The sequence below is a fragment of the Lolium perenne genome, chromosome 7 (assembly GCF_019359855.2).
Source record: "Lolium perenne isolate Kyuss_39 chromosome 7, Kyuss_2.0, whole genome shotgun sequence".
Taxonomy (NCBI): Eukaryota; Viridiplantae; Streptophyta; class Magnoliopsida; order Poales; family Poaceae; genus Lolium; species Lolium perenne.
Genome location: NC_067250.2, coordinates 14,149,442 through 14,293,620, shown reverse-complemented (window position 1 = coordinate 14,293,620; position 144,179 = coordinate 14,149,442). Strand labels below are relative to the sequence as shown.

The 144,179-nt window shown below is 46.1% G+C and overlaps 4 protein-coding genes across 8 annotated transcripts; 1 reads left to right on the top strand and 3 right to left on the bottom strand.

Moving 5' to 3' along the window:
• Positions 1-16,094: 16,094 nt before the first annotated feature.
• On the bottom strand, positions 16,095-17,328 carry LOC127311370 (homeobox-leucine zipper protein HOX28-like). Its single transcript, XM_051341794.2, has 2 exons — positions 16,910-17,328; positions 16,095-16,818 (listed from the first exon to the last, which is right to left on the bottom strand). Exons 1-2 carry the CDS (start codon positions 17,249-17,251, stop codon positions 16,345-16,347), a joined length of 816 nt encoding a protein of 271 aa, XP_051197754.1. The 5' UTR covers positions 17,252-17,328; the 3' UTR covers positions 16,095-16,344.
• A 49,958-nt stretch (positions 17,329-67,286) lies between these two features.
• On the top strand, positions 67,287-73,078 carry LOC127311371 (leucine carboxyl methyltransferase 1 homolog). The gene is made up of 13 exons (XM_051341795.2): positions 67,287-67,521; positions 68,070-68,158; positions 68,262-68,398; positions 68,673-68,720; positions 68,867-68,948; positions 69,495-69,597; positions 70,654-70,774; positions 70,860-70,907; positions 71,659-71,742; positions 71,814-71,878; positions 72,366-72,417; positions 72,529-72,567; positions 72,728-73,078. Exons 1-13 carry the CDS (start codon positions 67,427-67,429, stop codon positions 72,758-72,760), a joined length of 996 nt encoding a protein of 331 aa, XP_051197755.1. The 5' UTR covers positions 67,287-67,426; the 3' UTR covers positions 72,761-73,078.
• Positions 73,079-76,090: 3,012 nt separating this feature from the next.
• On the bottom strand, positions 76,091-128,256 carry LOC127311372 (uncharacterized). 5 transcript variants are annotated; one of them, XR_011748941.1, is made up of 4 exons: positions 126,660-128,256; positions 125,877-126,562; positions 77,027-78,121; positions 76,091-76,625 (listed from the first exon to the last, which is right to left on the bottom strand). XR_011748941.1 is itself a non-coding variant. In XM_071823598.1 (4 exons), the coding sequence occupies exons 1-4, from the start codon at positions 126,988-126,990 to the stop codon at positions 76,553-76,555; spliced, it is 1,413 nt and encodes a 470-aa protein (XP_071679699.1). In that variant the 5' UTR covers positions 126,991-128,256; the 3' UTR covers positions 76,091-76,552. The 5 variants fall into 5 exon arrangements, 4 of the variants coding, with proteins under 4 accessions (XP_071679699.1, XP_071679698.1, XP_051197756.2 ...); XM_071823598.1 differs by having other exon boundaries at positions 77,027-77,105; positions 77,975-78,121; positions 125,877-128,256; XM_071823597.1 differs by having other exon boundaries at positions 77,975-78,121; positions 125,877-126,179; positions 126,303-128,256.
• Positions 128,257-130,292: 2,036 nt separating this feature from the next.
• On the bottom strand, positions 130,293-131,542 carry LOC127313747 (patatin-like protein 1). Its single transcript, XM_051344217.2, has 2 exons — positions 131,368-131,542; positions 130,293-131,272 (listed from the first exon to the last, which is right to left on the bottom strand). Exons 1-2 carry the CDS (start codon positions 131,466-131,468, stop codon positions 130,369-130,371), a joined length of 1,005 nt encoding a protein of 334 aa, XP_051200177.2. The 5' UTR covers positions 131,469-131,542; the 3' UTR covers positions 130,293-130,368.
• Between the last annotated feature and the right edge of the window lie 12,637 nt (positions 131,543-144,179).

Genomic DNA, 144,179 nt, shown 5'->3' with positions numbered 1-144,179 from the left:
CTTGGATCCAGTAGCGAGACCAATCAAACAACCTTTGCGGCGTTTTTCGGAACCAAACCGCAAAGCCATGCTATCAGAAATAAATCGACTTGAGGAGGCTGGCTTTATCAAAGAGATATCTACAGAAGCCACATGGGTAGCTAACCCAGTGATGGTGCCGAAGAAACACACGACAGTCCTTCGCATGTGCGTCGACTTTACGTGTCTCAATAAACATTGTCCTAAGGATCACTTTCCCCTCCCAAGGATCGATCAAATCATCGACTCCACGGCAGGCTGTGAACGTCTTTCCTTTTTGGATGCATACTCTGGTTATAACCAGATCAGATTAAAAGAAGATGATGAAGCCAAAACAGCGTTTATTACACCTTATGGCGTGTTCTGCTACAAGACAATGCCCTTTGGTCTAAAAAATGCGGGAGCAACATATCAGAGGATGATGCAGAAGTGTTTAGCGACACAGATCGGGAAAAACGTGCAAGTATACATCGATGATGTCGTCATAACGTCAAAAAAGGGGGCAACGCTGATCGAGGACCTCAAAGAAACTTTTGACAACCTCGACAAATTCTGCCTGAAGTTGAACCCAACGAAGTGTTCCTTTGGCGTCCCAGCAGGAGAACTTCTGGGATTTCTAGTTTCAGCAAGAGGGATTGAAGCAAATCCCGATAAAATACAAGCTATCATAACAATGAGGAAGCCAACAAAGTTGAAAGAAATACAGCAGCTAACTGGGCGAGTCGCAGCTTTGAGCAGATTCGTCGCCAGGTTGGGAGAAAAAGCGTTACCATTTTACGCTCTAATAAAGCAAGGAAATAAATTCCAGTGGAACGAAGAGGCCGATAGAGCCTTCGAGGATTTGAAGCGCACAATCTCGACACCACCAATTCTGGTGGCGCCGAAGGAAAAGGAACCTCTCCTGCTGTATATTGCAGCCACGCCCCAAGTGGTGAGCACGGTGCTAGTTGTCGAAAGAGAAGAAGAAGGAAAACTACACGGAGTACAGAGGCCAGTATACTTCGTCAGCGAAGTTTTATCGCCATCAAAACAAAGGTACCCTCAGTACCAAAAGCTAGCATATGGAGTGCTCACAACAGCAAGAAAATTGCGCCACTATTTTTCGGCACACCCGATAATAGTGGTCAATGAAGCTCCCTTGTCAAATATACTAAACAATCCAGAAGCTACGGGTCGTGTCTCCCTTTGGGGGATAGAGCTTTCCCCTCGGGACATCACGTACGAAAAAAGAAAAGCAATCAAGTCGCAAGTTCTGCCGGACTTCATCGCAGAATGGATGGAGTTGCAAAACACAGGACCTCCAGACTTGTCGAGAACCTGGACCATGAACTTTGATGGGTCCAAAAGACTAGAAGGGGCTGGCGCAGGAGTAGTACTCATATCACCTGAAGGCGACAAGTTGAAGTACATCCTTCGGATGACGTTCCCTAACGCATCTAACAATGAAGCAGAATATGAGGCTCTCATACACGGGATGAAGATGGCGAAAGCCTGCGGTGCAACTCGACTAAAAATCTTTGGCGACTCACAATTGGTGGCTCAGCAAGTTATGAACCAATGTGATGCAGTCAATGATAGCATGATGGCATACAAGGAGGTGTACAACGAGCTCGAGAAGTTGTTCGATGGATGCGAAGTAAATCATATTAGTAGATTGAGCAACGACGAAGCCGACGTTCTTGCAAACATCGGGTCGCAATGCCTTGCAGTCCCGCCAGGTGTATTCTGGGAAGAGATAACAGAGAGATCCACCAAATCGACAAAATCAAAAAGAAGGAGAAGAAACCCTCGGGGGTTACCAAGGAAAAGCAAGAGGAAGAAGAAGAAGATCAGGACCTGGTCATGGTGATACAGATACCATGGATGCGAGACGTACATATCGTACATCCTCGGGAAAGAAATACCCGATGATCCGATTGAGGCAAGGCGAGTAATTCGACGCTCCAAAGCTTTCACGGTAGTCAAAGGGGAATTGTACAAGCGGAGTATTTCAGGCGTCCTGCAAAGATGTGTCACACCCGAAGAAGGAAGAATAATTCTGAAGGATGTACACGAAGGAATATGTGGCCACCACGCAAGTAGTCGAGCTATTGCAGCCAAGGTTTTTCGGGCAGGATTCTACTGGTTGACAGCAATCGAGGACGCCAAGGACATAGTAAGAACTTGCGACGCGTGTCAAAGGTTTGCCGCAAAACCTCACTCTCCAGCAGCAGAGCTAGCACCAATACCATTGTCATGGCCCTTTGCCCAATGGGGACTTGATATGGTGGGCAAGTTACACAAATCATGGCCAGGAGGAAAGGAGTATATGCTAGTAGCTGTCGACAAATTTACAAAGTGGATAGAAGCGAAGCCGATAAATTCACCAGACGGAGCATCCACAGTAAAATTCATAAAAGGCCTCGTCTTCAGATTTGGAGTGCCCCACAGCATCGTCACAGACAACGGCAGTAACTTCACATCCCACGAATTCAAAGATTATTGCGAAGAGGTGGGTATCAAGTTGCACTTTGCGTCAGTTGCACATCCTCAAACCAATGGGCAAGTCGAGAAAGCCAATGGCATCATCTGCAATGGCATCAAGAAACGCTTGTTAGGACCACTGGAAAAAGCTCGACATACCTGGCCAGAAGAACTACCAAGTGTATTGTGGAGCATCCGAACAACACCAAACACAGCAACACAGGAAACTCCGTTTTTCTTGGTTCATGGAGCAGAAGATACTAATCGAGATAGAGCACAACTCTCCACGCGTCGTCGAATATGACGAAGAAGTGTCGAGAAAAGCGCTAGAAGATGATGTCGACGCACTTGATGAAGCTCGAGATGAAGTACTGTCTCGGGTAACCAAATACCAACAGGACTTGAAGAATTACCACAGTCGACGTCTGCGGCCAAGATCTTTTCAGGTGGGAGACCTAGTTCTTCGGCTCACGCAAAAAAGTCATGAAAAACTCGAGTCACCATGGCTTGGCCCTTACATTGTCACGGAAGTAATCGGAGGAGGAGCATACAGGATAAAGGACAAGAAGACAGGGGTGGAGGAGCCAAACCCCTGGAACGTGGCACAACTCAGGCGGTTCTACGCCTAGAGTTGAAATATAGTCCTTGTAAAACTTCAATGCCCGCGAGTTTTCAGACGCACTCTTTTCCTTTTTCGGTGCACCGAGTGGGGCCGGGAAAGGTTTTTAATGAGGCGGGCTCGCCGTGCTGCAATATAATAAAGATAGTGTCAATATAACCTTTTCTTTATCGACATGCTCAAAGTCTTTGACCCGACGAATTTCAATATAGTTCATCGACAAAGAAAAGCCTTGCCTTGGTACTAAAATACCTCGCGAGTCAACGAAAATACAAAATAGTACTCAATAAAGAAGCTCGGGGGCTGATATTCGCCATCAATACATATTAAATAAATGCCTTGGTTCAAAACCTCGCAATATACAAATACAGTAAATAGCCACCGAAACATTCGGGAGCTAGACAAATATAGAAATATAATGATTGCTTCACAATATAATCACAATCATGGGTTACAAAGAAGAGCTATCAACAAAGGAAGATAATTAGTCTTGATTCAGTATGTCATCAAGGGTAATTCTGTTTTCTTCAGGAGCAGCGCCAAGAAAATCGGCGTAATGACCATCGGCAAAAAAGTCGGCATCCATCCGAAGAAGGTCTTCAATCATTTCTTCGGCTACAGGCGAAACCTTCGTGTTAATTCGGTCGACACCAACTCTTCGGCGCTTTACTTTTTGATGAACTTTCGCAACAACTTGGGTCAGGTCAAGATTTGAGTGACAGATCTGAAGCATGATAAGAGCAAATCTGGCGCCAGCTACCAGTTGAGCTTTGACAAAATCATGGATCCTGTGGGCATCCTTGAATTTCTCCATTAACCCGGGAAGAGTCTTTGGTTGAACGTTCCGAGGAAACATGGAATTATAAACCATGGACAGGGTCTTGGTACAGAAGTCAAGAAAGTCGCGAGTTTGAGAAGCGCGATCCTGAAACTTGACGATTTGGCGGGTCCTCTCCGGAGTAGCCCAAAACAGAGAACCATGGTCAAGGGAAAGGTTAACAAGGAGGTTCGTCCTAGTATTTACCCTCTCTTCCTCGGCAGCAGCATCAATAAAGGAACCTATCAAAACAACGAAGTAGAAACCTTTAAGAGACATAGCATGAAGATGAAAGATATCGGAGGATGAAACAAGCATACCCGACATATCTGCACTGGCTTCATTCATTAACTCGAGCATGAAATTTTCTCGAGTAGTCGCCTTTTCAGCCTCGGAAGCAGCAATTTCCTTAGCAGCCACGGCCTCGCGAGCTTGCTGAAGTGCAATTTTTTCGGCTTCAGATGACTTATGAGACTTCTCCATCATCACAAGTGTTTGCTTCTTCGCATACTGAAGTTGTTGTCGAAGTTCATCCAGTTCTTGCGACAAGGTATCTTCGACAGGTGCAGTATCAGCAAAAGCTCTCCTCGAGCGAGAAGAAGAAGGCGAAATATTGGAAGGAGCGGAAGACGGAGTATAGTTATCAAATATCAACTGAAATTTAGACAAGACAACATCAAACAACAAGCAAAGATAGAGTTTTCATTAATCTCTCGGAATAATTACAAAGGCATTACAGTGGAGCTAAGTAAGTACGTGTCGCCAAATGACTACTTTGGTGACAAGAGCAAAAGAAACATAGAAAGAAAAATAAAGAGGCATGCAACTAGACCTCCGGCCTTGATGAGCTAGGAGTCGACGCGGGTTTGATCCCGAGATAGGCCAAGATCTTCTTCGTGTTGGGCTTGGCTGCCTTAATCAGCGACCTCCATTTTGATTGCTCTATCTGCTCGGTGTCGCCAACTTTCGTCCAATCAACAGCCTGTTGATCGGCAACCAAATCAACAGTGCTTTCGACGGCAATTTTCATATTTTCTTGGCGCATCTTCAGTCCAAGGTCTTCTGGTGAATTGAACATCTTGGCAAGGTTAAGGAAAGTCGAGGGCTCCTCTTTCTTCGGGAAGAAGTAGGGGAACAACGCCGACAATCCTGCATTAGCATTTGCCACGCCTTCACGAATTTCGGACCCATGCAGCTCCAGATAGGAAAGTGCGTCAAGGAGAGGGTCATCGACAGGATTCGCCAGATCAAAATCTTGGTTTGTTTGGTCTGTCAAGGAAACAAAGCGTTGGTCAAACAATAAGAAACAACGGCTCTCATAAAAATAGAAGAAATCAATAATATTACTGAAAGTGCGGCGACTTTGTGTTTTCAGGCGCTTGAGAATCCCTATTCACGAGAAGCTTGTGCAGCTTTGTGCTCGTTTAAGGCAGATGCAGTATCCTCAAGTTTTTTCTGCAGTTCCTCGACACTAGCAGCTTTTGCCTTGGCTTCATCAGCCTCGGCCTTGGCTTCGCTAGCAACAAGTTCGGCTTTCTTACGAGCCGCCTCACTTTGCTTAAGTTTTTGAGCAAGTGCGTCGGCACGTTTGTTGGCCTCTGCAAGTTTCTCTGTCGAGATATAAAAAAGAGAGAGAAGAAAGATCAAAAATCGCAACAAGCAACAGGAGCAAAAAGTCAAGGAAAAACGGCAAGTATAAAAGTTGTTACCTTCGGCTCTGCTAGCATACTCACGGTACCCAATAAATTGGGATCCGATGCGGAGAAGCTCTTTGATCATGGGCTGTCAAAGAAGAACACAGCAAGATAAACATAGGCATGAAAAAGAGAGTGAAGGCGCGAAGAAGCAAAATAGCGGAAATATAGATATCGACAAACTTACATCATCTAAGAGCAGAGTCGACGAGCTGCCCAATTGAAGGGCAGGTTCAAGATTTGTTTCAATCCTTGTCCTTTTTGGTGAAGGAGCAAGGGGGCTTGCTGGTGGAGTTGTGGTGACGACGTTTTGTTGAGGAGGCGAGGATTCTTCTCCTTCAACTAGCGTGTCTGAGGCAAGTACAGTATATGACGTGCTTGTCCGAGGAGCTACGTCAACAGTTGGTACTTCTTCCTCGTCATCACTGTTGATCAAAAAATCGGCAGCATAAAAAGCAAGACAAGATAAATATTTCGAGTACAAACATAGGAAGAAATAAAGACGACTTACGAGCTGACGAGGGATTCAATATAAGGATCATAAGCTGCCTTCGGATGAGAAGGAACAACTTTTTCAGCCTTAGAAGTGCCAGAATCCTCGGCATCATTCCTTTTCCTTTTGTTCCTTGGGGAAACAGCAGGAGGAAGGGATTGCGTCGACTCACTGGCTTCAGATTCAACTTCTTTTTCATGGGAAGCCGCAGATTTGTGAGAACCTGCGACTTCACTTTCAGGAATAAAAGAACCTTGGGTGTCTTCGGCAACGATAGCCTGTTCTTCGACTTCTCCATCCTCAGGAAGAGGAGGAAGGGAAGTCATAGTAGGATGATTCTGAAAGAAAATAGCGACAAACGAAAAATTAGAGCGATACCAATACAATGAGATGCAGGGAAAATTCGGAACAAGATAGAAACTCGAGAAGACAAAATACCTCGGGGAGAGGATTGGCGGAGCTGTATGGTTCCACGCGACAAGAGGAGGGAATAGGATCCTTCTTGGCCAGGCGGGAAACTCTTCGAATCAGTTTCTCCAAGTCCTTTGCAGAAAGATCACTGGAGATTCTATTGGCGTCGTTTTCACCGGAATACGTCCAAAGGGGATTTTTGCGAGCCTGAAGAGGCTGCACTCTAATCTAAGGAAGTAGGCAGTGATTTGAACACCGGATAGTTCTTTGCCTCGAGTATTTTGAAGCTGATGAATACGAGACATAAGAGCTTCTGTCGCCTTTCTTTCTTCTTCGGAAGCTTCAGCGTCCCAGGAACGGCGGCGCTGAATTCTGGCACTTCCGTCGAAAGGAATTATGTTGTGTTCCACAGAGTTGGCACTTTCTTCGTGAATATAGAGCCATCTTTTGCGCCATCCTTGAACAGAATCAGGAAACTTGACGTCGAAGTAATCGACATCAGTTCGGACACAGATAACAACGCCGCCTATGTTATAGGTGGCGTTGTGGGAGCCATTGCGGCGGAGGCAGAAAATGCGTTTCCACAGAGCCCAATTAGGAGGGATTCCGAGGAAGCATTCGCAAAGTGTGATAAAAATGGAAATGTGAAGGATGGAATTGGGGGTCAACTGGTGCAGTTGAATCCCGTAAACAAAAAGAAGGCCGCGGAGGAAATCGTGAATTGGGGCCGAAAGGCCGCGGATGAGGTGATCAACGAAACTAACCCGGTACTCCATTGGAGGGTTGGGGTAGCTTTCTTCGCTGGGAAAGCGGATGGCGTCTTCTTTCTTCATCAGGCCAACCCTCTTCAGCATGTTGACGTCCTGGTTGGAGATTTTAGATCTCTCCCACTCAAGATTTTCGGCGGCCATCTTGGACTCTGGAGTGCTATGGCGAGTGAGTCGCGTGCGCGGTGGCATCAACGGCAATGGGCAAAGCAATGTTCGTGAGTGCGGAAGATCAGAGAGAGTTGGGCGCAGGGGAAGCTTTTGCGAAGAGGAACAGATGTGCGGCGCAAGCGAGGGAGTGAACGGAGGTTGAAGAAAGGTTTATATAAGAATCGGGTGAAGCAATGCACCGTTGGATGAAGAAATCGTGTGGTGACAACAAATCTTCTAGATAAAAGGGTAAAAAGGTATTTTCTTGAGATAAGCGTTACCATACGTGCGCCAGGAAAAGCGGAGGACGTGTGTCCCCCACTTGCACGACGTGTCAACGTGGTAGAAGCAATGGACCCACAGGGCAGAAAAATCACGACTATTAAACAGAGATGAAGTAAATTTGATTAAGGGAAGCATGCCGACAAGAAAATAAAAGAAGACTGGCGACAGGAGGAGTTATTTGAATACTTCGGGAGCCTTTGATCAAATACAAGTTTTTGCCCAAATGCTCGGGGGCTACTTCGACAAAAAGTAAAATTTCGAGTATGGCAGTATAGAAATTGCGGGAGCCTACAACCAAGCACAAGTCCTTGGCTGTAGCCTCGGGGGCTACTCCCATCGGGAACGCTGTTCGCGTACCCGATGAAGTTCAAAAACAAAAGATAGAAAAGCAAGAGAGTATATTTCGAGTTATAATTAACTCTACATATACTCCCATCGGGAGAGCAATATAAGTCATATTTGACTCGATAAAATGTGCCATTCCAACAGCCGGAAAAGCACTCGACAATATATTCTCAGAACGCCAAAGTTGCGATCAATTTCTGAATGCCGCAAATTTGCGAAGGTAAGACCCCAGATCCGTTCTGCTGGGCGTGGCATCGCCAAAGACTGCGCTCTGCTACTTTTATCCGTATCAACAGATACGAAGAAAAATCCTAACGGACGCGTTAGGTACCCGATAAATTTGACTGGGACTCGACAGAATGGTAAGGCCTTAAGCGGCACCTGTCGAAGTTTACACCAGTATCCCGAGATCATGTCCAGGGACGTGATCTTGAAGTAGGTTTTTGCGGATTGCCACTAGAGCAGTTAACTAGTACCTGATCCGTCAGATGAACTAGCCCCAACTACCAGTATTCCTGTACAATATAGAATTTTATGTGAAGAAATATAAAGCTTTCGAGTAAAAATAAACAGTGGAGATTTTCCCTGACTCTACGATTCAAGCAAAATCTCGGGGGCTACTGACATAGGCATCCCAAATGGGCCTGCCGAAGATAGTACCCGGGGTTTACTGAAGGCCCACTACCCGAAGAATAAGAAGATTCGGGAGCCCAAGATATATTAAGGAAAGTTAAGAGTTGTAATAGGAAGTGTTATTTGTAATCTGGCGGGATGAGTTAGAAACCGTCCCGGACTCTGTAACTTGTATAGCACGAATCCCTCGGCTCCACCTCCTATATAAAGGGGGAGTCGAGGGACGAAGAGATAATCGAATCATTGTCTACAAACCTTAGTTTTCACAATCGTCGAGTACTTTTCGGCTGAAACCTTCGAGATCTACTTACCCTTTACTTCCAACTAAACCCTAGCCTACAATCCATAGGCATTGACAAGTTGATACCTTGTCAGGCACATATGTGCACACGTATCCATGTGGGATCTCCTTGGGCGGCTCATACAAGAACTGGTAGTCGCCAGGGTCACCTCCAATCTTGTAGACAACGTATGCCGGTGAACCTTGTTGCTGTGGAGCTGCCATTGCGAATGGTAGTGGTGGCCTGGTGTGGAATGGTATCTCTCCCTGATAAGTCCCTAAAGCAGGTCCTGACGGAGAATACTGATGCTTCATGATTTCTTGCACCACCTGAAGCGCAACTCGCTCAAGCGCATTCACCAGGCTCTCAGAATGCCGATGTAGAGAATGAGCCACAGCATAGTTGATTTCCTGGCGCAGGGCTCTGGCACGTTCCTCCGAAGGGAGAGACAGATCTAATCCCTCAAACGCGCCTTCTGGTGTGAATCCTTTGAACCTGATGCCGTGCGAGCGGGTCTTCTCAAAAGAGCCGATGAGATCGGCTTCGAAGATGGCCTTCAGCTCATCGTATTTCTTCTTATGTTCTGCAGGTAGATCCTCGTACTTGATCGGTTCGTCCGACATCTTGGCTGCCGATGTTGACGTGGTTGTTATAGAAAGTGTCCCACCGGGCGTGCCAGAATGTGTTGCCTGCCAAAACTCACCGGCGAGCAGTGGTTAAGCAACACGAAGAGCCGGGAGGCTCCCACGACCGCTTAGTGGGCCCTGGCGCCTCGCGACGTCCCGCAAAGTCCTAGCACACGTCCAGGCGGCTGCAAGGGCGTGCCACCTGACCTAGACCTGGTCAGGAAGGTATTGGATTGCTTCGACTAGTCTCCTGCATGGTAGACACGTAAACATTAAATACGAGCCCGATCGGCTCTCAGGTTGCCCTGTGGATCGGCTCAAAGAGCCGATCGCCCCATGGTTCACGTCGGATTTACGATGACATCGGGATCCTGCTTGATCAAAACAAAGCTAAACCAATCTACGACAGTTTAGGTTTTCACCGCATAACCGGAACATCCTACGCGTAGCTGGGCCTAACAGATACGAAAGATGATGGAAACTACTCCTAAAAGAGGCCTAAAAACCAACATTAAGTCAATTCCCGAAACATCCCTTGTAGGAACGGTAAAACAACACCTAACGCACTACCGGATCATCCAACCCCAGCATAAGGCCTAATCATGCAGATATTGAACTAATCCTTGAAGAACAAGGAGCAACTATAACAGATCGGATCTACTAAGTAACGAACAAGCAAGGTGCTGCCCTTACACCTGGATAGGTGCAAGGACAGCTAGATATCGAAGGACAGCATTGCTAAGCAAATATGTGTAAGAAAAGCATCAATGCAAGCCCCAAAACATCTACGATAAATAGTGCTACTCGCCATCAACAATGCTTCAGCACGAGTAACACAAGGTAATCGAATAAACGTGTACTGCCTAGATCGCAAGATGTGATCTAGGCAGCATGATGCTTACCCGGAAGAAACCCTCGAAATAAGGGGTGGCGATGCGCCTGGTTTGTGTTTGTTGTGAACGTGATTGTCCTCGATTTCAATAACCCTAAGTACATATTTATAGTCCAAGGGACTTTCTAATCCGGAAGCACACCTAACCGTGTACGAGCCAAACTCTATCTTTAATTCTAAAAACGATCTAATAATATACAGATACACGGGCAACTTAGCCCAAACTCTCGTGCGAGGCCGCTTCAGATATTCTCCACGTGCATCTTCTTCAAGCCCATCTCAATTACGGCCCATCTCCTTGATTGTGCTAAAATCTGGGGATAACAGAACTCCAAAGCAATTCCTATTCATTTCTTGGCACATCACCATAATGAAAGTATTTAGGGGGTGTCAATTGAGTCCTAAATGTATGAAAATGCATATATAGGTCGTAAAAGTTTATAAATAGTTCACCGCAGGTCCTATCTGAATCTGACAAGCGTATTCGGCATGTTGGCTCTTGCCACATAGGCAATATTTTGCAAAAAGGACCCTCTAAAATATTATCTTCCAATTTTATGGCATGGCTCATCCTCGTCAGTCGTCACCACACCAGCGAGACAAATAACATAGGGATGGGATCGATGCCGTCATAGCTATAGACGTGGGGATGTTGTCACCACCCTCGCCGATCTTCCACCATCTTCGCCGGCCACTCCATTGGCGCTACGTGCGGCTCTGATACAGATCGAGGGAGAGGGAGGGAGGAGGGGCTTTGGGACCATGATCTTATCATGATCACAATTAAGTGTCCAGCAAGGCCGAGGAGGCACTTGTGCGACAACATGGACGGTGGCAGCGGTTGCCGGATCATAGGATGATGGGAACAATAACTTGGAGACACACGGCTGCTAGGGGAAGCATCAGTTAATGGCTTTAGTGGGGCTCCAGGGAGCTAAAGAAGATGGGCACGATGACATGGACGGCCTAGAGTAGTAGATGCGTAAGCACTTCATTGAAGAAAAAGAAGATGGTCATGACGTCCGTGGTGGAGGGCCATTGGGGTCGATTCCTTCCTCTCGACAAGTCTATGGACGGCGATGCATATGATGGCAAGTTCTAAAGGATCTGCGGGTATTGTGTCTCAAAAACACGAAATGATGTTGTTGCCGCTGCGAATCGAGAACCACTCGTGCTCTCTACACTTAGAACAAGAGGGGGGGGGGGGGGGGGTAACCACGTCCCTGAAGTATGTCTCATGCTTATGATCATTTACGGCGAGTTGGACGACCTGAGGGCACACAAGTATATGAATAGGGAACAGAGACAAGGCACACACATATAGAGGCAGAGGGGGCAGGGACAATAAAATTAGAAGATATACTATTTTGGAAACTTTTGCAAGTTTCTGTCTACATGGCAAGAGTCAAAGCACCGACTAGGCAGGTCAGAGTTGAATATGACTTGAGGTGAACCACTTATAAACTTTTAGGACCTAGATATGCATTTTCATACATTTAGGACCCAATTGACACCTTCTAAATACTTTTAGTACCTTTGGAGTATTTTAGTCTAAAATAAAATATAAGGGCATGTGAGAGGAAGCGAGAGATTTGCTCCGAGCGCTAAACTCACGAATCCGATTTGGGTCGTGGAGTAAGTTTTTTATGATAAAGAGTGCTTTATTATTAAAAAAATTAAGCATTCCACCTAGTCTCTGCATAACTGAGATGCGCATAGCCGATTCAATCCACCAGATACAATAAAAGTAAAACTTAAGGCTTTGGACAACTAATTAATCATGGCTGAACAATGAAAGCGTCTATTGAGATGGAAGACCAATTTGTAGATTATGATGCCATCCATATAGTGTAAAAGTATCCTCGCAACATCCTCCGAACGTCTAGACACCTCCATAAAAAGATCGTAATGCTCCACACCTCGTAGATACGATCATAAATGGAGCGTTGTGCACCGGTAGATGACCTGCATATATAAGAAAAGCAATTCTTATCGTTAAAAACCTTGTCATTTCTACATAGAGAAAGCGACCAAATAACGACAATCGCTCTCGCCCTAATAAGTAGCTTAAACCTAGAAACCACACCATTGAGCTAGTTGTGAATATATTCGCAATGCTTCATGGTTGGTATAAGGTACAACCTATCTGGATGGGTCACCATATAGATCTAGAAGAATAAGTTCTGTATAATCTCATCCTGATGACAAAAGACACACCATTTTACTTCCCAACCAATTGTGTTTTTCAAAGTTATCTTTGATAAGAATTACCCACTGGCAAAGATACCACGCAAACACTTTTTTAAAGTGGGATCTTTATCTTCCAATTTTTTTTGTTATTATAAACTGGTACATGAGGTTGGATTAAAACCTTGTACATAGAATTCACCGGGAATTTTCCACTCTCATTGAGATTCCATTGAAATTCATTAGATCCCTGCGTTAAATGGACCAAATAATCCAAATGTTGTAACAAAGCATTCCAGCATGCTTGTCTACTATTGTTTAGGACCAATGAGACTTCTTATAAACTGTAAATTTGGTGGGAAAGTTTCCCACACCTTAGAAAGTGTATCACTTTTGTGGCGCACAATATTGTACAATGTGAATATTGTTCTTCAGAGCGTTGCATTGTCTAGACATTTATCCTCCAGGAACCTAATTTTTGATCCATCCCCTAATACAAAATCCCCATGGTCGAATCTGCATTCTGAGGGATTTTAATTTTTGGGCGTTCTATTTGGTGCGGCTAGCTCTGATATTTATCTTTGTTCATTTGAATTTGCGCGGAGATGCGCTGATACATGTAAAATGCATACATAAACTTTGCACTTTATTGCAACATATTACCACATAATTGCATCTTACATAATTGCATCTTATATAATGTTATTTCCATGTTTTATGATATTTTAGGAGATTTTCTAAACAATCCCCCCTCCTCCGGTTCTAATTCCGTTTGGTAGGAAACGCCATATTTTAGTGTTTTTAACTTTCCAAGAGCTACGAGACTCCAAACAGGGCAAGGTCAGGGGCCACACTTCGGAATTTTTGAGATAAACAAAATGAGCTAAACTAGGCCACTAGGAGGTCAACAGGCTGGGAAAGAGAGAGGGTGGCGCGACCTCTCCCTCTGGCCGCACCACCAGTCCTCTTTCGACCCTCGAGCGTCCGTTTCGCCTCATCTTTTCGTGAACCAACTTGTTTTGCCCTAAAAGCTACTATATATACGACCCAAGACGGTTTCGTCGAGAGGACGTCGGCGTAGATAAAAAAACACAGAAATATAGAGTCAGCAGGTCGGCGCCAGCGGAGATCGGAGAGGGGGAACGCTACTGAAATTGCCTATGGCGGACTCCACCCCCTCCGGTGAAGGCATGAACACCATCTTCATCATCTTCATCAACATCTACATCAACTCCTCCTCACCCCCCTCTGTAATCTCTTGGCAAACATGATGTATGATGCAATATATTATTTTCCCATAATCTATTGTATCTCTATGTTGATGTTTGAGTATTGAATTATTCATGGCAATTGTTATATAGTTTGTTGTTGGTTGCATACAAGTATTTGTTATCTTCTACGATAGTCTTATGTATTGATATATGAGTGCACACATATGTCAAGGGGATGCATAAAGTTATCACCGTTGCATTTTGACAGGATGATAGATAGTGGGAGCAACAGAAACCCGATCCCAATTCTTAGATGCATCTTAACAGGGGGACCAATTATGAGGACCTTTAAACTTACGGTCGTTAAACATTCTTTGATGCATGTCTTAATAATTCCTTTGTTTGCTCCTGAAAATAACCTTAGGATCAATTACTAAGGATGTACTTGCACATGTATATGGCTACACATATCTATGTCTCCTCCCTAAAAGAAGCACTAAATAGACTACATTATGCTCACTAATTATGACAACCACTCCTCGTGAGTTCGACTCAAAATACTTATCGAATTGTACTACGGTAGTCCCTTCACTAAGAAGTAAAACTAAATTAGTCATCATATGTTTTCTAGCTAGGCATCATCGAGCCACGCCGTCTGTAGCTTTCCTAGCACTTTCGTCGTCGGCGCCGCATCGGTGTGTCCCCGGCCGGCATCCGATTCGTCTTTCCTATGCATGTACGTGCACTTCGATCGACCTGCTGTAGAGGCGCCGTGTGTTTCTTAATTGGCGGAGTGTCACGGCCGCACGTGCGATGCGGCCGGCTGGATGCCTGGATCCACAATGATCGTGCACACGGGTGACGCTGCTTCTAGCTATAGGGATGAACACTAATTTAAGCTTCTCGTGGTTCGGTCATTGCTAGAACAATTATGTACGTGGATCTCCCCTGATTCTTGTTTGAGTCCGCCAAAAAAGGGTTTTGCTACTAACTGTTTTTAGAATGGGGATTAGCTTAGAGAAATGAATTCCTTAACCGCTGGATGTTGAGTTCGATATTCATGCTAACTCAGTTGCACAATGGTTATAACTGAATTTTTCCAATTGCATCATGGTTGCAAGTCACTATTTCTTGTTACCTTATGGTTGTATTGATGTTTTTTTTGTTGCAACATAACCTTTTTCATTTCAGACTGATTTTTCTTTCTATGCCACCATGCGTGCACTGAATATTTTTTAGTTGCACTATTGTTGCGTCTGACTTTTTTTGCTTCGAATCTAAGTGATGTCATTCGAACAAGAACAAAGTTAATTCTCATTCGCACGATCACTAGGCTGACCCACTGATCTCTAGAACCTGTGAAAATTACACGATGTCGAGATCTTTAGGAATGAAAAAGTTGTCTCCGTTGTCTTTTGGCTTTGACAGTGTGCCGATGATTTGGTCCTCTAGTGAGTGCACTGTTCTAGTGCTTCTCGCAAAACCCTTCTTTAGGACTGAGGAGCTATGTTTGCCCACCCCGTTGTCGATGCATAGTGAATGATTTTGTTCATGTATTTTTTTCTTCATAATTTTAGAATTTGTATATGTGATTTCGGCAAAGTTGCCCATATAATGATCATACTTTCTATTCTTTGGCTTTTTGTTCATATTTCTTAAAATATAAGTGGCTTGTTATATAAAGTCTATGTCGACGCTTTGAGCCATCCAGTGGAGCATTGAGATTCATGGATGGAGTTAGCAATCAAGAGAAGACGAGATTGCTAGCATCATGGTTTAGACATTGTAAACCTAAGTCGACTTAGATGTATACAAAATTTCCCAAATTCTGATTATGTGACCAAATTAGAAGGCTCCAATGGCATACAAAATGAAAAGCTGAATATATATAAATTAATAATCATGATAAGGAAAACAAAACTATGGACCTAACATATTAGTTGGACTTGAAAATTTGGCATGTAACTGCAAGGCAGGTAAACTGAAATGGTATAGTAACCTACCTAACTTGTGCATCTTTGCTAGATGACCAAACTAAATCAGAAGTGACCTTTAAGTCACAACTTGTCTGGCAGCTAAAACATGAGTAGATGATACATCAGAGAAACCAAGTCAAGTAGTCAAATAATAAGATAGCAGCTCTCGATCTCACTGATCAGTGTAACATCGACGCAAAACTGGGAAGGGAATTAGAAAATTAAGTTCGAATAAATTAGTGTCTCATGTTATTTCACCAACTTTTCACATGCATACATTGATCCAGCCAGGAGCTCATTGATCGAACGATCCTAGTTAAGTTGTCAAAACTACTTGCATTTTCCTCGGAGGCACAGAGAAAAAAGATTAAGCTTTCTAATAAACTTGCTTTGATTTGTGATATGTGACAATGCCGCCGTTGACCGAGGTTGCTTTGCTCATGGCCATGGCGGCAGAGCACAGAAGGCTCGTTCTTCTATCTGGCCGCCTTGACCGCCTTCCCATGCCCGGACGAGCCTCCGTACAAGGCTCCGGTTTCTCCGAACCCACAAAAGAGTTGCCGATGACCGGGCAGCGCCACCGGTGGTGCCATGCCGATCCCGGCATTGGTAGCGCCGATGGCGGTGTAAAGGTTTGTCGCGTTGGGCGCGGCATATGCCGATGAGGACGTCGACGCGACGCGCTTGCAGGAGAGGCACATTGTCAGAGTTGTCAGGGGCCCGGCCGCGCCTCCGTGCGCCGGCACCGGCGCCGCCTTGAGCGCCCTGAGCTCGGCCACCTCCTTCTCGAGGCGGCGATTCTGCTCAGCGAGCTGCTCGCACCACCGCTTCATGTACTCGCAGTCGACCTCCGTCTGCTTGAGCTTGGTCCGGGCGCGGCGGTTCTGGAACCACACCTCTACCTGTCGCGGCCGCAGCCCGAGGCTGTTGGCCAGTGCCAGTTTCTGCTTCTGCAAAAATCACCGGAAATCCATGTCATTTCCCACGTTCTTTGCATGAATAATCCATGTGATCGATCGATGGTATGCAGTGAGAACTTACCGGAGTGAGGGTATGGTGCGTCTTGAAGCACTCCTCGAGGACGGCGGCCTGGTCCTTGGACAGCCGGAGCTTCTTGCGCGCGTTTCCGCCGTCGTCATCCTGATCCTCGTCGCCGCTGCCGGCCGACCTCTCAGCGCCGCGCTTCATCCCGCTGCCACTGCCGCTTGATACCGGGCTGCCTGCCGAACATGTCCCGTACTCCTCTGTCGCCGCCGCGGGAGGAGGACCTACTTCTTGTACTTCCGGCGCCACATTGCCGCCGGAGTACCAGAAGCTCGGCTGGGGCTGGGGGACGAGTCCCAAGCCAAGGCTCAGGCCAAGATCCAAGCTGGGACGCGCCATGTTTTACTAGCTAAACTCTGTCCGTGCAGGCAGATATCGAGCTCGCCGCCGGTGGTGGTGATGACTGATGATGAGCAAATTATGCGCTGGTGCGCGGGCTTAAATAGTGGAATAGATCAAGTCACTGAGAATGGAAGGGAGCGCGCGGGCGACAATGATGAGCTGGTGCGCGTGGGGTGGATCTCCTTTGGAGATTCTATGGCGAGTTTCCATGGCGGCCCTTGACCCTTGAGAAGCCACTGGGGATGCATTACTGGGGTAATCAACTGGTTAATCGCTGGCTAATCCAGGTTCCCAGGCGAGGTTAGATTAAGATAGGAATATGGTGGTGGTTGCTCGCTAGCACTAGCAAGCAAGAGACGAACGGAACTCGTCCAAAAATATATTGTTGTTGCTAGTACTTCCATTGCAAGAGAAATCGTTCTATCCGTGTAAAATACGCAGATGATAGTACACCAGTGTAGGAGTACAAGCAAGTGTGACATATTATACGATTTTCAATGTGCAAGCTGTTGCATGATTTCAGCATTACCGTGCATAGTGTTTTCTTTGGAAGATCGCAGCTACCTGTGATTAGCCTTCTTCGAGAGGCAAAGATAAGAAAATTAGCAGGAAGATACGATCGATGGTAATTAATGATAACGATCATGATTAGTGCTTTTAAAAAGTAGGAGTGTTGAGAAGTGGGTTTTCCACTGTTCGGCCGTCCAGTTATTGGAACTAGTCGTGCATGATAGTAGAAACTAAAACTAGGGAGCTGTCTGTTTTCTTTTTTATCTCCCATCTAGTACCTCAAGTTCTAGGGAGTAAGCTCACCAATAAACCCACCCAACAGGTGGATAAATATAGCCACCCAGCAACTAAAACAAACAAAATTGTTTTCCAATGTGTTTTCTTACATACCTTCCTTCTCCAAAAGAAGGTGTATGATTTTCAAGATTTAACATTGACCAATGAAATATATGTCATGTGGTAAACACATTATGCCATTTGAATCTTTCGAATATGATTACAAACATGTATATTTAATGGGTCTGAACTCTGCCACCTCCCAATGGCCGCCACCACAGGGCCCCCTAGGCAAAGCCCGCATGGCATCTCCGGCAATGGGCCCAGTTCTTCTCCTCGCAGGGACATCGTGACGCAGGGCATCCATGATTTGGTAGCACTGGAAATCCGTCGTACGGCTGGCGAGCGTAGGAGTTTGGCAATAGGGCGGCGACCCAGGTTATTAGACGACGGCGGCCTCTGCTCTCAGGTGGACGATGCAGAGATTGGATCTCGAGATGGTTATGGCCTTCCATGTCATGTGGCGTATGCGATCGAACCCATCATCTCCCGATTGAATTCAAGTCACGCATATCGCCGGCAGGGGCTATGCACGGTGGCTCCTATGCATGCGTCAAGACATGTCTATTTTGTTCGACCGAAGGTGGTGTGATAGCGGCTGGCAGCGTGGCAGTTTGGGACGTCACGTCTTCCAGAATCTTCTCTAGTGATTTTCAGCTATTGAGGTGTTGTTAGCCGATCAAGTGATGATGGTAGATGCGGTTTTTAAGATGAGTATGTGCACTCGGTGGAAACACAAGATCTTCAATCACGCACTATGGACACGTGTCTCGTCATGCCCTTGTTAAAGGTGGTGTCTCAAAGCTCAACTTTGGGCTGTCCTAGCGGGTTGTAGCTTATGTCCGGCGCTCCCACGAGGATCTGTGTGGGTCGGTATCGGCATATGATCATTAGGTGATTTATTGGCCCACGCCGGACAGAAAAGGCGCCATCAGGGTCGCGACTGAGTGCGTTCATTTATCCGGCGCCCCCAATATCGCTATTGGGAGAGTTATGGGAGCGCAACTGGAAATACTCTAAGTTCCGACTAACAGTTGAAGATATGACCAATGGTAATTAATTATGTTATTTAGGTTTAGAGGGTTTTTTGGTAGAAGAGGTCGAAAAGTTCGGTTTCGAAATGTGTTGGAACTTGGAGCTAGCATGTGTGATTCCCAGAAAAAAAACTAGAGCGCTGATTATATTTTAACTCTCCACACTTCAAATTGTAGGGTTCAGTGAGTTAACCCATGAAAGAGGTAGATAAGTATAGCTAGCATTGTGTTGGATACATGGAACATCGTCATGTTGGGAGTTTCTTAACCCTTTGCTTGCCACATTTTAGTTTTTTGGTGGAGAGGGAATTGCATGATTCAAATGTTACTGTGCAGAGTGCTTATACTAACCATAGTGAAAGTAACATAAGCATGATAACAAGCAACCACATGCAGTGCAAACTAAGCAGTTATGATTATACTACTTATTGTCGTTGCCTACTCAACATTACCCCAGAGGGATCCTCACAGAGGGGAGAAGAAATAGGGGCCATAGGGCGGAGAGCACTGGGAACGGTGGTACGCGATTTACCGAGCTTCGTAATATCTGCTCGAGGACAGGGCCTACTGCTGCTTGTCTTGAATTATCTAGGTGCGTTCGCGTTGTTACAATGAGTTATGGTTATGCATCTAGAGCTCCCAGGATCCAACTTAGAAAGACGCCCGGATCTAGGGTTTCTACGATGAGTCCTAGCCGGAATACAAGATGCCTAACTAAGGAATATACATTGCCGTGCACGTCAAGAATTCACCTAGATCTTGAAGGAGATATGCCCTAGAGGCAATAATAAAGTGGTTATTATTTATATCTTTATGTTTATGATAAATGTTTATATATCATGCTATAATTGTATTAACCGAAACATTAGTACATGTGTGATATGTAGACAAACAAGAAGTCCCTAGTATGCCTCTTAAACTAGCTTGTTGATTAATGGATGATTAGTTTCATAATCATGAACATTGGATGTTATTAATAACAAGGTTATATCATTATATGAATGATGTAATGGACACACCCAATTAAGCGTAGCATAAGATCTCGTCATTAAGTTATTTGCTATAAGCTTTCGATACATAGTTACCTAGTCCTTATGACCATGAGATCATGTAAATCACTTATACCGGAAAGGTACTTTGATTACATCAAACGCCACTGCGTAAATGGGTGGTTATAAAGGTGGGATTAAGTATCCGGAAAGTATGCGTTGAAGCATATGGATCAACAGTGGGATTTGTCCATCCCGATGACGGATAGATATACTCTGGGCCCTCTCAGTGGAATGTCGTCTAATGTCTTGCAAGCATATGAATAAGTTCATAAAAGACCACATACCACGGTACGAGTAAAGAGTACTTGTCAGGAGACGAGGTTGAACAAGGTATAAAGTGATACCGAAGATCAAACCTCGGACAAGTAAAATATCGCGTGACAAAGGGAACTGGTATTATATGTGAATGGTTCATTCGATCACTAAAGTTATCGTTGAATATGTGGGAGCCATTATGGATCTCCAGATCCCGCTATTGGTTATTGGTCGGAGTGAGTACTCAACCATGTCCGCATAGTTCACGAACTGTAGGGTGACACACTTAAAGTTGGATGTTGAAATGGTAGAAATTGAATATGGAATGGAGTTCGAATATTTGTTCGGAGTCCCGGATGAGATCCCGGACATCACGAGGAGTTCCGGAATGGTCCGGAGAATAAGATTCATATATAGGATGTCATTTTATGTGAATTAAAATGTCGCGGAAGGTTCTATGGAAGGTTCTAGAAGGTTCTAGAAAAGTCCGGAAGAAACCACCAAGGAAGGTGGAGTCCACATGGGACTCCACCTCCATGGCCGGCCAACCCTCGTGGGGGAGGAGTCCCAAGTGGACTCCCCCTTAGGGGGCCGGCCACCCCCCCATATGGGAGGTGGAAATCCCACTTTTGGTGGGAGTCCTAGCTTGGCTAGGTTTCCCCCTCTTATGGGAAGTTTTTGGTTCGGGTCTTATTCGAAGACTTGGAGACCAACTCTTGGGAATCCACCTATATAATGAGGGGCCAAGGGAGGGGGCCGGCCACCCCAAGACCACAAGCTGGCCGCCCCCCTTGAGTGGCCAGCCACCCCCTCCCAAACCCTAGCCGCCCCCCTCTCCTCCATATCTCCCGCGTAGCTTAGCGAAGCTCCGCCGGACTTCTTCACCGCCACCGACACCACGCCGTCGTGCTGTCGAATTCAAGAGGAGCTACTACTTCCGCTGCCCGCTGGAACGGGGAGGTGGACGTCGTCTTCATCAACAACCGAACGTGTGACCGAGTACGGAGGTGCTGCCCGTTCGTGGCGCCGGAACCGATCGTGATCAAGATCTTCTACGCGCTTTTGCAAGCGGCAAGTGAACGTCTACCGCAGCAACAAGAGCCTCCTCTTGTAGGCTTTGGAATCTCTTCAAGGGTGAGACTCGATAATCCCCTCGTTGCTACCGTCTTCTAGATTGCATCTTGGCTTGGATTTCGTGTTCGCGGTAGGAAATTTTTTGTTTTCTATGCAACGTTATCCTACAGTGGTATCAGAGCCGTGTCTATGCATAGATGGTTGCACGAGTAGAACACAATGGTTTGTGGGCGTTGATGCTTTTGTTATCTTAAGTTGAGTACTTTGCATCTTTGTGGCATAGTGGGATGAAGCGGCTCGGGCTAACTTTACATGACCGCGTTCATGAGATTTGCTCCACGCTCGACATGCAACTTGTATTGCATAAGTGGCTTTGCGGGTGTCTGTCTCTCCTACTATAATGAAGATTCAATTTATTCTTCTATTGACAACACTAGTATCACCGTTGTGGTTCATGTTCGTAGGTAGATTGGATCTTACTCGAAAACCCTAAACCACGTAAAATATGCAAACCAAATTAGAGAACGTCTAACTTGTTTTTGCAGGGTTTGGTGATGTGATATGGCCATAATGTGATGATGACTATGTATGAGATGATCATTATTGTATTGTGGCAACCGGCAGGAGCCTTATGGTTGTCTTTAAATTTTATGTTGAGTAGTTTTTCAAAGTAGTTGTAATAGTTGCTACATGGAGGACAATCATGAAGACGGCGCCATTGACCTTGGTGCTTCGCCGACGATGATGGAGATCATGCCCGTTGATGATGGAGATCGTGTCCGTGCTTTGGAGATGAAGATCAAAGGCGCAAAGACAAAAGGGCCATATCATATCACATATGAACTGCATGTGATGTTAATCCTTTTATGCATCTTATTTTGCTTAGATCGCGACGGTAGAATTATAAGATGATCCCTCTCACTAAAATCTCAAGATAATAAAGTGTTCATCCTTAGTAGCACCGTTGCCAAGACTTGTCGTTTCGAAGCATCTCGTGATGATCGGGTGTGATAGAATCAACAAGTGCATACAACGGGTGCAAGTCAGTTTTGCACATGCGGATACTAAGGTGGCCTTGACGAGCCTAGCATGTACAGACATGGTCTCGGAACACGTGATACCGAAAGGTAGAGCATGAATCATATGATTGATATGATGAACACTTTGAATGTTCACCATTGAAATCACACCTTGTCTCGTGATTATCGGACTTAGGTGCGGTGGATTTGGTTTGTGTGATCACTAAGACAATGCGAGGGATATTGTTTTGAGTGGGAGTTCACCTAGTTTTTAATTAAGTTGAATTAAAATTTGAACTCAATTTGTCATAAACTTAGTCTAAACTATTGCAAATATATGTTGTAGATATGGCGTCCTCAATCAATTTTAACCAGTTCCTAGAGAAAGAAAAGCTTAAGAGCAACGGTAGCAACTTCACCGACTGGTTCCGTCATGTGAGGATTTTCCTCAATGGCGGAAATCTGCAATATGTGCTTGATGCACCGCTAGGTGACCCTCCTGCAGAAACTGAAACCGATGAAGTAAAAGTTGTTTACGCAACTCAGAAAACTCGGTACTTTCAAGTTCAGTGTGCCATCTTATGCAGTCTGGAAGCCGATCTTCAAAAATGTTTTGAGCACCACGATCCACATGAGTTGATCAATGAGTTGAAGACTATATTTGAGACTCATGCGGCCGTGGAATGCTATGAAGCATCGAAACACTTCTTCAGCTGCATGATGGAAGAAGGCAGCTCCGTTAGTGAGCACATGCTCGCCATGACCGGGCATGCGAAGAAACTCAGTGACTTGGGAATAGTGATTCCTAATAGACTAGGGATTAATCGTGTCCTTCAATCACTACCACCTAGTTACAAGAACTTTGTGATGAACTACAATATGCAGAACATGAACAAAGAGTTACCTGAACTCTTCTCCATGCTAAAATCTGCTGAGATTGAGATCAAGAAAGAGCACCAAGTGTTGATGGTCAACAAGACCACCAGCTTCAAGAAACAGGGCAAGTCTAAAGGCAAGAACAGGAAGAGTGGCAAGAAAGCTGCCACGCCTCCTGTGAAACCTAAGACTGGCCCTAAGCCTGATGCTGAGTGCTATTACTGCAAGGAGAAGGGACACTGGAAGCGTAATTGCTCCAAGTATTTGGCGGATCTGAAGAGCGGCCTTGTCAAGAAGAAGAAAGAAGGTATATCTGATATACATGTTATAGATGTTTATCTTACTGGTTCTCGTACTAGTACCTGGGTATTTGATACTGGTTCGGTTGCTCATATTTGTAACTCGAAACAGGAACTAAAGAATAAACGAAGACTACTAAAGGATGAAGTGACCATGCGCGTTGGAAATGGATCCAAAGTCGATGTGATCGTTGTCGGCACACTTCCTCTACATCTACCTTCGGGATTAGTTTTAAGCCTCAATAATTGTTATTTTGTACCCGCGTTGAGCATGAACATTATATCTGGATCTTGTTTAATGCAAGACGGTTATTCATTCAAGTCTGAGAATAATGGTTGTTCTATTTTTATGAATAATATCTTTTATGGTCGAGCACCTGAAAAGAATGGCTTATTTCTGTTAGATCTCGATAGTAGTGATACACATATACATAACATTGATGCTAAGCGAATTAAATTGAATGATAATTCTACTTATATGTGGCACTGTCGTCTTGGTCATATTGGAGTGAAACGCATGAAGAAACTCCATATCGATGGATTACTTGAATCACTTGACTTTGAGTCACTTGATAGATGCGAAGCATGTCTAATGGGAAAAATGACTAAAACTCCATTCTCTGGTATTATGGAGCGAGCTACTGACTTATTGGAAATCATACATACCGATGTGTGCGGACCAATGAGCGTAGCATCGCGCGGTGGTTATCGTTATGTTCTAACCTTCACAGATGATCTGAGTAGATATGGGTATATCTATTTCATGAAACATAAATCCGAGACTTTTGAGAAGTTCAAGGAATTCCAAAGTGAAGTAGAAAATCAACGTAACAAGAAGATTAAATTTCTACGATCTGATCGCGGAGGTGAATATCTGAGTTATGAGTTTGGCATGCATTTAAAGAAATGCGGAATACTTTCACAATTGACACCGCTGGAACACCACAACGTAACGGTGTGTCCGAACGTCGTAATCGAACTCTCTTAGATATGGTTCGTTCTATGATGTCTCTTACTGATTTGCCGTTATCATTTTGGAGTTATGCATTAGAGACAGCCGCATTCACTTTAAATAGAGCACCATCAAAATCCGTAGAAACGACACCGTATGAATTATGGTTTAATAAGAAACCTAAGTCATCGTTCTGAAAGTTTGGGGTTGCGAAGCCTATGTAAAGAAGTTACAACCGGACAAGCTAGAACCCAAAGCGGAGAAATGCGTCTTCATAGGATACCCTAAGGAAACTATAGGGTACACTTTCTATCACAGATCCGAAGGCAAAATCTTTGTTGCTAAGAACGGAACCTTTCTTGAGAAAGAATTTCTCACTAAAGAAGTGACTGGAAGAAAAGTAGAACTCGATGAGATTGATGAATCTATACTCGTTGATCGAGTAGCGCAAAGATCGGAAGTTGTACCAGCACCGCCTACACCGACAACAGAGGAAGCTAATGATAATGATCATGAAACTTCGAACGAGGGAACTATCGAACCTCGCAGATCGACAAGGGAACGTGCCACTCCCGATTGGTATGATCCTTGTCTAAATGTCATGATTGTGGATAACAATGATGAGGACCCCGTGACGTATGAAGAAGCGATGATGAGCCCGTATTCCAACAAATGGCAAGAAGCCATGAAATCCGAAATAGGATCCATGTATGATAACAAAGTTTGGACTTTGGTAGACTTACCTGATAGCGGAAAGTCTGTTGAGACTATTTGGAGCTTCATGAGAATATCAGATGCTGATGGTAATATTACTGTCTTTAAAGATCGTCTTGTCGCAAAGGGTTTCCGACAAATTCAAGGAGTTGACTACGATGAGACTTTCTCACCTCGTAGCGAAGCTAAAATCTGTGAGGATTTTGTTAGCAATAGCTGCATTTTTCGATTATGAGATTTGGCAATGGATGTCAAAACGGCGTTCCTTAATGGAGACATTGAGGAAGAGTTGTATATGGTACAACCCAAAGGTTTTGTCGATCCTAAAAATGTCGACAAAGTATGCAAACTTCAGCGTTCAATTTATGGACTGAAGCAAGCATCGAGAAGTTGGAACCGACGCTTTGATAAGGTGATCAAAGACTTCGGGTTTATACAGTGTCATGGAGAGGCCTGTATTTACAAGAAAGTGAGTGGGAGTTCTGTAGCATTCCCGATATTATATGTAGATGACATATTATTGATTGGGAATGATATAGAACTATTAAGCGATGTAAAGGGTTATTTGAATAATAGTTTTTCAATGAAAGACCTTGGTGAAGCATCATATATATTAGGCATCAAGATTTATAGAGATAGATCAAGACGTCTAATAGGGCTATCACGAGTACATACACGGACAAGATTCTAAAGAAGTTTAGAATGGACAAAAGTAAGAAAGGATTCTTACCTATGTTACCAGGCAAGGTCTTGAGTAAGACTCAAGGTCCGGCTACGGCAGAAGAAAGAGAAAGGATGAGTCAGATCCCCTATGCCTCGGCAGTAGGCTCTATCATGTATGCCATGCTATGTACAAGACCGGATATAGCACATGCTGTTAGTTTGACTAGCAGATATCAAAGTGATCCAGGAATGGAACACTGGACAGCGGTCAAGAATATCCTGAAGTACTTGAAAAGAACTAAGGATATGTTTCTTTGTTATGGAGGTGACCAAAAGCTCGTTGTAACAAGTTACACCGATGCAAGTTGGAACACTGATCCTGATGACTCTAAGTCACAATCTGGGTACGTGTTTATATTGAATGGTGCTGCAGTAAGCTGGGCAAGCTCGAAGCAGTACACGGTGGCGAAATCCTCAACAGAATCGGAGTACATAGCGGCTTCAGAGGCTTCATCAGAAGCGGTATGGATGAAGAGGTTCATTATAGAGCTCGGTGTGGTTCCTAGTGCATTGGACCCACTAGTCATATATTGTGACAACATGGGTGCCATCGCCAATGCATAAGAACCAAGGTCACACAAGAGGCTGAAGCATATCCAGCTGCGTTACCACTCGATTCGCGAGTACATCGAAGATGGAGAAGTAAAGATTTGCAAAGTACACACTGATCTGAATGTAGCAGATCCGTTGACTAAAGCTCTCCCTAGGGCAAAGCATGACCAACACCAGAATGCCATGGGTGTTAGGTATATTACAATGTAATCTAGATTATTGACTCTAGTGCAAGTGGGAGACTGAAGGAGATATGCCCTAGAGGCAATAATAAAGTGGTTATTATTTATATCTTTATGTTTATGATAAATGTTTATATATCATGCTATAATTGTATTAACCGAAACATTAGTACATGTGTGATATGTAGACAAACAAGAAGTCCCTAGTATGCCTCTTAAACTAGCTTGTTGATTAATGGATGATTAGTTTCATAATCATGAACATTGGATGTTATTAATAACAAGGTTATATCATTATATGAATGATGTAATGGACACACCCAATTAAGCGTAGCATAAGATCTCGTCATTAAGTTATTTGCTATAAGCTTTCGATACATAGTTACCTAGTCCTTATGACCATGAGATCATGTAAATCACTTATACCGGAAAGGTACTTTGATTACATCAAACGCCACTGCGTAAATGGGTGGTTATAAAGGTGGGATTAAGTATCCGGAAAGTATGAGTTGAAGCATATGGATCAACAGTGGGATTTGTCCATCCCGATGACGGATAGATATACTCTGGGCCCTCTCGGTGGAATGTCGTCTAATGTCTTGCAAGCATATGAATAAGTTCATAAAAGACCACATACCACGGTACGAGTAAAGAGTACTTGTCAGGAGACGAGGTTGAACAAGGTATAAAGTGATACCGAAGATCAAACCTCGGACAAGTAAAATATCGCGTGACAAAGGGAACTGGTATTATATGTGAATGGTTCATTCGATCACTAAAGTTATCGTTGAATATGTGGGAGCCATTATGGATCTCCAGATCCCGCTATTGGTTATTGGTCGGAGTGAGTACTCAACCATGTCCGCATAGTTCACGAACCGTAGGGTGACACACTTAAAGTTGGATGTTGAAATGGTAGAAATTGAATATGGAATGGAGTTCGAATATTTGTTCGGAGTCCCGGATGAGATCCCGGACATCACGAGGAGTTCCGGAATGGTGCGGAGAATAAGATTCATATATAGGATGTCATTTTATGTGAATTAAAATGTCGCGGAAGGTTCTATGGAAGGTTCTAGAAGGTTCTAGAAAAGTCCGGAAGAAACCACCAAGGAAGGTGGAGTCCACATGGGACTCCACCTCCATGGCCGGCCAACCCTAGTGGGGGAGGAGTCCCAAGTGGACTCCCCCTTAGGGGGCCGGCCACCCCCCCATGTGGGAGGTGGAAATCCCACTTTTGGTGGGAGTCCTAGCTTGGCTAGGTTTCCCCCTCTTATGGGAAGTTTTTGGTTCGGGTCTTATTCGAAGACTTGGAGACCAACTCTTGGGAATCCACCTATATAATGAGGGGCCAAGGGAGGGGGCCGGCCACCCCAAGACCACAAGCTGGCCGCCCCCCTTGAGTGGCCGGCCACCCCCTCCCAAACCCTAGCCGCCCCCCTCTCCTCCATATCTCCCGCGTAGCTTAGCGAAGCTCCGCCGGACTTCTTCACCGCCACCGACACCACGCCGTCGTGCTGTCGGATTCAAGAGGAGCTACTACTTCCGCTGCCCGCTGGAACGGGGAGGTGGACGTCGTCTTCATCAACAACCGAACGTGTGACCGAGTACGGAGGTGCTGCCCGTTCGTGGCGCCGGAACCGATCGTGATCAAGATCTTCTACGCGCTTTTGCAAGCGGCAAGTGAACGTCTACCGCAGCAACAAGAGCCTCCTCTTGTAGGCTTTGGAATCTCTTCAAGGGTGAGACTCGATAATCCCCTCGTTGCTACCGTCTTCTAGATTGCATCTTGGCTTGGATTTCGTGTTCGCGGTAGGAAAATTTTTGTTTTCTATGCAACGTTATCCTACAGATCTAGCTTGCCGTCATGGATCCGGATACTTCATGGGCCTCCATGGATCCGCCTACTTGCATAGATCGGTTGGGATCCGGCTCCTGTTTCGGGGCTGGACTTCATCCATCTTCTATCAACAGCAACTGGGCCATCTGGTGGGCCATAAGCCACCACCACCATCTGTGGGCCACCCGGCCTTGCCGGATCTAGACCATGTCGTTGGCATACCCATAAGGTATACCCACAACACTTATAGTTATAGTAACATAGGTAGTAACATCACGCATCCTAAGATGTTCTGGTGACATGGCATGATAATAAATAAATAAAAAGAATGAGGTGGTAACTAGTTATGTTATCATAACATCATACACCGCAAGACCAGATGAGTCTACAATATAATAAATGACACAATGCATAAAACCACATATAACTTACTACCCACTATGGAGATAACTAACTATGTTATTATAACATCACACACTGCAAGATAAGATGAGTCTACAATATAATAAATGACGCAATGCATGAAATCACATATAACTTACTACCCAGTATGGAGATAATAACTTAAACTAGTAGCACATGTTTGTTACTACAGTCTAAGTTATTCCCCACTATGACTAGCCTTGGGAGTATAGAGATATAATCGGTTATAATTAATGATATCGCCCATAGTTTATGTGTTTTTAAGTATGAGACGGAGTGTTGAGAAGTGTGATTATGTATGGTTTGACTCTCTTGCATGTTGGAACTTGGAACTAGTCGTATGTGATTCTCGAAACAAAATAAAACTACTTCCTTCGTTCTTGAATACAAGGCCACTTTATGTTTTAAGACAAAATTTGACTAATAATTAGTACAACCAAGTATGGTTTGCATGTTATTTGAAACTATATTATCGGATGCACATTTCAATGAAATTTTTGATGGTATATTTTTGCATCATATATAATTTATATTTGGTTAATTAAATTATTAGTTAAAGTTTCATGAAGGGATGGAGTACTAGAAGTCGGCTATATTTTTCATCCCCTCCTACACCTCGAATTGTAGGGCTCATGAATTAACCCATGGAAGAGGTGGATAAATTTAGCAGCCCCTTGTCGTGGATACAAATGACCTTGTCATAGCTTGACTGACTGAACATAGGGTGTCCTGTGATGCGTCACTAGTAGAAAAAGGGGCCTATAATCCCGGTTTATAAGGGCCTTTAGTCCCGGTTTTGGAACCGGGACCAACCATCCGGGACTAAAGGAACGGGACTAATGGTCCCGCCACGTGGGCTGCTGGCGCGCGTCGAGAAAATGACCTTTAGTCCCGGTTAACACCAACCGGGACTAAAGGTTATTTGTTAATTTTTTAATCCATTTTGTTATGCCCAATTATTTTTCGCTCCTCCTTTTTTTCTATTTTTTTCTTCAGAATTTCTAGTATTTACGCTTATAATCTCTAGTCAAATTACTTACCTGTGGTCCAACTTCCCGCTCGGTCACCCATCCTTCCACTACTCCAGCACTAGCACGCTTAACTTCTAAGTTCCTTTCACATCCCGCTTTCAAGTGCTTCGCGCGCATGTTGTGATAATAGTATCATATCAATCCTATTAACATGTTGGCTGATGTCACACTTATTTATTGTTCGAATTCCAAATAATTATTTTAATAAACAAAACTAATGACGTGATAATTATATTATAATTTTATTTTTTATAAAAATTATTTTTAAATTTGTATTATAATTGTTCTTTAATATTAATTTTTTAAATAATTTTTTTCCAAACTTTGAAAATCTAAAAAAAATGGCTAACTTTATGGTTAAGTAATAGTAATCTTTATGCATGATGAAATTATTAATTTATAAAATTTAAAAATATAATATCCTGAATTTCTGGCAAAAACTAAAATCTTCTTGCTTTCATATTTTCATTTGGAATTTTTAGAATCTAAAAATTGGATAACCGGGTAAGCCCCGGTGAATTCGGATGTAACTTTTTCCCACAATCATTTTGATATATTATGCGCTTTTTTCCGACATCGTATGCAAAAGTTAATGCGGTTTTACCATTTTTGAAATCTTTTTTGCAAAAAAAATGAAAATTCAAATTTTTTAATTTTCCCTAATAGTAGGTTGCATAACATACAAGAATCTGAAAACATTTTATTTTTTTGAATTTTCTATCATTTTCTTTTCTATTTTACAGTGTTAAAAAAGGTGATCCACGGGGGGGGGGGGGGGGTGGTAATACGAACCGGGACTAAAGGCTTTTGCCCCAAAGACCACCCCTTTAGTCCCGGTTGGTATTACGAACCGGGACAAAAGACCCCAAACAGACCGGGACCAAAGGGTTTCCACGATGAACCGAGACCAGTACCCCTCATTGTACCCGGTTTGGTTCAAAACTGGGACTGTTGCTCCCAGGGGCTTGGGACGAAAGGCCTGTTCTCCACTAGTGCGTGCAATCAATATTGATAAAATTTTACCCTTTGTATAGACGAAAAATGCACATGGTTGACCGGCTAAAACATTTAACAAAGAAGCAGCCAAAGTCTTACTCTCGGCGGAGGTTGTAAAAAGTCATGCTAAGGAAACATATGTATGGACACCATGATTTGCACGGCAAACCATATATTCACAATGCATTAGCTTGATTTTAGATAATTATTAATTAAGTAGGAAAACACAAAACATACATCTTGATCTATGATAAGCTAGCAAGGTCCATTAACCCTTTGATTGCTACTTTTAGCTTTGGTGGAAATCATAAGGTCATGTTCATTTAGTCATTTTACTACAAGTTGTTGGTACATTGCTAGGAAAGATTATAGGACGAGCAAGATCACCACAACAATTGTGCAATGTAAGATACCAAGCAATATTGCCAAAGTTTAGACTGTTCTTTTAAAGCACATTTTCTTACCTATTTCTACGAATAAAACCACATTTTGTACTTACCATACATTTGTTTGCAACATGGACACATCTAGTTTTTGGTTGACCTAGAACTAGCTTAGTTCTTCTTGGCCAGATGATGATCACACAATTTTATGTGTAATTTATGTGCAACTGGAAAAATGATGTGCAATTATCCACTCATATGTAATTGCATATCAAATGCAATTGCAGAATGATCATGTGCAATCCTCATGTGAAATCAAGATGCAAATCTAATGGTCCTAAAGTGGACCTAATGGCTTGACCTGTTTTAGTTCCTTTTAGTTTAGCTTTCTTCTCTCTCACCCTTCCATGTATATATTTCCTCTTGATTTTCTGTACATATATTTTTATAATCAGGAAAAATCTACACCGTGTTGCCCTTCCCTACAGCTTTCCTGGTAAAAAAAAGTGGACTTAAAACTAACTTAATTCTCCAGTTGATCTATAATAAGCAAAAAATAAGTATAGAATAAGTTTCCATATTTTAGCACCTCATCAGACGACATGGCTTCGGAGCTGGCTAAACAGCTAAAACCTAAACCAGCATAGATCGAGAGTATATGCATAGGCATAGCACACATAATTTTCCGACAAAGCCATGTGGTGGGGAAATCATGCATGCAACAAACGACTAAAGGCAGGGGTAGTACGTGTGTGCGTGATCATCCATCGGGAATGGATCGGATCTATCTAACCAGCTCAGAATTCGCGAGCGAGCGACCTCATCATCGATCGATCTGATGATCAGTGGACGAAGACTAACAACCGTCGAATCATTGCGTGCATGCGATCAACTTCACCCTCACACATCACATGGACATGGGGTTCCTTGGCCTCTGTCACACTGTCTAGCTAAATGCTGCTGATCAATGCCGTCGCTGCTGGCGATTCAAATGATTGCCATATAGCTCGATCGACCGTCGATCAGTTAACTGTGTCTGGCTAGTCGTTGCGAATGTACGTGCATGTGATATTCTAATACTTCCGATCGATACTAGTAACATGCATATAGTGTAATGAAGCATCAAATGATTCTCCCGAGAATCATTTTCCCTAGGAATGATCGCATTCAAATAATCAAACGTATACATGAATACTTAATCCAAGAATAATCTATGTGTTGACTTTTTGTTAGCACGTCTACTCTATAATTAACAAGAACTTTGACTACATCTTTCATCGTACTAATATGTGGTTGCAGGTGCGACCCTTCCGATCTACTTTCTCCTCGTTGGCGGTGGTTGTTGCTCTGTTGCGGCTCGTTCTTTGTGGCATTAGCACGTCGACTTTTTGATTGTCTTGTACAACAAGGTTTGCTTGGCGGCTCCAGTAAGTGAGGGGTGATGATTCGACACGCTCCAATATATGCTTGTCATGGTCACTAAGGACCTTGTTGTATTCTTTTTTGTTACTTCTACTGATTATGGTACTACTTTCGTTAGCATGTCTACTCGATAACGAGGACTTTGACAACATCTTCATCGTACTAATGTGTGGTTCCAGGTGCGACCCTTCAGATCAACATATGTTCTCATTGCATGTGGTTGTTGCTCTGGTATGCTTGTTCTTTGTGGCCTTAGCACGCCGACTTCCCGATTGTCCTGTACGACAAGGTTTGCTCGGCTCCAGTAAGCGAGGGGCGATGACTCGGCACACTCCAATGATTTTCATTGTCACTAGGCGGTTCAAGGACCTGTTATCACCGGATTTTAGCCAAATTAGGAGATGGGCCGTGATCGAGATGGGCTTGGAGGATATGCACATAAAGTGTTTCTGAATCGGCCTCGTGCGAGAGTTTGGGCTAGATTGCCCGTATATTTGTACATTATGGTAGATCGCGTTTTAGTTTAGAATTAAGAGATAGAGTTTGGTTCGTACACAGTTAGGTTTATTCCAAAGATAGAAAGTCTACGGACTATAAATATGTACCTAGGGTTATTGAGAAAGGAGGACGATCACGTTCACAACAAACACAATCTAGGCGCATCGCCACCCCTTGTTTCGAGGGTTTCTTCCGGGTAAGCGTCATGCTGCCTAGATCGCATATTGCGATCTAGGCAGTATCAGTTTATTTGTTGTTTTGTGTTGCTCGTACTGAAGCCTTGTTGATGGCGATTAATACCGTTATCATAGATGTTTTTGGGCTAGCATCGATACTTTTCTGATATGTTTGCTTAGTTATGCTGCCCCTAAATATCTAGCTGCCTTTGCACCTATCTTAGGTGTAAGGGCAGCATCTTGCTTGGACTTTATTTAGTAGATCTGATCTGTTATGGTTGTTCCTTGTTCTCCAAGGATTAGTTTGATATCCGCGTGGTTAGGCCTTGCAAACGGGTTGAACGATCCAGTAGTGCGTAAGGTATGGTTTGCCGATCCAAGAGGGGTTGTTCCGGGAATCGACTCTGTGTTGGTTTTTAGGCCTCTTCTAGGATTAGTTTTCTGTTATCTTTCGTATCTGCCAGGCTCAACTACGTGTAGGACGTTCCAATTATGCGGTGAAAGCCCTAGACTGTCGTAGATCGATTTAACTTGGTTTTGATCAAGCAGGATCCCCTTGTTTTCGTAGATCCAATACGAACCATGGGTGAATCGGCTCTTTGAGCTGATTCACAGGATAACCTGAGAGCCGATCGAGGCTCGGATTTAATGTTTACGTGTCTGCCATGCAGGAAACTAATTGAAGCAATCCATCACCTTCCTGACCAGGTATAGGTCAGGTGGCACGCCCTCGCAATAGCCAGGACGTGTGCCGGAGTTTTGCGGGCTGTCGCCCGAGGGACCAGGACCCACCAGCAGTTCTGGGAGCCTCCCGGCTCTTCGTGTTGCTCGTCGCTGCTCGCCGGTGGGTTTTGGCAGGCAACACATTCTGGCACGCCCGGTGGGACATTCTACAGCAACTGCGTCAACATCTGCAGCTGAGATGGCGGACGGACCAATCACGTACGAAAGATCTGCCTGAGGAGCACAAGAAGAAATATGATGATATTAAAGCTGTCTTCGAAGCCGATCTCATCGGCTCTTTCGAGAGGACCCGTAAATATGGCATTAGGTGGAAAGGGTTCTCACCCGAAGGCGTTCTCGATGAAGTAGATCTGTCTGTCCCTTCAGAGGATTGCACCAGAGCTCTGCGCCAATAAGTTAATTACATGGTGGCTCATTCTCTACACCGTCATTCTGAGAGCCTGGTGAACGCTTTTGAGCGCATTGCGGTTCGCGTCGTTCAGGAAATCATGAAGCATCAGTACTCTCCGTCAGGGCCTGCCCTAGGGACTCACCAGGGAGAAATACCGTTCCAGACCAGACCACAGCTTCCATTCACGCTTGCAGTTCCAGAGCCACAGGGTTCACCGGCATACGTCGTCTACAAGATGGGAGGCTATCCTGGCGATTACCAATTCCTGTATGAGCCGCCTAAAGAAATCCCACATGGATACGTGTGTACATACGTGCCGGACTGCAATAACTTGGCGCGCACGAACCAGATTGCAGCAGGAGGGATTTCTGGAGCGGACGCCGATAAACAGGCGTGGTTAGCTAAATATGTCACCGGAACGAGTCATGAAAGCTCAGCCCCTGCAGCTCATACCGTGGAACAAATCAGTACAATCTTGAGAGACCAGTTCGGCATCCTGCCAAAGAGGAGAACAGTCGGCTATTCCAAGCCGTACCCCAACGAATATGATTTGATTCCGCTGCCGCCCAAGTATCGGCTCCCTGAGTTCTCAAAGTTCAATGGATCAGAAGGGTCTAGCTCAATTGAGCATGTGAGCCGATATTTGGCACAGTTGGGCATGATTTCAGCATCAGACCCGTTACGTGTAAGGTTTTTTGCGCAATCTCTCACAGGACCAGCTTTTGGGTGGTACACCTCGTTGCCACCAGATTCAGTCCGGACGTGGAAGCAACTGGAAGAGCAGTTTCATGTTCAATATCACTCAGAAGCTACTGAGGCTGGCATTGCCGATCTGGCGCAGGTGCGGCAGAAGCGGGGAGAAACGGTGTCGGAATACATTCAGCGTTTCAGGACTGTCAAGAACCGATGTTATTCGGCTCGTTTAACTGAGAAAGAAGCAGTCGATCTGGCAGCGTTGGGCCTCGCAGCGCCGATCAAGGATCTGGCTTTCCAAGTGGAATACAATTCACTGGCGCACATGGTCCAGAAATTAACATTGTATGAGAAGCGCCACCCAGAATTGTACCAAGAAAAGTTCAAACGCCCGATAGGCCTGGTCGAGACAGAAGAAGTTGGGGACTCTGCAGAAGACCACGAAGTAGCCGTGGCTGAATGGGCTCGGGGGGCAGATCCCGTGTCCTGCAAATGGGTAAAACAACAAGGGCCTGCAAAAGGGTTTGACTTCGATGTAAGCAAAGCTGAGCAGATATTCGATTTATTGCTTAAGGAAAAAACAGCTGAAGTTACCCGAAGGCCATAAAATCCCTACGGCGCAAGAAATTAACGGGAGACCGTACTGCAAGTGGCATCACTCGTTCACCCATATCACCAATGACTGCAAAGAGTTGCGTCGGCAGATCCAAACAGCGATAGAACAAGGCCGTCTGATCCTTGGTCAGTTTGCCATGAAAGTGGACACGCAACCGTTTCCTGGCATCAACATGGTGGAACACAATCACTCCACGAGGCGTCAGCTGGATTTCTCATTCGATGTTAACATGGCAGGGCATGTATACCACCATGGCAGAGAGAAAGAAGAAATCGGTCACTCCCGTGGCAAGGAAAAGGAGGAGGCCGGCCCACGCGACCGGCCCCGATATGATGACAGACGGCACATCACCGAGGAACAAGTGAGAAACGTGCGGTATCAACGACCGCTCTCCGCGCATCTCCTTAACAAATATGAGCGTCAGTACGACCGACGCTGGCGGTACGACATGGATGACGAAAGATATCGTCGGTCTGATGTAGACAACGGAAAATATCGTCGGTATGATAGAGATGACGAAGAATATGAGCACCGCGCTAAGGGGAATTCAAGAAAGCAGGAAGACATGGGCAGACACTGGGATTGTCCTTTCTTTAAGCACTGCTGGGATTCAGGAATGAGCCGATTGCCTACAATCGACAACTGCCCGGAATGTAGACAGCAGAAGAAGGACACAGGTGAGGTTTCGGTGTTCAAGCGTCTAGGGCCTCTCCCATCTCAGAACAGACGAGCTGAGTCATCTCGAGTGGAAGATTTCGAGGAGTCAGAGGATGAAGAAGAAGATAGATACCACCGGCCAAGGTGGTGCCCTGATGGACTCAGTCACTCCCAAAAGCGTAGGGTTCAGCGGCTACGTAGATTGGAGGAAGCCGAGGCGCAATACCTGCACACGTTGAGGAAAGCGCGGCCCGATCTGGCCGTGAAAATTCAGCAAACTTTGGAGGCGGAGAATCGTCCACAGAAGAAAGAATGGCGCCCCAAACAAATAAAAGCCGATGCAAAGGCATCGGCTGGCGCAAATATGGTGTTCATACTTCCGTCGGAGTTTTGTGCTCCAAGAACCGAAGAAGTGCCGGTAGCACAGTTTGACTGCGGCCCACGGCCAGTTATCTTTGAAAAGCCACGAGAGAAGAGCTACAAACATTTGAAGGCCCTGTACCTAAAAGGTTATATCAACGGGCAGCCTGTCGGTAAGATGTTGGTTGACACGGGAGCGGCAGTCAACATAATGCCATACTCCATGCTACGGGAGTTTCGGACGCTCTAACGCAGATCTGATCAAAACCAACGTCACACTAAGCGACTTCAACGGCCAAGCATCAGAAACGCAAGGCGTTCTGAACGTGGATCTAACCGTGGACCGAAAAACCATCCCTACATCATTCTTCATTGTCGACAGCAAAAGCACCTACGCTGTCCTGCTAGGAAGGGATTGGATTCACGCCAACTGCTGCATTCCATCCACAATGCACCAATGCCTGATACAGTGGGATGGAGATGAAGTGGAGGTCGTTCATGCAGATGACTCGATCGAGATCTCAATAGCTGGCATGAATATTTGGGACGCAGACGACCAAGAGCCGATCTCTAGAGTCAGTTTGGACGGCTGTGAGCGCATCGAAGCTACAAAAAACGGGGTGAGGCTGGTCTTATCCACCGGCCTGACAGAGAAGCAAGAGCAAAGTCAATGGACGTACGTGGCAAGGCCGATCCCTGCGATCGGCCCCAAAAAATAAAAAGCAATGATCTCACCTCAAGCATGTCACGTAGTCGTAGTAGGGAAACTCCCTCCCGTAGCAGAGCACAAACAAGTTGTAAACCTTCATTGAGCAATGCAATCGAAAAGGGGGCCGATTCCAGCAATCGGCCCAAATTATCCTCACCATACGTTTTGCCTGTGTTCAGCATCGATCTATCAGGCGACGGAAAGCTAGGATATGGATTTACATCGGCTGATGAGCTAGAAGAGATTGACATTGGTCCTGGGGATAAGCCACGACCAACATTTATCAGCAAAAAGTTAGATCCGCATCTGAGGGGCCTGATGATAGCTTTGTTGAAAGAATACCCATATTGCTTTGCCTGGGATTACACAGAGATGCCCGGGTTAGACAGGAGCATCATTGAGCATCGGCTCCCTCTTAAGAAAGGATTTCGGCCGTTCCAGCAGCGAGCACGACAGATGAAGGCCGAAATTTTAGAAGAAGTCAAGAAAGAGATCGAGAAAATGTTGAATGTCGGGTTCATCAGGCCATGCAGGTATGCTGAGTGGATTTCTAGTATCGTACCTGTAGAGAAAAAGGACGGCCGATGGCGCGTCGCCATAGATTTTCGGGATCTCAATAGAGCCACTCCAAAGGATGAGTACCCAATGCCGGTAGCAGAGACATTGATCAATGCAGCTGCTGGTCATAAAGTTTTAAGTTTCATGGATGGCAATGCCGGTTACAACCAAATTTTTATGGCTCCAGAAGATATACACAAGACTGCATTCAGAGTACCAGGTTCGGTGGGTTTGTTTGAATATGTAGTCATGACATTTGGACTGAAAAATGCCGGCGCAACATACCAAAGAGCCATGAATTACATCTTTCATATTCTGATCGGCAAGTTGGTGGAGATTTACATTGATGACGTGGTAGTCAAGTCTGTTTCAGTAGAAGGACACTTGGAGGATTTGCGACGCGTCCTGGACCGAACTAGAAAATTCGGGCTAAGAATGAATCCAAAGAAGTGTGCTTTTGGTGTAACGGGCGGTCAATTCTTGGGTTTCTTGGTTCATGAACGCGGAATTGAGATCGGCCTGAAAAGTCAGGAGGCAGTGCGAACAATGAAGCCACCTACCACGAAGAAGGAACTCCAGTGTCTCATCGGCAAAATCAACTTCACCAGAAGGTTCATCTCCAATCTGTCAGGGCGAATCGAGCCGTTCATGGGATTGGTAAAAATTAAGTCTGATGAGGAGTTTCGCTGGGGGGCAGAGCAACAGCGAGCGTTTGACGAGATTAAAGAGTATCTAACGAAGCCACCTGTTATGGTTCCGCCCCAGCAAGACAGACCATTCTATATTTACTTGTCAGTAGCTAACACTTCCATCGCCTCAGTGGTGGTGCAAGTTTATGATGGTCTGGAGAGAGTCGTTTTCTACCTCAGCAGAAGGATGTTGGATGCAGAGACTAGGTACCCTGAGATCGAGAAGTTGTGCCTCTGCCTATTTTTTACCTGCACCAAGCTTCATCACATCTTGCTGTCAGCGGAAATTGTCGTCATATGCAAATCAGATGTCATCAAACATATGTTGTCGGCTCCTGTGTTGAAAGGCCGACTCGGTAAGTGGATGTTTGCATTATCGGAATTTGATATCCGGTATCAGCCTGCGAAAGCAGTCAAGGGACAGGCGTTGGCCGATCTTATTGCTGAACGAATCAACACTGACATAGCAGCACTGTCTGTGCGTGCATGGGCCATGTTTTTCGATGGATCGGCTTGTGATGATGGTTGCAGCATCGGCATTCTACTCGTGTCGCCCGGGGGGCAACATATTCCTTCTCCATCAGGCTACCTACCCCTTGCACCAACAATGTCGCTGAGTATGAAGCAATACGCAAGGGAATAGAGTTGCTATTGGAAGTCGGGGCAGAAGCAGTGGAACTTTTTGGGGACTCCAAATTGGTGATTTCCCAACTCACGGAGGAATACAAATGTGAAAGCGAGTCGCTCTTCCCATTATGGATGCAATGCCGTGAGCTGATGGCACAATTTAGGTACTAAAATTCAATTGGATCCCGAGGTCGCAAAATACCGAGGCGAACGATCTCGCACAGATGGCGTCAGGCTACAAGGACGTAGCAGGTGGAGCCAATGTTCAGGTACAGTTCCTGGAATCGGATGACTGGAGAGCCGATATCTTCAATTACTTGAAAGATTCGGCTCGGGGGGCACCTAAACGGATAAGGTACAAGGCCATGAAGTATGTCCCTATTGGGGATGACATGTTCTACAGGACTTTGGAAGGGTTACTTCTCAGATGTCTGGGACCAGCCGAGTCAAATCGGCTCTTACACGAGGTACACGAAGGCGCCTGTGGAACTCACCAATCGGCTCATAAGATGAAATGGTTGATCAGGCGATCGGGGTTTTATTGGCCCACCATGCTTGATGATTGTTTTAAGTACTATAAAGGGTGTCAAGCGTGTCAGAAGTTTGGGAAAATTCAGACGGTACCCGCATCAGCAATGAACCCCATCATCAAGCCTTGGCCATTTCGAGGTTGGGGCATGGATATGATCGGCAAAATCAATCCTCCATCGAGCAAAGGCCATATGTGGGTTTTGGCCATTACAGATTATTTCACTAAATGGGTGGAGGCCATCCCTATGAAGTCAGTGGCATCGAAAGATGTTATCAATTTCGTGAAAGAACATGTCATTCATAGATTCGGGATTCCCCAGACTATCACGACCGATGGAGGTTCGGTCTTCATTTCTCACGAGTTTAGAAAGTTCTGCGAGGACATGGGAATCAAGTTGATCCGATCGTCTCCATACTATGCTCAAGCAAATGGGCAAGCCGAAGCGTCCAACCAGAGCCTTATCAAGCTGATTAAGAGGAAAATCGACGAGCACCCTAGACGTTGGCACGAGGTATTGTCAGAGGCTTTGTGGGCTTATCGCATGTCATGTCATGGATCGATAAAAACCTCGCCATACCATCTGGTCTATGGACAAGAAGCCGTATTGCCCTGGGAAATCACGGCTGGGTCGAGACGTATTACGTTTCAGAATGATTTAACAACTGAAGAATACGCAGCCCTGATGAGTGATAGCATTGAGGATCTAACGGAGCTTAGACTGTGGTCGCTTGAGAAAATTAAAGAGAACAAAGCCAAGGTAGCTCGCGCATATAATAAGAAGGTGAGACCAAAGGAGTTCCACGTTGGTGATCTGGTATGGGAAGCTGTATTGCCATTGGGGACTAAGGATCCAACGTATGGTAAATGGTCTCCAAATTGGCACGGGCCGTACAGGGTCGACCAAGTCTTAAAGGGTAACGCATACATGCTCGAGGAGCTGAGCGGTGTGAAGTTCCCAGTGGCTGTCAATGGTCAGCATCTCAAGAAATATTTCCCAAGTATGTGGGGTGACGGACAGTGAGATATGGGGGCCGATGCATGAAATCGGCCAGAGAGAAAAAAAAATATACAAAGCAACAAGACGCAAAGCACAGCCGATGCACAGACATCGACTTTAGACTAAAAAGCCGATCCGCAGCCATCTACTCTAGAGGTACAAACTGTTACGAGCAGATATCAGGTTACATGGATAGGCTCTACTGAAGGAATGCCTCGAAGGCACGGAGGGCGTCAGCACGGACACGATCCACCTCGGCGATCTCGGCCTCGTCATATTCGTCCTCGCCCGTCACTAGCTGCTTGTTCAGGGCACGTATTTCTGCCAGGTCAGTTTTCAGTTGAGCTTTGAGGCCTTCTGCTTCCTCTTGGGAGCGGGCAATAAGAGCTTCCTTATCGTAAATAAGCTGTTTGGTTGCCCGGACCCTCTCTTCAAGGTCCTCCAATTCCTTTCGCAAGGTCTCAAGTTCGGCGGTGCTGACAGAGGTGTCAATTTTGGCATCTAAGGCCGCCTTTTTCTCATTGAGCCGCTGACATTTGTCTGCAATGTCGGCTTTCAACGGAAGTTGGGCGTGGCGTAGATCGATTCTCTGACGAGCTAACTTCACCCTTGACCCGTAGACAGACAGAGTCACAACTGGCCAAAGTTTCACCTGCAACGTTACTGGGAGATGATGCTTGACTTCTTCAAGAACGCTCTTCACTTCCTCGGGGTCTTCGACCAACATCTCGATCGGGGAGGAGAGCAGGGCTTTGAGACGCTGGAATTGACGCAGGACAGCGCTGGGTCGTGGTTCATCGCATGCCGGAGAAGGAGCTGGTTCGATGGATTCAGGGTCGAACGTTAGCAAGCCCGAGAGGTCACAACCCTGACAAACGGAAACAGCGTCAGTATGCAGCAAAAGGGAAGGGTAAGCCAAACGAAAGGAGTATACCTCTCCAGAGACTAGGGGGATAGCCGATGATGAGGTAATCGGCTCGTGTGTTTCTGCTGGGAGCTTGGCCAAATTGGCGACCTTGTCAACGGCACCTTCAAGGATTACTGGATCCAGGTTTGCGGAGGGCATCTGTACTTCCTCGACTTCCCCACTAGAAGTGTCATCAGTCTACAAAGGAGGTGGTTAGCCGATGGATTAGCATGAAAAGATGAGCTGGGGAGAGTATGGAGGGTAATTACATTTGAAGCCTCTTGGTTTGATGAAGGGGCTTGCGGTTCCTTTCGAGTCCTCTTGGTGCTCACGCCCTGCCCCGCTTTGATTGGAGCTTGGGGGCAACAGGTTCAGGAACTGGCCTTTTCCTGGAAGCCGATGGTGGCAATTCTGGCTGGCTCTGCGTGATGATTTTCCCAGAATTTCCCGAGCTCGAATCCCCTCGATTGGATTGTGTTTCCTCGCTGGAGTTGTCTTCGAGGGAGGCCTATATAAAAAAAAGAGTTAGTAAGCACAAGCATGTTTGCAGAAGCCCATAAGGATAGATGAAATCAGTCAAGGCATGGATCAACGTACGTGCAAGCTCTCTTGATCTGGAGAAGGGCTCCGGCGCTTCAAAGTTTTCCTGGCGGCTACTTTCCTCACCGTCGTTCTCGCCTTGGTTGGGGCTCGAGGGGCAGCTGGCCCGGAAGATACTTTGCTCTTGGAAGCCGATTTTGGTGAAATCGGCTGGCTCTGCATCATGACCTTTTTCAAGGGTGGCGAGTTTTTGCAGAAGAGGACCACAGGAGCCGGTGGGGCGAATTCAAAGGGGGAGCCGTCATCATGTGTAGGTTCTGGACCATCTTGTTGCTGCAAGGAGACAGAGCAAGGTTATAAGAATCATTGTAAGCCACTTCAAGAAAATTTTACGAGTGGTAGTACCTGTTCTGCGGGGATATTATATTCAGCATTGAGTTGTTTCAGCAACGGTCCCAGAGCTCTCCTGAAGGCATGAGTTTTCCACATTGACCACCAGGTCTCAAAACCATTGGTTGACGAGGTGAAAGAGAGATTGTTAGGGACTGGGATGGCTAGAGCATCAAAGAAAGAGTAACACCTCTGACCGGTGAGGAGATCGGGCAAGTCAGCTCTGCTCTCTGTTAAGTGGTGGAGGAAGAAGTGGGGAGACACCTGCCCAAGACCAAACTGCCGGGCTGCTACGACCGGCTGATAGGACTCATAACCAGGTTTGATTATTCTGTTTGATGTGCTCATGCCAACTGGAAGGAAGCAGGGACGGATCATGGTGGAATACAATTGCCGGGTGCTGGTGTCATCGGCAAAACTGTCTAGCCTGAAGGAGACTGGGTTTTCAAAATTTTCAGATTCCGTGTAAGGAAAGAAGAGAGGATTGTCCAGGCCTTGGAAGAAAATGCTAAACCACTTTGATGCTTCCTTGGGGATCAGTTTACTACCTGGAAGGCTATACAAGGCTTGGTCGTAGCTAGTGCATCGGATCTGCTTCCCGTTAGCATCTGGAAAGGTGCAAGTGGCCAAAAGGGGGAAGTTTGGGATATGGTTCTGGAAATACAGCTGAGCCCATAGCTGAATAAACCACCAGGGACCTCCTGTTTTGACTGTTTTTTGGGAAGATAAGTTGACGGACATTAGTTGGAGATATCGATAGACCTCTCCAAGGAACAGTTTGCCGATACCAAGCTGGGTGCCTTTGGCAAGTTCATAGGCCAAGGGAAGATAATTCTTGGTCGGAGCAAGTGAAGGGCCACAGAATATGAAGTGTTCCAACCAGAAATTTAGGAAGGCCGTGTGTTCTTTCTCTGTTACAGGGCCTTTATTTTTCATGTGGCGTCGAAGGTAAGCACCCCAGCTTGTGCACTCTGTTTTGGAAGAGAGTTTGAAAGGGACCCTTGGTAGCATAAAAGCAGAGAGGCTGGGGGATGTAATGTCTAGGCCAGTGATCATTACCACATCTAGCAGAGTTGGTGTCATGGGGCCGTGGCCAAACATGAAGCAGTTCAGAGCATCAGACCAGAAGTAGCCGATGGTTTTTAGAAGGTTTTCATGCTTCTCAAGGGGAGACAATGATAAGGACAGAGCATCGGCTATTCCTGTGGTTTCCCATTTGGATTGGTAAGTTTTGGATACTCGACTGTACCAGGAAACCCAATCTTCAGGAGGGTTAGGCCAGGCTCGTAAGCAGTCGGCCCAAGAAGTTAGATCTAAATTCTGGTTCACAAAGGGGATCCTATTGGCCTCGCAAGAAATCAGATGGGCAGGACTCTCGACAGTACGGGGGCCAAGACAAAGAGAGTTTGGAAGAGAAGGATGCGGCAACAGAATGTCTGATACCTAAAATTAATGGTGGAATAAGGCATTAATTCAGATGTTTGCTATTAGTTCTAACACTATGCTCGGATGGCGAGGGGCAGTTAAAGATTACCTTCTGTGCCGAAAGCATTGCGTTGGCGTTGGACGATTCCGCCATCTGATTCGCTGGCGGAGATGGATCTGCGCGGTTGGGGATCTGGGACTCGCGTTGCCGCGAGTTGAATCTGTCCGATGGGCAATTGGAGATCTGAGTTTGGTCTTTTAGACGAGGGTCACAGGTTGCCATTTGAATTTGGGGAATGTCCGCTTGGACCTGTCTAAATAGGTAACTGAGTCTGGCCTTACTGGCGTTTTATGGTAAAAGGCCGATGCGTTGCCATCGGCTCTTTATGTGTTGACCTACTTTGACAATAGGAAAAATCAGACATAGAAGCATTCTTCATTGATTAAAAGGGGGTTTTTACAATAAGAGTCGATTGCTCACAAAAGGAGGATCTGCTACCTAATGCACTACTACTAGCCCTATTCTAGTAGTCCCTAATCTAGGGGCCGGCGCTGTCGCTGCCGTCGCTGCCCTCGTCGTCGCCGTCCTCGCTGCCATCGGCGTTGCTACCGGCGATGTCTTCGTCGCTGCTGCTGAAGCCCTCGGCAGGGGCTTCTTCTTCTTTGTCATCGTCGTCGTCGTCCTCCGACCCGGCGCGGAGGCGCTTTGCCGGCGGATATTCGTCGGAGGAGGTGTCGTCCTCCGCTTCATCCTCTTCATCGGAGGAGATGTCCTCGCCCCAGGAGGGAGCGTCGTCATCGCTCTCTTCCTCCAACTCCTCGTCAACGAGGAACTGGAGGTTATCCTCCCCGTCGGTCAAGGATTCGTCATCCTCTGACCCGACGGCGAAATCCCAATCCGCCTCGTCCCACCACAGTGGGGCGAGGGCCTCGTACGCCGCTATCGGGTCGTACTCCGGCGTCGGCTCACGGGAGGAGGAGGATTGGGAGGAGAGACCCGAAGAGCAGGAGGTAGAGGAGGAGTCCATGGTTGCAGAGGAGGGGAGTTTCGATTGCTAATGCAGAACAAGAGGATGAGGAGGCGAACTGCTCGGATGAGGTTAAATAAAGGGGATACAGTGGAAGATGATTCAATGTTGTGGCAGTTTTGTTGGAGATATGCCCAAGAGGCAATAATAAAAGTGGTTATTATATATCTTTATGTTTATGATAAATGTTTATATACCATGCTATAATTGTATTAACCGAAACATTAGTACATGTGTGATATGTAGACAACAAGAAGTCCCTAGTATGCCTCTTAAACTAGCTTGTTGATTAATGGATGATTAGTTTCATAATCATGAACATTGAATGTTATTAATAACAAGGTTATATCATTATATGAATGATGTAATGGACACACCCAATTAAGCGTAGCATAAGATCTCGTCATTAACTTATTTGCTATAAGCTTTCGATACATAGTTACCTACTCCTTATGACCATGAGATCATGTAAATCACTTATACCGGAAAGGTACTTTGATTACACCAAACGCCACTGCGTAAATGGGTGGTTATAAAGGTGGGATTAAGTATCCGGAAAGTATGAGTTGAGGCATATGGATCAACAGTGGGATTTGTCCATCCCGATGACGGATAGATATACTCTGGGCCCTCTCGGTGAAATGTCGTCTAATGTCTTGCAAGCATATGAATAAGTTCATAAGAGACCACATACCACGGTACGAGTAAAGAGTACTTGTCAGGAGACGAGGTTGAACAAGGTATAGAGTGATACCGAAGATCAAACCTCGGACAAGTAAAATATCGCGTGACAAAGGGAATTGGTATTGTATGTGAATGGTTCATTCGATCACTAAAGTCATCGTTGAATATGTGGGAGCCATTATGGATCTCCAGATCCCGCTATTGGTTATTGGTCGGAGTGAGTACTCAACCATGTCCGCATAGTTCGCGAACCGTAGGGTGACACACTTAAAGTTGGATGTTGAAATGGTAGAACTTGAATATGGAATGGAGTTCGAATATTTGTTCGGAGTCCCGGATGAGATCCCGGACATCACGAGGAGTTCCGGAATGGTCCGGAGAATAAGATTCATATATAGGAAGTCATTTTATGTGATTTAAAATGATCCGGAAGGTTCTATGGAAGGTTCTAGAAGGTTCTAGAAAAGTCCAGAAGAAACCACTAAGGAAGGCGGAGTCCCGGAGGGACTCCACCTCCCATGGCCGGCCAACCCTAAGGGGGAGGAGTCCCAAGTGGACTCCCCTATGGGGGCCGGCCACCCCCCCCACATGGAAGGGGGAAATCCCACCTCAAGTGGGATTCCCACCTTGGGTAGGTTTCCCTATCACATGGAAGGTTTTGGGTTCGGGTCTTATTCGGAGACTTGTAGTCCAACACTTGGGGCTTCCACCTATATAATGAGGGGCCAAGGGGAGGGGGCCGGCCACCCAAAGACCACAAGGTGGCCGCACCCCATAGTGGCCGGCGCCCCCCTCTCCCAAACCCTAGCGGCCCTCTCTCCTCCACCACATCCCGCACGCTTAGCGAAGCTCCGCCGGATTTCTCCACCACCACCGACACCACGCCGTCGTGCTGTCGGATTCAAGAGGAGCTACTACTTCCGCTGCCCGCTGGAACGGGGAGGTGGACGTCGTCTTCATCAACAAACGAACGTGTGACCGAGTACGGAGGTGCTGCCCATTCGTGGCGCCGTGATCAAGATCTTCTACGCGCTTTTGCAAGCGGCAAGTGAACGTCTACCGCAGCAACAAGAGCCTCATCTTGTAGGTTTTGGAATCTCTTCAAGGGTGAGACTCGAAAATCCCCTCGTTGCTACCGTCTTCTAGATTGCATCTTGGCTTGGATTTCGTGTCCGCGGTAGGAAATTTTTTGTTTTCTATGCTACGTTATCCTACAGTGGTATCAGAGCCGTGTCTATGCATAGATGGTTGCACGAGTAGAACACAATGGTTTGTGGGCGTTGATGCTTTTGTTATCTTTAGTTGAGTACTTTGCATCTTTGTGGCATAGTGGGATGAAGCGGCTCGGGCTAACTTTACATGACCGCGTTCATGAGATTTGCTCCACGCTCGACATGCAACTTGTATTGCATAAGTGGCTTTGTGGGTGTCTGTCTCTCCTACTATAGTGAAGATTCAATTTACTCTTCTATTGACAACACTAGTATCACCGTTGTGGTTCATGTTCGTAGGTAGATTGGATCTTACTCGAAAACCCTAAACCACGTAAAATATGCAAAACAAAATTAGAGACCGTCTAACTTGTTTTTGCAGGGTTTGGTGATGTGATATGGCCATAATGTGATGATGACTATGTATGAGATGATCATTATTGTATTGTGGCAACCGGCAGGAGCCTTATGGTTGTCTTTAAATTTCATGTTGAGTAGTATTTCAAAGTAGTTGTAATAGTTGCTACATGGAGGACAATCATGAAGACGGCGCCATTGACCTTGGTGCTTCGCCGACGATGATGGAGATCATGCCCGTTGTTGATGGAGATCATGTCCGTGCTTTGGAGATGAAGATCAAAGGCGCAAAGACAAAAGGGCCATATCATATCACATATGAACTGCATGTGATGTTAATCCTTTTATGCATCTTATTTTGCTTAGATCGCGACGGTAGCATTATAAGATGATCCCTCTCACTAAAATATCAAGATAATAAAGTGTTCATCCTTAGTAGCACCGTTGCCAAGACTTGTCGTTTCGAAGCATCTCGTGATGATCGGGTGTGATAGAATCAACAAGTGCATACAACGGGTGCAAGCCGATTTGCACCTGCGGATACTAAGGTGGCCTTGACGCGCCTAGCATGTCCAGACGTGGTCTCGGAACACGTGATACCGAAAGGTAGAGCATGAATCATATGATTGATATGATGAACACTTTGAGTGTTCGCCATTGAAGTTACATCTTGTCTCGTGATGATCGGACTTGGTGTGGTGGATTTGGTTCGTGTGATCACTAAGACAATGCGAGGGATATTGTTTTGAGTGGGAGTTCACCTAGTTTTTAATTATATTGAATTAAAATTTGAACTCAATTTGTCATAAACATTAGTCTAAACTATTGCAAATATGTTGTAGATATGGCGTCCTCAATCAATTTTAACCAGTTCCTAGAGAAAGAAAAGCTTAAGAGCAACTGTAGCAACTTCACCGACTGGTTCCGTCATGTGAGGATTTTCCTCATTGGCGGAAATCTGCAATATGTGCTTGATGCACCGCTAGGTGACCCTCCTGCAGAAACTGAAACCGATGAAGTAAAAGCTGTTTACGCAACTCGAAAAACTCGGTACTCTCAAGTTCAGTGTGCCATCTTATGCAGTCTGGAAGCCGATCTTCAAAAATGTTTTGAGCACCACGATCCACATGAGTTAATCAATGAGTTGAAGACTCTATTTGAGACTCATGCGGCCGTGGAATGCTATGAAGCATCGAAACACTTCTTCAGCTGCATGATGGAAGAAGGCAGCTCCGTTAGTGAGCACATGCTCGCCATGACCGGGCATGCGAAGAAACTCAGTGACTTGGGAATAGTGATTCCTAATAGACTGGGGATTAATCGTGTCCTTCAATCACTGCCACCTAGTTACAAGAACTTTGTGATGAACTACAATATGCAGAACATGAATAAAGAGTTACCTGAACTTTTCTCCATGCTGAAATCTGCTGAGATTGAGATCAAGAAAGAGCACCAAGTGTTGATGGTCAACAAGACCACCAGTTTCAAGAAACAGGGCAAGTCTAAGGGAAAATTCAAGAAGGGTGGCAAGAAAGCTGCCACGCCTCCTGTGAAACCTAAGACTGGCCCTAAGCCTGATGCTGAGCGCTATTACTACAAGGAGAAGGGACACTGGAAGCGTAATTGCTCCAAGTATTTGGCGGATCTGAAGAGCGGCCTTGTCAAGAAGAAGAAAGAAGGTATATCTGATATACATGTTATAGATGTTTATCTTACTGGTTCTCGTACTAGTACCTGAGTATTTGATACTGGTTCGGTTGCTCATATTTGTAACTCGAAACAGGAACTAAAGAATAAACGAAGACTACTAAAGGATGAAATGACCATGCGCGTTGGAAATGGATCCAAAGTCGATGTGATCGCTGTCGGCAGACTTCCTCTACATCTACCTTCGGGATTAGTTTTAAGCCTCAATAATTGTTATTTTGTACCCGCGTTGAGCATGAACATTATATCTGGATCTTGTTTAATGCAAGACGGTTATTCATTCAAGTCTGAGAATAATGGTTGTTCTATTTTTATGAATAATATCTTTTATGGTCGAGCACCTGAAAAGAATGGCTTATTTCTGTTAGATCTCGATAGTAGTGATACACATATACATAACATTGATGCTAAGCGAATTAAATTGAATGATAATTCTACTTATATGTGGCACTGTCATCTTGGTCATATTGGAGTGAAACGCATGAAGAAACTCCATACCGATGGGTTACTTGAATCACTTGACTTTGAGTCACTTGATAGATGCGAAGCATGTCTAATGGGAAAAATGACTAAGACTCCATTCTCTGGTATTATGGAGCGAGCTACTGACTTATTGGAAATCATACATACCGATGTGTGCGGACCAATGAGTGTAGCATCGCGCGGTGGTTATCGTTATGTTCTAACCTTCACAGATGATCTGAGTAGATATGGGTATATCTATTTCATGAAACATAAATCCGAAACTTTTGAGAAGTTTAAGGAATTCCAAAGTGAAGTAGAAAATCAACGTAACAAGAAGATTAAATTTCTACGATCTGATCGCGGAGGTGAATATCTGAGTTATGAGTTTGGCATGCATTTAAAGAAATGCGGAATACTTTCACAATTGACACCGTCGGGAACACCTCAACGAAACGGTGTGTCCGAACGTCGTAATCGAACTCTCTTAGATATGGTTCGTTCTATGATGTCTCTTACTGATTTACCTTTATCATTTTGGAGTTATGCATTAGAGACAGCCGCATTCACTTTAAATAGAGCACCATCAAAATCCGTTAAAACGACACCGTATGAATTATGGTTTAATAAGAAACCTAAGCTGTCGTTCCTAAAAGTTTGGGGTTGCGAAGCCTATGTAAAAAAGTTACAACCGGACAAGCTAGAACCCAAAGCGGAGAAATGCGTCTTCATAGGATACCCTAAGGAAACTATAGGGTACACTTTCTATCACAGATCCGAAGGCAAGATCTTTGTTGCTAAGAACGGAACCTTTCTTGAGAAAGAATTTCTCACTAAAGAAGTGACTGGAAGAAAAGTAGAACTCGATGAGATTGAAGAATCTCTGCTTGTTGATCAGAGTAGCGCAGTACCGGAAGATGTTCCTGTGCCGCCTGCACCGGTAACAGAGGAAGCTAATGATAATGATCATGAAACTTCAAATGAGATAGCTACTGAACCTCGCAGATCGACAAGGGAACGTGCCACTCAGTTGGTATGATCCTTGTCTAAATGTCATGATTGTGGATAACAATGATGAAGACCCTGCGACGTATGAAGAAGCGATGATGAGCCCAGATTCCAACAAATGGCAAGAAGCCATGAAATCCGAAATGGGATCCATGTATGATAATAAAGTATGGACTTTGGTAGACTTACCTGATAGCCGCAAGGCTGTCGAGAATAAATGGATCTTCAAGAGAAAAACAGATGCTGATGGTAATATTACTGTCTATAAAGCTCGACTTGTCGCAAAGGGTTTCCGACAAATTCAAGGTGTTGACTACGATGAGACTTTCTCACCTGTAGCGAAGCTAAAATCTGTAAGGATTTTGTTAGCAATAGCTGCATTTTTCGATTATGAGATTTGGCAGATGGATGTCAAAACAGCGTTCCTTAATGGAGACATTGAGGAAGAGTTGTATATGGTACAACCCAAAGGTTTTGTCGATCCTAAAAATGCTGACAAAGTATGCAAACTTCAGTGTTCAATTTATGGACTGAAGCAAGCATCAAGAAGTTGGAACCGACGCTTTGATAAGGTGATCAAAGACTTCGGGTTTATACAGTGTCATGGAGAGGCCTGTATTTACAAGAAAGTGAGTGGGAGCTCTGTAGCATTCCTGATATTATATGTAGATGACATATTATTGATTGAGAATTATATAGAACTATTAAGCAGTGTAAAGGGTTATTTGAATAATAGTTTTTCAATGAAAGACCTTGGTGAAGCATCGTATATATTAGGCATCAAGATTTATAGAGATAGATCAAGACGTCTAATAGGGCTATCACAGAGTACATACCTGGACAAGATTCTAAAGAAATTTAGAATGGACGAAAGTAAGAAAGGATTCTTACCTATGTTACCAGCAAGGTCTTGAGTAAGACTCAAGGTCCGGCTACTACGAGAAGAAAGAGAAAGGATGAGTCGGATCCCTATGCCTCGGCGCAGGCTCTATCATGTATGCCATGCTATGTACAAGACCGGATATAGCACATGCTGTTAGTTTGACTAGCAGATATCAAAGTGATCCAGGAATGGAACACTGGACAGCGGTCAAGAATATCCTGAAGTACTTGAAAATAACTAAGGATATGTTTCTTTGTTATGGAGGTGTCCAAGAGCTCATTGTAACAAGTTACACCGATGCAAGTTGGAACACTGATCCTGATGACTCTAAGTCGCAGTCTGGGTACGTGTTTATATTGAATGGTGCTGCGATGGTGGGCAAGCTCGGCAGCACGGTGGCGAAATCCTCAACAGAATCGGAGTACATAGCGGCTTCAGAGGCTTCATCAGAAGCGGTATGGATGAAGAGGTTCATTGTAGAGCTCGGTGTGGTTCCTAGTGCATTGGACCCACTAGTCATCTATTGTGACAACATGGGTGCCATCGCCAATGCACAAGAACCAAGGTCACACAAGAGGCTAAAGCATATCAAGCTACGTTATCATTCGATTCGCGAGTACATCGAAGATGGAGAAGTAAACATTTGCAAAGTACACACTGATCTGAATGTAGCAGATCCGTTGACTAAAGCTCTCCCTAGGGCAAAGCATGACCAACACCAGAATGCCATGGGTGTTAGGTACCTTACAATGTAATCTAGATTATTGACTCTAGTGCAAGTGGGAGACTGTTGGAGATATGCCCAAGAGGCAATAATAAAAGTGGTTATTATATATCTTTATGTTTATGATAAATGTTTATATACCATGCTATAATTGTATTAACCGAAACATTAGTACATGTGTGATATGTAGACAACAAGAAGTCCCTAGTATGCCTCTTAAACTAGCTTGTTGATTAATGGATGATTAGTTTCATAATCATGAACATTGGATGTTATTAATAACAAGGTTATATCATTATATGAACGATGTAATGGACACACCCAATTAAGCGTAGCATAAGATCTCGTCATTAAGTTATTTGCTATAAGCTTTCGATACATAGTTACCTAGTCCTTATGACCATGGGATCATGTAAATCACTTATACCGGAAAGGTACTTTGATTACACCAAACGCCACTGCGTAAATGGGTGGTTATAAAGGTGGGATTAAGTATCCGGAAAGTATGAGTTGAGGCATATGGATCAACAGTGGGATTTGTCCATCCCGATGACGGATAGATATACTCTGGGCCCTCTCGGTGAAATGTCGTCTAATGTCTTGCAAGCATATGAATAAGTTCATAAGAGACCACATACCACGGTACGAGTAAAGAGTACTTGTCAGGAGACGAGGTTGAACAAGGTATAGAGTGATACCGAAGATCAAACCTCGGACAAGTAAAATATCGCGTGACAAAGGGAATTGGTATTGTATGTGAATGGTTCATTCGATCACTAAAGTCATCGTTGAATATGTGGGAGCCATTATGGATCTCCAGATCCCGCTATTGGTTATTGGTCGGAGTGAGTACTCAACCATGTCCGCATAGTTCGCGAACCGTAGGGTGACACACTTAAAGTTGGATGTTGAAATGGTAGAACTTGAATATGGAATGGAGTTCGAATATTTGTTCGGAGTCCCGGATGAAATCCCGGACATCACGAGGAGTTCCGGAATGGTCCGGAGAATAAGATTCATATATAGGAAGTCATTTTATGTGATTTAAAATGATCCGGAAGGTTATATGGAAGGTTCTAGAAGGTTCTAGAAAAGTCCGGAAGAAACCACTAAGGAAGGCGGAGTCCCGGAGGGACTCCACCTCCCATGGCCGGCCAACCCTAAGGGGGAGGAGTCCCAAGTGGACTCCCCTATGGGGGCCGGCCACCCCCCCCACATGGAAGGAGGAAATCCCACCTCAAGTGGGATTCCCACCTTGGGTAGGTTTCCCTATCACATGGAAGGTTTTGGGTTCGGGTCTTATTCGGAGACTTGTAGTCCAACACTTGGGGCTTCCACCTATATAATGAGGGGCCAAGGGGAGGGGGCTGGCCACCCAAAGACCACAAGGTGGCCGCACCCCATAGTGGCCGGCGCCCCCCTCTCCCAAACCCTAGCGGCCCTCTCTCCTCCACCACATCCCGCACGCTTAGCGAAGCTCCGCCGGATTTCTCCACCACCACCGACACCACGCCGTCGTGCTGTCGGATTCAAGAGGAGCTACTACTTCCGCTGCCCGCTGGAACGGGGAGGTGGACGTCGTCTTCATCAACAACCGAACGTGTGACGGAGTACGGAGGTGCTGCCCGTTCGTGGCGCCGTGATCAAGATCTTCTACGCGCTTTTGCGAGCGGCAAGTGAACGTCTACCGCAGCAACAAGAGCCTCATCTTGTAGGCTTTGGAATCTCTTCAAGGGTGAGACTCGAAAATCCCCTCGTTGCTACCGTCTTCTAGATTGCATCTTGGCTTGGATTTCGTGTTCGCGGTAGGAAATTTTTTGTTTTCTATGCTACGTTATCCTACAAGTTTTCGAGGATGCGGTGCCAAAACTGTCAAATCGTGCAGTACGGAGAAGTTGAGAAGGCAAGGCATCATGATGGAAGGGCACTGTAGCGGTTCTGCTCTGCAACGCGTAACCCGGTGAAGGAAAACAGAGTGGTTTTGGAATTATTATTGCCAAAACCAGGGGGGGCATGTGTTATCACCGGATTTTAGCCAAATTAGGAGATGGGCCGTGATCGAGATGGGCTTGGAGGATATGCACATAAAGTGTTTCTGAATCGGCCTCGTGCGAGAGTTTGGGCTAGATTGCCCGTATATTTGTACATTATGGTAGATCGCGTTTTAGTTTAGAATTAAGAGATAGAGTTTGGTTCGTACACAGTTAGGTTTATTCCAAAGATAGAAAGTCTACGGACTATAAATATGTACCTAGGGTTATTGAGAAAGGAGGACGATCACGTTCACAACAAACACAATCTAGGCGCATCGCCACCCCTTGTTTCGAGGGTTTCTTTCGGGTAAGCGTCATGCTGCCTCTTGCGATCTAGGCAGTATCAGTTTATTCGTTGTTTTGTGTTGCTCGTACTGAAGCCTTGTTGATGGCGAGTAATACCGTTATCATAGATGTTTTTGGGCTAGCATCGATACTTTTCTGATATGTTTGCTTAGTTATGCTGCCCCTAAATATCTAGCTGCCTTTGCACCTATCTTAGGTGTAAGGGCAGCATCTTGCTTGGACTTTATTTAGTAGATCTGATCTGTTATGGTTGTTCCTTGTTCTCCAAGGATTAGTTTGATATCCGCGTGGTTAGACCTTGCAAACGGGTTGAATGATCCAGTAGTGCGTAAGGTATGGTTTGCCGATCCAAGAGGGGTTGTTCCGGGAATCGACTCTGTGTTGGTTTTTAGGCCTCTTCTAGGATTAGTTTTCTGTTATCTTTCGTATCTGCCAGGCTCAACTACGTGTAGGACGTTCCAATTATGCGGTGAAAGCCCTAGACTGTCGTAGATCGATTTAACTTGGTTTTGATCAAGCAGGATCCCCATGTTTTCGTAGATCCAATACGAACCATGGGTGAATCGGCTCTTTGAGCTGATTCACAGGATAACCTGAGAGCCGATCGAGGCTCGGATTTAATGTTTACGTGTCTGCCATGCAGGAAACTAATTGAAGCAATCCATCACCTTCCTGACCAGGTATAGGTCAGGTGGCACGCCCTCGCAACAGCCAGGACGTGTGCCGGAGTTTTGCGGGCCGTCGCCCGAGGGACCAGGACCCACCAGTAGTTCTGGGAGCCTCCCGGCTCTTCGTGTTGCTCGTCGCTGCTCGCCGGTGGGTTTTGGCAGGCAACAGGACCATGTTGTGTTCTTTGTTGCTTCTAATGATTTTTGTACTAATATTGGTTACTTCATTGTCCCCAAATACGTGGCGTATAAACTTAGATGAAAAAATCATTGTTTTCAAAGTGTGACCAAGAATTTATACAAAAAATTGAAGACCTATAATACCGAATCAATATCAATAGATTCATCATAAGATATATTTTCATAATATACTTATTTAATAATATAGTTGTTGATATTTTCTTCAATATATTTGATCAAAGTTTGAAAACATTGGATTCATACTAAGCTTAAATGCTACCTCCTACGTTAGGCCGGCAATCTTGCCCATGGGTCTGGGCGCCCATGGGCACCCGACCCGAATGGGTAGGGTATGGGTCGACTATTTCGCCCATCGGTCATACCCATGGGTAACCCAATTAGTTATGGGTAAGGCATGGGCATAAGGTTGTGCCTGTGGGTAACCCGATGGGTCGCCCGATTAGTATTGATAATTAAATAAATGTATAATCTATATAACAATTGGTCCTTTATTTGATGTAAATACACTTGATACCACATACAAAAGCAAACACTTGGTTGCTAGGTAGCAAGACACTATTTGTGCCAAAGCTAGTTCCTAGTTCCTACCGGCCCATGCAAAATAGGACATGGTTTCCACGCCTTTCACTAGCACGGTGCCTCACTAGCTCCTGAAGTGATGCATGGATCGGTAGTCTTCAAGTTAGTACCACCCCACCAAGAGAAAAAACATTGGATTCATACTAAGTTTAAATGCTACCTCCTACAGTCCTACGGATAGAGGGAGTATGATGGATAGACCGGAGAACCTTTTTGAAAAAAAAATACTATGCTACAAGAGAATGAGCTATCATTCTAAAGAAAAGTGTTGTAACGATTACAGTAATTTCCTGAAGAAATACATGCATGCAAAAAAAAATTCATGTAGTCTATTTTTACACATCTCAACATAGTAAAAGATGCATACTATGGCATTGTCCTTTTTCAAACTAAAAAGATCACTACATTTTTTTGTCATATGAACACATTCACATACATGCAGGTCGAAGTGGGACCTGTACACAGTACACATATTCTGAAGACATAACTAGCATAAAAAATGTTTGGACTTGCTGTGTACAGTAGTCCAGATCTAGCAACTAACTGATCAAATTATCAAAGAGACAGAGGAATATGAAACAGGCAGGGACGACAGGACGGGTCAGTTGCACAGGAGTATTCAAGGCAGGACAGCCGAGGACATGCTATTTTCCACTAATCATTGCTGCCCACTGCCCTGGTGGCATCTGAATAATTGGGATATTATTGCGGTGAACTGAAGAGCATGTAGCAGCAGTAGTGCTGCTGTGCTGCAGCACCTTGGGCAGATGCAGTCATGGATGCACGCGCGCGCATGTGGCTGAGCCGGGGATCCCGAGGCACGCCAGCCCGGACGTGCGTACGGCCGCGTCCCCCACACGTGCGCCGGCCTGCAGCTCGCCCTGCCCAGTAGGCATTTTCTTTTTCAGAGTAAAATGCATTTGTAATGTTTCTAGGAATGCAAAAGAAATCTGGTAACTCATCTAAATGACCGCCATATTCACGGTATGCCGATGAACGGGCAGACCCATGCACCTCCGTGTTCGACGATCTCCGCTCGTGAACATAACCAGTTCGGCGAAGTCCGAAGCTCTCTACTTCATTTCTTGCGCAATTACGCAAAATTTCCCAAGATAGCTAGTCTCCATGCACTTGATTGCTTCGAGGCAATCAGAAGCCACGTGGATCCTCAATAGATGGAGATCTGATGCCAACGCTAATGCTTCACGTCAAGCTAGGGCTTTCAGAATGGTAGGATCATCGATACATTGCGTTACTACTGCCGACGCTCCCATGAAAGCACTTGCCTCCGATCGAATCGACAGACTGCATCGAACTCCTATTTTCTCCTACTTACGGATTGCAACATCGACATTGATCTTCGCTAAGCCTGCCGGCATGTACTTCGTCCGGTGGGAGAAAAGAGAAACCCGAACGTTCCAAATGCAATATGTGCTGCTCTTGGAGGAGATGCCTCTCATTCTTCCGCTTGCATTCCCTTCACGGATCAGAAGCATGATATCCACAGTTTTCATATAGGTGTCTTTCTTTACATGAATTTTGCTTGATGTTTAGGGATATTTGGTTATCTTCTCCAAAGTTGGCGACGATGCGACTCGTCTTCTTGAAATGTGTGTCCCATATCTTGCTTGTGTCACTTATTTGTATTTTTCAAAGACATAATTTGGTATGTGTAGTGCAGGGTTGGTCAGTGTGACGAGGCGTTAGCTTTGGAAAAAAACCCGATACAAAGATTTGACAATGTTCACACCTACATATAGACAATGTTCACACCTACATATAGAGAATGTTCAGTTTCTTGGATATGCTCTTTTGTGTAATAAGCCAGCTCATAGTTTAGCAATGTTGGGTATGGCCGGGATGCAAAATGGTTGGGTATGGCTGGGTTCCAAATGACTAGCAAGAGTGGTTCGAGCACGTCAGTGATTCTACCGTCTAAATGTAATAGAATGACTGCATCCCAGATATAAAATGATGATTTCGAAGTCATAATATTTTCTTCACACCCGGGGCACCTTCCCTGTAGTGAAAACCTACAAGGCAGCTTCACCATGCATGCCGGAAGAATTTGAAGGTGGTCCATTCTAGATGATTCGAAACTATATTTGGGTTGGCGGAAAGGTGACGAGTGTACAATTTGAATTGTGGATTTCGTCAAGACATACCAACAATGTGGTTCAGATCCGATTGGACGAGATGCAATTGTTTGCTTTGCAAGAAGTTGTCCTTTGGTGCTCCTTTCGCTCTTTTTTTAAAAAACTTTGTAGTACTATGAAGTCAAGATGTGGGGGGGTGCTTTGACATGTGTGTTGATGAAATGTATATCAGATTTGAAAAATAGTCGCTTCAAGCATGCACGGTCACCAATTCACATAATAGGCTGCAAGAAGTGCAATAGGTGGACACATCCAAATAAGACAAACTGATTGCTAAGTTTAAGTCATGCGTCCACATTAATTTGTAAACTCACCAAATTGCAAACAAATAACTTTCATTTGGACAAATAATTAACTCTCAACATTAATTTGTGAGAGAAATACAAACTCCCCCACAAGATCCACTTCCTAGTAGGAAGGACCATTGGTTATCATTCATCCAAACATTCAAACACGAAGCCATCGATGCAAGCAACACCATCTCGATGACGAATGGCTTGTGAAGCTATACCCAGGCCGTTTCCGTTATTGTTATTGCCACCGCCCAAGTGATCCTGCTGAGAACAACCACCGCAACATTATACCAGATCCACAGAACAAAAAAAGAAACTCGCTAGTTCCACGCTCATAATAGAAGGTCCGTAAACCATTTTTGTCCTAGGATAGCTGGTTTCGTTGATCGATGCTCTTGACTTAGTGTTGGGGTTTTCTTATGGTTTAGATTCCATTTAGTCCAAGTACAACAAAGCCAGCCATGATTAATCAATGGAGGTGGTTAATCTAGTTTAACTCATCACATGAAGATAGGCATGATCATGGCCGTGACTAGGATCTTGAGAAGTTAATTGGCCGTTAATTCCATGACGGTACGATCCGATTCTCCTAACTGTCCAGTCCAGCTAGCTAGCCGTTGGCCGGTTAGAGCATCTCGAGAGAATATCGATCTGTGTGGTACGTACGGTAGTTAAACCTGCATAATTGAAATAAAAAGCTATACACTTGTAAAATTTAACAAACATCATAATAGCTAATTAATCGTTATGCTCGATCAATCTTTGGAATAATTGGATGGTTAGTTAGCATAGCACACATTGCATGATGGCCATTAACTAGCTAGCTGACGAGACAACAATGATGCGTAGCAAGATCTTACTTACTATAGCTAGCTCGACAAGGCCATGTTATACGAATGATGGTGTACCAATACAACAGCTGCCTAATTGTACTTTGCAACTAACTCGATCATCAGGGCGCTCTCGCAACGATATCTAGAAGCTCGATAATTAGCTAGCTTAGCTATCTGGCTAACTGCTGAATCATTTGTGGCCGCACATGGCCTTTAATTGGGGTCGCTGATGAAGTGATGATTGTGTTAAATTCCAAAGTGCCTGCTGATCATGTAGAGGAGCACACGACAGTATACTCCATTGCATTGCTCCGTGCAAGTTGCAGATATGTTTCGAGGTCAGTACTGTACGGCCTCTCTAATGAGATGATTTGACCGTCTATTTTGTATGACATTATCGCACTACCACCACGGCATCTTCGGCTCGAAGGAATTTCAGCATGAGCTTCATTTTTGTATGGTTTGAAATAATGACATTGAAACTATTTTCTATTGTGAACATTTAGTGTTATGTTTGTTCCACGGTATAATGAATCAAACACATGTTGGTGTCGATTTGTATAACGAGCAAAGTATTAACATCATTATAGCATCTCTAGCAGATCAAACAAAAATCGGTATCACAAAAGTTGTTTGCGCTGAATCGCAAACAGCTTTTGCGGTATGGCATTGGTTCCATCGGAATAGATACTCGTGTAGCACCCATTTGTCATCGATATATCCCCCCACCCCCTTTTCTCCATTTTTTTCATCTTCTTCATCCGTAAATCTGGCTCCTCCCCCACCCCCAGATTTTGGCTAGGGTATAGTCATCAATTCCCTCCGGATAATCTGGTCGCTGGCTCCAACCATGGTCGTACACTCTGCTTGTCCTAGCTGTCGCCGGTGGTTCCTCTCGTCGTTGCTTGGCACAAGCCCCACCGTCTTGCACCAGCTCACCTGCTCGCATCGGGTTCAACTGGAAATTTGCGTGAACTTGGGGCCTGTCCGGCGATGGAAGGGCACTTGTCGACCTGGTTTCACCGGAAAAGAACGTTCATTCTATGATTTTGCCTCTTTTGCATAATCTAATGCTCTTATCCTACATTTAAGTCAAGAAAAAACTCAAAGTGATTGTGTTCAAACTAACTAGTTGTCACCGCCACAAGGTGAAACCGAAACCACTGTGCATGCATGAGGCTAGTCATATTGGGTAGTATCATATAGTATAGTAGTATCATGCATATGGTATATGGTATGATATTATCTTTATAATGCAAGATATCACGTAGTAGTATCATATTCTCTATATATTAATATATATAGTAATTTGTGAAATCTCAATGTATTAATTACAAGATCTATTTAACACTAATTATCTCATAATGTACGCTGTGAGGCGGTATCCACCTGTGTTACTTCAATCGTCTCTCTTGCTTAATTTGCTGACATGTCATCTTTTTTCTAAGACCAGTTACTCCCTTCATACTGGTGTATTAGGGTACTGCACATTTCAAGAAAACAAATTTAACTACTAATTCAGACAACAAAATATAAGATATATATAATTGTATCATCGTAACTTGTTTTGAGCATGAATTCGATGGTATAATTTTTGTTGCATATATCTCATATTTGTTGACCAGATAAATGATTAAACTCGTATGGAAGTGGTACATGGTATCATATCAGCTACAACGAGCACTACGGCTAGCGAGAGTAACGAATGATTTGTGTACCACCCTTAACCACCACTACCTCTCTTGACTAAGGGCATCTCCAGCGGCGCGACGCAAACGGACGCTCAGCGACCGTTTGCGTCCGCCGTGACCGGAAATGCATCTGGGGCCTGTTCCAGCGGGGCGACGCAAAGTGACCGGGCCGTCCGCGGAGACGCAAACCTGGCCCAAATATACGCCAGGTTTGCGTCTCGGCGGACGCTCGGCGGACGCGCAAAGTGTCCGCTCGCTTCCCCGCCGGGCCCGCCTGGCAGCGAGTCTGCATCGAGGGCATCGATTCAGGCGGTCAGCGCTTCCGCGTCTGCGCCGCAGCCTTCGCCATCAATGGCGCGGCTGCCTGTTCTGCGCGCACACTGGCGGGCGGCGGCTGGGCCTGCGGCGCCTTCAATGGCATCGTATCCCGCGCGCCCGCCCATAAAAGTCCACCGCCGCGTCGCTCCTTCGCCCACACCTCCACAACCACCACCACCGCCGCAGCGCCATGGGGAAGAAGAATGACTTCGAGGCCTCCGGCAGCGGCAGCAAGAAGATCCCGCTCCCCATCTCGGTGGGGAGGCTCATGCACGGCAAATGGATGCCGTGCGACGACGCACTGATCGGCGTGCGGTACCGCTGTCGGCCGGCGGCTCAGCCGCCGGGTGCCTATCCCTCCAAGCACTCGCGCGCGAGCACGATCGGACCGCGGAGATCCGGCGCAGGAGGCGGTATCTGCCGGCGGACCTCCGCGACGATCCGGCGTACGCCATCGACTCGGAGCTTTGGCGTACGTACCTGTCCACGGAGACGGACAGGAGACGAAGGGCAGGCTTCATGGGCGACAGGGATTACCCCTTCGGCCCTGCACCGCCGGCTCGTCGTCAGCAGGCGCGGACGCGACGTCAGCAGACGCAGCACAACGACGCCGACGACGACGACGAAGCCTACGCCGTGTACGACGACGACGACTACGTCGAGGCGCTCGCGTACCATAGCGAGGAGGTGAAGGACGACTACGTCGCTGTCGTCTTCCACGAATGGCAGCAGGCCTTGGCGGAGGGCCGGAACTTCGACTTCCCGGACAACATGACGGACGACGAGATGGCGAAGGTCGCCGTCCTCGTCTCCGAACGACGCTGCGGCGCCGCTGTCTTCGCTGCGCCACCGCCGTCATGCCGTCGGGCTGTCGGCGGATGAAGCACTTCGACAGCGCTCGAGTCGGCGGCGCCTCGCCACCGCCGCCACGGCCCGCAGATCGGGCGCCTCCACCGCCGCCACAACCGCAGTACTGGGCCCCTCCACCGCCGCCACAGCCGCAGCCTCCTCAACCTCGAGCACCGGCGGCGGTGCGCCCGGCGTACGCTCCCCCGGATGCCAACTGGCCTTGGGTCGTACCGGAGCTCATCGTGCTCGACAGCGACGAGGAGCAGCACAGCGGCGAGGAGCAGTAGGCGTTTTAGTTTATTTTTTAAGTATGTAAAACTATGTTTCATGTTTTTAAAAAAGGATTCGTCCTAAAAAATGCGTCGTGCCGCTGGAGCCACCCCCGACGCAAACGGACGCGCGGTCGATTTCGACCAAAAAGGTCGACGCAAACGGACGCTAAAATGCGTCGCGCCGCTGAAGATGCCCTAATGACTAATCCCACACCAATTAAATCCATGGCACCAGATCTAGTTCCGGCAGCCAGCAACGCAAGGTGGTGGTGGTGGTAGGAAGGAGGATACACGCGTGGGCCAGGCGCGCGCACACGGTCCGGTCGGCTCGGCCCAATCATTCGCTCATGTGGGCTCGGATTAGTTTAATCCGACGGTGACTGTGCCGCACGCACGCGCGCCTCAGCCAGCGAGTGAATTTTGACCGCATGATTGGGTAGTCAGAGCAGATCATGTGGCCAGCGCGCGAGATCGCCCGACACGCCAGGTGCGCGCGGTCGCGGCTGCATCTCTCTCGGGAGCCGAGCGTGTGCGCTTGCAATCGGCAAAACCTACATGGTGCATGGCCCATGGGTCCGGCTCACTAGACATGGTACTCCTACATTTTTTCACCAGTGCGAGCATACCGGACTTCGGACGAGGCTAGAAAACGCATGTAGATAAAAAAGGCCCAAGCCCATACCGAGAAAATAGACTAAAGCCCATGCAAAAGAAATTCAGCATTTCAATAATTATGAAAATTTTGGTGAAAAAACAGTTTTAGATTAGGAAAATATTTTACATTGAAAAAACATGCAAATTTAGAAAAAACTTTGAGATTTTGAAAATTGTTCAAAATTTTAAAAAATCATACTTTTTATTTTTGTGAAATGTTCAGAAAATGTTCAAATGTTCATGTTTTATAAATTACCAGATTTTAAAAAATGTAAAAATTACCAGGCCGAGGTTAGGTGGGCCACGGACCATTAGATCAGTACGATTCGTTTCCCCTTTATTTTTGTTGTTTCTTTTCTGTTAATATTTTTATTTTTCCAAATTAACTTTTTAAATAAACAAAATAATTTGAGATTTTTTGAAAATATTAATAGTTTTAAATTTGAACAATTCCATATTTTATTTATTTTTAAATTGAAATTTTTCTAATTTGAACTATTTTAAAAAATTGCCAAAACCCTGATATAAACCGTGAAAGCCCTAAAAACCACCAAAGCTGACCGAAGAAAAATCATTGACTATGGATTGGCCCATAACACAAACGGGGAGTGTGCGGTGCCGGGTAAGAGCATCTCCACTCGTGCCCCCGTCGAGGCCCCCGGCGAGCGTTTTTTCCATCCGGACGGCGTAATTCGGCCCAGTCGCGCCCCCGGTTCCTCGTTTTCGTCCGGATTTGGCCCTTCATCCATTCGGCGAGCCCACGCCACCCCCGGCCCCCCGGGGAGCGCTCGGGGACTCCGGACGAGTGAAAAGCGGGGAAGGGCCCGATCTGTCGGTGACTCGACGCACGAACCCCACCGCCACGTCGCTCAAAATCTCCCCCACCCCTCGTATCTCTCTCGCCGCCGGCACCACCCCGCCGGCTTGTTGCCCGCATTCCGCCGCCCCTCCTTCCCCACCTGCTATATTCCGCCGTCTTTGGACGACGGCCTATCTGGTTGCTCTTCCGCCGGCCTGTTTTCCGGCCTGCTTGCTCCTCGTCGCTCGCGGCTCGGGTTGCCTCGACCACGCCCGTCAGGTGTTCGTCCATTTGCCTCGCCGGCCATGGACTCGGACGAAGAGGAGGAGCAGATGTTTGTCGAGCTTATGCAAGAAGAGATGGCAGCAGCCGCCCAAGACGACGAGCACATGATGATCCTTGGTTGCTTGGCAAGCATGTACGCCGGACTGGCAACTGGTCGACGTGGTGGGTCGGCACGAGATTTGCTGTCGTCCGGTTCCCCGCTATGACTTGGTCCAAAGATCAGATGTGGGAGGTGATGAACTGCTGTGTGTGCCTACACAATATGATTATTGAAGATGAGCGAAAGCATCCGGTTCCTCTGGCTGAGCAAGAAGCACCATATGAGAGAGAGGGTCCTCTTGCACAGCCTAATCACCAGGTGCCTCTATCATGGGCCGCCTTCTTTGCTATGCGCCAGGAGATTCGAGACTCTACAATGCATCAGCTGCTGCAAGATGATCTGGTGGAGCACATATGGAGGCTCCGAGGCAACGCCAACGCCGACGCCAACTAGTCTGTCTTAATTTGTTTGAAAAATTGTGAAATTATGTGCTTCATTTGTTTCAGCACTTGTTAAACATTGTACTGATTATCGCCGAATTTGTTTCAGCAATTTTCGTACTCTTGTTTGCCGAACTTGTTAAATTTTATGTTGAATTTGTTTGAAATATGTCAAATGGTCGAGGTTGGGGGTTTCCTGCCGGGGGGACGACTGGAACTTCGGCGCTCCCCACGCCAAATCTTCATCCAATCCGGACGAAAATTTCGCCGAATTTGGGCGTGGGGAGCGCCAACGAGTGGGGATGCTCTAAAGGCCGACATGGTCAGCATGTAGGATTCCGAACCAGTGCCAAATATCACCACTCGCTACGGTGCCGAACATACACGCCGCCTGAAACAAGCTCAAGATGGGCCAGCCCATTTTGTTTTCTCGCTAATTTCCTGTAGTGGTAACGTATCACCTTTTTCAAAAAACATAATAGTATATGAAACATATTTTTTTGGACTTTCACACAAATTGGGAGGTTTTCTATCTAGTTTTTGGTATTTGAAATATGTTCAATTTTTTTTGAATGATTTCTAAACATTTTTTAAAATCTAAACACATTTTTAATCTGAACAATTTTTAAAATTTAAACTTTCTTGAAATCTGAACTTTTTTTTTGCAAAATCTAGACTGTTTTGAAATTTGGACTTCTAAAAATTTAAAATTTAATTTTTTCCAAATCTGAAACAATTTTAAATCCAAACATTTTTTAAACCGAACATTTTGAAAGTTGAACATTTTTTAAAATTGAACTTTTTTGAAATCTAAATATTTTGGAAAACATTTCTATTATTTTAAATCCAGGTAAGGAATTCTCTATGTTTCTCTCTTTTTCTACTATATTCGAAAAATATCCAGATTTGAAAAAATGTACAGATTTCAAAATTTTCAAAATAAAAATGTTTAAATTTGAAAACTTGAAATCGAAATATTGCTCAGATTTGAATTCAAAATTTTCTTAATTTTATAATTTTCTCTAATTTAAAATTTTCTTAACTTTAAATTTTGCTAGAACTTAAAAATTTCTTAACTTTGTTTGAATTTAAAATTTTGAAATTTGTATTTTTCAGAAAATGTTTAGAATTTTGAAAGAAAAGGATAAATAAAAAATAGAAAAACTAAAACTTACAGAAGAAAAAAAAGAAAAGACGAGAACCAGCGAAGAACCACAAGAAACAAGAACAAAAGAGAATACTCGAACTAAAGATTTCTAGAAACTTCCTAAAACCGAAAAAGAAAAGGACACTTTTTTCTAAAGGGTCGCGGCCCGGCTAGTTCTCACTAACGTGCAGAATGTATTAGCTCCCATACTACAACGATAAATAGGTTTGGTGGAAAATATGATTGTTGGGTACCATTAGCTAGAGACCGATCTTCGCGAAGGGAAACTTTGTCCCGCATAACGTACGAACGGTTGACACATGTTAGCCCCGCGTGAAACGTCCGCCCGTGCGAGTAGAGCAGCTCTACTTACATCCACACGCGTATAGCCACGTACGTCTGGCCACGCACATACATCTCCATATGTCCAACAGCGCGTACATCTACATGTACATCGAATGACAAGTATAACTTAGTGAGCACCCGAGTACAGTTACATAGACGAGCGAGTACAGTTACATACACGAACGAGTACGGATACAGTCGCGCACACGAGACATGTACAGTCGCGCACACGAGTAAGTACAATCGCTTACACGAACGAGTACAGGTACAGCCACACACACGAGTAAAGGGAAAAAAATTCACCAAATACATTTAAAACAGAAATATTTATCAGTTCATCACGAGTACAGCTAGATACACACCACGAGTACAACCATAATAGTATAAGAAATACTAAAAAAATATCTCAAAATCTATCAACATGGGATGTAGTTTGAAGATCTCGACGAGAAGATGACAAAAGTGAAAACAGTTCGTAATTTAGAATTACGGTTCTCAAGATATTTCATTTTGAGAAAAAAACAAATGTAGAAAAAAGGGAAAAGCTGACCTAACCCAGCCTCCCGCTGTCTTCTCTCTCCTCCCTCATCTCCACCTTGTTTTTCCTTGCGACACGTAGCGAGCAGTGAGACCACTTCTCAGAAATTTTATGGCACTACATCGCGCCACATGTCGTGTGCGAAGCCAGTTGTCCTTTCACGAAGGTGACACTTTTCTAACGATTTCGCGATTACTGACTTCATCATATGTTACCTGTGGTGGGCTGCGCACTCGGTGCTAACTCTAGAAACACAGAAAGCCCATCAGTTGTAACTGCCAGAAGGCTTTTGGTCCAAAAGGACTGCGTATTTGGTCTTCACGAGGGCTAGGTCGTGGCCCAACTCCACCTCTCGTGTTTCCTCTTCCTCCAGCTCCGTCGCTTCTCGTGCAAGCGCCCACCGGCTCCCCATCCCGGCGCCCCGTCCCCGCGCGCGCGCGTGCCGCCGGCGCCCGATCCGCGCTGCCACGCCCCGTACGATGGAGCCGGCAGAGGCGGGAGGCGGCATCGCCGCCGCGAGGAGCAGCCCGGCCGCCGTGCAGGCCACCAACGACGACGCCGCGGCAAGCAAGCTGTAACCCCCCGCCCCAACCTCCTCACACTTGCCCTTTCCCCCCTTCCCCACCCGCCGCGCCTCCCCGCTGCTTTCTGCCGCGCGTCGCACGGATGCTTTGTGTTCTCCCTTGCTACGGTAGCAGAGGACTAGGAAACTCTGATTTGTGTAGAATCCAGCTCGGCTAGTTCGTGCGTTAGCATGCTGTCTGTTGTGGCAGATCGACTTTAAGTAAACATTTGAGCCACGGTAACCTTCGTGAAGGCAGTGATGCTGCTTCGTCTAGTCAGGGAAACATGGTAACCTTCTGTTGATCTTATTTTCCGAATGAATCTGCTCTTAGCTAGTTTCCATTTTGCCTGCATCAATTCTGCAATGGATCTTACGATGCGACAGAAATGTTCTGCCGAGCGGTCCGCCCCTGTCTGTGACAAATTACTACTACCCATTTTGAATAAATCGATGGTCTAAACCAACCTTTAGTTGCTTCCAGGCTAGGGGTCTCGGTATGCAGAGCAAACATGGGGGTTAACCGTTCACTTACATGGCATGATCGTCATCTTTTGCAGGTCCTGTGTCACTAAAGGATACATGAAGGATGATTACGTGCACCATTTCGTGAGGCGGACAACGAAGAGGGCGCCCATAATCAATCGTGGTAGGTAGTGCATCTGTATTTTATTTTAAATAGTATGATTCTCTGAATTAAAATTATGTGAGTGGAAATTCTGATTTGCTTCGATTCGAATGATTTCGCAAAGGCTACTATGCCCGCTGGTCTGTCCTTAGGAAGCTTATGCTCCAGTTCCTCGGTGCTGGGAATGGCGGTGGTGATCAGAAGAGGAAACAGATATTATCTCTTGGCGCAGGCTTTGACACCACATTTTTCCAGTTGCAAGTTAGTCTCCAACTCCACATTTCATGGCCATCACTGCCCTTTTCCTGACCTATGTTCATTTTACATTTCCCCCCTGTATCGTTCATGCCATTTTAACATTTAAGTTGAACCTGCTGCACCATTTGTGTTCTTATATGTATTTCTTTGGGTGATCTAATATTCTATTTTGGTTGGAGGGACTGATGATGATTAGACTGCATAAAGTGTGTTGGTGATTTTATAAGAAACATTATTAATTTCTCTTTTTTCTTCTTCCCTGTATTTGTTATTATAGGGCGAAGGGCTTGCTCCATACCTTTATGTAGAGCTGGACTTTCAGGAGGTATGTAAATCTTTTCCTTTGCATATTCAAGTGTAGCATCCATGCACTATCATTTTTGTGTTAATACTCACTATGCTCATTGATTATCCTTCCCAACACCAGCTTCTTATCTTTGTACATGCATGGCAACTTCTGATGTTTGGCAGGTAACCAGCAAAAAGGCTGCCATCATCAACCACTATACTGAAATGAAGGAAAAATTAGGACCTGAAGCTACTATCTCAATTGGTACTTCTCTCATTTATGCTCTGACTGTTGCCTGCCTGCCTCTATTCATCTAAGGGCAGTGCTAATTGTACTGCAATACACCCGCAAATCTAGATACCACTATTTTTCGTTTTCGTGGTTTTATGTATAGCTAGTCGGTGTGTTATTTTGGTGCCTTTAGCAGAAATTTTGATGTCAACACCAGGCAATGATGGATTGTTTGCTGAGCTGACAGTATCCCTAGCTTATTGTCCATCTTCTGGTCCAGAGAGGTTGTACCGTCGGTTTTAACTTGACTTACAGCAAGTTGGTTTTGTTCTAGGAAGCATGTTGTATTGGTTATTGTTGTAGATAATTTGTGTTATATTTTCATCTTCCATTGGGTCTGGACGGAATTTATCTCTGTTAGAACTTAAACTGAAAATGTACCAGTCTTAGTTACAACACTACTAAATTCCAGCAATAACTGTAAGTTGAAGTGACTACTCCTTGTCACAGGATTTCCAGTTTTGTACTTTTCTTTTCCTATGTGCCTGCACAATAATTAATACTGGCCAAATATTTCAGAAAAAGGTGAAGTGACGAGTACACACTACAAGCTATTTTCTGCTGATATTCGTGAAATACCGAAACTAGATAGACTTATTGACATGGCTGGAATGGATCCTAGGTATATTCTATTGTACCTTATTCTTATGTTCTCTTTTATACTCCCTCCGTCCCGTTTTAATTAACTTGGGAGAGAAAAAACGCTTCAGAAATAGATTTTTACATTCCCGTCCCTATACAGTTTCAAATTTCAAAACAGACTCCCTAAGATCTAATCTCCGTGAGATCCAATCGATCGATCGATGGATCCAGCTGGGATCGATCTACTGATCTAGGGAGAGCAGAGGCGAGCAGAGGCCGACCGCGTCACTCCGGCCTGGCGCGCTCCATCGGAGCCCACTCGGCGAGTCACGGAGACGAGGCGGGACGCGGCGGTGGAGTCGGAGGTGGGCTCGTCGAGGTGGCAGGCTAGGACGCGCCCCGCTCCCAGGCCCGTTCGATTCCCTTGTCCCGGATCCGCGGGCGTGCAGCGGGCGGCGTGTGGAGGAGGCGTCCGCCATGCCGGCGCCTCACAGCTCGTTTCCGGCCGCCTCCAGCCCCACTGACCTCCGAAAGACGAACGGCCGGCGACCTGCTCGCTCTGGCAGGCTGGCGGCCTCGCGCCATAACCCACAGTGGAGGGCCCCAACGCCGGTGCCGGCCGGGATGCCAGCTCGGCGGCGCCGGCCGCAAGAAAGAGGGACTGCGCGCAGCTCGGCCCTGCTACACGAGTTGACGGAGGAGTAAAAAACGATAGGGTTTTTTTTGCAAAATTACGGTTGAGTTAATTAAAACGGGACGGAGGGAGTATTTATGATGTACAAAGTGGGCAAGTTCTGTAGCTTAATCAAAATTTCTAGCCTGCATGGTTGTCACATGTATTATAACTTAATTTTATCTATATTCGTATTAATATGCATGTCACAGAAACGGAAAAGCAGGGTTTTCCTTGTTCATATGAACATATCTTTAATTTATTTTTGGATTAGTTTGTTTCACTGTTTGGGTGAGAACGTTTATCCTATTTTATCTGCTAATGAAAGTTACACTGGCTTGGAGTTATGCTGCACAATTATTTCCATTCTTGACTTAAATCACAGGTTTTCAAGCTTTTGATAAATCTTTCTGTTGCCATCAGCTTGCCGACCTTTATAATTGCCGAGTGTGTGCTAATTTACTTAGATCCAACTTCAACCGATGCTATTGTTAGTTGGGCATCTGAAAAGTTCTCCACTGCAATTTTTTTCTTATACGAGCAGGTTAAATAATTCTCTCTTGATGTACTATTTTGCCACTCTTTATATGTGATAGCTTTTGGCACTGTTAACTTTTGTGCTGATGCAGATCCATCCAGATGATGCATTTGGGGAGCAAATGATTAGAAATCTTGAGGTACAATTTCCCCTTTGTTTCACTATGGTTGCATGAACCATTTGTATTGAGGAATGATTGCAAATATCAGGACATTGTTTTATGACTTGCATGATATTTTGTCCATCTAGGAAATTAATACTCGAATATCATCCGTGCCATACTCTAAATAGAAAAACTTAATAAATGTGACCTTTGCTTGTAATGGACGGTATTTATTTTATTTATTCATCGCAAACAATGTAATTGTTATTAGATCATCTTTAAAACCATAGAACAGCTGGTCAGTTGCAGCTCTATGGCAACTAAACAATAGAGCACAGGGAGTTATTATATGCATACCTGAAGAGGAAGAAGGCAAACTAAAAGTGCACTGGATGTGCGCAATTCAGGGGGATGGAAAGACTGCAATTAAAACTGCATTGCCATGTTGAAGTTTGTGATCAAATATCAGAAGGCATTTGGTCAAGTATGTTTGATTTGTGGATCTGAATTGATTGAGTACATCTTACTTGCATGAATGATGCCAGATGCTGCTTTTATTGGTTGTTAGGATCTGTTATTTTCTCTGCTTTCGAAATATACATTGATTAGTGAGGTAACTGCTACTTCATCTTTAACATTGATGCATGAATGATGCCAAATGCTGCTTTTGTTGTTGGTTAGGATGTGTTATTTTCTCTGCTATCGAAGTATATATTGATTAGTGAGGTAACTGCTACTTCATCTTTACCATTGATGCATTGTGTAATGCTTCCTGTTGCCTACACAGAGTAGAGGATGCCCGCTCCTTGGTATAAATGCTACACCAACCTTAGGTCACAAGGAAAAACTATTTCTTGACCATGGATGGAAGGTATACATTTGATTAACCATAGAATTCTAATATAGGAAGCCTTTCTAGGGATCTTATGGTTGATTTTCCAGAGAGCTGTTGCGCGGGACATGTTGAAAATATATAATGATTTCATCGACAGTGCAGAAAGGCGTAGGTAATGTTTCTGTCTGTCCTTGGAAAATACGGAGTAATACTGGAAGATTCTCAGGTTTGAAAGATAATTAATGTGTTTTAGTTCCTGTCAATTAATAAGCGATGGATGAATGTCAAACTCAACTAATAATCATGTCTTTGTTGAGTGGTGCTGTTTGATATCATTACCTGAACTGAACAGCAGGTTACCCAATTCAGTGGGCTACTCGCCTGTTGAGCATTTTATGTTAGAACAAGTGTGACAGACTAGTACAGTTAAATTGACCATGTGGAGCTGTAGTATCACAAGGGAGAACAACTTATTCTTCTGGACTTTTTTTTGCCTACCACTTTAAAGGTCACTCTGGAGTGTCTGGTGAATAATTTATTTCTATTGCTCTATAGAGTTCTAAATATGATCTTGACAAAGGATGTAAATTCCAGTTTATGTTACTTCACACCTCTGTGGTTTTCTTGCCGTCACAACTCATGAAACTGTGTGGTTGCAGGATTGAGCGGCTAGAGTTATTTGATGAGTTTGAGGAGTGGCATATGATGCAGGTAATTCCTTGAAAATAATGCTTATCAGTTGAGCGAATCCCGTTTCCCATACAAATATAGTTACATATGTCTGTGCTCTGATTTTCCATGTGTTACATTTTCTGTTTTCAGGAACACTATTGTGTTGCATATGGAATAAATGATGCTGAGGTTAGCTTTTGATTCTTTCCGTAACCAACCGCTCTATCTATAACTGAAAAATACAAACTGGCATGTTTGATGATCTTGGAATATATGTTCTAATTGATCCGCACCTTCAAGGCTTGACATGCATTTGAAAGGGCTAACTAGTTCCCTCTTCCACTTTCAGGGTATATTCGATGATTTTGGATTCAAGGAGTAGCATTCTTCGCTTTTAGATGCAGCAGAATCATGTGTATCCAAGATGATTTGAACTAGAAGCCCCACAGAAACAATATTCCAGATAAATAGGAATAATGTCTGTAACATTGTACATACTATGTTTGCAAGCACGTGGTTGAACTTAGTGGCACGCGTCACTCGATACTCTCTTTAATGACTACTACTGTTGGTAGCTTGGTTGTATTGTTGGTCTGATATTCTGGTGGCATCTGATCTGTGGCACCTACTTCTGTGGAGCCTGAATGGGCCTCCCTCCCCTGAATGATCAGAATAGTTTTTGCAATGGTATCTTCATCAAGCGGACTGTCTGTACCGTTTCTTTTCCAGTCTTTTATCTTGTCAAGTGACAGTGATGTCCTTGTAACGATAGAAACGGCCCGGATGCATGTTCTAGATGGGGCTGACAGCAATAGAAGACAACAACAGAGGGCATAAACAGAAAAAAAGGTTTATGCATGTATTTTAATTTGTTTTTCTACGAGACTGCAAATCAAAGACGTCTTGGTCTTTTAGTTCTTCCTAAAATGGTGTTGCTCCTGAGGACATTAAGGGTACACTCCTATGATATTTTGATTCAGTAAGGTGCTCGCCAGTTCCTTAAAAAAACTGGTCCTTCTTTTATTTCTACTTCGTTTTTCAAAAAAGTAGAGGATTTACAGGGGATTTCGATTCTTACAATTTTTCCTGCTTAAATCATTTGCACTCTATTTTGGAGAAAAAATATCCGCTTGAAAACTTATCCAATGTCCATAAACATTTAGAAAGATGACAAATTGTTTTCAGATTTTCTTTACATTGAAAACGTCATTTAAGACATGAAGTGGGGTCCGATTTGAATATTCCTCCAACTCGTCCTTGTTAGTACTCCGTCGTTTTTATTTGCTGCCTAACATTTTTATTCCTGCAAATCACGCTAAGTCGCTAATACTGTCTTTTTCATGCTTTTGTGCATGCGAATCAGAAAGGCCCGATCATCTTGCAGAAGACTAGTAAGCACATTAGATTTTTATTATTATCAGAAGTTTTCGAGCTTAGCTAAAAATTTGAGAAAAGACATGCCATTCAACAGTTTTGCAAATTGACTCGTAGGCTTGCTCGAGGGCTGTGTTTGCCTAGGAGAAACAATAAGCATCTAGACTTTTTTTTTTTCATTGCATTGCTGGTCTGCTTGTAGAAATGAGCTGGAGTTAGCAAAATTCCAGGACGAGCCACAGCCCGGTTAGGCCCCTACTTAGCTGCGACAGTGTCAGCAAGTGTTTACATGCAACACGTGTCTTTCAAATATAACATGTGTATTCTAAATCCTATTTATTTCTAGCCGAATTTTATGCATCTTTTCATTTAAACTGGTATCATGGGCTCATGGCATAACGGTGTAACCATACTCGTGTATGATTCACACGCACCACACCAACTAAAACTTATGTATTACAACAACGTATATTACAATTAGCTTTTAATAAATTACAATATTAGAGAACTTAAGAAGCAAGATTTTTTGTACGAATGCATTATACTTCCTCCTGCTCAAAATAAGTCGCATATAATGTTTGGTTTTGGTCAAACTTTGTAAATTTTGGTCATGGTCAAACTTCGTACATATAAAAATTACTATTTTTAAAATTTTCATGAAATATATTTTAATATTATATGCATTTGGTATAGTAGATCTTAGTATTATTATATTTTTTTTTTATCAAAGTTCATAAATTTAACTTACATAAAAAATCATGGGCAACATAATATGAATACGAACAGGAGGTGATGATGCAGATGCAGTTTGTCGCAACACCTTGCCGATGTTTGCTTTGTCCAGGTGCTCGTTTTGGTATATTGCTTGTAAGCACACAAGTGGGCTGTTGTGGAAAGTGATGTCAGTTGGATATGCTTGGTCCCCTTTTATACAATAGGCTTCCACGGAATTTTATTTTTTGCCACTATTTACTTAGGACTTTTACAATTTGCCCTTCTTTACATTGTACTCTACTTTTTGCCCCACACTACTTTGCGTCTTTACAAATTGCCCTGCCTCAAATAGGATCCACGACCAAAGACCAAACTGCCCTGCTTGCTCTGATTCTGACGAAGCAACGAGATCTGATCGACAGATCGAGCCCTTCAATAGACGTCGTCGTTGCAGCGCTACGGCCACATGGTGCTCCGTCGGTGATGGCCGTCCATGAAATTGTTGCGTCCCTGCCCCGGCCACCTGCACGCCCCTTGCCGACAGCAGATTGCGTGCGAGCAGGTCGAGGTTCCGTGTATTCCTCCGCCGCACTCGCGCTCCTCCGCGCCGGCATGCGCCCACCGCCTTGCTCGCACTCCTCTGCTGCTGCGTCGTCCTAGTCTTTTTTCTGGCTCTCGCGGGCTGCCGCCGCCTAGCTCCCCTGGAACAGAATTATCCATGGGCTCACCATGGCCGGGTGCCGGCGTCGGCCATGGCAGATCTGACGCTCGAGTGAGACAGGTCACAGGGACGAGAGCCACCAGCGACCTCTCTAGCCTACGCGACGGGGTCAGGAAATCCGTTGTCGAAGCCTCGACGGGCCAACCTCATTCTCTCCTGTTTCTAGAGGCGGCGACCTCATCGCAGCCTCGCAGGGTGCCGGCGGCGGCGACGCACCAGCTGCAGCACATGTAAGAATGGAGAAGGACGGGACAGGGGCATTCGGTCTTTTCATATGGGCTTAAGTTCTAAAAATACACTAAACAATCCAAAAGGGGCAAATGATTAAGGTGCAGAGTAATGTGGGGCAAAAGATAGAGTACAATGTAAAGAAGGGCAAATTGTAAAAGTTCTAAGTAAATAGTGGCAAAAAATAAAATTCCCCCACGAAATGGGTCCTGACGAGCCACTAAGCAAATCACACGACGTGTGAGGCGGAAACTATATATGTGTGATATTTGCAAATAATTGTGCTTCATAAAATGTGTTTGCTATTATAACACATGATTCGTTACTTAGTAATAGTGTGCAATGTGATACCCTATGTATATATCTACTTTAACATAAATAACACCAATCACCATAATTAGACAAACAAAGTGCCGAGGTAGCATGAACTGGAAAAACTAAACTTATTGTTAGTTATATTTGCCAACAATTGAGAAATATAAGCACACAATATAAGGACAGGCATATAATATACTTGAGGCTATTTCATGCAAAAAAAAAATAACCTAATACTAGCGGAAAAGAAAGCAGTAGTAACTAACCTTGTGTGTTGCAGTGAAGGAATTTAGGGAAAGTATATTTCATTCACTAAGTAATTTTCAGATAATGATGAAGGGGATAAGGAGTTCTGGAGCTTCTATCTATCTCTCGATTCTTCTCACCCTTTCACACATAAGACCCTCCAATACAACAAAACTACAACATACTCCAACACCCCCACTCAAGATGGGGCAAATACATCATATAGACCCATATTGCTACAAAAATGTATTAAATAACTTTTCAGGTAACCCTTTTGTAAGCACATCTGCCACTTGACTAGCTGATGTAACATATGGTAAACATATTACTCCTCTATCTAGCTTTTCTTTGATGAAGTGTCTATCAATTTCAACATGTTTTGTTCTATCATGCTGAATAGGGTTATTAGCAATGTCAATAGCAGCTTTATTATCACAATAGAGCATCAGGGTCTTACATTTATACAACTTCAATTCTGTTAGAAGGATCTTTAGCCATAACAGTTCACATATACCATGGGCCATGGATCTGAATTCAGCTTTCGCGGTTGATCGAGCTACTACACCCTGCTTCTTGCTACGCCATGAGACAAGATTCCCTCCAACATAAGTGCAATAGCCAGAAGTTGATCTCCGGTCTTCGAGTGAACCTGCCCAGTCAGCATCAGTATAACATTCAACATGTAAGTCTCCTTGTTTTGTATATAGGAGACCTTTTCCTGGGCTTCCCTTCAAGTACCGCAGAATTCTATTGACAGCTTCCATATGTATTATTTTTGGATCATGCATAAATTGACTCACGACGCTGACAACATAAGCTATATCTGGACGTGTATGTGAAAGATAAATTAGCCTTCCAACTAGCCTTTGGTAGCGTCCCCTATCAACCGAAGCCCCAATATCACAACTTAACCGATGATTTTGCTCAATCGGTGTAGCTGCAGGTCGTGAACCGTGCATACCAGTTTCCTTAATTAAATCTAGGACATATTTCCTTTGTGACAAGAATATACCCATTGATCCACGTGAAACTTCTATACCAAGAAAATACCTTAAGTAGCCCAAGTCTTTCACGTCAAACTCTTGTACAAGGTATTTCTTCAGATTTGTGATCTCCTGCGAGTCATCACCTGTAATCACAATGTCATCAACATACACTATCAATATTGCTACCTTATCATTCGCATGTTGGTAGAATAGTGTATGGTCGGCATTGCTTTGATGATAGCCCCTCTTCAACATTGCTTGCCTGAATCGATCGAACCAAGCCCGTGGTGATTGTTTCAAGCCATATAATGACCGACGTAGACGCAACACCTTTCCATTTGTTTCACTTGATTCAAAACCGGGAGGAATATGCATGTATACTTCCTCTTGGAGGTCTCCATGAAGGAAGGCATTTTTTACATCCATTTGGTAAATATCCCAATCAAGATTAACAGCACATGATATAAGAGTCCTGACTGAATTCATCTTTGCCACAGGGGCAAAGGTTTCTTCGTAGTCAATCCCATAGGTTTGTGTGTAACCCTTGGCTACTAGACGCGCTTTATATCTATCCACCTTTCCCTCTGGAGTATGTTTAACGGTGAAAACCCATTTACATCCTACAGGATGCTTACCTGGAGGTAGATTCACGAGCTCCCAGGTTTTATTCTTTTCCAAAGCTTTCATCTCATCAAGCATGGCATCCTTCCATTTCGGGTCCTCTATGGCTATTTCCCAACGTGATGGTATGGAAACCGAGTCTAAAGAGGCAATGAAGCTTCGGAAGGATGGACTACAATACTTGTAGGAGACAAAATTAGCTATATCATGCTTATACCCAACAAAGTCTTTGAGGTGTCCTGGAGTATTTCGGGTTCTAGTTGGCTTTCTCAAGGCAATAGGAAAATTATTTTGAGGGACATCTTCAGGGGTATGATCAGTTGGTTGGTTATCGCCCTGCCCTGTAGTGCTAGTAGGAGATATACAGAACTAGGAGAGTTGGAATCAAAACCTGGGTCCTCATGCATGGGAGACTCTGCAACTTGCAATGGATGTGATAAAGTCCTTGTCGCATCTCCTGTATCTCCCTGGCAGGAGTCACTATCATCTTCTTTCTCCTCCCCCTGACTTTGAGTATTGTTATGAATTAAAGAGCCACCTGAAGAGGGAACAAGAACTGGGTTCAGAGTATCATCATGCCCTCCTTCTTGTTGCACTCAGCCAAGGTAATGCCAGTGTTACTTGCTGGCCCATAATATGACTCATGTTCATGGAAGGTTACATCCATGCTTACGAAGAATCTACGCTCTGAGGGACACCAACACCTATATCCCTTTTTTGATGGAGGATAGCCCACAAATACACATTTAATGGCTCGTGGATCTAATTTTCCAACAGAATTTCTGTAATCATGCACAAAGCAAACACATCCAAACACCTTTGGAGGGACTATAAATTTATTTGATTTGAAAAGACACTCAGCAGGAGTTTTATAGCCTATGATACGAAGAGGCATCCGGTTTATCAAATATGTAGCCGTTTTTACTGTTTCATGATACGTCTCAAACGTATCCATAATTTCTTATATTCCATGCTAGTTTTATGACAATACTCACATGTTTTATACACACTTTATGTCATTATTATATATGCATTTTCCGGCACTGACCTATTGACGAGATGCCGAAGCGCCAGTTGCTGTTTTCTGCTGTTTTTGGTTTCAGAAATCCTACAAAGGAAATATTCTCGGAATTGGACGAAATCAACGCCCAGGGTCTTTTTTTTCCACGGAGCTTCCAGAAGACCGAAGAGCATACGAGGTGGGGCGACGAGGCGCCCAAACCACAGGGCCGCGCGGCCAGGGTGGGGTCTGCGCCGCCCTATGGTGTGGGGCCCTCGTGCCTCCACCGACCCTGCCCTTCCGCCTACTTAAACTCTTCGTCGCGAAAACCCTATTACCGAGAGCCACGATACGGAAATACTTCCAGAGACACCGCCGCCGCCAATCCCATCTCGGGGGATTCAGGAGATCGCCTCCGGCACCCTGCCGGAGAGGGGAATCATCACCGGAGGGCTTTACATCACCATGCCCGCCTCCGGATTGATGCGTGAGTAGTTCATCCTTGGACTATGGATCCATAGCAGTAGCTAGATGGTTGTCTTCTCCTCATTGTGCTATCATGTTAGATCTTGTGAGCTGCCTATCATGATCAAGATCATCTATTTGTAATGCTACATGTTGTGTTTGTTGGGATCCGATGAATATTGAATACTATGTCAAGTTGATTATCAATCTATCATATATATGTTGTTTATGTTCTTGCATGCTCTCCGTTGCTAGTAGAGGCTCTGGCCAAGTTGATACTTGTGAGTCCAAGAGGGAGTATTTATGCTCGATAGTGGGTTCATGCCTCCATTGAATCTGGGACAGTGACAGAAAGTTCTAAGGTTTTTTTTTTGAGAACACACAGAAAGTTCTAAGGTTGTGGATGTGCTGTTGCCACTAGGGATAAAACATCAATGCTTTGTCTAAGGATATTTGTGTTGATTACATTACGCACCATACTTAATGCAATTGTCTGTTGTTTGCAACTTAATACTGGAAGGGGTGCGGATGCTAACCCGAAGGTGGACTTTTTAGGCATAGATGCATGCTGGATAGCGGTCTATGTACTTTGTCGTAATGCCCTGATTAAATCTTATAGTAATCATCATGATATGTATGCATCTCTATTTGTCAATTGCCCAACTGTAATTTGTTCACCCAACATGCTATTTGTCTTATGGGAGAGACACCACTAGTGAACTGTGGACCCCGGTCCATTCTTTTACATCTGAATACAATCTACTGCAATCATTGTTCTCTACTGTTCTTCACAAACAAACATCATCTTCCACACTATACATTTAATCCTTTGTTTACAGCAAGCCGGTGAGATTGACAACATCACTGTTACGTTGGAACTGTTACGTTGGAGCAAAGTATTTTGATTGTGTTGTGCGGGTTCCATGTTGGCGCCGGAATCCCTGGTGTTGCGTCGCACTACATTCCGTCACCAACGACCTTCACGTGGCCCTTGACTCCTACTGGTTAGATAAACCTTGGTTTCTTACTAAGGGAAAACTTGCTGCTGTACGCATCACACCTTCCTCTTGGGGTTCCCAACGGACGTGTGCTTCACGCGTTATCAAGCTTTTTTTCTGGCGCCGTTGCCTGGGAGATCAAGACACGCTGCAAGGGGAGTCTCTCACATCCAATCTCTTTACTTTGTTTTTGTCTTGCTTTACTTTATTTTATTTACTGTTTTGTTTGCTTCTTTATATCAAAAACACAAAAAAATTAGTTGCTTTACTTTATTTCACTTGTCTTGCTTGCGTTCTCTATATTAAAAACACAAAAAATTAGTTACTTGCATTTATTATATTTAGTTTGCTTTATTTACTACTACTAAAAATGAGTAATCCTGAAGTTGAAGTTCGTTCGTTTAAGCAACAAGGGGGAGAAAGTTTTAAAGATGTGGTATAGAATTAGTGATGCTCATCATAGGTGCACTAAGAAACACTCCACTATTATCCTTCTTAGGAAGTTTTATGTTGGTATCTCTAGCTGGAATAGGTATGTTCTTGATACTCTTGCGGGAGGTAATTTCCTAGGCACTCCTGCTTTAGAAGCTAGTTGCATTATTGAGAGTCTAGTTGGAATACCACCTGTTAATGAAGTTAAAATTGAAATCTCTCTTGAAGATGTCATGAAAAAGTTGGAGACCATAGAGCAAAATCTTCCAAGTATTAAGACTAAATTGGGAATATTACTTAATAACACTGATAAACTTGATAAATCTCTAGGTGGAATTAATGAGAGAATTGCTATCCTAGAAACTTGTGCTACTCATGATAATCAAACCCATAGGATTAGTGAACTTGAAGAAGCTATGGTAACCTTGGGTTCAACTTTTTCTTCTCTTAAGTTTAAGGAGAAAGCTTATGTGGGTAAGGAGCAAAAGTTCATGTATGTCTCTAAGGTGCCTAAGCCAAAAAACTATTATAGGCCTAAAATGGACAAAGCCCTTAGTACCACTATGGATGATGGAGCATCTAATATACCTATTGTGACAAATTGTGAAAATTATAATGTTGATGCTTCTTCTCTTGATAATACTTGATTCACACTTTCTGCGCCTAGCTGAAAGGCGTTAAAGAAAAGCGCTTATGGGAGACAACCCATTATTTTACTTCTGCACTTTTGTTTTATATTTGAGTCTTGGAAGTTGTTACTACTGTAGCAACCTCTCCTTATCTTTATTTTATTACATTTTTGTGCCAAGTAAAGTCTTTGATAGTAAGGTTGATACTAGATTTGGATTACTGCGCAGAAACAGATTTCTTACTGTCACGAAATTGAGCAGCCCCGTCTGTAGGTAATTCAGAAAAATCTGCCAGTTTACGTGCGTGATCCTCAGATATGTACGCAACTTTCATTAAATTTGAGCTTTTTCATCTGAGCAAGTTAAGTGCCCCAGAAAAATTTGTCTTTACGGACTGTTCTGTTTTGACAGATTCTGCCTTTTATTTCGCATTGCCTGTTTTGCTATGTTTGATGGATTTCTTTGTTCCATTAACTTTCAGTAGCTTTGTGCAATGTCCAGAAGTGTTAAGAATGATTATGTCACCTCTGAATATGTGAATTTTTGATTATGCACTAACCCTCTAATGAGTTTGTTTCGAGTTTGGTGTGGAGGAAGTTTTCAAGGATCAAGAGAGGAGGATGATACAATATGACCAAGAAGAGTGAAAAGTCTAAGCTTGGGGATGCCCCCGTGGTTCATCCCTGCATATTTCAAGAAGACTCAAGCATCTAAGCTTGGGGATGCCTTGGGCATCCCCTTCTTCATCGACAACTTATCAGGTCACCTCTAGTGAAACTATATTTTTATTCAGTAACATCTTATGTGCTTTACTTGGAGCGTCAGTTTGCTTTTATTTTTATTTATGTTTGAATAAAATCGGATCCTAGCATTCTTTGTTTGGGAGAGAGACACGCTCCGTTGTTGCATATGAACACATGTGTTCTTAGTGTTACTTTTAATGTTCATGGCGAAGGTTGAAACTGCTTCGTTCATTGTTATATGGTTGGAAACAGAAAATGCTTCATGTGGTAATTGGTATATTATCTTGAATAATTTGATACTTGGCAATTGTTGTGCTCAAATAGATCATGTTTAAGCTCTTACATCATGTACTTTGCACCTACTAATGAAGAACTACCATAGAGCTTGTTGAAGTTTGGTTTGCATGATTGGTCTCTCTAAGGTCTAGATATTTTCTGGTGAAGTGTTTGAACAACAAGGAAGACAGTGTAGAGTCTTATAATGCTTGCAATATGTTCTTATGTAAGTTTTGCTGTACCGGTTCATACTTGTGTTTGCTTCAAACAACCTTGCTAGCCAAAGCCTTGTACTGAGAGGGAATTCTTCCCGTGCATCCAAAACCTTGAGCCAAAAACTATGCCATTTGTGTCCACTATACCTACCTACTATGTGGTATTTCTCTGTCATTCCAAAGTAAATTACTTGAGTGCTACCTTTAAAATTTCATTCCTTGTCTTTGCAATACATAGCTCATGGGAAAATAGCCTTAAAAACTATTGTGGTATTGAATATGTTGCTATGTATCTTATTTCTTATAAGTTGCTTGTTGAGCGGTAACCATGTTTCTGGGGATGCCATCAACTATTACACCTTTGTTGAATATCATGTGAGTTGCTATGCATGTTCGTGTTGTCTGAAGTAAGGGCGATTTATCATGATCAAATGGTTTGAGTATGCATATTGTTAGAGAAGAACATTGGGCCGCTAACTAAAGCCATGAATCATGGTGGAAGTTTCAGTTTGGACACTAATCCTAAATCTCTTGTGAGAATATTATCTGTTGTTGAATGCTTATGCATTAAAGAGGAGTCCATTATCTGTTTTCTATGTTGTCCCGGTATGGATGTCTAAGTTGAGAATAATCAAAAGCAAGAAATCCAATACGAACTTTCTCCTTAGACCTTTTGAATGGATCGTAGCGAACAAGAGGGGGGGGGGGTGAATGGTTGCTACGTCAAGTTTTAGTCTTTTTCAATTTTAGTGCAACGGAAGATAAAGGTGATTGCTTTAGTGGTGTTGGTGATCCTACAATGATCCTAGAACAAGTGCAACAAGCAAAGGAACAAACACAAGATAGTAAGAGTAAGGAGCGGGACAACCGGAGGGCGCGGAGGCGAGGCGAGGTTTGTTTCCCGCAGTTCCTCCCACAAAAGGGAGTACGTCTGTGTTGAGGAGGTGCTAGTCTCACACAAGAGACTAGACGGCCACACCACGAAGGAAGGCCTCACCTTCTTCCTCGAGAGAGCTCCACAAAGGTGCTCCCCCTTCTCCACTAAGGCACCGGTCGAGGCGGTGATTCCTTCACAAGGTTGGGGCGAGCTCCACACCACAAGGAGGCTCCCAACAATCCATGGAGCTAGTACAACACCAAGCTAGCCTCCATGGATGCACTTTCTCCAAAGCCCCACTATAGGAACCCTAACACCAAGATCCACTAAGGTGTAGGGATTCGTAGCATAGAAAACAAAAAATTTCCTACCGCGAGAACGCAATCCAAGCCAAGATGCAATCTAGAAGATGGGAGCAACGAGGGGATGAACGAGACTAACCCTTTAAGATTTCCAAAGCCTACAAGAGGAGGCTCTCGTTGCTGCGGTAGACGATCACTTGCCGCTTTCAAAAGCGCGTAGAAGATCTTGACGGTGCCACAATCGGGCAGCACCTCCGTACTCGGTCACACGTTCGGTGTTGATGATGACATCCTTCTCCCCGTTCCAGCGGGCAGCGGAAGTAGTAGATCCTCCTCGGAATCCTGGCAGCACGACGGCGTGGTGGCGGTGTCGATGGAGATCTCCGGCGGAGCTTCGCTAAGCATATGCGGGAGAAGTAGTGGAGGAGGGGCGCTAGGGTTTGGGGAGAGGGGGTGCTATGGGCGCCGGCCTCAAGGGGGCAGGGGTGGTGCGGCCAAGCCATGGGCAGCCCCCTCCCTCTCCTCATTATATAGGTGGAACCCCAAGGGTTTGCCCAAAATCTTCGAATAAGACCCCAACAGAAAAAACTGCCTCATGGACGAAACCTAGAGGGACAGGGACTCTCCCCTTCCCCCTTTACTTGGCCGGCCAAGGAGGTGGAGTCCACCATGGACTCCACCTCCCACTTGGTTGGCTGGTTAGGGTTTGTGGAGTCCCTCCAGGACTCCTCCTTCCATAGTGATTTATTCCGGATAATTCTAGAAACCACCTTCCATAAATTCACCGGATCATTTCCAAACATGGAAAGTGACTTCCTATATATGAATCTTATTCTCCGGACCATTCCGGAACTCCTCGTGATGTCCTGGATCCCATCCGAGACTCCGAACAAAACTTCAAACTCCATTCCATATTCCATATCTACTTAAATGACATCAAACCTTAAGTGTGTCACCCTACGGTTCGCGAACTATGTAGACATGGTTGAGACCTTTCTCCGACCAATAACCAATAGCGGGATCTGGAGATCCATAATGGCTCCCACATATTCAACGATGACTTTAGTGATCGACTGAACCATTTACATACGATACCGATTCCCTTTGTCACGCGATATTTTTACTTGTCCGAGGTTTGATCATCGGTATCTCTATACCTCGTTCAACCTCGTCTCATGACAAGTACTCTTTACTCGTACCGTGGTATGTGGTCTCTTATGAACCATTCATATGCTTGCAAGCTATTAGACGACAATTCCACCGAGAGGGCCCAGAGTATATCTATCCGTCATCGGGATTGACAAATCCCACTGTTGATCCATATGCCTCAACTCATACTTTCCGGATACTTAATCCCACCTTTATAACCACCCATTTACGCAGTGGCGTTTGATGTAATCAAAGTACCTTTCCGGTATAAGTGATTTACATGATCTCTTGGTCGAAAGGACTAGGTAACTATGTATCGAAAGCTTATAGCAAATAACTTAATGACGTGATCTTATGCTACGCTTAATTGGGTGTGTCCATTACATCATTCATATAATGACATAATCTTGTTATTAATAACATCCAATGTTCATGATCACGAAACCATGATCATCTATTAATCAACAAGCTAGTTATACAAGAGGCTTACTAGGGACTCTTTGTTGTTCACATAACACACATGTATCAATGTTTCGGTTAATACAATTATAGCATGGTATGTAAACATTATCATAAACACAAAGATATATTATAATAACCATTTTATTATTGCCTCTTGGGCATATCTCCAACATAAGGAGTTGCAAGTATTGGTGAAATCTCTCTTGGTAGAACTATAGATCGAGGTCTCCTCCACCACTCCTCAAAATTTGAGCAAGATTGGTTGGATGGTTGAGGAGATCCTCAAGGATTAAGCTCAGCAACAATGGAGGAGAGAGAGAGGGAAGAGATAAAAACGAATTGGGGAAGAAGGAGCCCTTAAATAGGCTCCTCCAAATCCAACCGTTATGTCCAGTTTTTGCCTAAGCGGTACTACCGCTCTGAGCTCGAATTCCCCAGATCTGGTCCACGTGGACGCAGAGCGGTACTACCGCTAGAGGTACCGCTTGAGGTACCGCAATGGGGTCCAAACCTTACTGGATCCAAAGCGGCACCGGAGCGGTACCAGAGCGGTACTGTCGTAACTAGTTCTCGGTACCTGGGCGGTACCATGGGCGGTACTGCCACTCGTGAGCGGTACTACCGCTCCAGGTACCGCAGAGGTACCGTAACTCGTACTGAGGGACAAATTCAGTGCAGAACTCAGAGCGGTACCGTGAGGCGGTACCTATAAGGGTAGCGGTATTACCGCTACAGGTACCGGTAGTACCGTCCTGGCTAAAACTGGTTTTCTTCCCTTTTTCTCTCCAGCCATGTCACCTCGCGGAACACACACAAAACCAGAAAACCTACAGCTACCTATAACTACGCTTCAGTCCTCCGATCTTGACGTGTCCAGCGAGGTCACCGTGCACTTGCAAATCTAGCAATGATACTCAAGGCACACGGTGAGATAACTCAAGTGTTGTCATCAAACACACAAAACACGGGGTTTAGACTTTGCTCTTTCAATCTCCCCCTTTTTGGTGTTTGATGACAACACAAGACTTTTCAAAGGCATATGATATTATGATGAGATTCTTAGATTTGCAAAAGCTCGACGGAGCTCCCCCTAAACGTGTACATACTTTGAATATGTATTTGAATACAAATACACACGTCTTAGAGGCATAACTCCCCCTAGATTTTACAAACCAAGCACATATGTAACAAGGTTACAAGATCATGTTCAAATAACATATGCGCAATATGAGGCGCAATATGGAGGTAACATAAGATCATGTAGGAAGATTTGGGTGAGGTTATCATACCATAGCCTTGAGAATACCCAAACTCACCATAAGATACCTCCATAGAGTTGTTGATGTAGCCATAAGACAAGATAAGCAACTAGGATCCCAAGGCTACAAACAACAAAGGTCCCCACCCACATAGGAACTTCTCCCCCTTTGGCATCGGAACACCAAAAAGGAGAGTAGAGAAACTAGGAGGATGGAAAACCAAGAACATACAACCAAGCTTGCAAAAACCGAAAGGGAAAACAAGCGAGATTGTGATGCTCCAAAAACATAAAGAAAAAGAAAGAAAAGAAGAAGGACAAAAGAAGGTCACAACTAAACACAAAGAACCGAAAGACTCCTCAAGGAGGATGTTGGTGGCCGAAGCCACCGTGTAAGAGTGTAATAGTGTGAGGTCGCGTAGATGTATCTAGGACTCACGGACTACAACTCAACATGAAGCTCATAAGTCACTCAATTGACAAATAGCATATGTTTTGGATTTCTTTATGCATTATGGGGGGGGGGGATAGCTCAATATATTTAAACCGCACTCCCCCTATGTTCATGTGTGCCTTTCATCTAGATATATAGTTTGAGAGTGGTATGTGTGCACGACGGTCAAGCAAAGTTCGACAGATCAATGATATTTAGCTCATGGCTCAACTCAATGAAACGCTTATCGTCCAAGGGCTTTGTGAAGATGTCCGCCAATTGCTCCTTGGTGCCAATGAAGGATAGAACAATGTCACCACGTGCAATGTGATCTCGAATGAAGTGGTTCCTTATCTCAATATGCTTCATCTTCCCATGAAGAACCGGGTTGTAGGCGATCTTGATGGCGCTCTCATTGTCGCACAATAGAGGGACCTTGCTATACTCGAGTCCGTAGTCCCGCAAGGTTTGCCTCATCCATAAGATTTGCGCACAACTACTTGCCGCGGCAACATATTCGGCTTCCGCGGTGGAGACGGAGACACAATTTTGCTTCTTTGAGGACCAACACACCAAAGATCTTCCAAGAAAGTGACACGCTCCGGATGTAGACTTCCTATCAACCTTGTCTCCTGCCCAATCGGAGTCGGTGAAGCCCACCAAATCAAAGTCCGTGTTCCTTGGGTACCATAGTCCGAAGTGTGGGGTATCAACTAAATATCGAAAGATCCTCTTGACCGCCACAACGTGGCTTTCCTTCGGACTTGCTTCAAACCGTGCACACATACCAACGCTTAACATTGTATCCGGGCGAGAGGCACAAAGGTAAAGAAGCGAACCTATCATCGAATGGTAGAGCTTGGGATCCACCGCTTTGCCGGCCTCGTCAAGGGAGAGTTGACACTTGAGATGCATTGGAGTTCCAATTCCCTTGGCGCCCTTCATGTCGAAGCGGTTGAGCATGTCTTGGAGATATTTCACTTGATTGATGAAGATGCCATGTTCCATTTGCTTGAACTCAAACCCGAGGAAGTACTTGAGTTCGCCCATCATTGACATCTCAAACCTATTTGTCATTAACATAGCAAACTCATCATTGAATTTTGTGTTAGTTGAGCCAAATATGATGTCATCTACATAGAGTTGGCATATGAAAAGTTCCCCATTGACTTTCTTAGTAAAAAGAGTGGGATCAATTTTCCCCACTTAGAAGCCACGGTCTTCAAGCAGCTCCTTTAGATGCTCATACCAAGCTCTAGGAGCTTGTTTGAGTCCATATAGGGCCTTTTTGAGCTTGAAGACATGGTCCGGGAAATGGGGATCCTCGAAACCCGGGGGTTGCTTCACATACACCTCCTCATATAGAGGACCATTAAGAAAAGCACTCTTAACATCCATTTGTTGCAACTTGAAGCCATGATGAGAGGCAAAGGCCAAAAGGATACGGATGGACTCGAGCCTTGCAACGGGTGCAAATGTTTCACCAAAGTCCACGCCTTCGACTTGAGAATAGCGTTGTGCCACCAATCTTGCTTTGTTGCGGATGGCCATGCCATGTTCATCTTGCTTGTTCTTGAAGATCCATTTTGTGCCGATAACATTGCGGCAATGATCGGGTCGCTTCATGAGAGTCCACACGTCATTCCTCTTGAAGTTGTTGAGTTCCTCTTGCATCGCATTCAACCAATCCGGATCTTTAAGAGCTTCATCAACTTTGAGTGGTTCCGCCATAGAGACAAAGGCGTGGTGCTCACAAAAGCTTGCTAGTTGTCTTCGGGTAGTTACTTTGCCCTTTAGATCACCGATGATGTTACTCAAAGAATGGGACTTGAGGCGCAAGTGTCTTGCAATAGGATCTTCACAGCGAGTGACGGCTAAAGGAGTAGATTCATGTGGGTCCTCTTGGCTTTCTTCACGGTTTAGGTCCTCGCCTTGACCTTCATTGTTGTTGAAGTGGGCATCATCATCATGAGATCCGGATGACTCGGGGGTACTAGGAATGGTATTGTCCATATAGATCATCCCCGAACCATTCGGAGAAGAACTTGAAGCTTGGCCTTGGTCACTTGATGTCGGTTGTTGTTGTAGATGAGCTTGTGGTGAGTGTTGTTCTTGAGCTTGTGGTAGATGTTCTTCTTGAGCTTGTGGTAGATGTTGTTCTTGAGCTTGTGGTAGATGTTCTTCTTGAGCTTGTGGTAGATGTTGTTCTTGAGCTTGTTGAAGAGAGCTCGTACTTGATTGTTGTTGTAGATGTTGAGGTTGAACTTGAGGTTGTGGTAGAGGTTGGCTTGCATATGTAAGATCAATGGAAGAAGCTTGGCCTTGTGGTGTAGATGGCTCCACTTGGGTGGAACTTGGTTGACGTGGGCATTACCCTTCGGGTAACCAATATTGTCCTACCCTACACGGTCCAACTGGAGGCCCATGAAGGTATCCGATGGCAAGATGGGCCACTAGGACGGTGCGGCGGAAGATTACTTGGAGTATAATACACGGAAGAAGCCGAGCAAGGAAAGATTGGAGATAGATCTATTGTAAACCTACTCGTACTCGATTAGACCTCTCGGGACCTGGCCACCTATATAAAGGCCATGAGAGGGGCTATCGAGGGACACAACCAATCTTAGCAATCTTAGCCAACAGAAGCCTAGAACTAGGTTACCCTAGCAATTAGCTATCTCGACGAGATCACAGCCGAACTATTAGGCACCCCATTGTAACCTGTTTTCATCATAATCAAGAACAGACAGGCAGGACGTAAGGGTTTTACCTCATTGAGGGCCCCGAACCTGGGTAAATCGCTCTCCCCGCTTGTCTGTGAACCGATGTCTCGTGTCAGCTTGCAGGATTCCATCAACCCTAAGCCCCTATCGGAGGGCATTGCTGATACGTCTCCAACGTATCTATAATTTCCGATGTTCCATGCTTGTTTTATGACAATACCAACATGTTTTGTTCACACTTTATATCATTTTCATGCATTTTCCGGAACTAACCTATTAACAAGATGCCACAGTGCCAGTTCCTGTTTTCTGCTGTTTTTGGTTCCAGAAAGGCTGTTCGGGCAATATTCTCGGAATTGGACGAAATCAACGCCAAACCTCCTATTTTTCCCGGAAGGCTCCAGAACACCGAAGAAGAGTCGGAGAGGAGCCAGGGGGGCCCCACACCATAGGGCCGCGCGGGCCGAGTGCAGCCGCGCCGGCCTAGGGTGAGGCCGCCCTGTCAGCCCTCCTGCGCCGCCTCTTCGCCTATATAACCCCTTTCGACCTAAAAACGCAGTACCAATTGACGAAACTCCAGAAAGACTCCAGGGGCGCCGCCGCCATCGCGAAACTCCAATTCGGGGGACAGAACTCTCTGTTCCGGCACCCTGCCGGACGGGGAATTGCCCCCGGAGCCATCTCCACCGCCATCTTCACCGCCATCTTCACCGCCATCGCTGCCTCCATGATGAGGAGGGAGTAATCCACCCCCGAGGCTGAGGGCTTCGCTGTAGCTATGTGGTTCATCTCTCTCCCATGTACCTCAATACAATAATCTCATGAGCTGCTTTACATGATTGAGATTCATATGAGTTTTGTATCACTACTATCTATGTGCTACTCTAGCAAAGTTATTAAAGTAGTTTTATTCCTCCTGCACGTGTGTAAAGGTGACAGTGTGTGCACCGTGTTAGTACTTGGTTTATGCTATGATCATGATCTCTTGTAGATTGAGAAGTTAACTATTGCTATGATAATATTGATGTGATCTATTCCTCCTACATATGCATGAAGGTGACAGTGTGCATGCTATGTTAGTACTTGGTTTAGTCTATTGATCTATCTTACACTATAAGGTTACTTAAACATGAACAAATTGTGGAGCTTGTTAACTCCGGCATTGAGGGTTCGTGTAATCCTACGCAATGCGTTCATCATCCAACAAAAGTGTAGAGTATGCATTTATCTATTCTGTTATGTGATCAATGTTGAGAGTGTCCACTAGTGAAAGTGTAATCCCTAGGCCTTGTTCCTAAATATCGCTATCGCTGCTTGTTTCTTGTTTCTTGTGTTACTACTGCTGCAATACTACCACCATCAACTACACGCCGGCAAGCTATTTTTACGGCACCGTTGCTACTGCTCATATATATTCATACCACCTGTATTTCACTATCTCTTCGCCGAACTAGTGCACCTATTAGGTGTGTTGGGGACACAAGAGACTTCTTGCTTTGTGGTTGCAGGGTTGCATGAGAGGGATATCTTTGACCTCTTCCTCCCTGAGTTCGATAAACCTTGGGTATCCACTTAAGGGAAAACTTGCTGCTGTTCTACAAACCTCTGCTCTTGGAGGCCCAACACTGTCTGAGGAAAGGAGGGGGAACGTAGACATCAAGCACTTTTAAGGCGCCGTTGTCGGGGAGGAAAGGTAAAAGGCACTCATACTCCGGTTCCGGGTAAAGTACTTTTACGCGCCATTGTGTTTGTGCTCGAAGCTATTTCCTTTAGATCCTGCAATTGCAACTTTTTGTTTCTTGTTTACACTAGTTAGGCATAATGGAAAACAACAAAAAAATTAGTGAGCTTTTTAATCTTTTTCCTGATTTAGAATTGTTTGATGCGAAAATTAAAAAACCTATGGAACCTTATTTGCATGCTAGTAGCGATGTTATTAGTATGAATGCAATTACTGCTAATGCTATGAAGAAGTCTAAGCTTGGGGAAGCTAGTTTTTGTGGTCTTTTTAGCTTCCCATCTTTTGGGGAGAAAATTTGTTACGATAATGCTTTATCTCCCATATGCGATAACTCTAATAATGCTTGATATTTTAAATCCACCTGCTGAAAGTATTCCGTATAAAATACCCATGAAAATTATTGAACGTGTTATGGACAACCACTATAAAGGGGATGGAACTGTCCATCCTAGAGATCATTCTAATGTTTTTGCACGAATTATGTGGGTTATTCAAGTGTGCAGGTATCTCTATGGATGAAGTGAGGAAGAAGCTATTCTCTGTTTCGCTGTCTGGTAAAGCAGCGCATTGGTATAAATTGTTGGAGAATAGGCATTCTCTTGGTTGGGAGGAAATTGCATCTCTCTTTTATTCTAAATTTTATCCTCCGCATGAAGTGCATATTGATAGGAATTATATTTATAACTTTTATCCTCGTGATGGAGAGAGTATTTCTCAAGCGTGGGGGAGATTGAAATCACTAATGCTCAAATGTCCCATTCATGAGCTCCCCCGTAATGTTATTGTTAACAATTTTTATGCGAGACTTTCAGGACAACACAAGGACTATCTGGACGCGTGTTCGGAAGGATCTTTCACAAGCAAGGAGGTTGAAGCTAGGTGGGACCTCCTCGATCGGATTAAGGACAACGCTGAAGGATGGGAGAACAATGAAGGTAAAGAGTCAGGTATAAATTATGATTATGAATGCATTGAAGCTTTTATGGATACCGATAAATTTCGAAATATGAGTGCTACTTATGGTCTTGACTCTCAAGTTGCTGCAAATCTTTATAAAGCCTTTGCTTCTCATTTTGAATTACCTAAAAATAATTTTGATAAGTATCATGAACCTTTTAAAGAGGCTTGCATGAAGAATGAAATTGTTGTTAATTATTGCAATAAGCATGCTCAAACTCCTAAGAATGCTATTTCCTATAAGCATGTTAATTTTTGTGGAATACATAGACCTTGTGGAATTAATCAAATCAAAGATGAATATTGTATCCATCATGCTAATGAAAAAACTAGAAAGTGGTTTAGGGCTCTAGATGATCTTGGTAAAAAAGTTTGTGCCCTCTATCCTTTTATTTGTGAAGTTTGCCATGAAGTGGGTCATTTTAATTTTCAATGCTCCTCCAGTGATATATTGAACCCAATGAGTGCTGCAAATTTGTATTGTGATGATGAAATTACTCCTAATCAGCATGATGAACTTACTTTATTTTTGGGGTGTGAAGAATTGTCGAGAAAAATCTCTTTGTTACATATGAGTGATCTTGATATTGATGATGTCCTGCATGGGTGTTTTTCTTATTGCATTGATAATAGCCATACAAATACTTACATACAAAATATTTTAGAAGATGACACCTTGCCAAAATATGATAGGACCGCTGTGTGTTTTCAACTAATTAACGAAAAGGAGGGATCCTCCCAAGTTTCTTCTATTGTTTCTGAAAGTAAATCAGGTTATGCGGACAAGCCACCCTTCAAGCCTCTTCCACCTAAAGAAGGGAACGAGGAGAAGGAAGAGAAGAAGAAGAAGGGAACGAAGAAGAAGAAGAAGAAGAAGAAGGGGAATAAAAAGAAAGAGGTAACATCATATCCCCGCGTATATGAGATAACAATAGGTAACCGTAAGTATGTTGCTCCTAATGATTATTGTGATAATGAATCTGAATATGATGATCTTCCTATGCCCTTTACATACATTAGCAATCGTGATTTGAATGAGCACACCACTTTTGATATTGCAAATCTCTGGGAAATTGATTCTGAAAATGATGATGATAATAATTGCCATAGTGTCAGTGCTATCCATGCTTCCTCCCATAATGATATAGAAAGCTCTAAGCTTGGGGAAGAGGTGTTTGCAAATCCTTTAGCTACTGGTCATTATGTTCTTGATACATCTCCTTCTAATAACAATAATGGTGTGGACACAGATAAACCGATTGTGAAGGATAACTATTCTATTTCTTATGATGACACTATGCCTCCGATCTCTAATGATTATTATAAAGAATGCTACGATATAGGTTCTAACTATCCTTATGAAACTTTTCATAGTCATGATTGGATTACCAAAAACAATCCCCTTAATAGGCAACTTGTTTACCATGTTCAAATTCTTGATAATAATCTTGCTCCAATTACTATTAATGAGAATAACTCTTCTTATGCCAAATTTAATGATACTTCTATGCATATGAACCATGATAAGAATGTTTTAAATGATGGGTATATTGTGGATTTCATCAATGATGCTACTGAAAGTTATTATGAGAGAGGGAAATATGGTTATATGCATCTTAATAATATTAAGTTTCCCCTCTTTATGTTGAGAATCTTGAAGTTACTCGTGTTTTATCCTCTTATGCTTGTCACTTTGTTCTTCATGAATTCATTTGTGTACAAGATTCCTCTTCATAGGAAGCATGTTAGACTTAAATTTGTTTTGAATTTGCCTCTTGAAGCTCTCTTTTGCTTCAAATACTATTTCCCGCGAATGGATTATTAAAACTGCTGAGCCCATCTTAATGGCTATAAAGAAAGAACTTCTTGGGAGATAACCCATGTGTTATTTTGCTACAGTACTTTGTTTTATATTTGTGTCTTGGAAGTTGTTTACTACTGTAGCAACCTCTCCTTATCTTAGTTTTGTGTTTTGTTGTGCCAAGTGAAGCCTCTAATCGAAGGTTGACACTAGATTTGGATTTCTGCACAGAAACAGATTTCTATCTGTCACGAATCTGGGATTTTCTCTCGGTAGAAAAATCAGAAAAATATGCCAATTTACGTGCGTGTTCCTCAGATATGTACGCAACTTTCATTAGTTTTGAGTTTTCTGATCTGAGCAACGGAAGTATTTATTAGAAATTCGTCTTTACGGACTGTTCTGTTTTGACAGATTCTGCCTTTTATTTCGCATTGCCTCTTTTGCTATGTGGGATGGATTTCTTTGTTCCATTAAACTCCAGTAGCTTTGAGCAATGTTCAGAAGTGTTAAGAATGATTGTGTCACCTCTGAACATGTGAGTTTTTGATTATGTACTAACCCCTCTAATGAAGTTTATGAGAAGTTTGGTGTGAAGGAAGTTTTCAAGGGTCAAGAGAGGAGGATGATATACTATGATCAAGAAGAGTGAAAGCTCTAAGCTTGGGGATGCCCCGGTGGTTCACCCCTGCATATATCAAGAAGACTCAAGCGTCTAAGCTTGGGGATGCCCAAGGCATCCCCTTCTTCATCGACAAATTATCAGGTTCCTTCTCTTGAAACTACATTTTTATTCGGTCACATCTTATGTGCTTTACTTGGAGCGTCTGTGTGCTTTTGTTTTTGTTTGTGTTTGAATAAATGCTTGTGTGGGAGAGAGACACGCTCCGCTGGTTCGTATGAACACATGTGTTCTTAGCTCATAATATTCATGACGAAGGTTGAAACTGCTTCGTTAATTGTTATATGGCTGGAATTGGAAAATGCTACATGTAGTAATTGCTATAATGTCTTGGGTAATGTGATACTTGGCAATTGTTGTGCTCTTGTTCAAGCTCTTGCATCATATACTTTGCACCTATTAGTGAAGAAATACATAGAGCTTGTTAAAATTTGGTTTGCATGAGTGGTTTCTCTAGAGTCTAGATATTTTCTAGTAAGATGTTTGAACAACAAGGAAGACGATGTATAGTTTTATAATGCTTGTAATATGTCTTTTATGTGAGTTTTGCTGTACTAGTTCATGCTTGTGTTTGCTTCAAACAACCTTGCTAGCCTAAACCTTGTATCGAGAGGGAATACTTCTCATGCATCCAAATCCTTGAGCCAAACAACACTATGCCATTTGTGTCCACCATACCTACCTACTATGTGGTATTTCCTGCCATTCCCAAGTAAATTGCTTGAGTGCTACCTTTAAACAACTCAAAATTTATCACCTCTGATTTGTGTCAATGTTTTATAGCTCATGAGGAAGTATGTGGTGTTTAGCTTTCAACCTTGTCATTTACTTTTGACGGACTCTCATATGGACTAGTGGCACATCCGCTTATCCAATAATTTTGCAAAAAGAGCTGGCAATGGGATTCCCAGTCCCAAATTAATTAACAAAAAAAAAATAGACACTCCTCCATGGTATGTGATTGTTGGACGGCACCCGAAGGATTCGGTTAGCCATGGCTTGTGTAAGCAAAGGTTGGGAGGAGTGTCATCATCATAATAAAACTAAAATAAAAAGGCACTCCTTCATGGTATGAGATTGTTGGCAGGCACCCGAGGATTCGGTTAGCCATGGTTTGTGAAAGAAAGGTTGGAAGGAGTGCCACCCAAAAATAAAATAATTCATGGGAGCCGCTCTTGGAAGTCCGGTTGGCGAGGTAGTTAGTGTACCCATTACCATTCGTTGACAACAACAAACACCTCTCAAAACTTTACTTTTTGTGCTCTCTATATGTTTTCAAAACCAAAGCTCTAGCACAAATATAGCAATCGATGCTTTCCTCTTTGAAGGACCATTCTTTTACTTTTATTGTTGAGTCAGTTTACCTATCTCTCTCTACCTCAAGAAGCAAACATTTGTGTGAACTGTGCATTGATTCTTACATACTTGCTTATTGCATTTGTTATATTGCTCTGCATTGACAACTATCTATGAGATATACATGTTACAAGTTGAAAGCAACCGCTGAAACTTAATCTTCCATTGTGTTGCTTCAATACCTTTACTAAGAATTTATTGCTTTATGAGTAACTCTTATGCAAGACTTGTTGATGCTTATCTCGAAAGTACTATTCATGAAAAGTCTTTGCTATATGATTCAATTGTTTACTCATTGCATTTACATTGTTTCGAATCGCTGCATTCATCTCATATGCTTTACAGTGGTATGATTAAGATTATGTTGGTAGCATGTCACCTCAGAAATTATCTTTTATCGTTTACCTACTCGAGGACGAGTAGGAACTAAGCTTGGGGATGCTGATACGTCTCCAACGTATCTATAATTTCCGATGTTCCATGCTTGTTTTATGACAATACCAACATGTTTTGTTCACACTTTATATCATTTTCATGCATTTTCCGGAACTAACCTATTAACAAGATGCCACAGTGCCGGTTCTGTTTCTGCTGTTTTTGGTTCCAGAAAGGCTGTTCGGGCAATATTCTCGGAATTGGACGAAATCAACGCCAAACCTCCTATTTTTCCCGGAAGGCTCCAGAACACCGAAGAAGAGTCGGAGAGGAGCCAGGGGGGCCCCACACCATAGGGCCGCGCGGGCCAGGGTCTGGCCGTGCCGGCCTAGGGTGAGGCCGCCCTGTCAGCCCTCCTGCGCCGCCTCTTCGCCTATATAACCCCTTTCGACCTAAAAACGCAGTACCAATTGACGAAACTCCAGAAAGACTCCAGGGGCGCCGCCGCCATCGCGAAACTCCAATTCGGGGGACAGAACTCTCTGTTCCGGCACCCTGCCGGACGGGGAATTGCCCCCGGAGCCATCTCCACCGCCATCTTCACCGCCATCTTCACCGCCATCGCTGCCTCCATGATGAGGAGGGAGTAATCCACCCCCGAGGCTGAGGGCTTCGCTGTAGCTATGTGGTTCATCTCTCTCCCATGTACCTCAATACAATAATCTCATGAGCTGCTTTACATGATTGAGATTCATATGAGTTTTGTATCACTACTATCTATGTGCTACTCTAGCAAAGTTATTAAAGTAGTTTTATTCCTCCTGCACGTGTGTAAAGGTGACAGTGTGTGCACCGTGTTAGTACTTGGTTTATGCTATGATCATGATCTCTTGTAGATTGAGAAGTTAACTATTGCTATGATAATATTGATGTGATCTATTCCTCCTACATATGCATGAAGGTGACAGTGTGCATGCTATGTTAGTACTTGGTTTAGTCTATTGATCTATCTTACACTATAAGGTTACTTAAACATGAACAAATTGTGGAGCTTGTTAACTCCGGCATTGAGGGTTCGTGTAATCCTACGCAATGCGTTCATCATCCAACAAAAGTGTAGAGTATGCATTTATCTATTCTGTTATGTGATCAATGTTGAGAGTGTCCACTAGTGAAAGTGTAATCCCTAGGCCTTGTTCCTAAATACTGCTATCGCTGCTTGTTTATCGTTTTCTTGTGTTACTACTCTTTGCAATACTACCACCATCAACTACACGCCAGCAAGCTATTTTCTGGCACCGTTGCTACTGCTCATATATATTTATACCACCTGTATTTCACTATCTCTTCGCCGAACTAGTGCACCTATTAGGTGTGTTGGGGACACAAGAGACTTCTTGCTTTGTGGTTGCAGGGTTGCATGAGAGGGATATCTTTGACCTCTTCCTCCCTGAGTTCGATAAACCTTGGGTATCCACTTAAGGGAAAACTTGCTGCTGTTCTACAAACCTCTGCTCTTGGAGGCCCAACACTGTCTACAGGAAAGGAGGGGGGACGTAGACATCAATTGCCGAGGAGCACCCTCGACAATTGGCGCCGTCTGTGGGAACCCTGTCGGCACAAGGCAGGGCATCGGCAGTTCCGATCATGACATCGGCGGCTTCGCCGGCAACTTCATCAGCAACTTCGTCGACACCATCGTCGCCAATCCTGGGAAGCCCGATTCGATTCGGCTCCTACGAGTTTACTCCACACAGCGATTCCTCCCGCTCGAACTTTTCAGATCTACAAGGGAACATGGAGATGACCTTCGGCAGCGTCCACTACAACGTCAACGCAGAGGGAATCCTTCGATTGCTGGAATCCCCCACTTCCGGATCGATAGGTTCAAACGCGTCATCGTCACTCGATCTGTCGGCTGGTCTGACAGGATCGACGTGCTCACCCGTGCCCTCGACTCCCCGCTCGGTGTCCTCCATGTCAGTAGGGTCGGATGATTCCTCATCTTCGAAACTAACTTCGTACTACTGCCTGAACTGCGACACCAGGCACGGGCTGGGATCAAGCGACACGCCGTTCATCTGCAACGCCCAGTATTCATCGGGAGAGGACAGTATCGACAGCACCATCCAGGGAACCACCCGAAGAACGGCACACCATCAGGTTTATGTCGCCAATAACACGGGAAACACAAGGCGCAGAGGAGACGAGGACATACCCCCCGCTCCAGTAGAAGGGCGAGTTTTGAAAACAGCGCCAGCAACCGCGATAGCGATTACACCATCGCGGATGAGGAGTGGGCAGCAGCAAGGGCAGCTGTACTCAACAACACGCCGCTCCCCGCAGGAACTTCGTTTGGAACCCTCAATGCCTATCGCTCCATACTAGAAAAAAACCGGGAACACCTGTCGAAAGAGCAAGCCACCCTCGAGAGACGCCTATCTGCGGCGGATCGATCCAGTGAACGGCGAAGGGGCTCGCAAGGGAGTGCCTCCCGAAACACTCAGGGAACAGGCAAACACCGGTCGAGACTATCCAGGCTTTCAGAAGATGACGCCAGAGAAATAACGTCTAATATGACCAAATCCTTTATGACTATGGACAGCGCCGGCATACCACGGCCGAAAACCGTTGCAGGAGCAACAACCAACCTCGCCGCATACCTCATCAACCAACGCCCCGAAGGGTCCATGGCTCAAGCTCATCGAGGTGCCCTGGAGAGTCTCGCAATATTGGGGAACAACCTAGTCCCGCCAAAGGAAAGGACCACCGTCCAAGGTAGTGGGTCGAAACATCATGCGAGAGATGCTCGGGACGAAATCACCCAGAGCAAGATCGACAAAGCAAGGCGACGACGCGCCGCTAGGAAGGACGATGACAACGATTCTTCGGATGAAGACCAGGAGTACGACGGCGAGCTCAGGGGAGCCGACTGTCTAAGTTACAAGATCCGCGAAACGATGCCGCCCAAAAAGTTTAAGCCTACCCCTACCAATGCTGCCAAGTACGATGGGCAGCAAGAACCAAGATCCTGGATAGACGACTACCTGCAGACTGTGATCCTGCACAAAGGAAACCAGATAGCAGCAATGCAATGCTTACAGCTTTACTTGAAGGATTCAGCACGGGCCTGGCTAAGGGGGCTGCCGAAAGGTTCTGTTAAATCATGGGACGACCTAGTAGATGCCTTCGTTGCCAACTTCCAAGCAACATACAAGAGGCCCGTCGGGATCGAAGAACTACGGAATTGCCGGCAGAAGCAGAAGGAGTCGATGTGTTCATACATCGGGAGATTCACGAAGCTCCTGAACGCTGCCGAAGACGTATCTGTCGACAGAGCAATCGACGCTTTCAGCGACGGCATTCAGCGGGAAAGCTACATAGAAGAACTTGGGCGCAAAAAGCCAAAAACCATAACCAAACTAATGGAAATTGCCAACAGTTGGGCTGATGGTGAGGACAACGTACGAAGGCCACGGCAGCGCAGTGATGACGAAGACGACGACCAGCCGAAGCATGACTCGGGTGGCCGTAGGGATCGTCACAAGAGAAGGAAGAACCGCAACTACGATGATAACAACCTGGTAGCCGCAGGATATTCCGATCGACAGGACGATCGAGACGATAGGCACGACGGTAACCGGAACAACTCTGGGAACCGTGGTAACTATAAACCACGACAGCAGAGGACTCCCGAATTACCCTACGCTGAGCAGATCAATGCCCCCTGTTACTTGCATTCGTATGTCGATTGCAAGGACGACAAAACGAAGTCAAGTCACTTGCTCAGGGACTGTCGGCAGTTCCTTGACATGCACAAACTCATCCAGCAATCAGGCCAGCAACAGCTACCACCACCACCACCACCTCCACCGCAGCATCAAGTCCAGCAGGCTCAACCCCATCAACCCAACGAGGCGTTCCCACCACCACGTGGGCCGATGAGCATGATTCATAGGACAGGTGTTTCGAAAAGGGAGATGAAGAAGCTCACCCGAGAGATCAACTTGGCAGAAAGCATCATGGCAAACATCCCCGAGTACGTCGAATGGTCTTCTCAGAACATTACGTTCTGTCGAGTTGATCACCCGATGACCATACCAAAACCAGGACACGCTGCCTTGGTAGTCGAAGCACAAATTGGGGGGTTCAAGATGAGCAAAGTCTTCATGGATGGTGGAAGCGGGCTAAACCTGATATTTGTCGACACAATTAGAAGTATGGGGATCACCATGAGCATGTTGGAAGAAACAGACACCTGCTTCCACGGGATCCTTCCAACCGCACCGGGCCACTCTCTTGGCAAAGTCTACCTGAACGTTATCTTCGGCAGGGCCGACAATTTCAGGAAGGAAAAGATCGAGTTTGAAGTGGTGAACTGGGAGTCACAGTATCACGCTATACTCGGGAGACCAGCGTATGCCAAGTTCATGGCTGTGCCGCATTATGCATACCTCAAGCTGAAAATGCCTGGGAACAACGGGACAAACATCACAGTCTATGGAAGTTTTTCACGCTCGGACAATTGTGATCGCGACTTTCAGAGGATTGCTGCAAAGTTCGGGTCACAGCAAGAAATCGTCGATCATCCGCCCAAGCTGTCTTTACGAGAGATCAAGGAAGAAAAAGATGGTAGGGAAACCAAGAAGAAGCCAGCCGTTCTTGCCCTTAAAGCTTCGGCAGCAGAAGCTTCGGCAGCAGAAGCCTCGGCAGCAAAGGGTTCGGCAGTTGATGGCACAGAAGGCTTAGGAGATAGCAAGATGATGGCAACCACCGCTCAAACCCCTGATGAAACCAGCAACGCTGCGGCCATCACTAACGCGGTGAAGAAGCCAGAAGAAGAGAAGAACCCCTTCCTTGCCTGAGCAGTTTACTAGTCTTTATTTTCTTTTTCCTTTATTATAAACAGGGCCTTCCCTTTTTCGCCCTCTAGCATCATGCTTACCTTATTAATAAGAACTTAAGCTTCGATTCTTTGTCAAGCATTGCAGTAACTACAAACTTCTAAGCCCCATCACTATGCAAACATAGTACAAGGCAGAAGATCGCGCTTCTAAAAAGCCTCTACGAGTGCTAAAAGACGTTCACCTCTCCCTCCGCTATAGATGCCTCTACGAGTGCCGTAAATAGCAACAGTTTGGAAATACACATAAACAACAACTCACGTTCGATATTTTACTTATGGAAATATCAAGGAACAACGGGCTCATCGGCAGAACCACTACACCCGAAATATTCGGGAGTGCCTGTCGAAATTTCAAACGGTTGAAAGCAAAGTTGCGCATACAACAGGTTTAGCAAAACCTGCAACACGAGCTGATCACTCAAATTATTTGCTAACCAACCAATATACATACATCTAAACGAGCAACTAAGATTCGCTCAAAACTTGCCAACGGCAATAACATGGTAAAAGTACATATGCATGTATCTACTGAATGAGAAGGCATCATTACATAATCCAAACACTTGGATAAAGTAGCCAAATTATCTATTTACAAAACGGACATTAAATCCCTGAAATCACCCTTGCGGAGTTCCTCTTTCTTCAGGTACCCTTGAGCCTTCTTCGAGTCTGTCGACAATTATGTTGGCAGGCAACAATACCCTCGGATACAGTGCCTCCAAGTCTCCAGTCGCATTGGCAATCGACAGCAAACTTGCCGAAGGATAACGGGCAAGTACAAGGGCAAGTGTAAACCTGGCCCCTGCAAAAACCTACGCACGTACCAAGTCTCGAATCTTCTTGGCATTACCAAATTCAGACATCAAAGCAAGGAGCGTCGGGGGAACTGCGTTCAAAGGGAACATTGTCTTCCAAACCACCCTCATAGCCTTATAACACTTGTCAAAAAAGTGGTGGACCTGCTGAACCCGATCCTGAAATTGTGCGACAGCCGAAGCTTTCGAGTGCTCCCGCCAGAAAATCTCTTCGGCTGAGGACAGCTGAGTTAATGCATTCACACGCTCGTGAATCCGTTTGTTCTCTTCTGCGCGGTTCAAAGCTATGACTGGCACGGAAATAAACAAAGGATCAGACAAGACACTATCGACAAAAAAGGCGCAGAGATGAAGGAACTCACAGTTCAAGCTCTCGGTAGCTTTATGTAGCTCAGTAAGAGCGTACCGCTCCACGTCGGCTGCAATCTCGCTCTTCTTGTTGACAATCGCAGCTAAGGATAAGTGCTGCGTAAGTCCTTTTCCATCTGGGTGATCCGATCCTTCATCCGTTGGATTCGGTCACCTTCGGGAAGAACGCCCGAAGAGTCATCAACAAACGAGGGCACCGGGAAAACCTGCAGGCAACAGCGTTAAAAGGATGATGGATATGGATAAATTAAGTGTCCAACGAAACTCCCATCGGGAGAAGTACAAGAAATCCTATCAGGAGAAGTACAAATGAAGATATTACGACAAAAGTGTGCTGGCAACATTGCCAGCATAGTGTTCATTACAAACTTAAGTTGTCACAACAGAATAATGTTTTGTACTAAGCCCAAGGATAAAATCGTTACAACAGTCAAGGAGCCTGAGTTTGAGTCGACAGGCTGGGGCCAGCCGATGTCTTTCCTGACGAAACTAGTTCAAGGAGCTGGCGAGCACAAGTACGGGCAGACGTTGTAAAGGCGCTCAAGTCAACAAATCGCCCATCTTTTTCTTTCGGCAGCTCCTTAGTCATTTCTTCGATATCAGCCTTAAAGCCGTAACCCATCATAAGTTGGAAGGCAAGGAGGGCACCATAGGTACGCGAGGTACGCTTGAATACCTCAATAACTTCCTTGGTGTCGACGGCAAAGGCATCAATCAGCTGCCCCAGAGTCTTCTCCTGCTTGATCTTGGGGAATATCATTGAATGCATTCGCGCCAGAGCACCCTTTCCCTTGTCAAGAAGCTCCCGGGTAAGCTGGTGGGTGGCAAGAACCATCGACACACCGTTTGCCGGGGAGTTGCTCGGAACTTTGTCCAAAGCAGTAGCAGGGATGCTGGCGGCTTCTGCAAGAAATTCAATTGGAGGAAATCATTGATGAAGAAACAGATCCATAAAAAGTAATAATCTACAAGGGATGTATAAAAAAAAATTACCAAGTAGAGCCAGGGCAGATTGATGAAGGAGCTCATCCTTCTCTGCTGCTCGAGCTTCCTCCTCCTTCAGCCTCTCTTTCAGCCTGCTCAGCTCATCTTTTAGGGAGTCGACCTCCTGGCGAGCTATGGCAGCCTTTTTGATGGCGCCATCTAACTTTGAAGAGGAAGACTTAGCTTCCTCCTACAGTCGAACCTTGTCCGCCTCCAGGGAGGTAAATTGAGAGGCGAAGGCTTCTAAAGAGATATTACACCTCGTAGATCCTTGAAAAAAGGGAATGTTTTACAAAGATCATTAGGAGAGACACATTCCAAAAGATTCCCGTTAGACTCAAAAAAGACTTACAGAAGGAGGAGTTGTGGCAGCAGCAGGAGCATCTTTCCCTTTGGAAAGAGAGGAGGCAGTCGATGCTTGCGCCGCGGGAGCCGCTTTAGGAGCCGAAGCTTCGGAAGCTGCGGCGGCTGGCGAAACAGCATCAGATCTGACCCTCTTAGGTGGAGGCTCAATGAAAGCATCGTCACTACAAGAAGGATTTGATCGACCAAGTTATGAGAAAAATGCGAGAAGTCCAAAAAGCTGAAAATAATAAAAAGAAGGAAAACACTTACATATCAAGAAGATCATCTTCATCGGCAAAGCCGCCGATTGATCTCTTCGTAGGTGGAGCCCTGGTCTCCTCCGCAGCTGCATTAACAAAGGCATCGTGATCAGCGTCGTCATCGCGCACTGATCCCTCTGTGTCGCAAGTGTCATCGGCTGATGGAGGGAGATTGGTATGAGCAGTTTCAGAATCTATGGGGTCATCATGATCGCTTGTTGGGTTTGTACGCTCAACAGTATGAAAGTCAACAGGTTCTGAAGAGCCTCTTCCTTCGGAAATATCATTTGGCAAGTTATGTAAGTCCCCGGAGGCTGCGAGGGTCTGTCGAAGAAAAAACAAATGAGAACAACAGTAATTATGTCGACTAAGTAAATAGCAGCGTAACAAGAATTTGAGGAGGGAAGTTACCTCTGGAGGTGGATGATCGGCATCAAAAGGAGTGTACGGAGACATTAAAGGGATCGAGTCTTCTTGGCTGAAGAAAGTGAGGTGACGGACTTCATCGAGCAGTTCTTTTTCCGACAGTTCGGCAGCGTTAATTCTGGTTTTATCCTTTGGACCCGAATACAACCACATTGGGCGAATTCTAGCCATAACTGGTTGGACTCGACGTTTCAGAAACACTGCCGCTACCTCAGTACCAACCATGGTTTGGCCATCAGCTTCTTTAATCCGAAGAAATCTGGCAAACAATTCGTCGGCTGCTACTTTTTCGTCGGGAGAAAGAATATTTTTCCAGGAACTCTTAGGTTTGGCTTCAAGGACGTCGACAAAGCGAGGAAGTTGAGATTCGGGTGACAAGGAATCCTTGGCGTAAAACCACTTCAATCTCCACCCTTGCACAGACTCTCTCATTGGGAAGTTGAAGTAGTTGACATCCGAACGGGCTACAAATCCCACTCCTCCGGTGACAAAAGACCTGTTACTACTGCTGTATCTCTTCACATAGAAAATCTTTTTCCACAACCCGAAATGAGGCTCAACGCCCAAATATGCTTCGCAGAGGGTGATAAACACAGCAACGTGGAGGATTGAGTTGGGAGTGAGTTGCCATAGTTGGATTTCGTAAGTTCGCAAGAGATGAAGGAGGAATTCGTGAACGGGAAGCGAAAGACCTCGATATAAGAACGACAAGAACATCACGGTAAAACCAGTAGGGGGATTAGGTCGAGAAATCGCACCTGGAAAGGTCACATTCCCCTCATCGGAGGAGATCAATCCCAGGCTTCGGGATCTCTTCTCGTCACGCCTGGTGACGGTCGAAGCTATCCAATCTCCGGGCCTGGCTACTGAGCCTGACGGCGCCGGCGGCGCCGGAATTGGGGGAGGAGCGCTTGGAGCGCCCTCCTTCGGGGGAATCAAGGAAGATTTGGCGGCGGTGCCTCCGCTCGTTGTCGTCGTGGTGAACAGACAGATGCCATAGGATGGCTTAGATTGGGGCCGAATGGACGCTAGAGGATTCGGGGGAGGGTTTGCGATCAGATGGGATGAACTTCCGGATGCTTTACTCAAGAACACAACCAAAGGCCGGTATGCAAGAAGAGAGACAAGAGGAAGAACTCTTTACTAGATCGCTTGCTTCATTGATCTCTACACGATTACAGGTTTTTGGGTACAAGTTCTATCGTCTAATCTCCTCTGTGGACTCGCGCCTGTATAAGGCAGTACCCCCTCTCCTTATATAGGGGAGAGGGTGGCTTACAGAACAAGAAACCCTAATGGCATCTTTGACTGGACAAACTACTTTACAAAGCTACTTTAATCATAGATGACGCCGGAGTCTTCTTTAATCAGGGACGCTGACGTCCTCCGGCTTCTTTCAGCGTCATCTCTCTCTTTGGCGCCAGGGCTCTGATTAAAGCCGCTTTGCTTAGCTCATCCTTGTCTTCTTGCTCTGAAGAGAATCTTTGACCAGTCCTGCCGACAGGCCCTTCTCTCCGGTATCTTCCTTACCAGGTTCCGGTATACCCCTCTTGGGGATACCGGCTTAGCTTCACTTAGCCAAACTCTTACTTTCGTGCTCCAGTAAGAATATTAAACCGGTATCTCGATGGCTCAAACCATCCGGTTTGGCATGCCTTTGGCATACCGGGGGTTATCCCCCCAACATTAGTCCCCGAAGCTGGTATAGTCTGGCGGATTCTATCCTACAGACCATGCCAGGTTTTCATGTTTTTAGGATACCGGTTTAATCTCTCCGGCTTTGAGCTTGGATCCGGCATCTTTGCCCCTATTTGTCTTTATTTCTCTTTGCAAGGAATTCCCCGGCATCTCTTTTCTCCGGTATCATTCGCATTTACTCTTTCCTCGGCGAAGTCGAGAATATCTTGGGCCTTTTGTCGCTGACATGCGCCTTTGTTAACTGGCGCGCCAGTGTCAGTTGTCACTTCGCTTCGACTCCCGCGCGCTCATTAAATGCACCACTGCGGATCCCACTAGCCACTTCGGATCTCGTGTGTGCCTCCGTGTGGCTTCTTATTTTTTCGCGTGTACTTCCTCACCACGTGGCGGCCCGTGGTGCGAACCGTCGTGGGCCGCGAGGCGAACCGCCGCGGCCCGGCGGTTTTCGGCCCACCTTCTTTCTTCTTTATAAGGAGAACTGCCCTTTCTTCTTCCTCTTCTTGCATTCCCCAACCTTCGCGCACAGTACTCCTCGCCTCTGCGCCTTCGCCGCTCTTCGTCCGCCGTTGTTCGCTTGAGCTCTGTCGCCCGGCGAACTCACGCCGCGTTTCCGCCGGACCTCGCCGTGCGGAAATCTTTCGCAGCACCTCCGTCGCGCCCGCAGCATTCTTGCTTCTTCGCGTCCTTATCCGCTTCACCGTCGACGGTGCTCGTCAGCGACAGTAGGTCCGCTCCTTCGCCGGCGAACGTCTTCCCCAGCAACTGCGCCGCTCGAGGTTAGTGCCAATCTTACTTTGCTTGCCATTTGCTTGTTTTCTAGATCTTGGGTCGATAGTGTTCTTATTTCCTCTTTTTCTTTGATTTTCTTCTTACTCGTAGATCTCCGCGCGGGGTTCAACTGTGGGATTTCTGTTTTTTCGCCTCCAAACCCATGTCTTGCGAGGAATCTTCCTCTGCTTCATCTTCTTCCCCCTCCGGTAGCCGGCGTAGACAATCTCCCGGTGAACCTACGGCGTCAGATCCGATGGATACCGATTCCGGCAACCAGCAGGGATCCGGTAGCCGCCAAGAATCCGGTAGCCAGCAGGGATCCGGTAGCCGCCAAGAATCCGGTAGCCTCCTAGAATCCGGTAGTTCTAGCCAAGCATCCGGTAGCTCTGGCCAAGCATCCGGCGGAGAGCCTTCCCCTATCACTCGTGGAGCCTGGATGGGCTCCAACGTTACCGAATACGAGATCGATTGGCTATACCGGTCCCGCAGGATTCCGGAAGGAGTAACCTGCCGGCTTCCCGGTGACGAAATTGAACCGGAGCCCCAGCCCGGTGAACATGTTGTTTTCCTTGCTCATTTTGAGCGTGGCTTCGGCCTTCCTGCCTCGCCTTTTTTCCGGAAGTTCTTAGATTTCTATGAACTCCAACCTCATCACCTTCCTGGCAATGCCATCTTTTACCTTTCCTGCTATGCCACCTTCATGGAGGCCTACATCGGCATTCGTCCCACTCGTGAGACGTTTGCCCACTTCTTTTCTCTGCGGATTAATTCCGTTCAGGGCAAGGAAATTCCTAAGCCCAAGCCGCCTGTGGAGTGCGGGTCCTGCATCGTTGGCTCTCGCCAGGGGAGCCCTTTCTTTAAGTTCACCGGCCTCGAGTCCTGTCGCGCCTGGCAAGGAACTTTCTTCTACGTGAAGAACAACAGCCGCGCTAATCTCATTGATCTTCCGCCGTTCAAAGTGGGGCCTCCCAGTAGAGCCAACTGGAGTTATAACCCGAAGACGGATCATATTGAAACCAACCGGGTGGTACGCTTCATGGCCTCTTTGAAGAAGGAGACCAACATCTGCTCGGATGATATCATCCGCACTTTTATTTTGCGCCGGGTGCTTCCTCTCAAGCGCCGGATGCATAGGATGAGCGAGATGTACGGTCCTGGCGATCCCACCAAGATCACAGGCCGTCCCCTTAGCAAGAAGGACGTCGTCCGCAAGGCTAAGCAGATCTGCCAAACTGCTATGCCGTTTGACTGGGAATGGGGCCTCCTTCCCCTCAGCAGTACTAACCCTCCGACCCAAGAAGTAAGAGATCATGCAATTAGGGTCGGTTTTGCCGGTAACTTTTTTGCTCTTGTTAACCCTCTTTTTTCGTGTTCCAGGCCAAGGACCGCTTCCCCCTCATCCAAGCAGAGCAGCGTGGGATCTGCGTGAAGCGCGCCCTTGACTCCGTCGACCCAGATCCCTACATTTTTTGGAAAGATCTGAAGATGGGCAAGACCCCAGCCTCGCGCCTTGGCAGGTCTCCGCCGGAGCCAACCGGTTCTTCGGATGATCTGACCATGCTTGAGGTATTTTTCTCTTCCGGTTTCTTCTTCTTCTTTCATTGTTGCTTTTTCGCGAATCGCTTCTTAGCCATTTTTAACTCATAGGTCCACGAGCACGTGCCGCCCTTGCGCGCCGAGGCCGGCTCCGAGTTTGTGGACAAACTCATGGCCCAGGGCCAAAAGAACAAGCTGCCGGCATCTGATGCCGGTTCCAGTCAGGCCCCTCCCTCCAAGCGCTTCCGGACTGAGCCCTTGGGGGAGAAGGAAGTGGGCATGCGTCGCTACAGGCGCAAGCAGATGCCGGCTGCCTCCGGGTAAGTTTCTTGTTTTCTTGCTTGCCTCTCTTTGCCAAGTTCTTTTTCCGGTTGCTTTTCTCCAACTGTTTTTCTTTCTTTTTCTCAGCCCTGCACTCAAGCTTGGCTCAAGGCCAGCGGGCTCTGAAGGTTCCGCAAGGACCTCAACCCCTCCTCCTCGCTCAAGCCCGGCACCATCTGGTGCCGGCAACACCTCTGCCTCCCCTCCGGGGGGCACAACAAGTTTGGGGCGTGCGGCCCCTACACCGCCAGAACACCGCACGGAGGAGGATCTTTCCTTCCTTCCAGAGAACCAGGATACCGGCGCCAGCAACATCGGCGCCGAGGAAGAAGCTGCCGGGCGGGCGGAGCCTTCGGCTCCTCCCGTCCTTGAAAAGAAGACAACTTCCGCGCCGAGAACTTCCGCGCCGGGAACTTCCGCGCCGGAAAGTTCCAACCTGGGTGACGCGCCTAGCGCTCCCCATTCACCACGAACTATTCTAATGCCACCGCCAGATGTTCCTCGCACCAAGCCCTCCGGGGCTGCTCCAACTGTGCCGCCGCCCAAGATCTCCAAGCTTATCAAGGGGAAGGCGACAGCCTCCAACGCCCCTTCCGGCGGCTAGCAGCCCCTGGTGCTACACGTCTCCAAGGCCGCTAGTGATGCCAGCAAGAAGGCCACCGGCCTGCTTGGCCGTATAGCTGAGTTCCAGCGCAGGGGCCGGGAGCTGGGGCATCTGCTGCCCTACGCCCAGAAGTGGAACGCCGCAGATATGACTCCGGCGACCCGCGGTATGGGCAAGGACAGGCTGCCGGCACCTGACCCTGTTGGGGACCGGTCTTCCGAGGAGCCCTTCATGCGGCTTCGCTGCGCCATGAAGGAGCTTGACAGCGCGTGGTATGATGCTACGAACAACTTGATGGTACGCTTTACTAACTCTTTTCAACTTTTACCGGTTTCCTTGCTTCCGGATTTTTCTATCTTTTCTTTAGTTTCATGTCGGTTCCTCTCTTGTCTATCTTCCCAGTCCCCGAGTTTTGTGGTGAGAGCGCAGCTTTTAGCACAAAACTTTAGTTTAAAAACTTAGCGTGAAACCGGCACTGCCAGTCCCCGAGTTTCGGGTTAATAACCTTGTTCTTAGCGCAAAACTTAGCTTAAAACGCGCGAAACTAGCACTGCCAGTCCCCGAGTTTCGGGTTAAGAACCTTGTTCTTAGCGCAAAACTTAGCTTAAAACGCTCGAAACTAGCACTGCCAGTCCCCGAGTTTCGGGTTAAGAACCTTGTTCTTAGCGCAAAACTTAGCTAATCTCTTTTTCTTGAACAGCTCACGGCTGACGCTCGGAAGGCCCTCTTTGAGGAGCTTCTATGGGAACACCGGGACCTCGCTGAGGCACATGATAAGTGCCAAGGTAAGTTTTTGTACCACCGGCATCTTCTTACCGGAAACCTTTTTTCCTCCTAACATTTATAATTTTTGCTTAACAGTGATCCCGGAAGCTTCCATTGAGGCTCTCAAGGAGCAGCTCGCCGCCGCCCAACGTACAATTTTCCCTCTTTCCTGTTAGCTTGGTTTTCTTTTCATCTTAACCAGCACAATTTTATTAACACCTTCTTTTCCGGGTTACAGGGGAGAAGGACCAGCTCAACCGGCAGCATCAGGAGGAGCTGAGCGCCCAAAAGACCAGCTACCAGGAGCTCAAGTCCCAGTTCATCCAGCTGGGGCTTGATCATGCTAAGGCCTTCAAAGCTGCTGAAGCTGATGCAGCGGCCAAGATGAATGAAGCTCTTGAAGATGCCGGCAACGCCAACATGGTGTTGCTAGCTGAGCTGGAGGAGCTGGCCAAAGCCCGGAAGGCTGCCGAGGAAAAAGCTGCACGGCTGGAGGCGGAGCAGAAGGAGTGCAACCGGCTGGTCTTGCAAACTGACACACATGCCTACCGTAAGTCCTTTCCTTTTGCACTTTCTGACTACTGCCCACAAGCCCTTTTTTCTTCCGATCGCATTTTCTTTTCGTTATCTTTCCTTCCGGTTGCATTTTCTTCCGGATTCCTTTCCTTAGCCTTTTTCTTTCTTTGCACAGGCCTCTTCCCGGATTCCCAGAGGTTTGCTGTCAAGAAGGTTGACGAGCGCCGCACTGCCCGGGGCCAAGAGAATCTTGGCGTGCCATGGACCCCCTATGACCATCTGGTCGCGCTGAGCACGCGGGTGTCTCATATGCGCGTCATAGATCGCAACCTGTCTGATATTCCTGATGTAGCTACCCAGCTCTTCAGGACTCTGTGGCCTGGCGAGGAGGTGCCGGATACCTTCTCATTGATCAGCGACCGCCTTAAGGGCGCCGACAAGAGGATCCGCGAGTGGCAGTGCTCTGCTGCCCGCGCTAGAGCAGACTCTGCCCTCCGCGTCGCTTGCTCATGGTATCCGGAGCTGAACTTGGATGCCCTCACCGGAGTGCGCGAAGGTGCGGAAACCGATCTGGGCCCGACTCTTACCGCTAAGCGGCAGGATCGCGCGTACCACATCGCGGAGTACGCTGACATGCGCACCTTCATCCCTCCCACTCCTGATGTCCAAGATTATCTCGACGAGGAGGAGGATGAAGCCGAGGAGGAGCCTCTGGGCGATGCCGGCGCTGGCGATGCCCCTCCTGAAGCCCCCGCTGCCTGACTATCTACTTGCTTGAAAATTCACCCGTGTTATGCTCTTTGGTCCTGCTTGTCTCAAAACAATGTCCCGTTAAATTCTACCCCGGTATGCCGGGGTTTATGATGTAAAACTCTAAGTTCGCTTTTGGTTGCCGTACAACAGTTTTATGCCGGTAGGTTATACCGGTAGTTAATTATCTTAAGTTTGCCTTAGCATATTTGCCTTTGGTTTTGCTTTTATCCTGCACTGCAAAGATTTCCAAATTGCTTCCGCATCCAATTCGATGCACACTTGGTTCTTTTGCCTTGGCTCTGCCTGCCTTCTCTGGGCGTTCTTTGGCGTATGAGCGCAAGGTTCTTTCACCAAACAAGCATTTTCTTGAACTTAGAAATAACTTCGAAATTTTTGCAAAAAACCGGTATAACCGGGGTTAGTTAAATTTTCCGGATTGTTCTTTCCTGCTCTCCCTCTTCGCAGTTCATGTGCTTATCCCCTACCGAGCAGCAGAGTCGAAGACTCCGGTAGGGTTTAGCACACTACTAAATCGGAAAGAAAAAACGTTCAATAAGCAACCGGTAAACTGAAAAAATAAACAAGTTACATGCAACCTTATTGGGGTAGTCCCCGATGCTAACAGATGCAGAGGTACTTTTGCCGGCAAGAACTTCTTTGCACAAATCCTGATCTAGGTTGCGAGCTTTTAGCCGGTTTTCCGGTATCCTAGCAGCATGAGCGCTAACAGAAGCAAAGCCATGGGCAGCGTTATACTCACGTAGGGTTAGGTTTAGCTCGCGCTGCGCCCGGACGATGTCGGCGCCGTTTGCGAGCAGCTTCTGGCGTTGTGCCTCCAGCTCCGCCTGAGCCGCTGCCGGGTCGATGTTCTGCGCGATGGGCGTTGCCAGCACGTTCATCGCCGCTTGGAGTGGCGTTCCCGGTGGTGCGGAAGATGCTCCCGCAGCGCCAGCGTCGCGCTCCAGCGGTGGCTTGGCCGCACGGGTCGAAGCCGCACGACCAGCACCTTCATCCACGGCTTCTTTTCCTGCACCAACCACGCCAGTCATCATTACCTCGACGCTCCCGGCGGCGCGGCCAGCACAGAGCCATCTTGGCGGGTCCGGTGCCACCAGCACCGGCGAGAGGCGCTGGCGCACTGGGACGGTGCCGAAGTAGACGCGGTGGCTGCCGAACTCGATGGTGCGGCCGTTCTTGGGGAAGATGCCGCCGTTGGCGAAGCAGCCCGCGTTGTCATTGATGAAGTCCATGTCGTAGATGCGCTGCACGAGCGCGGACACCGTACGCTCGCCGGCGACCTCGAGGATGCCCGCCCGAATGTGAACTCCTGCAAGCGCCACTTCATGCCCCACGGTGGGCGCCAACTGTCGTCATGGTGAACAGACAGATGCCATAGGATGGCTTAGATTGGGGCCGAATGGACGCTAGAGGATTCGGGGGAGGGTTTGCGATCAGATGGGATGAACTTCCGGATGCTTTCCTCAAGAACACAACCAAAGGCCGGTATGCAAGAAGAGAGACAAGAGGAAGAACTCTTTACTAGATCGCTTGCTTCATTGATCTCTACACGATTACAGGTTTTTGGGTACAAGTTCTATCGTCTAATCTCCTCTGTGGACTCGCGCCTGTATAAGGCAGTACCCCCTCTCCTTATATAGGGGAGAGGGTGGCTTACAGAACAAGAAACCCTAATGGCATCTTTGACTGGACAAACTACTTTACAAAGCTACTTTAATCATAGATGACGCCGGAGTCTTCTTTAATCAGGGACGCTGACGTCCTCCGGCTTCTTTCAGCGTCATCTCTCTCTTTGGCGCCAGGGCTCTGATTAAAGCCGCTTTGCTTAGCTCATCCTTGTCTTCTTGCTCTGAAGAGAATCTTTGACCAGTCCTGCCGACAGGCCCTTCTCTCCGGTATCTTCCTTACCAGGTTCCGGTATACCCCTCTTGGGGATACCGGCTTAGCTTCACTTAGCCAAACTCTTACTTTCGTGCTCCAGTAAGAATATTAAACCGGTATCTCGATGGCTCAAACCATCCGGTTTGGCATGCCTTTGGCATACCGGGGGTTATCCCCCCAACACTCGTAGAGCTGGCGGCGGCGCTAGGGTTCTTCTTCTTCACCATCGCAAGATCCGGGAAAAGCTAGGAAGCAGTGGTGGCGGCGCGAGCAGTTGTGAACGGGAGAAGAGGAAGAACAGCGAAGGGATGAATGAAGGAAAAGATTAGGGATTTTCCATCTCATTGGGAAACTTAAGGAAGGCCTCGTATTGTCAGTGGGCCTTTTTTCCAGTTAATGGTTGCGGAAATCGAGGAGATGCCTCGCTAACCGTGTAAGAGGAGCAGGAATTGCTCGAAAACAGGGCTGGCAGGTCGCGTCTTATCAGTCAAAATTAAGGCGACATAAAAAACGTCATCAATGACATCATGAGGAATGATTGCATACGAAGAGATAAGAAAGTATCGGGTGGTCAACTTGAGCCTACGCACGGATTGCGAGCATCCGCACCTAGGCTTGGGGGCTACTCCCATCGGGAGCGCTGGCGCGCACCCGATAGAATAAAGATTCAAAGGAAAAACGTGACTCGAGTCTGCACCCGAACGTAAGCGCCTGTGCTCAGACTCGGGGGCTACTCCCATCGGGAGCGCGGAACGCGCACCCGATAAAACTTTTTTCGCACTCCAGGATCATGCCCGGGGACTTGATTCTGTGTAGGGTAACGTTGTTTTGCCATCGGCAGTTAACCAACAAAAGTTGGGCACGTTATTCGTTATCCTTTGCATAAAGAAAATGTATCGGATGGTCTATGAAGGCTTGCAGGAAAAAAACTTCGATAGAAGAAGATGCTCGAGTGGTACAACTTGAGTCTACGCACGGATTGCAAGCATCCGTACCTAGACTCGGGGGCTACTCCCATCGGGAGCGCTGACGCGCACCCGATAGAAGATAGAAGAAAGGCAAGAATAATCGAGGAGAAGAACTTCGGAAGAAAACGTGCTTTAGTCTCTACCCGAACTATGTTCGGCTAGATACTCGGGGGCTACTGACGTGGGCATTACCCTTCGGGTAACCAATATTGTCCTACCCTACACGGTCCAACTGGAGGCCCATGAAGGTATCCGATGGCAAGATGGGCCACTAGGACGGTGCGGCGGAAGATTACTTGGAGTATAATACACGGAAGAAGCCGAGCAAGGAAAGATTGGAGATAGATCTATTGTAAACCTACTCGTACTCGATTAGACCTCTCGGGACCTGGCCACCCATATAAAGGCCAGGAGAGGGGCTATCGAGGGACACAACCAATCTTAGCAATCTTAGCCAACAGAAGCCTAGAACTAGGTTACCCTAGCAATTAGCTATCTCGACGAGATCACAGCCGAACTATTAGGCACCCCATTGTAACCTGTTTTCATCATAATCAAGAACAGACAGGCAGGACGTAAGGGTTTTACCTCATCGAGGGCCCCGAACCTGGGTAAATCGCTCTCCCCGCTTGTCTGTGAACCGATGTCTCGTGTCAGCTTGCAGGATTCCATCAACCCTAAGCCCCTATCGGAGGGCATTGCCGAGAAGCACCCTCGACATTGGTCCTTCCCCGGTACTCATAGAAGGTAGCTCTTGGGGTCGGCGAATGCCAACACCCATCCTTCCTATGGCCTCCGGGGGAATTGCATCTCCTTTCTCACAAGAAGCACTTCGCTCCTCCAAAGATCTATCATCTTCATCGAATGTCACGTCACAAGATTCTACAACTCGCCCATTTGACTTGTTGAAGACTATATAAGCGTGAGAATCCGTAGCATAGCCAACGAAAATTCCTTCTTGAGCTCTTGAATCAAACTTGGATAGACGGGTGTCTTTGACAAGCACATAGCACTTGCATCCAAAGACCTTGAAGTATGACACATTGGGCTTGTTTCCGGTGAGAATCTCATATGGTGTCTTCTCTAGGCCTTTGTGGAAGTAGAGACGATTAGTAGCATGGCATGCGGTAGAGATAGCTTCCGCCCAAAAATTGTAGTTGGACTTGTATTCCATCATCATGGTTCGAGCGGCTTCAATCAAGGTTCGATTCTTCCTTTCGGCGACCCCATTTTGTTGGGGAGTATATGGCGTGGAGTATTGGTGTTGGATTCCTTCTTCGCCGAGGAAGTCATCCAAAGTATAGTTCTTGAACTCCGTTCCATTGTCGCTCCTTATTGCGAGGATCTTGTTGTCGTACTTGCGTTGAACTTGATTGGCAAACTCCATCATGGTCCGTTGAGTCTCACTCTTGTACTTGAAGAAGAATACCCAACAATAGCGTGAATAGTCATCGACAATGACGAGGCAATACTTCTTTCCTCCAAGACTTTCATGAGACGGTGGACCGAAGAGATCAACATGTAAGAGCTCCAAGCATCTTGTGGTAGAGATGATAGTCTTGGCCTTGTGAGGAGCTCCATGCATTTTACCTTGTACGCAAGCCCTACAAACACGGTCCTTGCAAAAAGAGACATCTTCTTTTAGTCCGAGAATGTGGCCACCCTTGTGGAGACTTTGCAAAGTCCTCATGTTGACATGGGCTAGTCGGCGATGCCATAACCAACCCTTGTCACCGTTGGCGAATAGGCAAAGAGCGGAGGATGTTGTCTTTCCGGAGAAGTCAACAACATACAATCCGTTCTCTACATATCCAACAAAAGCTACATGGAGTGTCTTGCTCCACAAGAGGACCACCATATGTTCATCAAAGAAAGTACATAGACCCATGCGAGCAATTTGATGAACGGAGAGTAAGTTGTAACCAAGGGTCTCGACAAGGAGGACATTCACAAGTGAGATGTCGGGTGTTACCACCACCTTGCCAAGACCCAATACCTTAGAGCACGTGTTGTCGCCATATGATACGGTAGAGTGAGAAGGCTCGAGGTCGACAACAATATTCTTGCTTCCGGTCATATGACTTGTGGCTCCACTATCAACCACCCATTTAGCGCCACCGGAAGCATAGTCCTACAAGGAATCAAGTCTTGGATTTAGAGCATCTCCACTCGTCCCCCCGAACAGGCCCCCGGCGAGCGTTTTTTCCATCCGGACGGCGTAATTCGGCCCAGTCGCGCCCCCGGTTCCTCGTTTTCGTCCGGATTTGGGCCTAAATTCATCCGGCGATCCCACGACATCCCCGGCCCCCCGGGGAGCGCTCGGGGACTCCGGACGAAACGAAAGCGCGCGAAACGGCGAGGAAACTTCCCGCGCATCTGGTGGCCCCAACTTGTCGGCGAGAGAAACCGATCGTCGTCCTCATCGCATCGTCTTCCGCGCGCTGTAAAAGCCTGCCGCCGGTCTGCATTCGCCGGCCACGCGGCGAGTTAATGTCGTCATCTTCCGCGCACGCATCGTCTTCCGCGCGCACTAAAGGCTGCCGCCGGTCAGCTCGCCGGCCACGCGGCGCATTCACGCGGCATTTAATCCCCCGCACCAGCCACGCCTATATACGCCGGTCCGCTCGCCGCGAGGGGTACCCCGTGCTCGCACTCTCCCCTCTCCCTCCACTCTCCCTCTACTCTCCAGATGGCGTACTACGACGACGACGGCGCAGCCAACAACGGCTTCCCCCGCCGGTCGCTCCACGCGTGGGAGGGGCACCTCCTCCACCAGGCGGGGTACCCCTGCCCGCCGGACACGAGGCCTCCCGGAGGCGGCTGGCAGCTAAGTGCTGGCGGCGTACCGATCCCGCCGCCGCCGCGGGGCCACGCCCTCGACGTCGCCATCGAGGAGGCGAGGATGACCATGACCGACGAGGAGCGCGCCGACCCGCGCCACCACCCCGACAACTACACGCGGTGGAACTCCTACTTCCTCCGGCGGTGGGAGCGGGAGCTGGCGGCCTACGACGGCCCGCCGCCTCCGCCTGCGCGCAACAACGCCGCGGGCCACCGACGGTGGTGGAGCGCGCCGGAAAGGTCGCTGGCGAACGTCATCGCGCACATCGAGGCCGGCAACTCCCCGGTGCTCACGATGCCCCCTCCATCGGCATCGAGGGCATCGGCGAGCCGCCGTCGGGGAAGCGCCTGGCAGCCACGGCGCATGGCTGCCAGCTCGTCGTCTTCCGGATCGGCGTCGAGGTCATCCTTGGCGCCGGTGAAGAGGGAGGAGGCGACGTCGCCTTCGACGCCGGTGCGCGTCAAGAAGGAGCCGGCGTCTCTGCCGACGACCAGAGGGCGCAGCAGCGGCGCCCTCGTCATCCGCGAACAGCCTTCCGCGCCGCAGAGCGGCCGGAAGAAGACGAAGAAAGAGGCCGCCGCAAGCCAGCTCGCCGAGGAGGAGGCGAAGCGCGCGGAGGACGCCGCGATGGCAGAGGCGATCGCCAGGTCGCTGCACGACATGGAGGAGGAGAAGCGCGCGGACGACGCCGCACTGGACTGGGCCAGGCGCGACTGGGAGCGCCAGCAGGCGGAGGAGCAGGCGCGACTGCTGGACCTGGCCGCCGCACGCCAACTCGCCGCCCGCGCCGCTCCAACCGCCAACGACGATGTCGCGCGGTACCGCCGTCCTGCGACACCTCCATCCGGCGTCGCTGTCCCCGTCGTCGACCTCGAGTCCTCCGACGACGACTGGTACAAGCCATCCCCGGGGTGGGGAGACGCCGGACAGGGCAGCAGCAGCCAGGCCGCGCAGCCGAAGGCCAACGACGACGGCTCCGACGACGACGGCGGCGACTACACGGTGTTCTACCGCCATTTCGGCATGTAGAGCGCCGTGTTTTAAAATTAACGTTTGAATTCCCCTAGCCGAATTCGAAATATAGTCGAATTCGGCCTCTATGTATGAACTCCGCCCGTAATATAATAAATATCATTAAATTTAGTCTAAATTCACCCGTTTTTAGCCGTAGTTTGTCAAGTTTCCGTTTTCAAAATTCGCATCGTTGACTTCGCCTGGGCACGCGGCTGGGAAACCGGCGCTCCCCACGCCAAATCTTCATCCAATCCGGACGAAAATTTCGCCGGATTTGCGCGTGGGGAGCGCCAACGAGTGGGGATGCTCTTAGGTACCCATTTTTCAATGGGTCCTAGCATGTTAGTAACAAGGGGTTTGGGAACCCAAATAGTCCAATCAACATTGTCCTTTTGAGGACCAATAAAGCGAGCACGAACATGTCCATAGTAATCAATAAAAAGAACATGAGAAGGGTTGTTAGAGCCGGCGGAACCCGTCGAGGCGGAGTTGGGTACTCCATCCCCTCTTGAGCTAGCATTGCTCTCTTCAAGGTTGATCCCCATGTTCTCCTTATTCTTCTTCTTCTTGGTCCTCTTATTCCTCTTCCTCTTTGGCTTGGTAGCCACTCCTCCTTCATTGCAAGAGCCCTCTTTGGCTCCAATGACTCCTTCCAAGTACTTGGCTTGAACTTGGAGTCTATCAACTTTGGCCTTCAAACGGTTGACTTCATTTTCATGCTTCGGGTGAGGATGGCAAATATCAAACACTTGTACTTCCTTTACCTTGTTCACCCGGAAGTGTTCCATCAAAGCTTCTTCTTGGAGAGCGTTCATCTTCATGATCATGCGGTTGTCACTCTCCATCTTGGCAACGTCACTTTCATGAGTGCAACACACACGGTCCTTGCTCAAAGGAAAGTACTCCTTCAAAGCTTCCTCTTGCATGGTATTGACCTCCATGAGCTTGGCTTCCCTCCTCTTCAAGGTGGCTATTTCCTCCTCATGATCACAACAAGTGGCCTTCTCCTTGCTCATACGGAGACATTCCTTCAAAGACTCTTCTTGCATGCTACTCAAACTCGATAGCTTGGCCTTGGTGGTCTCAAGAGCGGCAATTTCTTCTTCATGGTTGCAACATGAGGTCTTCTCTTTACACAAGAGGTAATATTCATCCAAGGCTTCTTCTTGAAGAGCATTGACTTCCAAGAGAAGAGCATTGTGCTTTCTCAAAGAAGCAACTTGATCAATAAGCTCGTCATGGCAAGAGTTGGGGTCTTCATCATCTTTCTCTTTGTTAGCTTCCTCGAGAGAGAGAGCACCTTCTTTTTGAGCTCACCCATCAAACCAAGAGTGTGATCTCGGTCTTTGGTGAGTTGGGAGACAATAGCCTTGTTGGTGTCTTCGAGGACAATCACACTAGCTTCAAGAGACATGCGCAAATTCAATTCATCTTCAAGCTCCTCTTTGAGTGAGGCAATCTCATTTGCCGCTTCCCTTTCCAACCTTTCCTTCTCCTCTATGAGGTCTTGTGCCGCACCAAGTTGGCTCAAGAGAGCCCCAACATGAGTCTTGGTATCCCCTTGCATGTTAGTGAGAAAAGTATCCAAACCCATAATCTCACGTTTAACGGTGAGACTAGTGGCATCATCAATATATAGAGCATTAGTCAAGGATGATGGTTTGGAGGGGGATTTTACCTTCAAGGATGCCTTTGCCATAAGGCAACGAGCATTGTTGGTGGAGAGGTTCTCATTTGGAGAGTCGAAGAGGGAGAGTCAAAGAGGGAGATAGAGGGAGTGGTAATGGCGATGGCGGCCACTCCCTCTCCTTCCTTGTTGGAGCACTTGTCCCCACGTTCTTCATCCTCATCGGAGGAGTATTCTTCTCGAATAATGAAGGCTTTAGGCTTCTTGGTGAAGGAGACCTTGTCGTCATCGGACTTGGGGGAGAACTTGGAGAATCCTTTTGAGAGTGACTTGAACTTTTCCTTGCGGATAAGTCTTCCACCATGATCTTCTCTTCTCTCAAACATACAATCCGCGACAAAATGGCTCTTGTCGCCGCAATTGTAGCAAGTTCTTCCCTTTTGCCCCTCCCTTGGGCTCTTGGAGAAACTTCTTGGAGAGTCACGTGATCTTCTTGGTCTTGTGTTTCGGGACTTGTTTTCATCCCAAAATTTCTTGGCGGCTAGAGCCATGTGCTCATGATAATTGATCTTGAGGTCATCCGGTCCCCACTCAATAGGATCCTCATCACTATCACTAGCCTCATGTATCTTCATCTTCAATGCAAGGTTGGGCTTGCGTGAGTTGTGGGCGCGAGCAACAAGATCCTCCGCATTCTTCTTGGAGATGTCCAAAGCGATGACTTCGCTAAGAACTTCATCGGAGGTCATAGCACGGAAGGAGGCGTTTTGGCGGATGGCCGTCAACTTCACTTCCTCATAAGGGAGGAGAGCGTTATAGAACTTGCACTTGATCCAATGGTCATCCACGAACGTTGCTCCAAGATCTTGCATTTGTACGGCGAGAGCGATGAGGCGCCGGTACATTTCATCGGGTCTCTCTCCTTCGATCATGACGAAATTGTCGGCCATATTGTTCACTTCATCGAAACGAGAGCTTTGGATGCTCGCATTTCTGAGGAAGAGCTTGTCGAGTTTATCCCATGCTTCCTTGGCGGTCTTGAGCGAGCGGATATGAGCGCGGTCCTTTGGTGTGACGGCCATGTGAATCATGTTGATGGCGGTGGCGTTGAGTTGGTCATCCACCACATCTCTTCTTGTCAAGTTCTTTGGATCTCGTGGTGAGTAGCCTTCCTCAATGATGCGCCAAAGCTCGGTAGACCCGCTGCGCACATGAGATTTCATCAAGAATTGCCAATTTTCAAAGTTATTTGACTCAAGTAACGGTGGTGAACCATGTGTCAAGATATGTGGCATAGGTATTGGAACGTTTATGGTGTAATCACTTGGTGGTGGCACCTCATGATAACCCCCTAGACGTTCCGCAACTGGTGTCTCATCCTTCCCCTTTGTTGAAGTGCCGGTCTCCCCAAGCCCTTCCTTTTGAGGATCTTTTGTCGCTTGCGCGACAAAATCAACAAGAGGAAAGGGGTTAGCTTTTGGTGGGGGGTTCTCGGCACTTGCTTGAGGATCAACACTAGGGTTTGGTTTTTGAGCAAGCAACTCCATCATCATCGCCTTCATTTGGTTAACGATGGATGACTCCAATTTCTTGACGTCATCCAACGTAGCCGTTGTGGTATCGACGGGAGATGATGGAGCGGGTGGCACAAGGGAAGGTGACCCATTCGCCACACCCGCATCTTGTTCGGCCATTTCTTAGGCGGTAAAGCCCGAGCAAGAAAACCCCGCTATGATACCAATTGAATGGATCGTAGCGAACAAGAGGGGGGGTGAATGGTTGCTACGTCAAGTTTTAGTCTTTTTCAATTTTAGTGCAACGGAAGATAAAGGTGATTGCTTTAGTGGTGTTGGTGATCCTACAATGATCCTAGAACAAGTGCAACAAGCAAAGGAACAAACACAAGATAGTAAGAGTAAGGAGCGGGACAACCGGAGGGCGCGGAGGCGAGGCGAGGTTTGTTTCCCGCAGTTCCTCCCACAAAAGGGAGTACGTCTGCGTTGAGGAGGTGCTAGTCTCACACAAGAGACTAGACGGGCACACCACGAAGGAAGGCCTCACCTTCTTCCTCGAGAGAGCTCCACAAAGGTGCTCCCCCTTCTCCACTAAGGCACCGGTCGAGGCGGTGATTCCTTCACAAGGTTGGGGCGAGCTCCACACCACAAGGAGGCTCCCAACAATCCATGGAGCTAGTACAACACCAAGCTAGCCTCCATGGATGCACTTTCTCCAAAGCCCCACTATAGGAACCCTAACACCAAGATCCACTAAGGAGTAGCAAGTATTGGTGAAATCTCTCTTGGTAGAACTATAGATCGAGGTCTCCTCCACCACTCCTCAAAATTTGAGCAAGATTGGTTGGATGGTTGAGGAGATCCTCAAGGATTAAGCTCAGCAACAATGGAGGAGAGAGAGAGGGAAGCGATAAAAACGAATTGGGGAAGAAGGAGCCCTTAAATAGGCTCCTCCAAATCCAACCGTTATGTCCAGTGTTTCCCTAAGCGGTACTACCGCTTTTGGAAAGCGGTACTACCGCTCTGAGCTCGAATTCCCCAGATCTGGTCCACGTGGACGCAGAGCGGTACTACCGCTAGAGGTACCGCTTGAGGTACCGCAATGGGGTCCAAACCTTACTGGATCCAAAGCGGTACCGGAGCGGTACCAGAGCGGTACTGCAGTAACTAGTTACGGTACCTGGGCGGTACCATGGGCGGTACTACCGCTCGTGAGTGGTACTTCCGCTCCAGGTACCGCAGAGGTACCGTAACTCGTACTGAGGGACAAATTCAGTGCAGAACTCAGAGCGGTACCGTGAGGCGGTACCTATAGGGGTAGCGGTACTACCGCTACAGGTACCGGTAGTACCGGCCTGGCTAAATCTGGTTTTCTTCCCTTTTTCTCTTCAGCCATGTCACCTCGCGGAACACACACAAAACCAGAAAACCTACAACTACCTATAACTACGCTTCAGTCCTCCGATCTTGATGTGTCCAGCGAGGTCACCGTGCACTTGCAAATCTAGCAATGATACTCAAGGCACACGGTGAGATAACTCAAGTGTTGTCATCAAACACACAAAACACGGGGTTTAGACTTTGCTCTTTCACCTTTGTACAGGCGGCATAGAGGTACCCCTTTGTGACACTTGGTTGAAACATATGTTATGCAATGATAATCCATGTAAATCCAAGCTAATTAGGATAAGGTGCGAGCACTATTGGTATTCTATGCATGAGGCTTGCAACTTATAAGATGTCTTATACATAACGCATATGAATTATTACTACCGTTGACAAAATTGTTTCTATGTTTTCAAAATAAAACCTCTAGCACAAAAATAGTAATCCATGCTTCCCTCTGCGAAGGGTCATTCTTTTACTTTATGTTGAGTCAGTTTACCTACTTCTTTCTATCTTAGAAGCAAACACTTGTGTCAACTGTGTGCATTGATTCCTACATACTTGCTTATTTGCATTCATCATATTACTTTGTGTTGACAATTATCCATGAGATATACATGTTGAAGTTGAAAGCAACTGCTGAAACTTATATCTTCCTTTGTGTTGCTTCAAAACTTTCTACTAAGAATTTATTGCTTTGTGAGTTAACTCCTATGCAAGTCTTATTGATGCTTGTCTTGAAAGTACAATTCATGAAAAGTCTTTGCTATATGATTCAGTTGTTTAATCATTGTCTTTACCATTGCTTCGAATCACTTCATTCACTTCATATGCTTCACAATATTATTGATCAAGATTATGATAGCATGTCACTTCAGAAATTATCCTTGTTATCGTTTACCTACTCGAGGGCGAGTAGGAACTAAGCTTGGGGATGCTTGATACGTCTCAAACGTATCCATAATTTCTTATGTTCGATGCTAGTTTTATGACAATACTCACATGTTTTATACACACTTTATGTCATTATTATGCATTTTCCGGCACTAACCTATTGACGAGATGCCGAAGCGCTAGTTGATGTTTTCTGCTGTTTTTGGTTTCAGAAATCCTACAAAGGAAATATTCTCGGAATTGGACGAAATCAACGCCCAGGGTCTTATTTTTCCACGGAGCTTCCAGAAGACCGAAGAGCATACGAGGTGGGGCGACGAGGCGCCCAAACCACAGGGTCGCGCGGCCAGGGTGGGGCCCACGCCGCCCTATGGTGTGGGGCCCTCGTGCCTCCACCGACCCTGCCCTTCCACCTACTTAAACTCTCCGTCGCGAAAACCCTATTACCGAGAGCCACGATACGGAAATACTTCCAGAGACGCCGCCGCCGCCAATCCCATCTCGGGGGATTCAGGAGATCGCCTCCGGCACCCTGCCGGAGAGGGGAATCATCACCGGAGGGCTCTACGTCACCATGCCCGCCTCCGGATTGATGCGTGAGTAGTTCATCCTTGGACTATGGGTCCATAGCAGTAGCTAGATGGTTGTCTTCTCCTCATTGTGCTATCATGTTAGATCTTGTGAGCTGCCTATCATGATCAAGATCATCTATTTGTAATGCTACATGTTGTGTTTGTTGGGATCCGATGAATATTGAATACTATGTCAAGTTGATTATCAATCTATCATATATATGTTGTTTTTGTTCTTGCATGCTCTCCGTTGCTAGTAGAGGCTCTGGCCAAGTTGATACTTGTAACTCCAAGAGGGAGTATTTATGCTCGATAGTGGGTTCATGCCTCCATTGAATCTGGGACAGTGATAGAAAGTTCTAAGGTTGTGGATGTGCTGTTGCCACTAGGGATAAAACATCAATGCTTTGTCTAAGGATATTTGTGTTGATTACATTACGCACCATACTTAATGCAATTGCCTATTGTTTGCAACTTAATACTGGAAGGGGTGCGGATGCTAACCCGAAGGTGGACTTTTTAGGCATAGATGCATGATGGATAGCGGTCTATGTACTTTGTCGTAATACCCTGATTAAATCTCATAGTAATCATCATGATATGTATGCATCTCTATTTGTCAATTGCCCAACTGTAATTTGTTCACCCAACATGCTATTTGTCTTATGGGAGAGACACCACTAGTGAACTGTGGACCCCGGTCCATTCTTTTACATCTGAATACAATCTACTGCAATCATTGTTCTCTACTGTTCTTCGCAAACAAACATCATCTTCCACACTATACATTTAATCCTTTGTTTACAGCAAGCCGGTGAGATTGACAACCTCACTGTTACGTTGGGGCAAAGTATTTTGATTGTGTTGTGCAGGTTCCACGTTGGCGCCGGAATCACTGGTGTTGCGTCGCACTACATTCCGTCACCAACGACCTTCACGTGGCCCTTGACTCCTACTGGTTCGATAAACCTTGGTTTCTTACTGAGGAAAAACTTGCTGCTGTACGCATCACACCTTCCTCTTGGGGTTCCCAACGGACGTGTGCTTCACGCGTTATCACTTCACCCCAAAGAAACTTGGGTATATTTGTTGTGAACATAAGTGAACGTGCAACCTCCAATAAGTGCCTATTTTTACGCTCCACGACACCATTTTGCTCAGGGGTATTGACACAAGTAGTCTGGTGTTCTATCCCGTTTGAGGCTAGAAATTGGCCAAATTCCATATTAATATACTCGGTGTCATTATCTGAACGTAATATCTTAACAGATGTGGCATGCTGGTTTTTTATAAGAGCACACAAGTCTTTGAACACATTCAGAACATCACTCTTGTGTTTTAAAAGATAAAGCCAAATATAACGACTAAAACAGTCGATGAAAGTTACAAACCAACGGTGTCCTAAGATAGATTGAACCTCACAGGGGCCCAGACATCTGAATGAATTATTTCAAATGGTTTGCTGCTCCTCAGACCAACACTAGGATAAGGAGCCCTAGTATGTTTAGCCAGCTCACAAGCATCACATACGAGGAGTTCTCTAGGACATGACTTGAACAAAGTAGGACATATACGAGATAAGGCTGCAAAAGAAAGATGGCCAAGCCTGCGATGATGTAGTAGTAGCTCCTCACCAAGAGATAAACAAGATGTGAGGGCAACTTCATCACTTCCATTATCAAGGTAATAGAGGCCATCATGCTCGGTCCCAGTCCCCAAAACTCTCCCAGTTCCTAAATCTTGAAAAGCACAAGAAGTAAGATCAAACCAACTTCTACAATGACGAGATTTATTAAGAGAGCTAACAGATAATAGGTTGACTGGAAATTTAGGGACGTGTAGGACAGGAGATAAGGACAACGTCATGGTGCATCTAACGGATCCACGTCCTACTATAGGTGCCATAGATCCATCAGCTACACGTACCTTGTCCTTACCTGAACAAGGAGCATATGTAGTAAACAAGTCAGAAGCTCCTGTCATATGATTTGTAGCTCCTGTGTCAATAATCCAGGGCTTTGATTGTGATGTGGTACTACGTGCATGATGACATTCTTTACCTTGAGAGGAAGTGGCCAAGAGAGTGGATTCAGCCTTATAGGGACCCTTGGAGTAGGAAGCACCTTCACAGAGACGACCCTTGGAATTGAATTCTTCGAGATCTCTTGAATCTGGCACTAGTGAGTCTTGCACAGATGTGACATGGTTTGCTTGCCGTTTACTTGCTGCCTGAACTCCCCCTGGCCACTGTCTCCCTTTATTCCACCAAGATGGAAAACCATTACGTTCAAAACATGCATCCTCTGTGTGCCCTTTCCTTCTGCAATGATCACAATAGAGTTTACTGTTGTCGGATTTCCCAAAGGGCCTTGCAACATAACGAGGTCGCATGGATAGAGCTGCATTATCATCCCCACCTTTTAGGTCATCTTCCTTACAATGACCCAACCGTGTCTCTTCCTCAAGGACACTAGAGATGATATCATCAAGGCTGGGCCACATTGGTTGAGCGAAAAGAAGCTGACGTCGAAGATCAAATTCCTGGTTTAGTCCATCAAGAAAGAGCTTGGCCACAAGAGACTCAAACCATTTATGATGGATGGCTAAATCATTCTTATCAACAGGCTGGAAAGGGTGATAATAATGTAGATCTCTATATAAACGTTTCACCTCACCAGCATACTCAGTTACAGATTGTGTACCTTGCTTTAGGTGAGCGAGTTCCTCCATAATGCGAGTGGCCTGCATCTTGTTTGATTTGCCAGCAAACTGGTTCTCTAATGCAGCTCATACCTCGATTACAGTTGTTATGATTTCAACCTGCTGGCGCACAATGGGTTCCATACTTCCCAATAACCACACCAAAACTCTATCATTAATCTGTCTAGCAGAAGTATCGCTGCTCTTCAGATTCTCTTCATTGTCAGCAAGCAAGTATTCATAACCATGAGAGCTCAGAATTAACTGAGCATGACGCCTCCAACTAACATAATTGCCAAGACCAGATAATCTGACAGGATTGGACTCAAGTGCATACTTTATAGCTTCAGGAAATACCTTGACTTGTTGCTGCTGCTCCAATAATTTATTGAAGATTTCATATGTTTTGTCCATACTCGAATCACGTGAGTTGTCTTTGTTTGAATCTGTCCCAAGTCTGAACTTCTAATTGCACCCAAAGAACAAGAAGAAATAAGTACGTGTGTGTTATGGTCACTCCTGCTGAGAACTGAGTTTCAGCTCAGTGGCAAGGCAAGGCGAGTGCGCAGCCAGCCCACCCGGGTTCAAATCCCCATCACGCGGTAATTTCGCGGGAGGGGCGAACTTTAATCGGATTATCATCCTAGCGTCCATCCGCGGGGAGAGTCTCATTTCTACCTAACAACGTATAGCCAAAGGAGGGATCATTCCCCCGTTGATCAACGTTTTTTATGGTCACTCCTGCTGAATCACGGCATGTAAAGGCTGCCTCACAGGGCTTATATTTTGCAGCAGCGAATGGCTTGGCAAGATTCCCGACTGCACTAATCCAATTACTAGAAGCAACAATCAGTACTAGCACCTCCTCATGCTGATGGCCAAATGGAGTAGACGCAGCAACTCGTGTAAATGGATTGGTGACAGAGGTGACCTTGATGACAGTAACTTCAACACAACTGCAGTACGTCCTCCTCAGGTCGGAAGATATGGCAACGACCAAAGAAGAGGCCCAGGCGACCGAGCTAGATGCCAAGAGTTATAGATCTCACCGCAGAAAGGATGAACCAATCTTCCGCAATTTCAACAGCAACGGGCGACAGCGGCGACGAGCGACGGGCGACGGCGGCGACACAGCACCGCCCCTTCAGTGGAAATTTGCTCAAGAATGCAGGCGAGACGCTCGAGAATCGGCCTGCTCTGATACCATGAAGGAATTTAGGGAAAGTATATTTCATTCACTAAGTAATTTTCAAATACATCTCAAGTACATGATGAAGGGGATAAGGAGTTCTGGAGCTTCTCTCTATCTCTCGATTCTTCTTACCCTTTCACACATAAGACCCTCAAATACAACAAAACTACAACATACTCCAACATGCAGATATGAAGCCGAGGAGGTAGCTTCTTCAGTTAGTCGCCCGTTGACCAGAGAGATAAGATGGGGATAGTAAAAAGATGAGACAGGGTGTGCACTTCCATCAGTCATCCACAAGTACTTGAGGAAATAACGTGTGCAAAAGAAGTACTTATTAATAACTATTTAGTTCCCCAAATTACTTAAGTGCTAGTAGAAAATTATAGCACCTTTCTCGCCCAATATGTTTGAAAATTAACTTTGAACCAATTTGGACAAAAATACGAGGAAAAACCCTACACGCGACCCAAGTAGTACAAAAAGCGTATGAGATAGCTATCAGGAAAAATAACACCAGAAGTAACTAAACCGTAGATAATTACATACACATGATTTAAATATAACTACCGTATGCCAGTGACTATTCTTCCTTCCGAAACCGTTTGTGAAAAGTCACACAGGGTCTTCATCTATTTTTCGTGTGCTATATTTTCGCCCTAGGGTCTGGCGCCTGTGCCTAGATAGACGGTCAGCATTTTAGGGAATTAACATTGTGCTGTACAAGACACGGAAAAGGCCTTCCATGTGTCATGGTGGAACTTAGGGCATCTCCAACCGGGCGACCCAAACGGACGCGCTGGGTCGTCCGTTTTGGGCCGTTTGGGTCGCCGCCCGGACACGCGGACAGCGCCCCGCGTCCGCGTGTCCGTTTGGGTCGCGCGCTGCGCCCAACGCGCGGACGCATCGCAAATTGGAGAAACACGAAAACAAAATGAAAATGGCAAATTTAAACGATATTTGATTAAACATATGCCCTATTTTGGGCAAATTTAGTACATAGCCCTATTTTGGGCAAATAAAACTAACAAAAGAAGCCCCTATATGGGCTTTTAAATTTAAACTAAAATATAAACAGAAAATAAAAAACCCTCTAGGGTTTGGTCGGCGGCGCGGTGGCCGCCGGTGCGCCGCCTAGCCCCTGTGGGCGTCGTCGGCGACGTCGTCGAGGTCCCCGGGCGGCGAGGCACTGTTGTGGCTCGACCGCGCCGGGGACTCCGGCCAGGGAGACCACAGGGCCTCCTCCCACGGCGAGTGGGGGTCCGGAGCCACCCGCGCCGCCCGGAGGCGCTGCTGCCTCTCTGCCCGGCGGCGCCGCACGGCCTCTGGCGCCGCCTCCTCCGGCGGCGGCACCTCTCCTCCTGGCGGCGCTGCTGCTCGTCGGCGCGGCGCACGGCCTCCTCCCGCCGCGCCGCCTCCTCCTCCTCCTCCCGTCGCGCACGGAGGGCTGGGCGTAGAGCTCCCGCCCTCCGCGTCCTCCACCTCCCGCCGCGCCGCCTCCTCCATTTCGGAGGTGCGAATGGCCGCATGGAGTTGCGGCCATTTCGCCTCCTCCTCCGCCGCCGAGATGATGAGGGCGGCGCGGAGGTCCGGGTCCTCCTCCGAGGACTCGGGCTTGGGCTCGAGCAGCAGCGGCGGCGGTTGCGGCAATGCCGCGCCGCCGCGGGCGGCCTCTCCGATGTGGAGGCCGCCTCGGTTTCCGCACGATGGTCGCAGCGCCGGCGGACGACGCCGGCTGCTGCTCGCCTCGTCGTCGTTGGCTCCGGCGAAAACCCGCTTCGGGGCCATGGCGGCGGTTTCGCTGCGGGAGTGGAGTGGGGACTGGAGTGGAGGGCCAGATCCCCTCCAGTCCCCATTTAATAGACTCCCCTGGTCACCGACGGGTGGGCCCAAGGGAGACGAGGCGACCAGCGCGCGGACGCGAGCGGACGGCGCGTGCCATCCGCGGCCACGCAAACCTAGCCCAGATTTGGGCCGGGTTTGCGTCGTTCCGGACGCCGCGGCCGTCCGCTTTTGCGGTGCGTCCCCGCGTTGGGCCGGGTTTTTGTCCGTTTCGACCCATCCGGACGCGCGGGCGCGGGATGGGTCACCCGGTTGGAGATGCCCTTAGAAAACCCGAAGTATGATACGTTACCAACGGTCATTATTCAAGCAAATGTTCATAGTAGCTAATCAGTCACTCACATTACAATGTTACAACTCAGCTAGATCATCATCTCTGCTCCGAGTGTCTGCTAGTGGTAGCCAAGGGTGGATTGGCGCATCCGCAGTTTGCGTTCTTCGGAGAGCTTCTTGGCGAAGCGCGTGAGCGCCTCTTCATTGGTTCCCTCGCCGTCAACGAACTTGTACTTTCCTGTGTCGACGTTCACCCTGGCCACCTTTTTCTTGAGCAAATTGTCACCAATGTCGATCAACGCCTCCATGTTCTCTTTGGTGGCGATATCCACCGAGGCGATGTTCCCGCTGAGTGAGTCGTCCTGGATGCGGAGATAGTTCTTCTCAACTCGGAGAGCCTTGAAGAGCACCGCGGCGTGGATGTCGACCATGTCAGCACTGGCGTGGGAGAACATGTCGATGATCGGGGTGAAGCTCCCATTGTGGAGCCACTGGAGGAGGCCCCACTTGGCGCAGTCCGGCGCGGTATACATCTCCGCCTCCTTGGTCGAGCCGGTGCCGATGGAGATGATGAGGTAGTTGCGGTAATCGGCGGGCTTGCCGAGGGTAAAGTTGGGGTTCCGGCGTAGAACCTCCTTGGTGATCATGGACATGGCAGCCATGGTGGGGTTGTTGGCGGCCACGCCACCATCAATGAGGTTGTACTCACGCTCGGGAATCTTGCCCAAGGGATCGTAGGTCTTGAAGTAGTGCGCGGGGAAGTAGGTGGGCGCCGCCGACGTGCTGATGCAGATGTCCGACAGGTGGGCGTTCTTGAGCGGTTCATTCTTGGCCTCGTACGTGTTGAAGAGGACCGGCTGGAGGGCTTTGATGTCGAACGTCGGCACGATGATGTTGGTGACGGTGTCGGCGATGTTCACGTTGTTGGTGAGGTTCTTGATCTTATCTTGCAGGAACTTGCCGTCGTATTTGGGACCCATCACCGCGCCGAAAAATTTCGCCACCGGAGTTAGGAGCCCATTACTACAATTACCAACGGATCGGTTATTCTTCAAGAAGAAGGCGGCAATATGCAGTAGCAGTACGTCGCCGATGGATAGAGAGGCATACATACATACCTCCTCTGCGGGAAGATCTTGGGCCCGTTGTCGAGGTAGAACTTGTTGATCTCCTTGGCGGCGAAAAGAGGACGCTTGTTCTCGTCCGGCGCCGCAAGCATCGTTGCCACCAGTGCGCCAGTGCTCGTCCCGGCGATCACGTCGAAGTAGTCCGCGATGCGCGCGTCCGGCCCGTCCAGCTCCTGCCCCGCTCAAAAATAGAAGCACCCCGTCAGAATCAACATGTCTAGGTATCTAGGTGCGGAGGGACGCACGTACTTGGAGCTTGGACTCCAAGCAGGCGAGAATGGTGGACGGGATAAGTCCACGGATGCCGCCGCCGTCGATGCTCAGCAGCGTGATGAGCTGCCCCATGGCTGGCGGCGGGCAGGTGGTCATCGTCGCGTCGGCGTTGCTCGACATGCTTAATTTGGTCTCCGCTCCGCTCGATCAAGCTATCCTATCGGTGGCCTCGAGTTCAAGACTTGTGTAGCTTGCTTGGTTCTCGCGATTTCCGAACAAGAGGCTGACCGGGTCTCGATTTATGGGGCTCGCGGGAGCGGAGCTAGCTTAATTAATGGAAAAGCCTGACGATCCCCCGGCTGATGGAATGCTTCCATCGTCCCCCTTGCTGGCGACACTGTGCGATTCCGTGCACGTATAAGGATGAGCCTCATCCAGCGCCGCATAAAATCAAATCTGTGTAGTGGTTGGCATGCATGCAACCAATTAGTATTGTAAAGAGTAAAGTCCTAAACAAACCTTGAATTTATAGCGGGAGTTGAAATCGAACCCTGAAGTATATATGGTTGCCGGAAATCAACACCCTGAACTCACCCTGGCGAGTCTGCTCTGTTGCGGCTCTTCTAAGGGCATGTTCAGTCGCGTCCCCAAACCATCCCCAAAACGCGCTGGATTGAGTGTTTGGGCGGCGTGTTTTGTTCGTGTCACGTTTAGGGGACCTCGCTCCCCAGTCGCGTCCCTCAAACGTCGCCCCCAAACATTACAAATTACATATAAAACTTCGAAAACACATAATTAAATTACATATAAATTATTTTAAACTACTACTTCTTCTTCTTTGATGATGGCCCCGCCTCGTCATCGTCATCACGGTGGTGCTTCCTGCTCGTCACCTCTTCCGAAGAGGCGGTATCGGCCGACGCATCGGAGGAACTACTGTCCTCCTCGTCGTCACCGGTGCTCGCCGGCTGCGCCTTGGCCTTGGCCTTGGCATTCGCTTTCGCGTCCGCCTCCGCCTTCGCACGGGCCGCCGCCGCCTCCTCTGACCATTCCTCCTCCGCGTCCTCCTCCACGCCCAGCCATTCCTCCTCGCTGTCAACTGCCGGCGGGGAATCGTCGCCGCTGTTGGGCGTCCGGGTTCTGTCCCACCAATGGCGCCATCCAGCAGACTTGCCCTCGCTGGAGGTGTCGGATGGAAGCTGGGAGATGTAGCTCATCGTCGCTGGAGGTGTCGGATGGAAGCTTGGATAAATGGCGGCCGGTTGAAGATCTGGCGGTCTTATTGAGCGCGGATGAACATCGGCGGAGAAGTCGAAGAGAGCGGCGGTTGCTCTTCCGAGGAGTCCGCGCTCCATTCCGGCGGTTGGCGCGGCGGTTGACGCGGTTGCCAATGCGGCGGTTCCGCTTCCCGACAACTGCACCATCGCTACGTAGGCGGCGATTCAGTCTCTGTGCCGCTGACGCGTTGGGTCCACGTCGCTTCGTCTCGCTTTTCGTTGTGTCCGGTGTGTCCGGAGCGTCCCCTGTGTAGCGGGGACGGGCTCGGGACGTTGGACACCGTATTGGGTCGCGCCGGACAAAAATGACCTTTGGGGCGCGCGACTGAGAAGGTTTTTTTTGTTCGACGCGCCCCAAATACCTTTGAGGAACGGTTTGGTGGACTCGACTGGAGATGCTCTAACAAGTTAGAAGTTAGAACATCGATTTGATAGTTGCCAATTTCTCGTCGCTCGCAGAGAGAGAGAGCTCAACACCTCCGCGCGGCAGCGCGGCTCCTATTCAGTAACTTTCTGCTCGCAGAGAGAGAGCTTACAAGTACAGTTCAGTTTCGACAGATTTGGAAACCTATCATAATCTACAAGTCCCTATTTTGCTTTCCTTCTACTGCTCCTTTGTGTAGCCTTGAAACTTGTAGTGCAGAAAATAAATTATCATGTTGATTCAAATAAAAGTGACCAAATAATAAGGTTCTAAAGCTAACCGTACCATTCATCTACATAACCATACAAAGATGAAACAGAAACGACTTTATTTCTTTTCCTATTGTCAACAGTATGATCATCAGCACCGTGAATTACTTCATCATCTTGTCCAGTTCAAACACTTCATCATTTTGGTGCATTTCATACTCTTTATCACCTTCCTCCACTTCATTAACTCGTTGCACTTCTTGTACTTCTTGAACCCTGCACTTCATGAAGTCTTTGCACGTCCTCCTCTTCATGAACTTGCTTCACATCTTGCACTTCATGAATTTGCTACACATCCTGCGCTTCCTTAGTAAGAACTTTTTTCTTCCCCTTATTTGTTCTGGCTCCTAACCTTAGAACTTTTTCATGCGATCCTTTGATCCTTTGCTTCTTAGGCCTTCCAGGTGAACTTCTAAGATCGGTGGTTCAAGTTTGAAACTTGGATTTAAAATCTCCCAATCATTTTCATCTGCCCTCGATGGTACAATCTATGCATATGTTGCACGGAATTTGGGAATATTAAACACTCATCAACAAATTTTCTATTTCAGCGCCTTCACCTCTCAGCTTTGAGATGAAGAATAGAGCATGGAGACATTGTAGACCAGTAATTTGCCACTTCATACATGAACAAGTCGTGTTTGCGATATCTACATGGTACCTCATTTCAGTTAAAAGCTTGTATGTTGCATAAATGTCAGCAAGTGTATTGAAACATCTAATCATGCTCATATTTATTGCTCGAATTTTGTTGGACCTTTTACTCATTAAGGAAATCACCTTTGACACTAGCTTATGGCCTACAAATTTTCTTGCACAAATTATTTTTTCAAAAATCTATCTTCACCATTATGTATTGTCGTATTGCATCTAGCAAATGAACCGTTGCAAGTGATTTAAGGTGCACTGTTGCAAACATATTCCACCTTGCTTCACTCACCAAACTTACCTCCAGACCATAGTTTGGTGTGATGTTGTTCAAGGTATTCTTTCCCCTTTGGCTACGTATACATGTTCTACATGCAAGTAGCATGCCTGCTTTGTGTTCAAAGATATTTCCTTCGAACTTCTTCATGAAGTTAGCATAGAGGTGCTTCGTGCATTCTCTATGCTCAACCCCAAGAAATATAGAATCAACAGCTATTTGTGTAGCCCTTTGCAAATGCGTCAGTGTGTATCACCAAGCCTGGCGGGTGACCTATTATTCCATGCAACTTCTCCATGAACCATATCCATCTTTCGTTAGAATCACCCTCAATAATAGCATAAGCTACTGGAAATATCCAATTATTGGCATCTACAAGAGTTGCAGTTGCTCTTTTCGGTGATATACTTATGCATCACTAGTGGAAAATAGGCTAACTGTGACGCACCAAATTGCATTCTGTGGTGCATATCCAGGTCGCCACAGTTGCCACGCGACTAGTATTTGAATTCTGTGGCGCATATGTACATGTGCCACAGAATTTTTGAAACTTCTGTGGCGCACTAGGCCAGTATGTGCCACAGAATTTTTTTTTCATTTTTTTTAAAAAATGGCGACCAGATCTTGATCTAGATCTAGATCTGGGGCCGCCGGAATTTCACCAGTTTTTTTTTTGGAATTTCGCCAGAAGGTGAGTGGTTGGGTGGGTTGGGTGGGGTGGGGTGGGTGGAGGAGGAGGAGGCCGGCCGACCGGCCAGAGGAGGTGGTGGAGGTGGTGGTGGTGGAGGAGGAGGAGGTGGAGGGGGAGGAGGAGGTGGTGGTGGTGGTGGAGGAGGAGGAGGAGGTGGTGGTGGTTGCGGTGGTGGTGGCGGCGGCGGTGGTGGTGGTGGTGGCCGGAGGAGGAGGAGAAGGTGGTGGTGGTGGTCGCCGGAGGAGGAAGCCGTAGGAGGAGGAGGGAGAAGAAGGGAGGAGGAGGAGGTGGTGGTGGTGGAGAAGAAGGGAGGAGGTGGTGGTGGTGGCAGGAGAAGGAGGAGAAGTGTGGAGAAGTGGTGGGGGAGAAGTGGAGGAGGAGATTGGCGCCTCCGAAATTCAAATTTCGGGCCAAAACTTCCGTGGCGCATGAGCAGTTGGTGCGCCATAGAAATTTTTTCGATTTTTTTATTTTTACACGAAAAAATCTTTGACTTGCCATATCATTTTATTCTTTTCGATTTGGCGATTCTAAAAATTGTCCAACCGGGATTTTCATGAGAACATTTTGATATATTGTGTGTTTTTTTTTCAAGTTCGTATGCAACCAGGATTCCAGTTTGATGATTTTGCAATGTAATTTTGCAAAAAAAAAAGTCAAAATTCATGTCTGTTAATTTTCAGTGGTGCTAGATGACATAATACATGGGCACCTCGAAGGATTTTATTTTTTGAATTTCTATCTATGTCTTTTTTATTTTACAGTGCTAAAAAAGGCGATCGGGGGGGGGGGGGGGGGGGGTGGAGTTGCGTGGGGAGAAAAAATCCTTCAACTTTCTGTGGCGCATATGCCTACATGCGGCACTGAAAGATGAACTTATGTGGCGCATATGCAAATATGCGCCACAGAATTTTGACTTTCTGTGGCGCATGTGGCACATGCGCCACAGAATTCCCTTCGCCCATGTGGAGTGGTGGACCCGTGTGGGCCCCACAAACTTTCTGTGGCGCACCTGTGCACATGCACCACAGAATGGCAAATTTCTGTGACGCACCAGCTGCAAATGCACCACAGCATTAATTTGCATGCGCCACAGAAATAATTTTGTGGAGCATGCACGTTTTAGTGCGTCACAGATGGTATTTCTAACTATAAGGGTTTTCCTACTAGTTTTCCTACTAGTGCATCTAATATGCATACATGAACTTTGTCTTTTATTGCCACATATTCTGTCATATTTGCATCTCATGTATGGCTATAGTCAGAACATTTTCTGGCACCGTCTTCATCAACCCAAGGTGCAATCACCTAATGATAAGGGAGATCCCAGCATATCCTCCTCGGGTATTGCCCTATCTCAGCGAGAACCCAGGGTAGTAAATCCTCCCAACAACGCGATGAACGCAGCCTGGAGAAGAGGGAACGAATCCAGTGAGCAACGGATCGATGAACGATACGCCTCAAACCTTGAGCTAGATAATCCTTGATGAACACAAGAACCTTCGCAGCGGATATAATAGATCAACGGCCGCGTCGTACCCCCAGAGGGATGATACACGTGAACACACGCAATGGGGTAAACCCTAAACTTTAGTCTAAACTTGTCTACCTAAACCCTAGCCATCCCTCCACCTTATATGAGGGGATGGTGGCCGGCCAGCCCTAGTGGGCCTCCCTAACTTGGTTTGGACAGGCCCAAACCAAACGGACTCAACTTAATAAAAACCCTAATTGGCCCACATATGACCATTACATAAACTAAGATAATTAAGCTGGTTGAGTCCTGAATCTGGGCTCCACATAGGCCTCCATGCCCGTATCATCCTCCCCCCTTCAAGAAGCGTTGTCCCCAACACGTGAGGGTCTTTTGGAAAACGTGACGTAATATGAACATGACACGTCCTCGCCGTCCTCAAGTCTTGCTTGCCTTCCACACCACATCCTCCCTCGTGGCTTGCTTGACTTGACATAGCACTTGGCGCCTCCTTTGTTCTCCACATGAGCTTGGACTTCGGCGCCAATACCTTCTTCTTGCGAGGTTTTGATGGACCCTTGTGTCGCTGCACATGACCCTGCACAAGATGTGTAATTCCTGGGCCACATAGATGTATCACACGTCCATCCTTGCCTCGATGCATCCGCGGTGTCGCGGAAAACTGGACTGCAGTACTCCTAGCACGGTAGTGCCGCTGCCCACTGTCTCCACTGACGCGCTCGCCTCCCACTCCTCCCACGCGCATATGCGCCATATGTACTGAAACACCATCAGCACAAACATCATCAGTCTGCATACTAGCATCAACACAAACTGGAACTGTAGCACATGCTGCAACATCCACATCAACAACAAGTGTAGCTTCATCCGGCTTGTCACCAACAAGAACTTGCTTGTCATCTACAGGCATGGCTGAAACATTACCAACATCAAAGCTCGGAACATCATGCACCTCTTGCTGCACTTTAGGCTTGTGTAACTTCTCCTTACGCACCAGTAACTCCACATCGGACTTTATATGATCATCACCCATAGGCTTCAAAGTCCGCTGTTTGCCACCATGCATAAAAGAATATGTATTTTCTCTCCCAGCATGTGTCACATTGCGATCATACTGCCAAGGACGCCCAAGTAGCAATCCACACACCTCCAATGGCAACACATCGCACTCTATCTCGTCAACATAATCATCAACTGTAATTGGCACATGCACCTTGTGAGTAATCTTCAGCATACCACATCTATTCAACCACTCAAGATGTTTAGGTTCAGGAAGACGCCATGTAGACAACCCCAATGCTGCCACCATCGCCTTGCTTATGCCATTAGTACAGCTACCACCATCAATCATCAACTTGCAAGCCTTGCCCTTGATAAAGCACTGAGTCTGAAACAAACTCCACCGCTGAACCTTGTCAACTGTCTTGCAAGCATCACCTTGTACCTTCTTGAGTTGCATATTCAGCCTGCTCAATGGTACATCCTCCTCAACAGTCACAGTAGTGCTCTGTGTATCAGAGCCAGGTTTCCTCTCCTCTGAAGATATCACCTCGCCCTTAGTGACTGTTGGTAGTGGATCAACCTCCTTAATAGGAACTATGCACTTGGCCACTTCCTTTATTGTATGCACAACTCTGGACAACTGCTCACTTTCCTCCATATATGGTAACACGAAACCATCATGAAGAAAAGTTTTGAAGTCCTCCCAAGTATAAGCAAACTCGCCTCTATCAATTGCATTACACACAAAAAATGTCCAACTCCTCGTCCACACGCCGGTGAGCGAGAACATATGCATCATATCCACTGAACTCCTTATTGTATGTGCGACAGCGGTTGAAACCCAATTCCATGTTCTTTTCCCAATGTTCATATTCCTCAACTGACGTGTAATGGTGTAAATACCACTTCAGTTCGGACACGTGACTCTGTACTCCCTTCCGCATGTCAAGGTGATCATTGAAAACGACACTTGATATCTTCTGACGAGAACAACGCATGCCCAACACATCGCCCGGAAATGAAGCAACAACATCAGCAGCAACAGCCAACATCGCCGGAGATGAAACAACAGCAGCAACAGCCTGCCTGGCCCAGTGCCCGGTTGGACTGGCCTGGGCACCGGTTGGACCATCCCAGTGTAGGATAACGTTGCATAGAAAACAAAAATTTTCCTACGGCGAACACGCAATCCAAGCCAAGATGCAATCTAGAAGACGGTAGCAACGAGGGGGTATCGAGTCTCACCCTTGAAGAGATTCCAAAGCCTACAAGATGAGGCTCTTGTTGCTGCGGTAGACGATCACTTGCCGCTTGCAAAAGCGCGTAGAAGATCTTGATCACGATCGGTTCCGGCGCCACGAACGGGCAGCACCTCCGTACTCGGTCACACGTTCGGTTGTTGATGAAGACGACGTCCACCTCCCCGTTCCAGCGGGCAGCGGAAGTAGTAGCTCCTCTTGAATCCGACAGCACGACGGCGTGGTGTCGGTGGCGGTGTAGAAGTCCGGCGGAGCTTCGCTAAGCAATGCGGGCAATATGGAGTGGAGGAGCTTGGCTAGGGTTTGGGAGGGGGTGGCCGGCCACTCTATGGGGGGCGGCCAGCTTATGGTCTTGGGGTGGCCGGCCCCCTCCCTTGGCCCCTCATTATATAGGTGGATCCCAAGTGTTGGTGTCCAAGTCTTCGAATAAGACCCGAAACCAAAACCTTCCATAGGAGGGGGAAACCTAGCCCAACTAGGACTCCCACCCAAAGGTGGGATTCCCACCTCCCATGTGGGGGGTGGCCGGCCCCCTATGGTGGAGTCCACTTGGGACTCCACCCCATCTAGGGCTGGCCGGCCATGGAGGTGGAGTCCCTTGTGGACTCCACCTTCCTTGGTGGTTTCTTCCGGACTTTTCTAGAACCTTCTAGAACCTTCCATAGAACCTTCCGCGACATTTTATTTCACATAAAATGACATCCTATATATGAATCTTATTCTCCGGACCATTCCGGAACTCCTCGTGATGTCCGGGATCTCATCCGGGACTCCGAACAAATATTCGAACTCCATTCCATAATTCAAGTGCTACCATTTCAACATCCAACTTTAAGTGTGTCACCCTACGGTTCGAGAACTATGCGGACATGGTTGAGTACTCACTCCGACCAATAACCAATAGCGGGATCTGGAGATCCATAATGGCTCCCACATATTCAACGATGACTTTAGTGATCGAATGAACCATACACATATATTACCAATTCCCTTTGTCTCGCGATATTTTACTTGTCCGAGGTTTGATCTTCGGTATCACTCTATACCTTGTTCAACCTCGTCTCTGACAAGTACTCTTTACTCGTACCGTGGTATGTGGTCTCTTATGAACTCATTTATATGCTTGCAAGACATTAGACGACATTCCACCGAGAGGGCCCAGTATATCTATCCGTCATCGGGATGGACAAATCCCACTTGTTGATCCATATGCCTCAACTCATACTTTCCGGATACTTAATCCCACCTTTATAGCCACCCATTTACGCGGTGGTGTTTGGTGTAATCAAAGTACCTTTCCGGTATAAGTGATTTACATGATCTCATGGTCATAAGGACTAGGTAACTATGTATCGAAAGCTTATAGCAAATAACTTAATGACGAGATCTTATGCTACGCTTAATTGGGTGTGTCCATTATATCATTCATACAATGACATAACCTTGTTATTAATAACATCCAATGTTCATGATTATGAAACTAATCATCCATTAATCAACAAGCTAGTTTAAGAGGCATACTAGGGACTTCTTGTTTGTCTACATATCACACATGTACTAATGTTTCGGTTAATACAATTCTAGCATGATATATAAACATTTATCATAAACATAAAGATATAAATAATAACCACTTTATTATTGCCTCTAGGGCATATCTCCTTCGATCTCCCACTTGCACTAGAGTCAATAATCTAGATTACATTGTAATATACCTAACACCCATGGCATTACGGTGTTGGTCATGCTTTGCCCTAGGGAGAGCTTTAGTCAACGGATCTGCTACATTCAGATCAGTGTGTACTTTGCAAATCTTTACTTCTCCATCTTCGATGTACTCGCGAATCGAGTGGTAACGCAGCTTGATATGCTTCAGCCTCTTGTGTGACCTTGGCTCTTGTGCATTGGCGATGGCACCCATGTTATCACGATAAATGATTAATGGGTCCAATGCACTAGGAACCACACCGAGCTCTACAATGAACCTCTTCATCCATACCGCTTCGATGAAGCCTCTGAAGCCGCTATGTACTCGATTCTGTTGAAGACTTCGCCACCGTGCACCGCTTCGAGCTTGCCCGACTTCTTTGCAGCACCATTCAATATAAACACGTACCAGATTGTGACTTAGAGTCATCGGGATCGGTGTTCCAACTTGCATCGGTGTAACCGTTTACAACGAGCTCTTGGTCACCTCCATAACAAAGAAACATATCCTTAGTTCTTTTCAAGTACTTCAGGATATTCTTGACCGCTGTCCGATGTTCCATTCTGGATCACTTTGATATCTGCTAGTCAAACTAACAGCATGTGCTATATCCGGTCTAGTACATAGCATGGCATACATGATAGATCCTACTGCCGAGGCATAGGGGATGTTACACATCCTTTCTCTTTCTTCTGCCGTAGCCGGTCCTTGAGTTTTACTCAATACCTTGCACAGTAACATAGGTAAGAACCCTTTCTTACTTTCGTCCATTCTAAACTTCTTTAGAATCTTGTCCAGATATGTACTCTGTGATAGCCCTATTAGGCGTCTTGATCTATCTCTATAAATCTTGATGCCTAATATATACGATGCTTCACCAAGGTCTTTCATTGAAAAACTATTATTCAAATATCCCTTAACACTGCTTAATAGTTCTATATCATTCCCGATCAATAATATGTCATCTACATATAATATCGGGAATGCTACTGAGCTCCCACTCACTTTCTTGTAAATACAGGCCTCTCCATGACATTGTATAAACCCGAAGTCTTTGATCACCTTATCAAAGCGTCGGTTCCAACTTCTTGATGCTTGCTTCAGTCCATAGATTGAACGCTGAAGTTTGCATACTTTGTCAGCATTTTTAGGATCGACAAAACCTTTGGGTTGTACCATATACAACTCTTCCTCAATATCTCCATTAAGGAACGCCGTTTTGACATCCATCTGCCAAATCTCATAATCGAAAAATGCAGCTATTGCTAACAAAATCCTCACAGATTTTAGCTTCGCTACAGGTGAGAAAGTCTCATCGTAGTCAACTCCTTGAATTTGTCGGAAACCCTTTGCGACAAGTCGAGCTTTATAGACGATAATATTACCATCAGCATCTGTTTTTCTCTTGAAGATCCATTTATTCTCGACAGCCTTTCGGCTATCGGGTAAGTCTACCAAAGTCCATACTTTGTTATCATACATGGATCCCATTTCGGATTTCATGGCTTCTTGCCATTTGTTGGAATCTGGGCTCATCATCGCTTCTTCATACGTCATGGGTCCTCATCATTGTTATCTACAATCATGACATTTAGACAAGGATCATACCAATCAGGAGTGGCACGTTCCCTTGTCGATCTGCGAGTGTCAGTAGTTTCCTCGTTCGAAGTTTCATGATCATTATCATTAGCTTCCTCTTGTTGCCGGTGTAGGCGGTACAGTGTACAACTTCGATTTGCGCTACTCGATCAACGAGTATAGATTCATCAATCTCATCGAAGTTCTACTTTTCTTCCAGTCACTTCTTTAGTGAGAAATTCTTTCTCAAGAAAGGTTCCGTTCTTAGCAACAAAGATTTTGCCTTCGGATTTGTGATAGAAAGTGTACCCTATAGTTTCCTTAGGGTATCCTATGAAGACGCATTTCTCCGCTTTGGGTTCTAGCTTGTCCGGTTGTAACTTCTTTACATAGGCTTCGCAACCCCAAACTTTCAGGAACGACAGCTTAGGTTTCTTATTAAACCATAATTCATACGGTGTCGTTTCTACGGATTTTGATGGTGCTCTATTTAAAGTGAATGCGGCTGTCTCTAATGCATAACTCCAAAATGATAACGGCAAATCAAGAAGAGACATCCTACTACGAACCATATCTAAGAGAGTTCGATTACGACGTTCGGACACACCGTTTCGTTGAGGTGTTCCCGGCGGTGTCAATTGTGAAAGTATTCCGCATTTCTTTAAATGCATGCCAAACTCATAACTCAGATATTCACCTCCACGATCAGATCGTAGAAATTTGATCTTCTTGTTACGTTGATTTTCTACTTCACTTTGAAATTCCTTAAACTTCTCGAAAGTTTCGGATTTATGTTTCATGAAATAGATATACCCATATCTACTCAGATCATCTGTGAAGGTTAGAACATAACGATAACCACCGCTGATGCTACGCTCATTGGTCCACATACATCTGTATGTATGATTTCCAATAAGTCGTAGCTCGCTCCATCATACTGAAAATGGAGTCTTTGTCATTTTACCCATTAGACATGCTTCGCATCTATCAAGTGACTCAAAGTCAAGTGATTCAAGTAATCCATCGGTATGGAGTTTCTTCATGCGTTTCACTCCAATATGACCAAGACGACAGTGCCACATATAAGTAGAATTATCATTAAGTTTAATTCGCTTAGCATCAATGTTATGTATATGCGTATCACTACTATCGAGATCTAATAGAAATAAGCCATTCTTTTGTGGTGCTCGACCATAAAAGATATTATTCATAAAAATAGAACAACCATTATTCTCAGACTTGAATGAATAACCGTCTTGCATTAAACAAAATCCAGATATAATGTTCATGCTCAACGCAGGTACATAATAGCAATTATTTAGGCTTAAAACTAATCCCGAAGGTAGATGTAGAGGAAGTGTGCCGACTGCGATCACATTGACCTTGGATCCGTTTCCAACGCGCATCGTCACTTCATCTTTCAAATAGCTTGTCGTTTATTCTTTAGTTCTGTTTCGAGTTACAAATATGAGCAACCGAACCAGTATCAAATACCCAGGTACTAGAACGAGAACCAGTGAAATGAACATCTATAACATGTATATCAGATATACCTTCTTTCTTCTTCTTGACAAGGCCGCTCTTCAGATCAGCCAGATACTTGGAGCAATTACGCTTCCAGTGTCCCTTCTCCTTGCGATAATAGCACTCGGCATCGGGCTTAGGGCCGTTCTTAGGTTTCATAGGAGGCGTGGCAGCTTTCTTGCCACCCTTCTTGAATTTTCCCTTAGACTTGCCTGTTTCTTGAAACTGGTGGTCTTGTTGACCATCAACACTTGGTGCTCTTTCTTGATCTCAATCTCAGCAGCTTTTAGCATGCCAAAAAGTTCAGGTAACTCCTTGTTCATGTTCTGCATATTGTAGTTCATCACAAAGTTCTTGTAACTTGGTGGCGGTGATTGAAGGACACGATTAATCCCCGATCTGTTAGGAATCACTATTCCCAAGTCAATGAGTTTCTTC

Bases quoted from the DNA above. Each gene is read 5' to 3' on its own strand.
- LOC127311372 (XM_071823597.1), bottom strand. From the start codon at position 126,990: ATGCAGGCCACTCGCATTATGGAGGAACTCGCTCACCTAAAGCAAGGT. The intron at 126,180-126,302 runs GTAAAGAATGTC...CTCCTTGTTCAG, and splicing joins CTTGGCCACTTCCTCTCAAG to GTAAGGACAAGGTACGTGTA. The intron at 78,122-125,876 runs GTGAGGAGCTAC...TTCCCTCTTCAG, and splicing joins CACATCTTGTTTATCTCTTG to GTGGCTCTTTAATTCATAAC.
- LOC127313747 (XM_051344217.2), bottom strand. From the start codon at position 131,468: ATGCTTGCGGCGCCGGACGAGAACAAGCGTCCTCTTTTCGCCGCCAAG. The intron at 131,273-131,367 runs GTATGTATGTAT...TGGTAATTGTAG, and splicing joins AAGATCTTCCCGCAGAGGAG to TAATGGGCTCCTAACTCCGG.
- LOC127311371 (XM_051341795.2), top strand. From the start codon at position 67,427: ATGGAGCCGGCAGAGGCGGGAGGCGGCATCGCCGCCGCGAGGAGCAGC. The intron at 68,159-68,261 runs GTAGGTAGTGCA...GATTTCGCAAAG, and splicing joins GGCGCCCATAATCAATCGTG to GCTACTATGCCCGCTGGTCT. The intron at 68,949-69,494 runs GTACTTCTCTCA...CAAATATTTCAG, and splicing joins TGAAGCTACTATCTCAATTG to AAAAAGGTGAAGTGACGAGT.
- LOC127311370 (XM_051341794.2), bottom strand. From the start codon at position 17,251: ATGGCGCGTCCCAGCTTGGATCTTGGCCTGAGCCTTGGCTTGGGACTC. The intron at 16,819-16,909 runs GTAAGTTCTCAC...TGATTTTTGCAG, and splicing joins CGCACCATACCCTCACTCCG to AAGCAGAAACTGGCACTGGC.